At 47.0% G+C, this 144179-nt stretch overlaps 1 protein-coding gene across 2 annotated transcripts; it reads right to left on the minus strand.

The window, feature by feature from the left end:
* Positions 1 to 12509: 12509 nt before the first annotated feature.
* On the minus strand, positions 12510 to 110576 carry UVRAG (UV radiation resistance associated). 2 transcript variants are annotated; one of them, XM_069759391.1, is made up of 15 exons: positions 110402 to 110576; positions 82171 to 82288; positions 80249 to 80283; positions 77292 to 77453; positions 67400 to 67474; positions 66998 to 67083; positions 64904 to 65009; positions 64106 to 64232; positions 57355 to 57439; positions 56311 to 56398; positions 45494 to 45554; positions 43159 to 43324; positions 35768 to 35846; positions 20636 to 20727; positions 12510 to 14502 (listed from the first exon to the last, which is right to left on the minus strand). In XM_069759391.1, the coding sequence occupies exons 1-15, from the start codon at positions 110510 to 110512 to the stop codon at positions 13803 to 13805; spliced, it is 2091 nt and encodes a 696-aa protein (XP_069615492.1). In that variant the 5' UTR covers positions 110513 to 110576; the 3' UTR covers positions 12510 to 13802. The 2 variants fall into 2 exon arrangements, with proteins under 2 accessions (XP_069615492.1, XP_069615490.1); XM_069759389.1 differs by having other exon boundaries at positions 13672 to 14502; positions 45494 to 45557; positions 110402 to 110558.
* Between the last annotated feature and the right edge of the window lie 33603 nt (positions 110577 to 144179).

A 144179-nucleotide genomic window follows, 5' to 3' on the forward strand; every position in this document is an offset into this window, starting at 1 on the left:
CTATGTACAAGAATATAACTACTATAATACTGCCTCTATGTGCAAGAATATAACTACTATAATACTGCCCTATGTACAAGAATATAACTACTATAATACTGCCCCTATGTACAAGAATATAACTACTATAATACTGCCCCTATGTACAAGAATATAACTACTATAATACTGCCATATGTACAAGAATATAACCACTATAATACTGCTCCTATGTACAAGAATATATCTACTATAGTACTGTCATATGTACAAGAATATAACTACTATAATACTGCTCCTCTGTACAAGAATATAACTACTATAATACTGCTCCTATGTACAAGAATATAACTACTATAATACTGCTCCTATGTACAAGAATATATCTACTATAATACTGCCGCTATGTACAAGAATATAACTACTATAATACTGCCGCTATGTACAAGAATATAACTACTATAATACTGCAAAGAAAGAAAAAATCCAGCTACACGAAAATCCAAAAACCCTTCTTTGTTGGTGTGAATAGAAAACACTCCAGTCAGGGAACTAAAATGCCATTGTATTAGGTAACAACTAGTTTCATGTAGTAAATGCCTTAGTCAATCACTACCTGAAACTGAACATACATTGTATATAATGAATAATACCCCGTGCATAGTACAAAAAAAAATCTCTGCACCTCTCACTGCAGTTACTGTTCCAGTCTTTTGGGGTCTTTCTCTCCAGCATTGCACATCTAGGAGATTACCTATTCTTTGCACACTTGCTCTTTTTCAGTGATCTTGAATGGAGACATCTATGAACCGCAAATTTAAAGGGGTTGTCCGGTACTAGGACAACCCCTTCTAATACCCCATGCTTGGCCCCAATAAAATAGAATGTCCATACTCTCCTTCTGTGCCGGCGCCGCTCCTGTGGTTTCGGCACTCGCTCTCCCCGGGGCTCTCGTGCGGTTGTAGGACACAAGGTGCCAGACGCCCTATCAGCGCTGGCGTCACTATCTCCTCCTTCGGACAAATTGAACATGAAGAGGAAGTCCGGGCTGCAATGGATCTCTGGATTCCTCTTCATGTTCAATTCGACACAAGGCGAGGGTGGTGACACCAGGGCTGATCGGGCGCTGGGCACCATGTGTCTTACAGCCGAACAAGAGCCCCGGGAACGCGAGTGCCGACACCACAGGAACGGCGCTGGCATGGGAGGTGTATAGGCTTTTATTTTATTGGGCCAAGCGTGGGGAATGAGAATGGGTTGTCCTTTTGTGGACAACCCCTTTAAATCTTGTCACAGATTCTCAATGGGATTTGGGTCTGGACTGAGTGGGCTGTTCACACATATACTTTGATCTAGACCATCCAGTGTAGTTTTGGCAGGATGTTTAGGATCATTGTCCTACTGGAAGGTAGACCTACGCTCCAGTCTCAAATTTTTTTGCAGACTTCAACAGGTTTTCCTGTTGCTCCGTTTAGCTCCATTCATCTTCCCATCAGCTCTGACCAGTTTCCCTGCCCCTGCTGAAGAAAAGCATCCCCACAGCATGATGCTGCCACCACGTTTTACGGTGGGGTGGTGTTTTTAGGGGGATGTAGTGTTCGTTTTCAATCACACAGAGCGTTTTGCATTTTACCACAAAAAGTTCTCTTGCTTCCTCTGACCAGAGACTTTTCTTCCCTTTACCCACTGGGTCCCCCTACATGACTTTTTCCAAACTGCCAACAGGACTTCTTATGGCTTTCAAAACTGTCTTTCTTTTTGCCACTCTTCCATAAAGGCTAGATTTGGGGAGTATACGACTAATAGTTGTCCTGTGGACAAATTCTCCCCCCTGAGCTGTGGATCTCTGCAGCTCCTCCACAGTGACCATGTGCCTGTTGCCTGCTTCTCTAATTAGTGCTCTCCTTGCTTGAGATGTTTAGGTGGATGGCCATGTCTTGGTAGGTTTGTAGTTGTGCTATACTCCTGACTTCCATTTTTGGATGACTTATTGTACACTTCTCTGTGAGATGTTCAGAGCTTGGACATTTTTTTTCTTTTTAGAACCTAACCCTGCTTTACTCTTCTCCACTTTATCCCTGACCTGTCTGGTGGGCTCCTTGGTTTTCATGATGCTGTTTGACACCTAATGTTCTCACACAAACCTCCAAGGCCTTCACAGAACAGCTGTAGCTATACTGAAATCACCCCCCAGGAGGACGCAATGTACAAATGTGACTTCAGGAGGCATTTGGTCATTCAGGATTTTATTTAGGGGTGTTAGGCGTTCGACTATGGGGGCTTGAATAGAAATGGATGTTATAATTTTTAGACTTATATTTTTAAAATAATTACAGAACCTTGTATCATTTTGTTTACACGTCACTAACACTTGCTACTTTGTGTTGATATCACAGAAAATCTCAATATAATACATTGTGGGTATAACGTGAAAAAAACGTGGAAAAGTTGGATAATGTCTGGTTTTCTTAAACATGTTCTTGGCCGACCCACAGCACATCAGGATCCGTGGTAAGACTCTGAACCTTCTCATGTCTGGCAACCAACCCAAATACAACGAGGTCTATGTTCATCACCCTGAAACACCAAAAGTGAGAATTTGCTGAAGGAGGCGCCTTTCATCCAAGGAGTCTCGTGTCTCCATCGGTTCTGGACTTCATTCTCTGGTTTTCTAAGAAGGTTCTGACACCCGGGGTAACCAGCCTCATCCTGTGATTCCCGCTATCGGCCTCTCGGATGTCGCTAAGAAATCTTTATTGTGGCTCGCGCTGCATTCATCCGACCATTGGACATTCTCAAAAAAATGACAGCAATGAAAATGTCAGCACCGATGAAACGTTACAGGAGACGCCTGAAGACCCCGGACGACCTTGTGCTGCTCATGTGGAAAGGAGCTTTACAGTTTTCCAGACTTAAAAATAAATCCTCCGAGGTGCCTGCGAAAAATTTACGGTGCGTTTTTGCTGAGGTCGTAAAGCATGGGCAATGGGAAAAAATGCTTTGCGAAATCACATGTGATCTTGTATAAAGACAGACACTTTTTTTTTGGAAAAATCTCAAAATATTTTTTTCTCTACTAAGGGTCTTCTATAGGTGACATACGAATGCTGCATTTATCTTTACTTCTTTAGGATTACACCAGCCTCCGCCATGGTCCTACTAAACCTCACACAGCTCATAGCACATGGTGTACAATATAGGTTGTGCTCCAACCACATCCAAAATCACTGCTAGATTCCGCCTGTATGAATAGAGTTGTACATAATATAAGAATGGTCACATCATTTGTTCTTTCCATCCTACACTTTCACCAGTTTTCTCCTCTGTCGATTCCAGCTCTAATTTTCAGTCGTCTCTGAACTAGTGGGTGTAGACTGGCTGCTATGATGTCTCCTATACTGTGCACAGATGAGAAATTCCTGCTCCTCTATGAATAGCGCACATTAAGAAGCTGCTGCATGGGAGATATTTTACAGCAGTACTGAGCAGTGTTGGTGGGAATCCAGCACTGAAGTCAGCTAAATGATTAAAGGCAGCATGGTGGGCATCGTACAGCAGTACTATGTTGTGTTGATGTGCATCCAGCTCTGAGGTCAGATGGTTACTAGAAGGCAGCATAGTGGACATTATACAGCAGTATTAAGCAGGGTTGATGTGAATCCAATTTTGAGGTGAGCTAAACATTTACAACACAGTGGACATTGTACAGATGACCTGAGCTGTTCAACTTGAACCAGCTCTGAGGTCAACTAAATGTTTACTGGAAGGCAGCACAGTGGACATTGGACAGCAGTACTAAGCAGTGTTGATGTAAATCCAGCTCTGAGGACAGCTAAATGTTTACTGGAAGGCAGCACAGTGGACATTGGACAGCAGTACTAAGCAGTGTTGATGTGAATCCAGCTCTGAGGCAAGTGGTTTATTAGAAGAATGCGGTAGAGAGCAATGTAGCTGTGAATGCCACACTGTAGTGAGATAAACACTTACTAGACACAGCAGATTTCATTTTGCTCCTTGCCTCTCTATAGGCTTTAAGTAGCTGTAATCTTAGTGAGCTGGCAGACTATTTTGACCAAGGCTGACCTGAATTCTTAAGGCAAGGGGGAAAAAAAGGTGGCTTGTAAGTGTAAAAATGGGTATTAGACCTACCGGTAATTCGGTTTCCAGGAGTCCATCCTGACAGCACCTGGGAGGACATCATCCTCCTCCTTGCAGGGACAGGAAACAACATACGAGAGATTAAAAGGTCCCACTCCTCCCCCTTTCCTTTAGTGTTTTGACAAGTACCACACCATGGATAGATGCAATTTGAATTCTTTTAATTAACCAAATCATATTACAGCACATGAAATAGTATACACAGGGGGGGAATTAACGGTGCTGTCAGGATGGACTCCTGGAAACCGAATTACTGGTAGGTCTAATACCCATTTTCCAGGATGTCCCCCTGACAGCACCCTGGTGAATGCCAAAGAAAACTCCCTTAGGGAGGGATTACTGCTTGGAGAACCTTTCTCCCAAATGACATTTGCTGACCTGCTACCACATCAAGTTTATAATGTTTACAGAATGTATTCACCCTGGCCCAGGCCACGGTTTTCGCAAAAGGAGGGTAAAATTATTTCTTGGTTCCGATTTTGCACGGATGCTATCTTGGGGATAAAAGATGGGTCTAGTCTTCAAATTATGTGGTCATCGCGGATCTGTAGATACGGGTCTCTAATAGATAGAGCCTGAATCTCCCCCACTCTTTTAGCTGTTGTAATGGCCACTAGGAAGGCTGTCTTCCAGGTGCGAACAGAGATGGGCATATTTTCATCAAGGGTAAAAGGCTCTTTACAAAGAGCCCTAAGGACTAGGTTTAAGTCCCAGAGGGGAGACAACTGCCTAATAGTGGGGCGCAATCTCTGGATGGCTTTAACAAACCTAATTACCCAAGTGTGAGAGGCCAAAGGGTAGTCCAAGTAAGTGCTGAGGGTCGAAATCTGTACCTTAAGGATACTAGGCCTAAGACCCATGTTGAACTCTGCCTGAAGAAAATCCAGGACTCTAGGGACATCAGGGATCTCTGCTACAATGGCGGACCTGCCACCCTCCATGCAGTACTTTTTCCAGATCTTGTAGTAGATCGCTGAAGTTACTGGTTTCCTACTAGCTTGTATAGTGGAAATGACTTGATCCGATAAACCTCGGGCTTTCAAGATGTCCCTTTCAGGATCCATGCTGAGAGGTGTAATCTTCCCGGGTTCTGATGTAAGACCGGACCCTGATGGATGATGTCCTTCCACAGAGGAAGCTTGATTGGGTTCTCTAAAGCCATGGATCCCAGCACCGGGAACCAGCTTCTTTTTGGCCAGAATGGAACAATTAACAGGACTCTTGCTTTGTCTTCCTGGATTTTCCTGAGTACCACCGGAATAAGAGCTATTGGGGGAAAGGCGTAGGAGAGAGGTTCGTCCCATGTCTGGCTTAGGGCGTTGACTGCTTCTGGCATGTCTGAAGGATTCAGAGAATAAAATCTGGGCACCTTTGAATTTTTCCTTGTGGCAAACAAATCTATTCTGGGAGTTCCCCAATGGTGGCACAATAGTTGGAAAACTTCCTGATTTAGTTCCCACTCTGTCGAACAGATTTCTCTTCTGCTCAGATAGTCGGCCAAGACATTTTGTGATCCTTCCAGGTGCACCACTGTTATGGAAAGAACCGTATTCTCTGCCCATATAAATATTTTGTGTGCTAGATCTTGTAGCTCTGTGTCTGGGACCTCCCTGGTGTCTCAGAAATGATACTTCCGTCATGTTGTCAGTCAGAACTTTCACATGCTTGTTTTTTTAATAGGGAATGATTTCTTAAGGTTTCCCAGACTGCATAAAGTTCCCTGAAGTTTGATGACTTGTAGCTGATGTCTTCGGGCCACCTGCCCTGAAAGAATTTTTCTCTCTAGATGCGCTCCCCATCCCCACTGACTGGCGTCTGTGGTGATTACCACACAAGGGGACAGAATCCACAAGACACCTGTTCTTAGGTTGCTGAATTGGGTCCACCATAGTAATTATCTTCTCACTCCTGTTGAAAGTCGCATTGATCTGTCTAAAGACATCCGCTGACTATCCCATTCTGAAAGTACTTGACTCTGTAATGGTCTTGAGTGGGCTTGGGCCCACCTGACACATACTGTCATTCCTAGGATTTGCATGGCTGATCTTATGGTAACCCGATGCTTCGGAAACTCTGTAACCATCTTCCTTACCGATTCCTGTTTTTCTCTTGGTAGAAAAGGTCTGCAAGTTGAGTCCAGAAGTACTCCCAGGAATACTTTTCGAAACTCAGGCTTCAGCTGTGACTTCTTCCGGTTGACCACCCAGCCAAGGTGTTCCATCACCGAAATGGTTCGATCTCTGTGTAGGATTAAAGTGTCTGCGGATCGGGCCACCAGGAGAAAATCGTCCAAATAAGGAATTATTGTAATTCCCTGGTTAGGTAGGCAACTACTTCTGCGACCAATTTTGTAAATATTCTTGGAGCCGAGGCCAAGCCGAATGGGAGGCATTGAAATTGGAGGTGGCAGGTGTGGTCTGGTAGGCTTACAGGGAATCTCAGAAGTTCCTGAGAAGTTGGGTGGATCGGAACCTGATAGTAAGCACTCTTCAGGTCGAGAGTGCACATTACTGAGTTTTTGTCTATGAGGTGGATGGTTGATCTTATGGATTCCATCCTGAACCTCTTGTATTTGACCCAAAAATTTAATGGTTTTAGATTTGATTGTGCACGATTCCCCTGACTGTTTTGGGATTGAAAATAGGGATGAGTAGTGACCTCTGCCTCTTTCTGATGAGGGAACCCGTACTATAACTTTGGAGCTGACTAGCTCCTGAAGGTCCGCCAACATCGAGTCGGCCATAACGATGATAGGTGAGATATATCTTTGAGGCGGGGGAGAGAAGTTCTATTTTGTAGCCTTCTGATATTATATTTAAGACATTTGTTTTCGGTGATATGTCTCCAGTTGTTCACGAAACAACTGAGTCTGCCCCCTATACCTATGGGGTCATTGCCTTCTAGATCTTGAGCTAGATCCAAAAAGGGAGTTTTTTCCCCTTCTGCTCTGAGTGTAGGAACTCCTATAGGTATCTCTATTGGATTTCCATTATTCTCTATAAGCCAGTTGTTTGCGAGGCGGCGGCCTCCTCCAAAAAGGCAGAAATTTTCTAGGCTTCTCCTCAGGAAACCCTTTCTTACTATCAGATGCAAACTCTAGGATGTCGTCTAAAGCCTGTCCAGATACCCTGGACCCTGAGAAGGGTATGGCGCACAATTTATTTTTGGAGGCATTATTGCCCAACCAGGATTTAAGCCAAATAGCTCTACGAGTTGCATTGGACAAAGCTGTTCCTGGCAGCAAATCGCACAGATTCAGCCGAAGTATCAGCCAGGAAGGTGGTGGCAGATTTTATAATGGGAAGAGAAGAAATTATTTCAGCCCGCAGGGTCTTATTAACTAAATGTTCTTCTAACTGCCCCATCCACAGGAACATGGATCTGGCCACTGAAGTGGCCACTATATTAGTCCGTATCAGGGCTGCTGATGCTTGCCAAGCACGGCGCAGGAGAATATCCACATTCCGGTCCATAGCATCTCTTAGACTTGAGTCCTCGAAAGGAATGGATGTCTTTTTTGTAACCTTAGCTACGGGCACATCAACCTTAGGGATTTCTTCCCACGTCTTGATATCGTCTGGGTCGAATGGTAGACGGCCTTTAAATTCCCGGGACATCACTAATCTCCGCTCTGCTTCCTTCCATTCTTGTAATTTCATGAGACGGATATGTTCGCTTACAGGGATCACTGTCTGCTTCTGAGATGTAAGACCTCCGAACATTAGATCCTGCCTGGACTGTGGACGCGGGACCTCCTTCATCTGCATAGTATTTCTCACTGCCTGCACCAGGTCTTCCGTATCTTCCAGCGGAAAAAGATACTTTCTGCTCTGATCCTGATCCTCTAATGGAAGTTCACCTTCTTCTTGGTCAGAGTCCTTAAAATCTGACGCGTCCTCTGAAGATAGATTCAGATCTCTGCTCCGGGTCCCATCTAGGTCTTTTACGTCTTGGGCCTAGACTGGAAGGGCGATGCTGTGATAGAGTAGCTAAGGAAGCTTGCACTTCCTCGTGGATTAGGCTCCTCATTTCAGACAGGAGGGATGGTTGTTCCTCTTGTACGACCTTGGAAATGCAGGAGCTGCAGAGGGCTTTTTTGTAGGCATCTTGCAGTTTTACATGGCATATGGAGCAACGGTTAGACTTTGCTGAGGCCTTGCCTGGCTTTTTTGCCATTGGAGGGGGTGCCTGCGAGATATCCTTATCCTAGATGACACAAGAATAGGGATAGTCAGGACTATGCTGAGTGTCTAAGTGCGTGTCCCGATGCATCTGCGCTATGCACACTTACCCCCATGTCCTCACTCCTGTTCTCCATATCTTCTGTTTCAGGCATCCGTACCCTGCAGGGAAAACTATGCTGCGATGTCTGCAAATCTGATGTCAGCGACGCTCACCCCCAGAGTGCTCTCTACCATGGGGAATCTGCGCCGGATCGATCGCTCACGATACCGGCAGTAGCGCTGCAGATACTTCCGCGTTAACATGTGAAGACGGTGGCCATATGTCGGTGCTGACGTCACCAGAAGCGACGCTTTACTGCTTCCGCCGGCCCCTCTGCGTCTCTGCAGGGAACGCATGGTTCCGGGCGCCTCTTCTCTCCGGACATGGCGCCTGAGCAGAGAGCCTCCCAACGGGAGGAGCGGCTGTTACCCAGGAGCCCGTCCGCTCACTGGTCTCTGGGGTAGAGGGACTCCCCACTGGGAAGTTCCGGCCCTGGGCCACTTGAAAGGGGGAAGGGTATTGGACCAGCCACACGATCTCCGAGCCCTCCGGTAAGCTGCTCGCTGTGCTCTCGTGTGTCCCTCCATGCAGGGACAGGAAAAACACTAAAGGAAAGGGGGAGGAGTCGGACCTTTTAATCTCTCCTGTGTTGTTTCCTGTCCCTGCAAGGAGGAGGAGGATGTCCTCCAGGGTGCTGTCACGGGGACATCCTAGAAAAGAAGATTTTGCTGATAAGATCTACTGACGTTTTTTATACTCACTTCTATAATGACAGCGACCATTTAAAGCTGAATTAGTCCAGCTACAACCGCTAAAGCCATCCCACGAAGCAGTGACATCTTCTCAGTGACGTCCATGACAGCCTCCAGGTACAAATACAGGAGGCAGTAATGGATGTTACTGGGGTCTCTAGCTCGTTACAACCTCGTTATAGGCACCTTAAAATTACCTCGTTATAGGCACTTTTAGCTCTTAATATTATCAGTTTTACTTTTCATAAATGACTATTCTCAGATTGTTTGTACTTCCAAGAACTATTTTGCAACATGCCAATTATTAAAAATTTTCATCCGTTTTTCAGACCCCACTTTTGTTTACAGGTCATAACCTTGGAAACCGACCACCGCTGCTAGACAGCCAAACATGCTCAGTGCTGACAAGCTCGTTCCAAACAATTTTGTTTTGGAGAAACCAGGCCAGCATCGCTGGAGCGCACCATTACCGCCTAATCCTGGGCAGCTGCACTGCAGAAGGCAGAAGTGGTCGGTCTCCGAGGCAATAAGCTGGAAACAAGTGTCAATATTTCAAGAACTGATACTTTTCAAATTCACTGAGAATTTAGAATTTGTATCAATCTGTGAAGATGGGAATAACCCTTTAAACTAACCCTTAATTATACTCCTATAGAAGTGAATGGGAGTCAAAGTTTTCTGAAAGAAACCAGAACGACCTATAAAGTAAAATTCTAAGAAGTGTTTTTTTTTTTTTTTTTTTTTTTTTTTTAGAATTTTCAAAATTTTGATTTTAGAGATGAAATGATGGACCGGAGTCATAAATTATCCTCAGCCACTGAGACATCCACCGTCATACATAGCACTTGGGAGGCCGCAGGTGACCTAGACAACCTCCTTTATGAAAGCCGCACTATAGGGCATTGTGTAGATGACAAGGGTCCGCCAGCATCGGTGGCAGTGACTGATGAGAGGTGTCTTACGTCCGACATCGCTGCTGTGAATGAAGAGTCAGGGAAGGAGAGAAAGATTAATGACGGGACACTTTGTTAAATCAAATGGGAGATTTATTGGACAATTCGCAGTTGTATTTATGACGACAGCCGCACAAAAGACGATGCGACCTGGAGATGAGTTGGGGGCGCTATTTATCTTGTGTCTTGTGCTGAGAGTTAGTAGAACAAAAAACTTCATTTCTAAAACCCCAATGATTAATGAAGTTTTAAAAAAAAAAAAATGAAATTTTTAGCATTTTTGACAATATCTTATCTGAGTTTTTCATTCACTGTAAGGTCGCACTCACACGTTTTTTGTTTTTTTTTTACGAGAAAACGGACCACAGTCATGAGTTTGGTCCGAGTATCAATTTTTCCATAATGTGGATCCCACCTTTTCTCAATCATGGTGGGCCGCAGCCGAAGAATGGGAGGTGAAGGGTAGACGAGAAGGACAGGCATGTGAAAATATGATCTGCTCGTATGTCATAGATACAATGCGTTATATAGTATCAAAGGGTGTTAACTGTTCCGCAGGCTTCAGAGCTGAAATCTCCCATCATCCCCTGCTTGTTTATTGCCCGTGCATACTATTTTACTATTTTCAGTAGCAGAATTGTGATTGCAGATCCGGAAAAAAAAAAAAGTTCTGCCATTTGCTTATTCATCACATTCTCAATGCAGAAGACCCCAAATTCCAGAAATGTAAAGAGGAAATCACCCATTAGATTTTCTTGGCATGTTTTGCAAAATAATGACCAAATGACCATGTTTTGGAAAGTGCCTTCTCAAAAAAAAAAAAATTTCAAACTAAACAGCTGCAACATTTCCTGCCTGCACGGGGGTATGAATACTTTTGCAACCTTTTTAATAGCTCTGACTCATCGGAAAAAATAAATATGTAGCGATTTTACAAAAAACTAATTTTTACATAGACCTGTGAATGAACGTCGGCAAAAGAAAGACGGCAGCCTGGAGGCAGAATGATGTATGCTTTACTGTATATTCATAGGAAAATAAACCCCCCACGTAGAAACAGAATTTTTTCCATTAACATAAATAATTTTTTTCCATTTACATATTTAATACTGTGCATCAAAGTTGAGGGGAAGAGAAGGGGAAAAAAAAACAAAAAACAAAAAAAAAAAACAGCATTACGTGCCAAAGCAAGTAAAAAAAAAAAAAAAAAAATTATTATAAGAAGAGACACCCGGCACTTCCTTGAAATAATGGAGGCTTTTCCGCCAAAACCGACATTTTGTACTGATCCAGTGCATCTAAAAATGAAGCAACTTTTCAAATTTATTTTGTACATGGCACCTGTGCAGACAAATGTATCTCCATGGTAACAGACTACAACGTTGGTTTGTAGTCTGTTTCCAGAGCGACACTTTTTTTTTTTCTTAAACTGTCACCGGCATACATATAGATAAATTTGCCAAAAGTGAAGGACAGATGTAAGGGAGTATGCCTGCAGGAACTGACTATGCACAGAGTCTGTAACCACAGGAAAACATGGGTATGCATAGGGGCTGCATACACACAATTCTATAGATTTTTATTCAAGGTTGTTAGTAATGGAAGTTGCTTAATTTTTTATGCTTTGTGATATTATGAAAAAAAAAAAAGAAGAAATGGCTGGAAATTGCAGCTTACATTTTTTTAAGAACACTTCTCCCCGAGGCTTCATCCTGTTGGCATTTTAGGGCGGACAGCACTTTCCTGATCACTCGAGGACCTCCCGAGCCTCATACGTGTCTCTAAAACACTTATTTCGGCTCAGGAGACCAGCCCAGAAATCATGGTCACTACACGCATCAGGAAATGCAGACATGTGAAACCGGACTTTAAGTCCGGTTTCATATGTCTGCATTTCCTGATGCGTGTAGTGACCATGATTTCTGGGCTGGTCTCCTGAGCCGAAATAAGTATTTACATAGCTTAGAAATAGGACTATGGTGGCGCTTTAAAAAAAGAAAAAACCCTGACATTTACTACTGGTTCCCACCACTGCACCTGCTTATGCCTTCCTCTTCCAGTGTGAGTGTGTTGCGAGGTCACCACTGCAGCGCATATTATATATATATATATATATATATATATATATATATATATATATATATATATATATATATATATATATATATATATTTATTTATTTTTTTTCTGGGAAAGCTGGGTTACAATCATTATAGATGGCAATTTCAGCTTCCACACAGCTTGTCACCACGCTGCTGACAGAATGGCAATATTACGCAGCCCTACAGTTTAGGAGTCTGGAAAAAACAAAACACCATGTTGCCAGTGATCCAACTTTGCCTGAAAAATGACTAGTTGTAACTTGGTATTTACTTATATATTTTTTTTTGGGGGGAAAGGGGAGAGATATGGTATAAAGCAAAAAAGTGACATCTTTATTGTAAAAAAAAAAAAAGCCACTATAATAATTCCTGGCTTATGAATTTCTAGCTACATGCTAAATAGGATAGAAAAAAATACCTCTGCATGAACATGCAGGCAGAAGTGACAAGTCCTTGGGCTTGTGTGCACATGTCGGGGGTGAAATCAATTTAGATTTTTCTATAAAAAAAAAAAAAAAAAAAAAAGAAGTATATACCTATATATCTATAGAGAACTTTCTTCCTATGAGCTTACAGGCCAGAATAGGTGCAGCTGCCTACATAGCCGTGCACGGACATTACTAATGAAATCCCTGTATGTCAGATTAGCAGGCTGTGCAGATGTAAAAAAAACAACAAAAAACTGAATTTAAAAGGAAATATCCACGCTGAATATCTGTTTGTGAAAACGTATCTAAAATGAAGCAACTTTTGCAAACATTCTGAGTTCTAAACATTCCAATGGCGTCTCCATGGTGACAGACTACAAACAATCCCTGTGTAGTCTGATCCTGTAGTCATGTGATACTCCTCTCTGCTATCCCAAAGGAATCAGGGAAATGAATGAAAGAAAGTGACAGCAGAGTCAGACTACACAGGGATCCGTTTGTGTCTGTTACCGTAGAAACACACAAGTCTGCATAGGAGCTGTGTAAACAAAACAAAACAGAGCTATTTTACAGTTGAAAGTTGCTCCATTTTTCATTCTAGATACAGTTAAATATAAAAAATAAAATGTAATCTTAAATTTGAAGGATGGAGGATAACTACCCGACCACTGGAACCTCCACTGATCCTAACAACGGGGGCTCTCAGTGGTGGTCAACCATGTGCACTGCAGCTCCATTCACGCTTATGGGAGCGATGAAGACCAGCAGAGAGCAACCCTCCGCTATCTTTGGCAGTCCCATTAAGAATGGAGTGGCTCTTCAAAGCCCCAGTTCTCGGAGTCGGTGAAACCCAGCGATCAGGAAGTTTTGCCCCTATCCTATGTTTAGGGGGTAAAGAAGCATTCTCAAGATTGGAAATTAAGTGGCCGGATTGAAAATGGCGCCACTCTGGTCCATAGGCCGCAGCTGGTATTACTACTCTGCGCCAGTAAAGTGAATACCAGACCATAGTAAAGAATGTCGCTGCTTCAAAAAATACATTTCGTACAGCCCCTTTAAAAAAAAATTAAAAAAAAAAAATTTAATTTTTATTTTTCCAATACACGTAGGCAGTGGAATGACGACTTCAGGGGGCGTCTTTAAAACAATTCAGTGGCTTTTTTTTGCCAGAAATGATAATGATGTGCAAAGAGGGATCTTCTCCGGTTACTTATCGGAACTCTTCCGCGGTCTACGGAAACTGCCCAGGTTCTCGTTCAGTGCGTAAATTCTACGGGAAAATTCCTCAAACTCTCCCAGGACTTGATCGTCGCACTCCACGGCCACGGCGCGGTCCACGGGAATACTGTTAAACGCTCCTAATTGATCCCCAGAGGAGAAGTCCGAGGCTTCGGTGCCCAGAATCTCCTCGGCTTGTTCCACGGCGCAGTGCAAGTCGCCGCCGAGGGAGGGGAGCGCGGCGCAGGAAACGGCGTCACTGCCAAATTCCATGCTTTCGTTCTGCGAAAAAGTTCCGTTAAGGGCGCAGGAGGAGTCTGAGAAATGCGCGGCCTGGCTGTGCTCCTGGCTATCTGTGGTTGCTACACTGTCGCCGTTAAGGCTCTCGCAAAAATCCTTGCGAGTGTTTCCCGAGGACGTGCCGGTGCTGGCGTCCAGCGAGTAGGCGAGGTGCCCCTGGTCTGCCGGCGTGGCTGGGACCAGTATTGCGATGGGCTCCGCCACTGCCGCCTTGTAGCTTGGTGGAGGGGTTCTGTATTGCGTTTTTTCATTCTCTGAACTGGCGCGCTTTCGAGGTCCCTTTTCCGGTGTTGGAGTCCGACTAGAGAACCCGAAGTCGTGGCTTCCAAATGTGGAGCTGGCCGGCCTCTTTGGAACTGGGATTGCACTGGAAGTCTGATGTCGGTCACTGGTGGAGACACAAAAGAAAGATTAATGACTGAGCGAGGGAGAAAGGCGAAGACCTTCATCAGACTCCATAACCTGCAAGATCTCATCAAACGCTTGTTATACAACTGTATCTAGGCCAGAAAGCAAATGTCTTATCTCACAGAGGATTTACAGGACGTTCTACCGAAAACATTACATCCAAGCAGAATAGTGAGTGCAGCTCTGGGGTATAATACAGGATGTAACTCAGGATCAGTAATGTAATGTATGTACACAGTGATTGCACCAGCAGAATAGTGAGTGCAGCTCTGGGGTATAATACAGGATGTAACTCAGGATCAGTAATGTAATGTATGTACACAGTGACTGCACCAGCAAAATAGTGAGTGCAGCTCTGGAGTATAATACAGGATGTAACTCAGGATCAGTAATGTAATGTATGTACACAGTGACTGCACCAGCAGAATAGTGAGTGCAGCTCTGGGGTATAATACAGAATGTAACTCAGGATCAGTAATGTAATGTATGTACACAGTGACTGCACCAGCAGAATAGTGAGTGCAGCTCTGGGGTATAATACAGGATGTAACTCAGGATCAGTAATGTAATGTATGTACACAGTGACTGCACCAGCAGAATAGTGAGTGCAGCTCTGGGGTATAATACAGGATGTAACTCAGGATCAGTAATGTAATGTATGTACACAGTGACTGCACCAGCAGAATAGTGAGTGCAGCTCTGGGGTATAATACAGGATGTAACTCAGGAGCAGTAATGTAATGTATGTACACAGTGACGGCACCAGCAGAATAGTGAGTGCAGCTCTGGGGTATAATACAGGATGTAACTCAGGATCAGTAATGTATGTACACAGTGACTGCACCAGCAGAATAGTGAGTGCAGCTCTGGGGTATAATACAGGATGTAACTCAGGATCAGTAATGTAATGTATGTACACAGTGACTGCACAAGCAGAATAGTGAGTGCAGCTCTGGGGTATAATACAGGATGTAACTCAGGATCAGTAATGTAATGTATGTACACAGTGACTGCACCAGCAGAATAGTGAGTGCAGCTCTGGGGTATAATACAGGATGTAACTCAGGATCAGTAATGTAATGTATGTACACAGTAACTGCACCAGCAGAATAGTGAGTGCAGCTCTGGAGTATAATACAGGATGTAACTCAGGATCAGTAATGTATGTACACAGTAACTGCACCAGCAGAATAGTGAGTGCAGCTCTGGGGTATAATACAGGATGTAACTCAGGAGCAGTAATGTAATGTATGTACACAGTAACTGCACCAGCAGAATAGTGAGTGCAGCTCTGGAGTATAATACAGGATGTAACTCAGGATCAGTACTGTAATGTATGTACACAGTAACTGCACCAGCAGAATAGTGAGTGCAGCTCTGGGGTATAATACAGGATGTAACTCAGGATCAGTAATGTAATGTATGTACACAGTAACTGCACCAGCAGAATAGTGAGTGCAGCTCTGGAGTATAATACAGGATGTAACTCAGGATCAGTAATGTATGTACACAGTAACTGCACCAGCAGAATAGTGAGTGCAGCTCTGGGGTATAATACAGGATGTAACTCAGGAGCAGTAATGTAATGTATGTACACAGTAACTGCACCAGCAGAATAGTGAGTGCAGCTCTGGAGTATAATACAGGATGTAACTCAGGATCAGTACTGTAATGTATGTACACAGTAACTGCACCAGCAGAATAGTGAGTGCAGCTCTGGGGTATAATACAGGATGTAACTCAGGAGCAGTAATGTAATGTATGTACACAGTAACTGCACCAGCAGAATAGTGAGTGCAGCTCTGGAGTATAATACAGGAGGTAACTCAGGATCAGTAATGTAATGTATGTACACAGTAACTGCACCAGCAGAATAGTGAGTGCAGCTCTGGAGTATAATACAGGATGTAACTCAGGATCAGTAATGTATGTACACAGTGACTGCACCAGCAAAATAGTGAGTGCAGCTCTGGAGTATAATACAGGATGTAACTCAGGATCAGTAATGTAATGTATGTACACAGTGACTGCACCAGCTGAATAGTGAGCGCAGCTCTGGAGTATAATACAGGAAGTAACTCAGGATCAGTAATGTAATGTATGTACACAGTGACTGCACCAGCAGAATAGTGAGTGCAGCTCTGGAGTATAATACAGGATGTAACTCAGGATCAGTAATGTAATGTATGTACACAGTGACTGCACCAGCAGAATAGTGAGTGCAGCTCTGGAGTATAATACAGGATGTAACTCAGGATCAGTAATGTAATGTATGTACACAGTGACTGCACCAGCAGAATAGTGAGTGCAGCTCTGGAGTATAATACAGGATGTAACTCAGGATCAGTAATGTAATGTATGTACACAGTGATTGCACCAGCAGAATAGTGAGTGCAGCTCTGGGGTATAATACAGGATGTAACTCAGGATCAGTAATGTAATGTATGTACACAGTAACTGCACCAGCAGAATAGTGAGTGCAGCTCTGGAGTATAATACAGGATGTAACTCAGGATCAGTAATGTATGTACACAGTGACTGCACCAGCAAAATAGTGAGTGCAGCTCTGGAGTATAATACAGGATGTAACTCAGGATCAGTAATGTAATGTATGTACACAGTGACTGCACCAGCAGAATAGTGAGTGCAGCTCTAGAGTATAATACAGGATGTAACTCAGGATCAGTAATGTAATGTATGTACACAGTGACTGCACCAGTAGAATAGTGAGTGCAGCTCTGGGGTATAATACAGGATGTAACTCAGGATCAGTAATGTAATGTATGTACACAGTGACTGCACCAGCAGAATAGTGAGTGCAGCTCTGGGGTATAATACAGAATGTAACTCAGGATCAGTAATGTAATGTATGTACACAGTGACTGCACCAGCAGAATAGTGAGTGCAGCTCTGGGGTATAATACAGGATGTAACTCAGGATCAGTAATGTAATGTATGTACACAGTGACTGCACCAGCAGAATAGTGAGTGCAGCTCTGGGTATAATACAGGATGTAACTCAGGATCAGTAATGTAATGTATGTACACAGTGACTGCACCAGCAGAATAGTGAGTGCAGCTCTGGGGTATAATACAGGATGTAACTCAGGAGCAGTAATGTAATGTATGTACACAGTGACGGCACCAGCAGAATAGTGAGTGCAGCTCTGGGGTATAATACAGGATGTAACTCAGGATCAGTAATGTAATGTATGTACACAGTGACTGCACCAGCAGAATAGTGAGTGCAGCTCTGGGGTATAATACAGGATGTAACTCAGGATCAGTAATGTAATGTATGTACACAGTGACTGCACAAGCAGAATAGTGAGTGCAGCTCTGGGGTATAATACAGGATGTAACTCAGGATCAGTAATGTAATGTATGTACACAGTGACTGCACCAGCAGAATAGTGAGTGCAGCTCTGGGGTATAATACAGGATGTAACTCAGGATCAGTAATGTAATGTATGTACACAGTAACTGCACCAGCAGAATAGTGAGTGCAGCTCTGGAGTATAATACAGGATGTAACTCAGGATCAGTAATGTATGTACACAGTAACTGCACCAGCAGAATAGTGAGTGCAGCTCTGGGGTATAATACAGGATGTAACTCAGGAGCAGTAATGTAATGTATGTACACAGTAACTGCACCAGCAGAATAGTGAGTGCAGCTCTGGAGTATAATACAGGATGTAACTCAGGATCAGTACTGTAATGTATGTACACAGTAACTGCACCAGCAGAATAGTGAGTGCAGCTCTGGGGTATAATACAGGATGTAACTCAGGAGCAGTAATGTAATGTATGTACACAGTAACTGCACCAGCAGAATAGTGAGTGCAGCTCTGGAGTATAATACAGGAGGTAACTCAGGATCAGTAATGTAATGTATGTACACAGTAACTGCACCAGCAGAATAGTGAGTGCAGCTCTGGAGTATAATACAGGATGTAACTCAGGATCAGTAATGTATGTACACAGTGACTGCACCAGCAAAATAGTGAGTGCAGCTCTGGAGTATAATACAGGATGTAACTCAAGATCAGTAATGTAATGTATGTACACAGTAACTGCACCAGCTGAATAGTGAGCGCAGCTCTGGAGTATAATACAGGAAGTAACTCAGGATCAGTAATGTAATGTATGTACACAGTGACTGCACCAGCAGAATAGTGAGTGCAGCTCTGGAGTATAATACAGAATATTCCTCAGTATAAAGGAAAAAAACTAAGATCCCAACCTGTGGCCCTCCAGCAGCTGTTGAAAAACAAAAACCCAGAGAATTGGGAACACGTTATAGCGCACCCGTGTCTAAGCATAGGTTTATAAGCCCCTGCTCTCTGTGATGAAGCCCCACATCTGTAATAATACAGAATATTCCCACCATTATCCTCTGTGTTAATCGCATTAATATCTTCTCACAGTGTCAATACGACTTTCTTGGTGTCGCCGGCCTCCAGATACAGAGGAGCTGCCTCATCGCCCTATCAGGCTTTGGACAAATGCTCCTTGCAGCGGATTACTCTACATCTGCCCGGGAGCAGTAAATCTCCATGGTCTGGACATGGTCCAAACACGGCAGTGTCGGGGCACGCCATGAGAAATCTTCTCTGCCAGGAGCAGCTTTCATCCTTTATTGTTTCAGTCGGCCCCTGACATCAGAGGTGAGAGCTAGAAACGGCCCATGTTGAACTTGGGCTTCGGCCACATGAAATGTCTACAGTCTAACGAGTTAATAGGATAAGACTGCAATCCGTCCATGCCTTCGTGGCGACGGCGGAAAACGAAATCCTGAGCAGGCGGCTAGTAAACTCGTGGTATCCCGGAGTCACCGTTATCAAGGCTTTCCAGCTGTTTGACCACTTTGATGCCGAGAAGAATGTCGACCGTGGCATCTACAGGGTTTATGCAGCCGAGATCAGAGTTATCTCCACTCTTGGTTGTCGCGCTCATCATCAAAATTTCACAATTACTCCCGTTATCATAAATACTAAAGCCCTTTTAAATCATCAAACCATCATATCATCGCCCGCTGTAAGAGCCTTCATTGAGCGCCGATTGGCAAGAGTACAAGTTGGTCGGCGCTCGTCATGGACCGCTTGCACAAAGGTCAATGCAAGGTTTTGTTTAGAGGCAGAAAACGGAGGAGTTTTTAAATTAGCATTGACCTCAGGAAATTATTTTTTTTTATTATTTAATAGTTTTTCTCCTGAAGTGTTTTGTGTTTTGGAAGCATTTCTCCCCACCAGTGTTTGCACAAGGAATCTGCCTCAAAGAAGTGATTTTATTTTTCTTCAAGGTTTTCCAAACTCATCCCATAATCAACAAAGTGGATTTTCCATTAAACTGAAAAGGAAAATTATTCAAAGTGGGTTGTTGTTTTTTTATTTTTTTTGAGGATATTGGATCCACTTTAAAATCAATTTAAAAAAGAATAAAAAAATGACCGTGGGAACATTGCTTTGAGGTCAGACTCAAATTCATGTGTCACGGCTGGTGCATGCGCGGACCAAAAAACACGAATGTGAGAGTCTGGCCATAGAAACAGTGTGGCTGGAGAGAGCGCGGGGCGGACGGCTGGAGAGAGCGCGGGGCGGACGGCTGGAGAGAGCGCGGGGCGGACGGCTGGAGAGAGCGCGGGGCGGACGGCTGGAGAGAGCGCGGGGCGGACGGCTGGAGAGAGCGCGGGGCGGACGGCTGGAGAGAGCGCGGGGCGGACGGCTGGAGAGAGCGCGGGGCGGACGGCTGGAGAGAGCGCGGGGCGGACGGCTGGAGAGAGCGCGGGGCGGACGGCTGGAGAGAGCGCGGGGCGGACGGCTGGAGAGAGCGCGGGGCGGACGGCTGGAGAGAGCGCGGGGCGGACGGCTGGAGAGAGCGCGGGGCGGACGGCTGGAGAGAGCGCGGGGCGGACGGCTGGAGAGAGCGCGGGGCGGGATCATTGAAAGGGCTACAATACTGGAAATGAAAGTCGCTGGGTGATCGTCACTAGATTTTAATTGACGCACCATCACCAAGGGGTTAAGGGGGTACATGCAGCAGACCTGTCCACCCGAACACTGTACTGACCTATAGTCCCTCTGGTTATTGCCCCCTGACCATACAACTTACCATCTGACCATGAGGCCATGCTCCAGAAAAGTCTTCAGGTTTGGGAGAGTCTGCCGTAAATCGGGGGTCCCCAGGGAATGTTGATATCGTAACTGGAAAAGATGGAGACCACGTTATGTCACAGCTAAATTATAAGAAAAGATACAATTATATTCTACCCGAGATTACAGACGTACATACCATAGGGACGGCCCCTGCTCTAGTGTCCCGGGAGGACCAACCAATGTTGGCAACTAGTGATGGAGCATGGGTGGGATATCCTATCACCTTAGGATCAGCCCTTGAGATTGAAGAGGGGCTCAGTGCTGATTTAGCATCAACTGTCCCCTTCACTGCGACCGACCCCATACAATCGGAGCTGCCGGTCTCTGAATAGCGGGTGGTTAGCACCAATTTTAGAATCGTCAAGGTCCAAGACGTCAGAACTCCGGCAATCAAACTGATCCAAGCGATATTTCCGACCTTAGAGATCCCTGCTACCTAGTTGCCTCCCATTACACTCGCTGTACCATCATAAATTGTCCATTTTGGGTTACTGTCCCTTTAAATAGTTTAATAACGTCTTTTGTTGCTGTTGGGGGCAGTCATCTCATACCATCGTTATACGTTTCCCAAGGTGCTGGCAACGGTTGATGGCATTCATATGGAACTGATAAAATGTTCCGAGCGATGAAACATTTATAGCCGGCGCTAAAAGGCAGATTAAGAAATTATATGCGGGATATTTATAATGTACAGCGTGTAAGGGTGGAACGTCTCTGACCATAAATCATCACATGGTCCGACCATCGCTACTGCCACGAATGCTAGTGAGCCGAATGGTGTGAATGAGGACGATAAAAGATACATATAATATTCTGCAGACCCGTAATCTGATCTTTCCCCCCAGGAGCTCACAATCTAATCTCAGTATCAGGACCAAACTATGCAGATAGTGACTCTGGTGGGAGTAGAACCCAGGACCTGGTGCTGCAAGGCAACCAATGAGCAACCACTTCTCTTACAGGCGGCCTCTGCAGGAGATATGTGGTATTACATGGCATGTAATATAAAAGATGCCCTATTACTCACATGGACAGGGGTCCTCCTTGTGTGACCTGTATCCAAAAAGAGCCAGTAGTTTCCCAGTTTCAATTAAAACTGGTCATGTACGTCCACAATGACACTGCAGGGGCAGGACACACTGTTGGAATGCTACTTGAGTTCCGATCAATGTAAAAGCCGCCATGTAGATGTGAAATGTTTGACAGGTTACAATCGTCAAGGATAACAGCCGGGTGGGGTGGGGGTAGGGGGTCACGCACATCCCACTGTTGCCACCAGTTTGTCAGGAGACGCGACTCCTGTGCCTCCAATCGTCAGGATAATTAGGCAATTGACTGACGAGTGATGGACGAGTTATTGGGGAACTCAGTGAGAATATGGTATATGGACCTCCGATTCCAACGCATATAATTATATTAAAAAGAGCTTATTTTATCAGCCCAGAAAGTGACGTTTCGGTCCCAACAGGAACCTTTCTTAAATAAGCTCTTTTCCACTACAAACGGTGTGCTGCCTCCATCTTTTCTTTTTTATAATTGAGGTTTGGTATTTGCCTGGGGGGCTCTGCACCCGGACTTTTTCTTTGTGCTGCTCTAATTCGATTGGACACCCGGTTGCGGTTTACAGAACAAGAGGATCGGAGCGATTACATTTTATATATTTAATCCAGAAAGGTAGGCAGTGTTTATGATAAATATACAAAGATGATACAAAATGGGAACAAAACAATACAGTCTATACAAAATAAAAGGGATAACAAAAGAAAATGACTAAACCTGATGTCACGGAAATAGCTCCGAAGCTACTCAGATTGGGAAAATGGAACACACTCACAGAGAACTTATGTCTTCCAGAATGAACAGAGACTCAAACTTTCATTTTTATTAGCTCAATGGTACGCCAACATACCCCACCATGATGAGCTCACATGGAAGTGTGGGATGTGCTAGGTTGTTCAGAATTCCATTTGATCCCCAACTTACAGGATATCTCCGCCCATGGAGGTCCCACGCAATAGTCATGATTCTTATCGCGATTTTATCTGTCTATAGGGATGAAACATGGCATGGATAAGACCATCCATTGTAACATTATTAAGTTGGAGGGGCTCAGCTGGCCGTGACGCGAATCAATGAGTCAGGTTTATCCCTTCACTACGACGCCAAAAATATATCTCCCATAAATATCAGATCGATGCAAAACCCCAATATTCATCACTGTCCAATGGCTCCAAAAGGTCAAAAAAGGTTCTAGGATCTTTGGAGATGGAAGAGTTCGCCCTCTTACTCTTCCCCATTTATAATTAGTTTTTTCTTCCCAGCTATAACTCATCCCATATATCATACTTTAATGGAGGTTGAAGTGTTCATTCCTTCTCTTTCCATATGTTCAATGTGAAGGGGACTTGTCCTCTCTCTGGAGAGGTCTGTATGGATTTTCTATATGACAGCGATCTAGAACTTTTCAGCATAACTTGTCTCCACCTGATCAGGGGGATAGGGAACGCGTTTTTAGGAATCGTCATTGGCAGTGTTCGCAGATGTTGGGCAGATTTTTGCAGGATATTCGTTCGCTCTCTACTGCCCCCCTGACTACCTCCTCACAGGGCCTGTTTTCGGCAAGTCCCTCCTTCACCTGTACCTGGTTATGCCATACTCCCCACTTTGCCATTATCTTAATTTTATCACATCTCTCCCCCCCCATGGTGAGATGTTACAAACAGTGAGCAATACGTTGTCAGCACCCGTCGCAGCCTTTGCCGCGCATCCTCCTCTCAGCAGGAGGCCAGAAAGCAGAATTACTGCAAAGTGCTGCAAAGCAGGTTCTCTCACTGGCCTGAAAAGCGTTTTTCCTTTATCGCATTCTCGCCCTCCATTTGTATATAAATAGAAGATATTGCAAATTGTAAAATAACGTAAAAATTTCGGCGCAAGATAAATATTTCCAGGTGATAATGTAAACTGCATAAATCACCCCAATTATAGGCCGCATCCGCACAATAAGGTTACCGAGAGTAGATGTAACACAATCCTCAGTGGATTTTATATGGTGCATTAGGGCGGGGGGGTTTCGGCCCAAGGTTCCTTGTTTATTAGACATATTGAGGCCGACAAGTAAAGTTCTGCCAGGGCTTATGCGGAAAGCTCTCTCTTTATTACCGTCGTCTACAAATCGTCTCTTCTTAGTGCTAATAAAATATCAAAATGAGCGTTAAGCTGTCGCTGGTAATATGGCGCTGTCAGATACCATCAAGGCCATGTTTGATCAAAACCACCAGAACGAGACATCTCCTGTCCACAGCCAGACGAGCGCGTTGCACCGGGGTGACCCACTGTAACAGACATGCAACTTCAGCTCCGCTCATGCACTACACAGACGAAGAAGATGGGTGACTACTTAAAGGGGAAAGCATCACTTAGAGCACATTAGGAAGATCTGTGGAGATCCAACCAAAGGAGACCGATCCGACATTGCCGAGCCACTCGAACGTTTGCCACCACAGGAGAAACGTTGTAATACAAAGTGGGCGTTCAGATGATATATGTGACCATTCGAGCTGCCAACCCCCCGTCCGAGCAGCCAACCCAACGTCCGAGCAGCCAACCCCCCGTCCGAGCAGCCAACCCCCCGTCCGAGCAGCTAACCCCCCGTCCGAGCAGCCAATCCCCCCCGTCCGAGCAGCCAACCCCCCCGTCCGAGCAGCCAACCCCCAACCCCCCCCCCTCTTCCGAGCAGCCAACCCCCCCCCCCCTCTTCCGAGCAGCCAACCCCCCCCCCCCCCCCCCGGCCGAGCAGCCAACCCCCCCCCCCCCCGTCCGAGCAGCCAATCCCCCCCCCCCGTCCGAGCAGCCAACCCCCCCCCCCGTCCGAGCAGCCAACTCCACCCCCCGTCCGAGCAGCCAACACCCCCCCCCCCCCGTCAGAGCAGCCAACCCCCCCGTCCGAGCAGCCAACCCCCAAAACCAACCCCCCCCGCTCGTCCGAGCAGCCAACCCCCTCCACTCATTACAGGGATTCTGAACACACCAGTGACTGAAGTGCCCCAGTGCAGGGAAAAACTAAACAGGACTTTGAAATGGAGACCACTTTATACTCAGAATCGGTGGGACCCCCAAGTGACTACAGCAATATGCAATCACTTACCAAAATAGGAATACCCCTTTAAGCACTTAAAGAGATGAATATGCATATTAATAGGGCTCTTAGAAGCGGCTGCTCCGCCTCCAGGACTACCATCTATCGGAACAGGAGTCCGGTGAGCAGAAGTATCTGGCCCATGGTGGACACAAATGTGTACGGCCATTTTTGTACATGTGAAATATATTCCGGCCTTAGCCAAACTTGAGTTATGATTTTTTTTTTTTCATTTTATTTTGCTGTAATACTTTGCGCACCAGACTTTATTATTTTCATCTGTGAGAAGCAGACGATGGACTTTACAGCTCACTGACTCTCCCAAGGATGGCTCGGCTGTAGTCTATATTCTATGCTTCATTTTTCTTTGGGGAAAGATAGAAAAAAGTAAAAATGTTCGTCGGCTCCGGCCAAGATATCCTGATCTTTACTACATCAGCCCCGGCCCATAAAATCCAGACGCCCAAAACTGGAATTTGTGTTCCTGAAAACGATCCGCCCAACGAGCTTTATAAAGTGGAGCACAGACCGGGGGATACAGGGACAACTGCAGACAACTGTAACCTCATAGTATAAGGTGCACCTATAGAGCACAGATCTCTTACAATCTATGGCTATGAAGGAGTTAATTTAATGTGAACCCCCAGCCAAAAACAAACTTTCCTGAGCAAACCATCGCTGTCGGCCATGTTAATTCTTACACTACTAGTTTCTCGGTCACCTGGCCACTAAGATTTCCTCCCCTTTTTGATTCTGTTCTCCCTGGCAGCCAATCATACCCGCCCATCCCAAACTATCTTGTTCCTTGCTTTTTTACGCTTTTGTAGACCAACCGGTGTCTTTACAAGCATTTATAAACTAGAAAGTTTCAGAGTTGATATCAAATATAGGAGGAAGTAGCCAACTTAATTTAAGGTCATCAGTGTTTACGCCTCCATCCATTCTTTATACATAGGAACTAGGCAAGTTCTCCTTCAGTTCTTACTCCCTAGGTTTGCATTTTTCCCCCCATTTATTCCCTATAGGAAAGAAGTAGCTAACTTCTCTGCATACTCGAGTTTTAATCATCCCTGTATTCCTTATATTGAGGAAGTACTTGACTTATAGCACAGTTTCACATTACTTTGCTCCTCTATGTATTCCTTCTATGATTAAGGTAGCTAACTTCTTAAGTTTTTCGCTTGCTCTTATTTTGAGGAAGAGTTTCTGCTCTTCTCTATTCATTGCATGGAGGAAGTAGCCAACTCTTCCAAAAAGAAGATTTTTGTGTACTCACCATAAAATCTTTCTCCGAGCCAATCATTGGGGGACACAGGACCAGGGGTGTTATGTTGCTTGCCACTAGGAGGACACTAAGTAAACACAAAGAATTAACTCCTCCTCTGCAGTATACACCCCCTGTCTGGCCAGTAATGACTCAGTTCAGTAGTAAAGCAGTAGGAGTATGAAAAAAAAAAAAAAAAAACAAGACAAGTAAACTGTCAAAACCGAGGAAAAAACAACAACAAGCCAATAGGCTAACAGGGTGGGTGCTGTGTCCCCCAATGATTGGCTCGGAGAAAAAGATTTTACGGTGAGTACACAAAAATCTCCTTTTCTCCTACGCCTCATTGGGGGGCACAAGACCATGGGATGTCCTAAAGCAGTCCCTGGGTGGGGAGCAATTGCACTGCTAAAACCCAATGTACCACTGGCTTACTGAGGTACTGCTGTCTGCAGAATGCGCCTGCCAAGAGCAGCGTCTGCCGAATCCTGAGTATGGATGTGATAGTGCTTTGTGAAGGTATGCAGACTAGACCAAGCCGCACCTTTGCAAAGCTGTTGTGCTGATGCCTGGTGCCGAATGGCTCAAGAGGCACCGACCGAGTCGAATGCGCCTTAATCCCTGCTGGGACAGGAGTGTTCCTGATGTGGTAGGATTCCTGGATAGATGAGCGAATCCACTTGGCTAGAGTGGCCTTTGAGGCGACTCGACCTTTCCTACTGTATGTCCCTCCGGAAGCACGACGAGGACGTCTGACTTACGGAAGGGAGCCGTCCGAGATGTGTACAGCCGAAGAGCCCTAACTACATCAAGAGTATGGAGAGCTTTCTCGATACGATTGGTTGGTGCCGGAGAGAATGACGGCAAGACAATGTCTTCATTTAGGTGAAAAGAGGAGACGACTTTAGGCAGGAAAGAGGGAGACGTCCTCAAAACTGCCTTGTCTGGGTGAAAAATCAGAAAAGGGGGTCGGCAGGAGAGAGCCGCCAACTCAGAGACTCGTCTGATTGACGTAATCGCCACTAGAAAGACCACCTTCCATGAAAGGAAGGTCAGAGAGATGTCCTGCAATGGTTCGAAAGGGGCCTCCTGAAGAACTCCGAGAACCAAGTTCAGATCCCATGAAGCCAATGGCATTCTATAGGGAGGGGCCACCCGGGAGACTCCTTGGATGAACGTCTTAACCTGCAGTCTGGAAGAGATCTTTCGTTGAAATAGAACTGACAATGCGGACACTTGTCCCTTGAGCGAGCCTAGGGCAAGGCCTGACTCTAGACCTGATTGGAGGAACTCCAGAATGGACGGAATGGAAACCACCAGAGGGTAACGTCCATGCGCATTGCACCAGGAGAAGTAAGTGCGCCAGGTACGATGATAAATGCACATGGATGCGGGTTTCCTAACACTAATCATGGTAGAAGACACCCCTGGAGAGAATCCGGCTTGGGCTAAAATCCAGGATTCAACGGCCATGCCGTCAGACAGGGCCCCGAAGTTCTGGTGGCAAATCGGGCCCTGTGAGAGAAGATCTGGTGGCAAATCCGGCCCTGCGCGACAAGGATCACCGGTCTCCCCTCAACCGTGATCTACTTGATGACCCTCGGGAGCAGGGGAAGAGGAGGAAAGATGTACGGCAGCTGGAACCAATGCCACGACAGAACCAGAGCATCTGCTCCGAAGGCGCAAGGATCACGGGATCAAGCAATGAACTGGGGAACCTGGTTGTTTAGCCTTGAGGCCATGAGATCCACATCCGGTGTCCCCCAGCGAAGACAAATCTGCTGGAAGACTTCCGGATGGAGGGACCACTCGCCCGAGGCAAGACCTTTGGGACTGAAGGAAGTCCGTCGCCCAATTCTCCACACCCAGTATGTGGATCGCCGAGATGAGCGAATGATTGGTTTCGGCCCAGCGTAGAATGTGAGTGACTTCGCGGATGGCCGTCCTGCTGTGGGTTCCCTCTTGCCGGTTGATATACGCCACCGATGTGGCATTGTCGGATTGGATTCTGATGGGATGGCCTGCGAGAAGGTGGTGAAAATTGCGTAAGGCAAGTGTGATCGCTCGAATTTCCAAAACATTGATTGGGAGATGCGACTCGCGAGGACCAACGACCCTGTGCTGTGTCGTGATTGAAAACTGCGCCCCAGCCCAAAAGGATGGCATCGGTGGTCACCACTAACCAGCGCACCAGGAGGAAGGATTTCCCATAGTTCAGAGAAGCTTTCATCATCCACCACCTGAGGGTCTGCCTGACCTGTGGGGACAGGCGAAAACGACGGTCGAGGGAGAACGGACTCCTGTCTTAGGCTAACAGCAGCGCCTGTTGCAGGGGACGGAGATGGAACTGCGCAAACGGAACGGCTTCCATCGCCGCAGCCATTTTCCCCGAGGATGCGCATAGTGAAGCGAATGGAGTGAGGGACTCGGTGTGAGAGCTTGCGCGCTCCCTGTTGTAAGGACAAGACCTTCTCTGGAGGGAGAATGACTAACCCGTGGGAAGAGTCCAGGATCATGCCCAGGAAGAAGATTTGCTGAGTCGGCACTGGAGATGATTTCTCGAAGTTGATTTTCCAGCCCAGGCGAGAAAGAATCCATGGTGATACTTACAGACTCCTCGCAGGCAGAATGGGACGGACCCTTGATTAACAGGTCATCCAGATATGGAAGAACTACTACTCCTCGAGCGTGAAGAATGGCCATAACAGCTGCCATGACCTTCGTGAAAACTCTGGGGGCAGTGGCGAGGCCAAAGGGCAAGGCCACAAACTGGAAGTGTTCGTCCTGGACTGCAAAGCGCAGGAACTGCTGATGAGAGGGAAAGATCGGGATGTGGATATAAGCATTCTTGATGTCTATGGATGCTAGGAACTCTCCTTTTTCCAGGGACGCGACAACAGAACGGAGCGAGTCCATCCTGAAGTGTCGAACAGTACGAACTTGTTTAACAGCTTGAGGTCCAGTATGGGCCGTAGAGTCCCGACCTTCTTTGGGACCACGAATAGGTTTGAGTAAAACCCCCTGAACCAGAATGACGACACCGATCCTTCGAAGCGCCTGTCTGGCCTGAAGATCTGATGCCCTTGATTTGGGGGGAGAGGACTGGAAGACGCGTGAGGGGGAATGGATGAAAACTCGATCTTGTATCGGAGGACACGAGCTCTCTGACTCACTCGTCGTGAACGACCGAGAGCCAAGCTTGACGGAACGAAAAAAAAAGACGTCCGCCTACTTTGTTGGTGTCCGCCGGACATGTCGACGAGTCATTGTGTAGAAGGTGTAAGGGATGCGGATGCCTTAGGGCCAGAAGGTCTCGGTCTGGGTTTCAAGGAAGTTAGGTCTGTATGAGACCTGGGAATTTCTGTCTCCCCGCCATCCCAAACTGGGAGCAAAGGAAGTGGATGACCAACTGGAATTGTTACAAAAGAACCGGGACCGAAACTGTTGTTGATTCTGAAAGGGCCGGGTAGGTTTTTGCTGAGGAAGAAATTTACTCTTCCCTCCGGTAGCGTCAGAAATTATTTGATCTAGTTTCTCTCCAAATAAACGACCAGCTTGGTAACGTAAAGAAGTCAGCAACTTTTTAGAAGCAGAATCTGCTCGCCAATCGCCGAGCCATAAGGCTCTCCTGCGTTTGCAGCCGCTTGCGCTGCTCAATTAGCCGCATCTATGGAAACGTTAACTACGAAGTCTCCGGCCTGATCTATCTGGTTAGTGAGTCTGGACGCTTCTGGGGGAAGATTACTGTCATGGACGGTAGAGGTTAACACCTCTGCCCAGGCCACCATTGCCTTAGCCACCCAGGTAGCAGCGAAAGATGGAAGGAGAGCTGCTCCTGAGGCCTCAAAGACTGAGCGAGCCAGGTAGTCAATTTGACGGTCAGTAGGGTTTTTGACTGATGAACCGTCGGATAGAGATAGGATTGTTCTGGATGCGAGTCGGGGGGGGGGGGGGGGTGGTTTCTGGCTTAGGGAGGATCCTGGAAAGAGTCCAATGCCTTGGCCAAAGAATCCATAGATCCATAGATCACGACAAGGAGCGGCCCACTCAGGAGGGTTAGGCTCGGCAGAGACATTGGAGGTGGAGGGAGAAGGCGGCTGCGCACAGGCCGGGTCACAGTTTGGGCACAAAGGAGTATTGTGGGCACGTGGCAAAGCAGAATTGCAAGTGGCACATGAAGTAAAAAACAGCGTGCTTTTTATTGCTCCTTTTTGCCTCCTTAGATTGAGACATAGTGTATATCTATTCTATCCAATAAACTGCGATAGCAGGGCTATGGGTGCAGAGAAGGGGATAAGCTTTTTCCTATAGTGTGAAGCAGCTTAACCACAGTCCAGTGCTTGTGTCCCCAGGGAGGAAGAGAGAAGATTGCGCCTTTCCGAGTTAGGCTAGTGTTTTCGGTCGATTTCCCAACAGAAGTGGAGTCCCAAGATGGCGCCCGAGACTTGCAGGGCGCTTCTCGTTCAGAGCGAGAAGCGCCTGAGTAGTGGGCGGGGCTTCGGCGGCGGACGGGGATTTAAACTGTGGCCTAGTCCGGCTGAAAAAGCCGGAGACTAAATTTATGGAGCCTGCCGGCGGAGTACGCCGGCGGAGCGCGACGTAGCGCCGAATGATCGCTGCTGGCACCCAGCCAGCGGCACCTCTTCCTGGGGACCAGGACCGCACCTTCCCATGCAGGCAGCGAGAGGAAGGAAACTACTCACCGCCACCGACCAGAGATGCAGCCTCCATTGCGAAGGAATAAGCTCAATCAATCCTCCCTTTGCCGGGGGATGGAAAGCCTCCATCCATCTTCATATGTGCCTGCCACAGGGTACTTACGGCTACTGTGGGGACTACATGACGGAGTCAGGTGAGGGCTTGATTGCGGTGGAGCCCGGGTGATGCACATAAGAGAGGGGGGGGAGAGAGATCGGGACCGTATAGGAACCGTCGCCCTAGCGTAGATTAGACGTGCCCCAGTCGTCGCAGGAGAGGGTACGGGGAGGTACTGTACACTCCGCGTGCTCGCCTGTTGATGGTTCGGGGGAGAGCGGACCCTAGAAAGGAATCCGTCGCCCCCTTCACTCCATTAATTAAAAAATAAAAATAAAAAACGTTGGGGTCTGAAAACAGACCCAAGTGCCTCCTACAGACACTAAGCAAAAACTGGGTCGTTACTGGCCAGACAGGGGGTGTATACTGCAGAGGAGGAGTTAATTCTTTATGTGTTTACTTAGTGTCCTCCTAGTAGCAAGCAGCATAACACCCATGGTCCTGTGTCCCCCAATGAGGCGTAGGAGAAACAAGTTTTAAGGTTTTGTTGCTTGCTCGAGTATATGAAACCGGTAGGAAACTTCCTTTACTACTAAAGTAGCTGACTTTTACTAGAGGTTTGGGTCTTTTCTCCACCCTCTACTCCTCACATGGAGCAAGTAGGGATACTCACTTTTTACTTGAGTTTCGCACCTTCCTTTTTAGAGGGGAAAAAAAAAGGCTAAATTCTAATAGGGTTTCAAGTTTTTACTCCTTCCTGAGTATCTAGCGGGAAGTAGCCAACTTCTCCTACTTGAGAATTTACTGCTAGTTCTACTGACTTCTATAGAGCAGCTAACATTTTTTTTGGCTACTCAAGCTTGATGCTCTTGCGCCTCGCGCTTTTCTTTTTACATGTAGCTAACTTCACTTCTTCCCTGAATAAGTAGACAAGTTCCACAAGTTTTCAATCTTCCTTTTCCATATATTAAAAGGACTTCTTTTAAGTGAGAATTTACTTCCTTTATTTGGAGAAATGAGTCGACTTTGTTTGCCATGTAAATTTCAAGAATACGCTCCTTGCTCTACTCATTATAGGAAGGAAGTAGCTAACTTCCCCTCCTAATCAGATTTGGAACAATTGCTCCTCTATCTATTGCTTATCCAATTCTTCCTACTACTAAAGTTAACAGTTACCGTATTAATCCTCCCTTTAATCTCTATATGCAGGTGGTAGCCAAACTCTGCTACTATTCCAGTGTCATGTTTTTGCTGCCTTATTTATATGCAGGAAGTAGCTAACTTCTCCGACAATTTTTGCTGCTTCTCTGTATTTTAGTAAAGAAAAGACAAAATCTTTGACGTTATAACGAGACTGACAGCTGGCCACCAAATATCTCTGCTCGATCACGCACGTACAAATATGCAGATATGGTCCATAAAGCTATAACCGTGCACTTGCCCTAATTTAAAAGCGCATAAGGAGCTAAAATTAGTTGTACGGCTCCGGTAAACTGAGATCAGGAAACAATTAGGTCCTTGGATCCTCCATCTCCAGATTCCACCTTCACGGGTTCATGGAAAGGCGCCTCCTGGACGTCTGCGGCATCCGCTTTACAGGTGCGGAGATCCCATTACCACTTCAATGAACGCTGACTGTCGGGGAGAAATGTCTGAAACCAAACATTTTTCCTTCCATTTTCCACCTCTAATTGTAAAGTATTGGATCACGTCAAGACAGAAACTGTCCAAGGCAAATACACGGGGCCGTGAACGCTGCTCAGAAAAATCTCTCACAGGAGGTTTATTAAAAAGAAAGTTGTCATTACAGATGTCGATACATTCTGGATGAAGAGAAGTGAAAATAGTTTATATGCTACAGTTACATTTGACTCTGGCCTTAAAAGTTGGCCTAAATCCTACTTCCTCGAGCCCGGCCGTCGTACCAAAGGATGTCATCTGGAAAGATGAATTGTATCTCCTAATGCTTTGCAGAAAATACTTGGTCTCAGAAGTTGTTCGCGACATGTATGAAAGAAGTGGATCAGGAGGTAGACTTAAAAGGTGGCAAACTAACTTTGCCATTAGATCAGCACATACCAGGCGATTGCAAGTTAAACCTTTTTGCTTGACAATTTTTGCATATTACGTCCATTTTGCCCTTCAGATGTGACCTATAGACCTGAATTGGGTTTTAGTGAAACGCTTTCAAACTCAAGTCAGCCTACCTACCTAGGTCTCTGCATAAGTTGCATATGTTCTATGCGGTCATTTTTTACAATGTTCATCCTTTAGTTCAGATGTTTCTGCATTCCTTGATTCAGCCTGTCTCATCCGTTTCTCCTAAAGACGACGTTCCCGTTGTTCAGATGTTTCAGCCTGTCATCAGATTCTCCTGAAGACGACGTTCCTCGTGTTCAGATGATTCCGCATCCCTTGATTTTGCCTGTGTCATCCGATTCTCCTGAAGACTACGTTCCTGGTGTTCAGATGGTTCCGCATCTCTTGATTCAGCCTGTCTCATCCGTTTCTCCTGAAGACGACGTTCCCGTTGTTCAGATGTTTCAGCCTGTCATCAGATTCTCCTGAAGACGACGTTCCTCGTGTTCAGATGATTCCGCATCCCTTGATTTTGCCTGTGTCATCCGATTCTCCTGAAGACTACGTTCCTGGTGTTCAGATGGTTCCGCATCTCTTGATTCAGCCTGTCTCATCCGTTTCTCCTGAAGACGACGTTCCCGTTCAGATGTTTCAGCCTGTCATCAGATTCTCCTGAAGACGACGTTCCTCGTGTTCAGATGATTCCACATCTCTTGATTCAGCCTGTCTCATCCGATTCTCCTGAAGACGATGATCCCGTTGTTCAGATGTTTCAGCTTCCCTTGATTCAGCCGGTCTCATCCGATTCTCCTGAAGACGACCTTCCTGGTGTTCAGATGGTTCCGCATCCCTTGATTCAGCCTGCCATCAGATTCTCCTGAAGATGACGTTCCAGTTGTTCAGATGTTTCAGCTTCCCTTGATTCAGCCGGTCTCATCCAATTCTCCTGAAGACTACCTTCCTGGTGTTCAGATGATTCTGCATTTCTTGATTCAGCCCGTCTCATCCGATTCTGCTGAAGATGATGTTCCCAGCATTCACATGGTTCTGCATCTCTTGATTCAGCCAGTCTCATCCAATTCTCCTGAAGACGACCTTCCTGGTGTTCAGATGATTCCGCATCCCTTGATTCAGCCAGTCTCATCCAATTCTCCTGAAGACGACCTTCCTGGTGTTCAGATGATTCCGCATCCCTTGATTCAGCCAGTCTCATCCAATTCTCCTGAAGACGACCTTCCTGGTGTTCAGATGATTCCGCATCCCTTGATTCAGCCTGTCTCATCCGATTCTCCTGAAGACGACCTTCCTGGTGTACAGATGATTCCACTTCTCTTGATTCAGCCCATCTCATCCGATTCTGCTGAAGACTATGTTCCCAGCATTCACATGGTTCTGCATCTCTTGATTCAGCCAGTCTCGTCCGATTCTCCTGAAGATGACCTTCCTGGTGATCAGATGATTCCGCATCCCTTGATTCAGCCCATCTCATCCAATTCTCCTGAAGACGACCTTCCTGGTGATCAGATGATTCCACATTTCTTGATTCAGCCCATCTCATCCGATTCTCTTGAAGATGACGTTTCTGGTGTTCAGATGTTTCCGTATCTCTTGAGTCAGCCTGCCTCATGAGATTCTGCCGGAGACAACATTCCCGATGTTCAGATGTGTCCGCTTCCTATGATTCAGCCTGTCTCATCCATATCCTTACAAGCCGGGACTCGCTTCGTTCACTTGTCTCAGCTGTCTGAGACAGTTTTGCTTTCTTAACTTGTGGCTTTACTTGCCCAATAGATGGTCGCTTTTTGGGTGCATTTTAAAAATAATTCCTTAGTATTATGACCCTTAGTAATAAGCTCACAATGTTCAGAGATCTAATAGGTGAATATATGTATAAATATAGATATAGCAAAATGTGTGACTGCCTCACATTCACACTGTTCTACATGTCCATAGCAAACAGAGCTCAGCTTTAACTTTACCTCCGCAGCTTCAATGCTGAAAGCTGCACTTTGGTTGCTAAAGGCAACTAGAACTATCTTATTGAGAAGAAATTGTCATAAATTAACCTGCAGTTACTTCTGCAATAGCCGTTGCCATTATTACAGACTTTAGAGCAACTAACTAGGCTGCCCCACCATAGCGACTATATGGTTGATGCCGCCTCAAGAGTGACTATTTGGGCTCTGTCACTTTAATTCTTTGACCCCCAATGGGGGGGGGGGGTATGGTTTCGCAATCAACATACAATTTTTTTTTTTTTTTTTAAGAGATCCAAATCTGATAGTTATATCAGCAGCCACCAATAGGGGGAGATCAAGAGCTCTTAGCGTGCTCATTCCACAATGAATAACTCCATGCGGCTAGCGCCCTCTAGTGGTGGCTGAATGTGCTCAATCTTTATTTACTATTTTTATGCGGCAGATTTGGGGCTTTATCAGAAAAATGGAACCTTAACTACTAAAAAATGTAATAAAACAAAACAAAATATTGTGGGTCATTTTAACGTGTCTTTATGTGATTAACGGGTAAAGCATAGTGATGAGCGAATATACTCGTTACTCGAGATTTCTCGAGCATGCTCGGGGGTCCTCAGAGTATCGTTTAGTGCTCAGAAATTTTGTTTTTATTGCTGCAGCTGAATGATTTACATCTGTTAGCCAGCATAAGTACATGTGGGGGTTGCCTGGTTGCTAGGGAATCCCCACATGTATTCAAGCTGGCTAAGAGATGTAAATCATTCAGCTGCGGCAAGAAAAACTAAATCTCCGAGCACAAAAGATACTGGGAGGACCCCCGAGCGTGCTCGAGAAATCTCACCACTAGTAAAGCACTAAATTGTAGGCACAGAGACAAACCTGAGCAATGTTCTTGTTGAGAAGGTAGACGCCATAGTCAAACTGAAGCTTTTCGCCTCCTTTTGGATACAAAGGAAATCTGCAAGAAAAATTGTTAAAAAGCAGTTATATTCTTGTACATAGGGGCAGTATTATAGTAGTTATATTCTTGTACATAGGGGCAGTATTATAGTAGTTATATTCTTGTACATAGGGGCAGTATTATAGTAGTTATATTCTTGTACATAGGAGCAGTATTATAGTAGTTATATTCTTGTACATAGGGGCAGTATTATAGTAGTTATATTCTTGTACATAGGGGCAGTATTATAGTAGTTATATTCTTGTACATAGGGGCAGTATTATAGTAGTTATATTCTTGTACATAGGAGCAGTATTATAGTAGTTATATTCTTGTACATAGGGGCAGTATTATAGTAGTTATATTCTTGTACATAGGGGCAGTATTATAGTAGTTATATTCTTGTACATAGGGGCAGTATTATAGTAGTTATATTCTTGTAAATAGGGGCAGTATTATAGTAGTTATATTCTTGTACATAGGAGCAGTATTATAGTTGTTATATTCTTGTACATAGGGGCAGTATTATAGTAGTTATATTCTTGTACATAGGGGCAGTATTATAGTAGTTATATTCTTGTACATAGGGGCAGTATTATAGTAGTTATATTCTTGTACATAGGGGCAGTATTATAGTAGTTATATTCTTGTACATAGGGGCAGTATTATAGTTGTTATATTCTTGTACATAGGAGCAGTATTATAGTTGTTATATTCTTGTACATAGGGGCAGTATTATAGTAGTTATATTCTTGTACATAGGAGCAGTATTATAGTAGTTATATTCTTGTACATAGGAGCAGTATTATAGTAGTTATATTCTTGTACATAGGAGCAGTATTATAGTAGTTATATTCTTGTACATAGGAGCAGTATTATAGTAGTTATATTCTTGTACATAGGAGCAGTATTATAGTAGTTATATTCTTGTACATAGGGGCAGTATTATAGTAGTTATATTCTTGTACATAGGAGCAGTATTATAGTAGTTATATTCTTGTACATAGGGGCAGTATTATAGTAGTTATATTCTTGTACATAGGAGCAGTATTATAGTAGTTATATTCTTGTACATAGGGGCAGTATTATAGTAGTTATATTCTTGTACATAGGGGCAGTATTATAGTAGTTATATTCTTGTACATAGGGGCAGTATTATAGTAGTTATATTCTTGTACATAGGGGCAGTATTATAGTAGTTATATTCTTGTACATAGGGGCAGTATTATAGTTGTTATATTCTTGTACATAGGGGCAGTATTATAGTAGTTATATTCTTGTACATAGGAGCAGTATTATAGTAGTTATATTCTTGTACATAGGAGCAGTATTATAGTAGTTATATTCTTGTACATAGGAGCAGTATTATAGTAGTTATATTCTTGTACATAGGGGCAGTATTATAGTAGTTATATTCTTGTACATAGGGGCAGTATTATAGTAGTTATATTCTTGTACATAGGGGCAGTATTATAGTAGTTATATTCTTGTACATAGGGGCAGTATTATAGTAGTTATATTCTTGTACATAGGAGCAGTATTATAGTTGTTATATTCTTGTACATAGGGGCAGTATTATAGTAGTTATATTCTTGTACATAGGAGCAGTATTATAGTAGTTATATTCTTGTACATAGGAGCAGTATTATAGTAGTTATATTCTTGTACATAGGAGCAGTATTATAGTAGTTATATTCTTGTACATAGGAGCAGTATTATAGTAGTTATATTCTTGTACATAGGAGCAGTATTATAGTAGTTATATTCTTGTACATAGGAGCAGTATTATAGTAGTTATATTCTTGTACATAGGAGCAGTATTATAGTAGTTATATTCTTGTACATAGGAGCAGTATTATAGTAGTTATATTCTTGTACATAGGAGCAGTATTATAGTAGTTATATTCTTGTACATAGGGGCAGTATTATAGTAGTTATATTCTTGTACATAGGGGCAGTATTATAGTAGTTATATTCTTGTACATAGGAGCAGTATTATAGTAGTTATATTCTTGTACATAGGAGCAGTATTATAGTAGTTATATTCTTGTACATAGGAGGCAGTATTATAGTAGTTATATTCCTGTACATAGGGGCAGTATTATAGTAGTTATATTCTTGTATATAGGGAGCAGTATTATAGTAGTTATATTCGTGTACATAGGAGCAGTATTATAGTAGTTATATTCTTGTACATAGGAGGCAGTATTATAGTAGTTATATTCTTGTACATAGGGGCAGTATTATAGTAGTTATATTCTTGTATATAGGGGCAGTATTATAGTAGTTATATTCCTGTACATAGGGGCAGTATTATAGTAGTTATATTCTTGTATATAGGGGCAGTATTATAGTAGTTATATTCTTGTACATAGGGGGCAGTATTATAGTAATTATATTCTTGTACATAGGAGGCAGTATTATAGTAGTTATATTCTTGTACATAGGGGCAGTATTATAGTAGTTATATTCCTGTACATAGGGGCAGTATTATAGTAGCTATATTCTTGTATATAGGGGCAGTATTATAGTAGTTATATTCTTGTACATAGGGGGCAGTATTATAGTAATTATATTCTTGTACATAGGAGGCAGTATTATAGTAGTTATATTCTTGTACATAGGAGCAGTATTATAGTAGTTATATTCTTGTACATAGGAGCAGTATTATAGTAGTTATATTCTTGTACATAGGAGGCAGTATTATAGTAGTTATATTATTGTACATAGGAGCAGTATTATAGTAGTTATATTCTTGTACATAGGAGCAGTATTATAGTAGTTATATTCTTGTACATAGGAGCAGTATTATAGTAGTTATATTCGTGTACATAGGAGCAGTATTATAGTCGTTATATTCTTGTACATAGGAGCAGTATTATAGTAGTTATATTCTTCTACGTGGAGCAGTATTATAGTAGTTATATTATTGTACATAGGAGCAGTATTATAGTAGTTATATTCTTGTACATAGGAGCAGTATTATAGTAGTTATATTCTTGTACATAGGAGCAGTATTATAGTAGTTATATTCTTGTACATAGGAGCAGTATTATAGTAGTTATATTCCTGTACATAGGGGCAGTGTGATAGTAGTTATATTCGTGTATATAGGGATCAGTATTATAGTAGTTATATTCTTGTACATAGGAGCAGTATTATAGTAGTTATATTCCTGTACATAGGGGCAGTATTATAGTAGTTACATTCTTGTACATAGGAGCAGTATTATAGTAGTTATATTCTTGTATATAGGGAGCAGTATTATAGTAGTTACATTCGTGTACATAGGAGCAGTATTATAGTAGATATATTCTTGTACATAGGGGCAGTATTATAGTAGTTATATTCTTGTACATAGGGGCAGTATTATAGTAGTTATATTCTTGTACATAGGGGCAGTATTATAGTAGTTATATTCTTGTACATAGGGGCAGTATTATAGTAGTTATATTCTTGTACATAGGGGCAGTATTATAGTAGTTATATTCTTGTACATAGGGGCAGTATTATAGTAGTTATATTCTTGTATATACGGAGCAGTATTATAGTAGTTATATTCCTGTACATAGGGGCAGTATTATAGTAGTTATATTCTTGTATATAGGAGCAGTATTATAGTAGTTATATTCTTGTACATAAGAGCAGTATTATAGTAGTTATATTCCTGTACATAGGGGCAGTATTATAGTAGTTATATTCTTGTACATAGGAGCAGTATTATAGTAGTTATATTCCTGTACATAGGGGCAGTATTATAGTAGTTATATTCTTGTATATAGGGATCAGTATTATAGTAGTTATATTCTTGTATATAGGGATCAGTATTATAGTAGTTATATTCTTGTACATAGGAGCAGTATTATAGTAGTTATATTCTTGTACATAGGAGCAGTATTATAGTAGTTATATTCTTGTATATAGGGAGCAATATTATAGTAGTTATATTCCTGTACATATGAGCAGTATTATAGTAGTTATATTCCTGTACATATGAGCAGTATTATAGTAGTTATATTCCTGTACATAGGGGCAGTATTATAGTAGTTATATTCTTGTACATAGGGGCAGTATTATAGTAGTTATATTCTTGTACATAGGAGGCAGTATTACAGTAGTTATATTCTTGTATATAGGGAGCAGTATTATAGTAGTTATATTCGTGTACATAGGAGCAGTATTATAGTAGTTATATTCTTGTATATAGGAGCAGTATTATAGTAGTTATATTCTTGTACATAAGAGCAGTATTATAGTAGTTATATTCCTGTACATAGGGGCAGTATTATAGTAGTTATATTCTTGTACATAGGGGCAGTATTATAGTAGTTATATTCTTGTACATAGGAGGCAGTATTATAGTAGTTATATTCTTGTATATAGGCGCAGTATTATAGTAGTTATATTCTTGTACATAGGAGCAGTATTATAGTAGTTATATTCTTGTACATAGGAGCAGTATTATAGTAGTTATATTCTTGCACATAGGGGCAGTATTATAGTAGTTATATTCTTGTACATAGGAGCAGTATTATAGTAGTTATATTCTTGCACATAGGGGCAGTATTATAGTAGTTATATTCTTGTACATAGGAGGCAGTATTATAGTAGTTATATTCCTGTACATAGGGGCAGTATTATAGTAGTTATATTCTTGTACATAGGGGCAGTATTATAGTAGTTATATTCTTGTACATAGGAGGCAGTATTATAGTAGTTATATTCTTGTACATAGGAGCAGTATTATAGTAGTTATATTCTTGCACATAGGGGCAGTATTATAGTAGTTATATTCTTGTACATAGGAGCAGTATTATAGTAGTTATATTCTTGTACATAGGGGCAGTATTATAGTAGTTATATTCTTGTACATAGGAGCAGTATTATAGTAGTTATATTCTTGTACATAGGGGCAGTATTATAGTAGTTATATTCTTGTACATAGGAGCAGTATTATAGTAGTTATATTCCTGTACATAGGGGCAGTATTATAGTAGTTATATTCTTGTACATAGGAGCAGTATTATAGTAGTTATATTCTTGTACATAGGAGCAGTATTATAGTAGTTATATTCTTGTACATAGGAGCAGTATTATAGTAGTTATATTCCTGTACATAGGGGCAGTATTATAGTAGTTCTATTCTTGTACATAGGAGCAGTATTATAGTAGTTATATTCTTGTACATAGGAGCAGTATTATAGTAGTTATATTCTTGTACATAGGAGCAGTATTATAGTAGTTATATTCTAGTACATAGGGGCAGTATTATAGTAGTTATATTCTTGTATATAGGAGCAGTATTATAGTAGTTATATTCTTGTATATAGGGGCAGTATTATAGTAGTTATATTCTTGTATACAGGGCAGATCTACACTTGATCTCCTGTTCACTGTCGGTGCAGAGATTTCCGTGTTGTTCGCTTGCCTCTGGGCAGTGGGGCCGGATGATGATTTTTGATGGAGTCTATATAAAGGCCGTTATGAGGTAGAGACTAGTCATATGATGAAGATCTCCATGTTTTCCGCCTCCACTGGACCTTCCAATCCACTTGGCTGGAAACCAAACAATTGCTTTCTGTTTTTCAGAAACTGCTGGAGTAAAATTTTTTGGAGGGTGGAACTTGTGGCCTAAATCCCCGAATTTTGCACTAATCAGTAAAAATATCAATTTTCTTTTTTTTCTTTTTATAAAGAAAAACAAATTCCAGATAAAACCCACAGTAAATACATATAAATGTTACCAGCCGCCAAACGATTGGAAATCATTTAGATGATAGATGCTTTATGTCGGGACTTCAGCCAGGAGAGGAGCTGTAGCCAGGTCACGAGGTATTAAGTGGATAAGGGATATTTTTTCAATTTACCGTATTTCTTGGACTATAGAAGTGCGACAGCTTGTATGTCAATACTCATTGGTCAAGAGAGCCTTGTGGGTGGTAATGTGGCCGGCATGGTGGAAAACGACACATACGGCAGCCGGCATGGTGGGGGAGGAGGAGGACGCAAACGGCAGCCGGCATGGTGGGGGCGGAGGACCACGCACACGGCAACCGGCATGGTGGGGGCGGAGGACCATGCACACGGCATGTTGGGGGGGGGCGGAGAAACCATGCATACGGCAGATGGCATTGGTGGGGGCGGAGGACCACTCACACGGCAGATGGCATGGTGGGGGCGGAGGACCTTGCACACGGCATGGTGGGGGTGGGGAACCATGCACACGGCATGGTGGGGGTGGAGGACAATGCACACGGCATGGTGGGGGTGGAGGACCTTGCACACGGCATGGTGGGGGTGGGGAACCATGCACACGGCATGGTGGGGGTGGAGGACAATGCACACGGCATGGTGGGGGTGGGGAACCATGCACACGGCATGGTGGGGGTGGAGGACAATGCACACGGCATGGTGGGGGTGGAGGACCACGCACACGGCAACCGGCATGGTGGGGGGCGGAGGACCATGCACACGGCATGTTGGGGGGGGCGGAGAAACCATGCATACGGCAGATGGCATTGGTGGGGGCGGAGGACCACTCACACGGCAGATGGCATGGTGGGGGCGGAGGACCTTGCACACGGCATGGTGGGGGTGGAGGACAATGCACACGGCATGGTGGGGGTGGAGGACCTTGCACACGGCATGGTGGGGGTGGGGAACCATGCACACGGCATGGTGGGGGTGGAGGACAATGCACACGGCATGGTGGGGGCGGAGGACCACGCACACGGCAGAGTATTTTTCATTTTATAATTTCGGCAATGTTCATTTTTCTCACGCTCGCCGACATCTGGGGTGCACATTACTGAATATAAATTACTTTTTTCTCTGAGCTTGCACATAGCAATAATTGACACACGAGTAAACAAATTTATTTTTTTGTGTGAAACCCCCATAACTAGAGATTTATAAGGTTCCAGCCTATTTGCCCTCAGATGGAGACTTTCCTCCGCTGTTTCACACCTGCAGCTGCTTGTTTCATAGCCGACATCACTCAGCCCCGACATATTAAAGCCAATATCCAATCACTGAGGCGAAGGCAATTTTCATACTTTGGCAAAAACACTTCAACTTTCACAAAAAAAAAAAAGTTTTAAACATTTTTTTGGGGTGGGTGAGCGGGGAGATATCCAGCTCTTTAGTTCCAAAGTACAAAAGTGACGGATTAAATGGTCAAAAAAATGCCAACAAAATTATAATAACTGTAAATCCTGAGTGGATTTCCACATTACACAAGAAAGGCCCCGACCGCCCCCAACACCTGCAGCATCAATAACCGCATGATGTGACCTTATAGGCCAAATCTGACATTACACGTCTCACTCACTCTCTCTCCTTCTCTGTAAGTTTGTCATTGATGTTGTCTTTGATGGCAGATCGGGAGCCCTTGTGGAGGATAGGATACCGCAGCGGGACTTGGAGGAAGAAGGAAATCATAGACACCAGATGAGCCGTGTAGCCCAACGCCACCGCCACACTGCCGTCATCCTTAGCTGTAAAACAAATCATGTATAGCTTGTACTTATCCTGAATTATACCCCAGAGCTGCACTCACTATTCTGCTGGTGCAGTCACTGAGTACATACATTACATTACTGATCCTGAGTTACATCCTGTATTATACCCCAGAGCTGCACTCACTATTCTGCTGGTGCAGTCACTGTGTACATACATTACATTACTGATCCTGAGTTACATCCTGTATTATACCCCAGAGCTGCACTCACTATTCTGCTGGTGCAGTCACTGTGTACATACATTACATTACTGATCCTGAGTTACATCCTGTATTATACCCCAGAGCTGCACTCACTATTCTGCTGGTGCAGTCACTGTGTACATACATTACTGATCCTGAGTTACATCCTGTATTATACCCCAGAGCTGCACTCACTATTCTGCTGGTGCAGTCACTGTGTACATACATTACATTACTGATCCTGAGTTACATACTGTATTATACCCCAGAGCTGCACTCACTATTCTGCTGGTGCAGTCACTGTGTACATACATTACTGATCCTGAGTTACATCCTGTATTATACCCCAGAGCTGCACTCACTATTCTGCTGGTGCAGTCACTGTGTACATACATTACATTACTGATCCTGAGTTACATCCTGTATTATACCCCAGAGCTGCACTCACTATTCTGCTGGTGCAGTCACTGTGTACATACATTACATTACTGATACTGAGTTACATCCTGTATTATACCCCAGAGCTGCACTCACTATTCTGCTGGTGCAGTCACTGTGTACATACATTACATTACTGATCCTGAGTTACTTCCTGTATTATACCCCAGAGCTGCACTCACTATTCTGCTGGTGCAGTCACTGTGTACATACATTACATTACTGATCCTGAGTTACCTCCTGTATTATACCCCAGAGCTGCACTCACTATTCTGCTGGTGCAGTCACTGTGTACATACATTACATTACTGATCCTGAGGTACATCCAGTATTATATTCCAGAGCTGCACTCACTATTCTGCTGGTGCAGTCACTGTGTACATACATTACATTACTGATCCTGAGTTACATCCTGTAATATACTCCAGAGCTGCGCTCACTATTCTGCTGATGCAGTCACTGTGTACATACATTACATTACTGATCCGGAGTTACATCCTGTATTATCCTCCAGAGCTGCACTCACTATTCTGCTGGTGCAGTCACTGTGTACATACATTACATTACTGATCCTGAGTTACATCCTGTATTATACTCCAGAGCTGCACTCACTATTCTGCTGGTGCAGTCACTGTGCACATACATTACATTACTGATCCTGAGTTACATCCTGTATTATACTCCAGAGCTGCACTCACTATTCTGCTGGTGCAGTCACTGTGCACATACATTACTGATCCTGAGTTACATCCTGTATTATACCCCAGAGCTGCACTCACTATTCTGCTGGTGCAGTCACTGTGTACATACATTACATTACTGATCCTGAGTTACATCCTGTATTATCCCCAGAGCTGCACTCACTATTCTGCTGGTGCAGTCACTGTGTACATACATTACTGATCCTGAGTTACATCCTGTATTATCCCCAGAGCTGCACTCACTATTTTGCTGGTGCAGTCACTGTGTACATACATTACTGATCCTGAGTTACATCCTGTATTATCCCCAGAGCTGCACTCACTATTCTGCTGGTGCAGTCACTGTGTACATACATTACTGATCCTGAGTCACATCCTGTATTATACCCCAGAGCTGCACTCACTATTCTGCTGGTGCAGTCACTGTGTACATACATTACATTACTGATCCTGAGTTACATCCTGTATTATACCCCAGAGCTGCACTCACTATTCTGCTGGTGCAGTCACTGTGTACATACATTACTGATCCTGAGTTACATCCTGTATTATACTCTAGAGCTGCACTCACTATTCTGTTGGTGCAGTCACTGTGTACATACATTACATTACTGATCCTGAGTTACATCCTGTATTATACCCCAGAGCTGCACTCACTATTCTGCTGGTGCAGTCACTGTGTACATACATTACTGATCCTGAGTTACATCCTGTATTATACTCCAGAGCTGCACTCACTATTCTGCTGGTGCAGTCACTGTGTACATTACTGATGCCAAGTTACATCCGGTATAACACTCCAAAAAAGATGTAATTGTAATCACCTTGAAAATCCTCAGAATTTGGTAATTTGACACCACATATGAAGTAATCCTTTTGGTCAAGCTGCTGAGAGAAGAAAGTGAGAGGAGTCAATTGTGTTGAATGTAAACAAAATCCTCATTTATGGGCCAGAGGAGAAAAGCGGAAAACATCTTTCTGGGGCAGAGGCATCATTAAATTCAATTTAAACTGTAATACTCCATTTTTCCTGTGGGGGAGCTGTGGGGAAAATAGAATAATTCCTGTTGACTGGAGAGGACAGCGGACACTGGGGTCTGAGCAGCAGGAAACATTTTGATTAAAGCTTATTTTCAGTCAACCCCAACAAAAAAAAGTGTTGAAAGTCTACACCCCAAATTAAGTGGATTTCACGAGAAGCGGCCTCAACTTGGGCCAAAGAGTAGAAACAAAACATTGGGGATATTTTTTTTGACACTGGGCACTACACTGCGACCACAAATCTTTTGTTAATCTTCAGATATCATGATGCCTTGCACAGTGCCAAGGTCCCCAGCGCCAGAGGCAGCAAAACAACTCCAAAACATCTGTGAACCTCCACCATATTTGACTGTAGGTACTGTGTTCTTTTCTTTGTAGGCCTAATTCCATTTTTGGTAAACCGTAGAATGATGCACGTTACCAAAAAAGCTCTTTCTTAGTCTCATCTGTCCACAACACGCTTTCCCAGTAGGATTTTGGTTTACTCACGTACAATTTGGCAAACTGCAGTCTAGCTTTTTTTTGTCTGTCAGCAGTGGGGTCCTCCAGGGTCTCCTGCTATAGCATTTCATTCACATGTGGACAGATAGCTGGCACTGACACTGATGCGCCCCGAGTCTGCAGGACAGCTTGAATTTCCCTGGACCTTGTTTGGGGCTGCTTATCCGCCATCCGGACTATCCTGCATTGCGACCCTTTATCAATGTTTCTCTACCGTCCACGTCCATGGAGATTAGTTAGTGCCATGGGTTGTTAACTCTGATTATGTTGTGCACCGTGGACAAAAAAAAAAAAAAACAAACATCCAGATCTCTGGTGATGGACTTGTAACCCTGAGATAGTTGATATTGTTCAACAATTTTGGTTCTCAAGTCCTCAGACCGTTCTCTTCCTGTTCTCCATGCTTAGTGCGGCACACACAGACACACAATGCAAAGATTGAGTTACCTTCTCCCCTTTTTATCTTGTTTCAGGTGCGATTTGCATATTGCCCACACCTGTTACTTGCCACAGGTGAGTGTGAATGAGCATCACATGCTTGAAAAAGTTGTTCACCCACAGTTTTGGATAGGTGACAACAATTTTTGTCCTGCCCATTTTGAACCCCTTTACCCCCACCAAGGGTGATTTGCACGTTAATGACCAGGCCAATTTTTACAATTCTGACCACTGTCACTTTATGAGGTCATAACTCTGGAACGCTTCAACGGATCCTGACATTGTTTTCTCGAGACATATTGTACTTCTTGACAGTGGTAAAATTTGATATTACCTGCGTTTATTTGTGGAAAAAAAAGATAATTTGGCAAAAATTTGGAAAATTTTGCAATTTTCCAACTTTGAATTTTTATGCCCTTAAATCACAGAGATATGTCACACAAAATACTTAATAAGTAACATTTCCCGCATGTCTACTTTACATCAGCACAATTTTGTAACCAAAATTTTGAGGGGTCTATATGATAGAAAATACCCAAGTGTGACACCATTCTAAAAACTGCACCCCTCAAGGTGCTCAAAACCACATTCAAGAAGTTTATTAACGCTTCAGGTGTTTCACAGGAATATTTGGAATGTTTGAAAAAAAAAAAAATGAACATTTAATTTTTTTCCACAAAAAATTTACGGTACTTCAGCTCCAATTTGTTTTATTTTACCAAGGGTAACAGAATAAATTAGACCCCCAAAAGCAGTTGTGCAATTTGCCCTGAGTACGCTGATTCCCCATATGTGGGGGTAAACCACTGTTTGGGTGCATGGGAGAGCTCAGAAGGGAAGGAGGGCAATTTGACTTTTCAATGCAAAATTGACTGGAATTGACTGTCGCGTTTGGAGAGCCCCTGATGTGCCTAAACATTGAAATCCCCCCCTCCCCCCCCCCCCCCAAGTGACAACATTTTGGAAAGTAGACCCCCTAAGGAACTTATCTAGATGTGTGGTGAGCACTTTGACCCACCAAGGGCTTCACAGAAGTTTATAACGCAGAGCCGTGAAAATAAAAATTCTTTTTTCCACAAAAATTATTTTTTAGCCCCCAGTTTTGTATTTTCCCAAGGGTAACAGGAGAAATTTGACCCCAAAACTTGTTGTCCAATTTGTCCTGAGTGCGATGATACACCATATGTGGGGGGAACCACTGTTTGGGCACACGGGAGAGCTCGGAAGGGAAGGAGCGCCGTTTGGAATGCAGACTTAGATGGATTGACCTGCAGGCGTCACGTTGCGTTTGCAGAGCCCCTAATGTACCTAAAAAGTAGAAACCCCCCACAAGTGACCCCATATTGGAAACTAGACCCCCCAAGGAACTTATCTAGATGTGTTGTGAGAACTTTGAACCCCCAAGTGTTTCACTACAGTTTATAACGCAGAGCCGTGAAAATAAAACAGGATTTTTGGTTGCTTACCGTAAAATCTGTTTCTTGGAGCCTCCATTGGGGGACACAGGAACCATGGGTGTATGCTGCTGCCACTAGGAGGCTGACACTATGCAAATAAAAAAAGTTAGCTCCTCCTCTGCAGTATACACCCCACCGACTGGCATCATGCTCTTCAGTTAGTGAGAAAGCAGTAGGAGATAAGTAGCAAGGTTGAAAAACCATAACCACAAACTTGAGAACTGTAAACGTGAGAACAGTCATAGAACAGATAACAAACATTGGGAGGGAGCTGTGTCCCCCAATGGAGGCTTCAAGAAACAGATTTTACGGTAAGCAACCAAAAATCCTGTTTTCTTTATCGCCTCTCATTGGGGGACACAGGAACCATGGGACGTCCCAAAGCAGTCCCTAGGGCGGGAAAAACAGACTTCCATCAGGTCAGAGGACTCACCACTGCCACCTGCAAGATCCTTCTGCCTAGGCTGGCGTCCGTCGAAGCGTAGTAATGGATCTTGTAAAATTTGGCGAACGTGTGGATGGAAGACCAAGTTGCCGCTTTGCAAAGCTGTAGGGCGGAAGCCCTGTGGTGCACCGCCCAGGAGGCGCCGACTTCCCGGGTAGAGTGAACCTTAATCCCAGGAGGGGGCACTCTGTTCTTGACCCGGTAAGCCTCCAAAATTGCCATTCTGATCCAGCGAGCAATAGTCGCTTTAGAAGTCGGCTGGCCTCTGCGCGTGCCATCAGGAATGACGAAAAAGGAATCCGTCTTCCGGAAAGTGGACGTTCTATCCCGGTAGATCCTCACTGCCCTGACGAGGTCCAGCCTGTTCAACGATCATTCCAGGGGGATGAGCCGGAGCTGGACAAAAGGAAGGTAGAACGATGTCCTCGTTGAGGTGGAAAACCACCTTAGGAAGGCAGGAAGGCAGAGGCCTGAGGACCGCCTTGTCCTGGTGAATGTTTAAGTACGGAGGTCGGCAGGACAGGGCCGCCAACTCGGAAAAACGGCAGATAAAGGTGATGGCCACAAGAAAGGCCACCCTCAAAGATAGAACTGACAGGGGAATCTCCTTGAGAGGCTCAAAGGGGGAAACCCTCAGAACGTCCAGAACCAGGTTTAAATCCCATGAATCCACGGGGGCCCTGTACGGAGGGACAGCGTGGGCTACTCCTTGAAGGAAGGTCTTAATCTGTGGCCGAGAAGCTAAAGTCTTCTGAAAGAGGATGGAAAGCGCAGAGACCTGGCCCTTCAGGGAACTAAGAGCCAGGCCCGAATCCAGTCCTGCCTGAAGGAAGGCCAAAATGGAAGGCAGGGAAAAGGACATAGGTGAAACGCAGTTGGACTAGCACCAACGAAAGTAAGCCTTCCAGGTACGATAGTAGATCCTGGAAGATGAAGGCTTCCGAGCCTGAATCACGGTGTGAATCACCCGATCCGAAAGGCCGGACGCTCTGAGAACTGCGGTCTCAACAGCCACGCCGTTAAACTGAGCGACCGAGAATTCGGGTGGCAGATCGGACCCTGAGACAGCAGATTGGGTCTGTCTGGAAGGCGCCAGGGAGCGTCCGCAAGAAGATTGACGAGCTCCGCAAACAAAGCTCTCCTGGGCCAATCCGGGGCGATCAGAATGACCGGCACCTTTTCCGCTTTGCTCTTTTTCAACAGTTTGGGAAGTAATGGAAGGGGTGGGAACAGGTAGGGCAGCACGAACTGTGACCAAGGAATGGCCAGAGCATTGACGCCCACTGCAAGAGGATCGCAAGACGACCTGAAGATGAACTGCAGAATCTTCCTGTTCATTCAAGACGCCGAGAGATCCACGTCCGGAGTCCCCCATCGAAGAAAAATCTTGATGGAAGACCTCCGGATGCAAGGACCATTCCCCTGCCGCGAGGCCCTCGCGGCTGAGGAAGTCGGCGGCCCAATTGTCCACGCCGGGGATATACCCCGTGGATATCACCGGGGCCGTTGTCTCCGCCCAAAGTAGGATCTTGGATACCTCAGCAAGGGCCAAGTAGCTCAGAGTCCCCCACTTGAAGATTGACATATGCCACAGCCGTGGCGTTGTCAGTCTGGATCCGGATTGGCAGACCCCTGAGAATCCTTTCCCAGTGGCGGAGGGACAGTAAAGGTGGCCCGAATCTCGAGGACATTGATCGACGGAGCCGACTCCTGCGCCGACCAACGGCCCTGAACCGTGATGTGGCGAAAAACCGCACCCCAGCCGAGGAGGCTGGCGTCCGTCGTCACCACTTACCAGAGAACTGGAAAGAAGGACCTGCCCTGGGAGATGAGAGGTGACATCAGCCACCAGTTGAGAGACCGTTTGACCCGAGAAAAGAATCGGATCGGACGAACCAGGGAGAAGACAGACCTGTCACACTGAGACAGAATGGCTTGCTGAAGGGGTCGCAAATGAAATTGGGCAAAGGGAATCGCTTCCAATGTTGATACCATCCTCCCCAGAACGTTCATGGCCGGTCGGAGGGAGGGAAGCCGAGGACCCTGGAGCAAGCGTATGTCCCGACAAAGAGAGGATCTCTTGTCTTTGGGAAGGAAGACTTTGGTCTGACAAGTGTCGAAGAGCATGCCCAGAAAGATGATGCGCTGAGAAGGAATAAGGCAGGACTTCTTCCGGTTGACCAGCCACCCGAAACGGCTAGGGTGTCGAGAACGACGGACAGACTTTCGTGAGCCTGAGAAAAGGACGGAGCCTTAATGAGGATGTCGTCGAGGTATGTAAATAGGACCAGGCCTCTGACTCTCAAGATGGCCAACAGCGCCGCCATGATCTTCGTGAATACCCTTGGAGCGGTAGTGAGACCGAACGGCAGGGCGACGGATTGAAAATGCACCGCAAAGCGCAGGAATCGGTGACGTCCGGGAAATATCGGGACATGGAGGTAGGCGTCCTGAATATCTATGGAACACAGAAATTCTTGAGCCTCCATGGGAGCAATTACTGAACGAAGGGATCCCATCCCGAAGTGCCTCAGACGAACTCTCCTGTTCAGTAATCTGAGGTCCAGAATGGGGCGAACCTTGCCGTCTTTTTTCGGTACCCCAAAAAGGTTCGAGTAGAAACCTGTGAACCGTTCTTTTTCTGGGACGGGAACGATTTCCCCGGCTTTGAGAAGAGAAGCGATGGCTGCGAAGAAACCCGGAACTAGAGCGGGATCTCTGGGAGGTCGGGATTCGAAGAAACGATCCCGGGGTCGTGAAAACGAACTCTATCTTGTATCCCGAGGATACAACTTCCCTGACCCATGCATCCTCTACTGCGGAGGTGCAGACGTCCCTGGAAAAGAGAAGACGGACACCCAACCTGGGAGGTGGGTTGGGGTCTTGTCAGAGTCATGCTGAGGTGGATCTTCCAGTCCTGGCCTGGAGGATCTACCCGGAGAGTAGCGAGGACGCCAGGACAGAGTGGGCCAAAAGGGCACCGCTTTCTTCTCTTGACGTGCCTGAGGACTCTGGTGCTGCTGAGAAGGGAGGTTGGTGCCGTGAGGTGATGAAAAAAAGGCCGAAAGGACCGAAACTGCCATCTTGCAGCGAGGCCCTAGGAGGAGGGCGACGAGGATTAGCCTGGGGGAGAGGAGACTTGTACCCCCGGTGGCGTCCTTAATGATTTGGTCCAGCATGGAACCAAAGAGACGTGAGCCCTGAAAGGGGAGACAGGTGCGGGACTTTTTGGAACATAAGTCTGCCTGCCGGGCCTTGAGCCAAACGGTCCGGCGGATGGTAACGGCATTGCTGGATGCCTGAGCCGCACAAGATGCGACATCCAGAGAGACGGAGACCAGGTATTCACCCGCGTGGGAAATCTGGATGGCAAGCTCCGCCAGTTGCACAGGAGGCGCTCTGTCCAGGATATCTCGACGGAGTTCTTTTGCCCATTTGGAAGGGATTTCGAAACCCAGGTGGAAGCGAAAACTGGGCATTTGAAGCGGCTGCAGCTGCCTCAAAGGCTGACTTCGCAAAGGATTCTATAACTATCGTTAGAGTCCTTCAGAGATGCTCCGCCGGACAGTGGAAGCACCGTGTTCGTGGAGAGCCTGGAAACGGGGATCCGAGGGAGAGACCGTCCAATTGGCAGTAAGTTCTGGAGAACAACTTAGAAGGTGGTTTAGCCCATCTAAACGAAACCGCCTGATCTGCGGGTTCCGTAGAGGGATCCATAATGCCACAGGTTTGGTTTATAGCTCCAATGAGATTCTGGACCATATCCCTTCATGGTGGCGATTTGGTTAGAATCCAGCTCCGAGATGTCCTCCGAGGGCGCATCAGATAACGCCTCGCCTGATTCAGGGGAGAAGGATCGGGAGGACGCCGACCGCAGAGGGGGACCGTGTGGCGAGATGGAGCGAGAAGAGGACTCAGACCGACGTTCCTGTCTGGACCTTTTGCGGCTTATCAAGGAGGGCTCGGGCGGAGGCTCCTGCGACCCGCTGGCCACTGTGGGGGGCTGCGGAGGTAATCGGTCCAGCACGGATACCAGAAATTTTGAGACACCCGCGTTAGACCGGCCACCGAATGAGACAGAGAGAAAACCCAGCCTGGGATGGGCGTATCACACTCGGGCGGACCGGCCGGAGGATCCTGGGCGGTAGGAACAATCGGGTCAGAAGAGGATGAAGTAGGAGGACGAGAGCGGCCCCCTTTAGAGTTAGACATTTTAGAGAGGTCCGTGAAGAAAAAGAGGGTTAGGGGACAGAGGGCAGAGGGGAGTGTCAGTCTGCAATTGCAGAGCTACTCACGGCAGACGGATTGCGGAGTGAAGCTGTCCAGCTTGATGCATGGACCTCAGGCGAGGAGTGGTCCCTTAGGAAGGAGGGTGGAATGGCCTCCTGGCGCAATTTGGATCTGCGGCTGTCATGTATCCTGTGTGGAGGAGAGGGCTCATGGCTCGGGAGTCCCAAGATGGCGCCGGTGCGCAGGGAAAAGAGGCGGTGCCTCAGTGCAATTGTCGGGCGGGAGAAAAGCCCGCCCGATGAAAGCGGGAAGGGGGCGGAGTCTGCCACCGGAAGTAGGCCCGGGCAGAAGCCGGGGCCTAAATTAGGAATAGGAGACCGGCGGAGAAGGGCCGCGGCGTAGGCACAGGGCGCCGCATGAAGGAAGCGACGCGGTAGGTAAGCGACCGCAAACAGCGGCTGCATGCCCAAGCGGTGTGGCGACCTGGCAGGCCGCCACGCTGAGGGAGAAGGAATGGCCGCTACAGTGGACGGAGCTGCAGGGTGGAAAGATGCGGCGGCGGCGCTGAGAAAAGGACCGGCCGCTTACAGCGGCCGGAGTAGGGAAAACGCAGGGGGCCGAAGTGATGCGACAGCTGGCAAAGCCGCCGCGCTGAGAGGAAAGAGACGGGCGCTTACAGCGCCGGAGCAGGGAAGTCGCAGGGGCCCGAAGCGTGTGGCAAGGCCGCGCTTACTGGGAGCATAGCGCGGTGGTAGAAAAGAAGCGGCGCGGTAGTCCGAAAAGGCGGCCGCGCCGGACAAGAGAGGGCAGCCGCAGCCGGAATAGGTGCGGCGGCTGGGAAGAAACGCGACCCGCATAATGAACCCATTAAACAGGCACCCCCTTTTTTGAGGATCCAGGGAAGCCGCAGAAAAAAAATAAATAAAATAAATACTCACCTTAGACATCCCACGCCGGTACTAACCTGGAAAAAAGTGAGACGTCCAGGGAGCTGATGGACGTCCTCGTCTCCGCAACCGACAGGCTCTGGTGGGCGAGTGGGTGGGGGACGGAGCCAGGACCGGACTTCTAAGCACGCTTGTGTGCTAGGCTCTTGGTCCTGGAGAGGGATCTATGAGGATACGGGGTGGCAGTACACGCCGTACTCATAGTCCGTTTTGTGGGACTACAGGTGTGACTGCTCACCCTGTATCCCTCCGGAAACCTGAAAAGGAACGACGCACATCGAGGTAGATAAGGGTCTAATGAAAGACCCGTGTCCACCTCCTACTGACACTAAGCTAAACTGAAGAGCATGATGCCAGTCGGTGGGGTGTACACTGCAGAAGAGGAGCTAACTTTTTTTATTTGCATAGTGTCAGCCTCCTAGTGGCAGCAGCATACACCCATGGTTCCTGTGTCCCCCAATGAGAGGCGATAAAGAAAAAAATCTTTTTCTTTTTTCCACAAAAATTATATTTTAGCCCCCAGTTTTGTATTTTACCAAGGGTAACAGGAGAAATTGGACCCCAAAAGTTGTTGTCCAATGTGTCCTGAGTACGCTGATACCCCATATGTTGGGGTAAACTCCTGTTTGGGCACACGGAAGAGCTCGGAAGGGAAGGAGCACCGTTTTACTTTTTAAAGCAGAATTGGCTGGAATTGAGATCGGACGCCATGTCACATTTGGAGAGCCCCTGATGTGCCTAAACAGTGGAAACCCCCCAATTATAACCCTAATCCCAACAGTAACCCCAGACACACCTTTAACCCTAATCCCAACCCTATTCCCAACCGTAAGGCCATGTTCACACGATCCTTTTTTTCATGCGGAATTGCCGCGATTTTCCCGCTGCGGGTCCGCAGCTGTTTTCCATGCAGGGTACATTACATTGTACCCTATGGAAAACAGGAACTGCTGTGCCCACAATGCGGAAAATAAAAAAAAAAAGCCGCGCTGAATAGCTGCGGGAAAAAAGTAGTACCATGTCACTTCTTTTTTCGGAGCCACAGCGGTTCTGCACCCATTGACCTCCATTGTGAGGTCAAACCCGCAGTAAAACCCGCAGATGAAAAAAATATCTGCGGGTTTTACTGCGGTTTGTGGTGCAGAACCGCTGCAGCAGGAAGTGCGGGGAAGCGGGCGGAAGTGCGTGGGCGGAGTGTGGCTGCCCCCCCGTGCTCCGATCCCGCCCCCCCCCCCCGTGCTCCAATCCCACCGCCCCGTGCTCCGATGCCCCCCCTCCCCCAGTGCTCCGATGCCCCCCCCCGTGCCCTAATCTCCCCCCCTTATACTTACCCGGCGTCCTGGTGTCCGTCCGGCCGTCTTCTCCCTGGGCACCGTCATCTTGCAAAATGGCGGGCGCATCCGCAGTGCGCCCGCCGAATCTGCCGGCCGGCAGATTCGTTCCAAAGTGCATTTTGATCACTGAGATATAACCTCTCAGTGATCAAAATAAAAAAAAATAGTAGGGTTAGGGGTAGGGTTAGGGTTAGGGTTAGGGGTAGGGTTAGGGGTAGGGTTAGGGGTAGGGTATTTTCAGCCATTTTAACCCTAAAAAACTTCCTAGAAAACACACAGACTCTGCATAGAAAACTGCATTAAAAAAAAGGATCAAAAAAAGGATCAAAAAACGCATCAAAAAACGCATCAAAAAAGGACAAAAAAAGGACCAAAAAAAGGACCTGCGTTTTCTGCCAAGAGCTGCAGTTTTTTAAAAAAAACAGTCCTGAAAAAAAAAGGATGGAAATCAGGAACGTGTGAACATACCCTAAATGTAATCCAAACCCTAACCTGAACTTTAGCCCCAACCCTAACTGTAGCCCCAACCCTAACTGTGGCCCTAGCCCTAACGGGAAAATGGAAATAAATGCATTTTTTAAATTTTTCCCTAATATTTTTCCCTAACTAAGGGGGTGATGAAGGGGGGGTTTGATTTACTTTTATAGCGGGTTTTTTAGCGGATTTTTATGATTGGCAGCCGTCACACACTGAAAGACGCTTTTTATTGCAAAAAATTGTTTTTGCGTCTCCACATTTTGAGAGCTATAATTTTTCCATATTTTGGTCCACAGAGTCAAGTGAGGTCTTGTTTTTTGTGGGACGAGTTGACGTTTTTATTGGAACCATTCGGGCACGTGACATTTTTTGATCGCTTTTTATTCCGATTTTTGTGAGGCATTTTCGTGACCGCTCCTGGCCTGTGATAGTCAGCTGACACCCGGCCGCGATCCCTCCGTGAGCGCGGCCGATCACATATGACGTACTATCCCGTTGGTGGTCATACGGGCCCACCCCACCTCGACGGGATAATAAGTCTCATGTCAGAAAGCGGTTAAAGGTTTTGTTTGAAATTATTTCCAGTTTGCCTTTTTCACTTTTTTGTGTTGTTCCAATACACACAAAAGAAATAAACATGTAATTGCAATAATTTTCTGGGAAAAGTACTTTCTTTTCTGGAGCAATTTCCAGGGTGTCAAGACTTTCAGCCTTGACTGTATGTAGTCGCTGAATACGAGGTGTAGACAGCGTCCTGCTCTGGTTACTCACCGCGTCTATTGGGTAAATGTAGGAAAGCTCGGAGATGAGCTGTCGGCAGCGGATGGTCAGCTGGGCGTTTGTCTTAAGAAAGGACTCCCTAAAAGAAAGGGAAAACAGAAAAAAACAAAAAAAAAACAAAGAGAAAACTAGGGTTAGTGCCGGGATTTGCACTTCCGGTAGCCGAGTTTTAAGGGGCCAATGATTGGGTTTACTTGAGTTAAGATTTTAGGGCCTTGGAAGGACCCTGGCACCAATCACTTGCCTGGAGGGGGATATTTGGACCCCTCTCGCTATTTTTGACAAGTGCTCTTTCCAAATTTTTTTTTTTTTTAAAGCTGCAAAAATGACATTTTCTCCATTGAATAACCAAATAAATAATGCTGCCCAACTGTGCCCCTAAAATAGCACTGCTATATATTACCCACAGCCATGCAAGAATACTCAAAGCCTTAACATAATCCGATATACAGTACGCGATGGCCGCAAACCCCGCCGGGCGCAAGAGAGACGGCCGCCGGGCGCAAGAGAGACGGCCGCCGGGCGCAAGAGAGACGGCCGCCGGGCGCAAGAGAGACGGCCGCCGGGCGCAAGAGAGACGGCCGCCGGGCGCAAGAGAGACGGCCGCCGGGCGCAAGAGAGACGGCCGCCGGGCGCAAGAGAGACGGCCGCCGGGCGCAAGAGAGACGGCCGCCGGGCGCAAGAGAGACGGCCGCCGGGCGCAAGAGAGACGGCCGCCGGGCGCAAGAGAGACGGCCGCCGGGCGCAAGAGAGACGGCCGCCGGGCGCAAGAGAGACGGCCGCCGGGCGCAAGAGAGACGGCCGCCGGGCGCAAGAGAGACGGCCGCCGGGCGCAAGAGAGACGGCCGCCGGGCGCAAGAGAGACGGCCGCCGGGCGCAAGAGAGACGGCCGCCGGGCGCAAGAGAGACGGCCGCCGGGCGCAAGAGAGACGGCCGCCGGGCGCAAGAGAGACAACTGCACAGCCCCCTCTTCCGGTCGCTCACAGACCCATAAATGTGGCCATCCTCCACCCATGCTGGCTTCCCTGCAGTCACCTTTTCGCCGTGCACTCTTTCCTCAGCTCGTTCAGGGACTCGCTTTTCTTCTGCAGCTTCTCACGTTGAGAGGTGAATTTATTACCTGCGAGACAAACACAGAGACTCGGTTACACGGTGCCGGAGTCCTGGCCCCGGGCCGTCTGCAGAGACGAAGTTTATGGTTTACAAGATTTTTATTTTTTTTTTTCCCCTTCGTGAAACTTCTTGAGCCGCCCTGCAGAAAGTGTCAGATGTCTGTTCTCTCCACAAACCCGTGGAAAAAATGCGCTGAACTATCACGTTATGGGAACAGTTACAAGCCGCGGGAAAATGAAAGCAACGAAAACACAAGAGCAGCGCTCAGATATATGTACTGGGGTCCAGCACCGCTGGACAGGGGAAAACAGGGGAGGCAGAGGGGTTAATATTAACCACACAAAAAAAACATGTACTTCACAGGATTCCTGGGGTTAATGTAACAACAATGAAAACTTCGGTTACTTTTAAAAAAAAACTTTGTATTTTAATTTTTCGCGATTTGCAAGAACACAGTTTGCTTCCAATTAATGAAAAAAAGGGTGTAATTTGCATCCATAGATAAGTCAGGCTTACAAGAAAAAAATCTGATAGACGCAGTCTGAATAGGTCTACGGTCGGGCGCATGCAAAACCTTCCCTTCACTGACAAGAAGCAGAGATCTTGTAAACAATATGGAATTGAACTCGGAGTCTCCATCTTTGAACCTGGCATTAACAGCATTAAAGCACGGAGATAAAATGTGGCCTTATTTTTTTACGGCTCCTATAATAAGCCCCCCGGATAAGAGAAATCTCCGATTGTTGTAACATTAATGATTGCGGCACAATTCTTTTTCCGAGCCCCAAATAGTGCGGTATTATGGGGTTAAACAATTGTGGAATTATGTGATTACAGTATTATAAGAGGGAGCAGAAGAGACCGGGCGTAACTGTATAAACAGTCGGAGTGTTTATGTAATCCGATCACTTGGCGCCGTCATTTATATGGAAAGTGGCTGATGAAATGCGAAAAAAAAAATCCCCCCAAAAAAAATGCTTAACGGATAATTGTAAGCGATGGTCCGAGAGAAGCAAATAAATATACGCAGGGCTCAGGGAAATACCGCACAAGTAGCGTCACACACCGCCACAGCGTGCGAGTGTGCTATATATGACCCGGGTCTGTGCATACACACAGCATTGGACTGGTTCCCCTTTCCATGGCTCCGGGTACACCTGTGAAGACCACCCAATCGCTCTGCTAGCCCCCTGCTCAGTGCACTCACAGCCTCGGTGTTTTTAGAAAGTTATGGTTAAAGCCCATTATGCAGCCAAACTGGTAACCAATGACGGCCATATTGGCACTTATGGGTCTAAAGCCTTTGTCACCCGGGCACACAGCAGCTTTCTTGTACAGCTCAGATCTAAGGGCTGCAGAAGATTGGGTTCAGGGCTGCCAGAGAATACGGAGACCCCCGTGGAGAAGACGGACGCGGGCTATACCAGTTTCTGGCTTTTTACCTTCCTACGTAGCAATAAGAGGACACTATTAGACCCAGCAAAGAAGAGTGGGGTCCCACACACTGTTATGGTCTTATAGAGGTGTCTTATGCATTAAAAAGAACTAAAAAAAAAATAATTAATATAAATACATAAACTCAAAAACAAGTAAAAAATATAATATAAATAGTAAAAAAAATTAAAGAAAAATAAATCAACCCTATAAACCTAAAAAATAAAAATAAACAAAAGCACAGAGAAATAAGAAAAAATATATACTAAACTAAGGAAAACAACTCTTAACAATACAAATAAGGTAAAGCTTACAAAATAATTTTAAAAATATATTCTTAAAATGAAGGATAAAAAAAAGATATACAAAACAAAAACAAGAAAAAAAATGTTAAAGAAAAAAAAAAAAAAAGTGTGACATTGTCCACGCCAACAAGTAATCGGAGATGATATCTTATTGATTAATGAGGAGGGCAGCTCCCAGCTTTAGGGGCACAGAACAGACCCAGATTCTGCATATTAGTGGTGATCTGTACGCCGCCGATCTAATCAGAAGAAGTGTGTGAAGATGAAGAGGTAATTGCCCGATCCGAAAAAAAGTACCAACAATGTTATCCATTAGAGGACTGAGGTGCAGCAAGAGACAGAGTAAATGGATCAGGGACAGTACAGAAAAATTAGACCCAAGGTAACAGAAATACGCCGGACACTTATTAAGCATGATAAAAAGTGTCTGGAGGGCAGATCGAATTCAGACAATGGCCAACGCAGTCAGCCCTCTCCTCCTCCCCTTTTTTAAGGTCTACGTGGAAGTCTACCTTGGTAGACAACAATTCGGAGATGGACAATACTTCAGGAACCGATTGTTATGATCCCAGGTAGGTCCACATCACCGATTGTGAACATTTCATCACCAATCCAGGATAATCGATATTCTACTAGGACAACAGATTTGGGCTTGAGGGTTAAATCAGTGTTCCCCAACTCTGGTCCTCAAGAGCCACCAACAGGTCATGGTTTCAGGACTTCCTTAGTATTGCACAGGTGATTGAATGCTTGCCTGTCCAAGTGACGCAATTATCACCTGTGCAATACTAAGGAAATCCTGAAAACAAGACCTGTTGGTGGCTCTTGAGGATCGGAGTTGGGGAGCACTGGCCTAAGGGGTCGAGACATTGATAGATCTTATGCAATGCGATTTTCATAGATCAGGGTCAGTTCTATAGATATTCCAAACTTTCACCTCTTTCTTAATAAATTAGTGTCCGATGAATCCAGTATTTTACGTTCTACCTAAGATTCATAAAAACCTTATTAAACCCCTGGTAGACCCATAGCTCCTACATGCTCTTTACTTTCCCCATTAATCAAGAAAATGCTAAGTTCCCTTATTAAGACCACTAATTCATTCCTACTGGACACCAAACGTTTTCTGAGAACCATCTCTAAACTTGGTGACATTAAGGCCGGTAGCGAGTTTTACGGACATATGAGAGGTGCAGAAAATACGGATTGCATACGGTACAATGATTCTCTAAGGCCCAGCTCCTATCAGCCGTATTTTACGGTCTTCTAAGGCATGCTGCGTTTGTCAGCGTATTGTGCAAAAAAAATAAATAAATAAAAATCGCCAATGAAAGTCTATGGGGGCCAGAAAAATACGGATTACACACGGACCAACAGTGTGACTTGTGAGAAATACGCAGCGGTGTTCTCTAGAAAAGCCGATAATTCAGTGCGGTGTACAGTAACATCACACTGACAGGTTAGAATAGAATAGCTAAGATAAATGTCTACACAGTGTAAATGTTCGAGTTCATATGAGGACATCCAGCAGAGGGCGCATCACCGCGACTCGAGGTAACTACAGGTCATTCCCCTGCATTCCATTAATTGCCCGGGTTTTACAGGCAGGGGCGGCTGCATTAGCAGAGCTTCTGCTTGTAAAATTAGTTAACCGTTTCAGATGGATTTACAGCGTGGGACGAGACTGATCATCGGAAGATATGGAATATTGTTGTTTGTTTTGTTTACATTTGTTTCAGGTGACAAGGGTCTTCAGGTGGATTAAGAGTATAATAAAATATTACAACAACCTGTGCATTTATTTCATCAAAATACTTTGTAATGTGTGTGTGTGTGTGTGTGTGTGTGTGTGTGTGTGCGTGCGTGCGTGCGTTTTAACCATTTCGTACTATTGGATTAATAATGCATAGGTGTCATAATTGACGCCTCTCCATTATTAATCTGGCTTAATGTCACTTTACAATAGCAAGGTGACATTAACCCCTTATTACCCCATATCCCACCACTACACGGGAATGGGAAGAGAGTGGCCAAGTGCCAGAATAGGCGCATCTTCCAGACCCTCTCCAGGCTATTAATATCTGCCCTCAGTCACTGGCTTTACCACTCTGGCGGAGAAAATTGCGCGGGAGCCCACGCCAATTTTTTCCGCGATTTAACCCTTTAATTTAATAGCTAGAGCCCCCAAATTTTGCACCTACACACTACTAACATTAGTACTGTGGAATATGCAAAAAAAAAAAAGGGATATGAGATGGTTTACTGTATTTACTGTATGTAACCAAACTTCAAACAAGAGCAGGATTTATTAACAGATGCATAAATCTTACAAACCAAAAAGTTTTGTTGCTGAGTTAAATTTTTATAAATTTTAAACATAAAAGTGTGGGTCAATTATTATTCAACCCCTAGGTTTAATATTTTGTGGAATAACCTTTGTTTGCAATTACAGCTAATAATCGTCTTTTATAAGACCTGATCAGGCCGGCACAGGTCTCTGAAGTTATCTTGGCCCACTCCTCCATGCAGATCTTCTCCAAGTTATCTAGGTTCTTTGGGTGTCTCATGTAGACTTTAATCTTGAGCTCCTTCCACAAGTTTTCAATTGGGTTAAGGTCAGGAGACTGACTAGGCCACTGCAACACCTTGATTTTTTGCCTCTTGAACCAGGCCTTGGTTTTCTTGGCTGTGTGCTTTGGGTCGTTGTCTTGTTGGAAGATGAAATGACAACCCATCTTAAGATCCTTGATGGAGGAGCGGAGGTTCTTGGCCAAAATCTCCAGGTAGGCCGTGCTATCCATCTTCCCATGGATGCGGACCAGATGGCCAGGCCCCTTGGCTGAGAAACAGCCCCACAGCATGATGCTGCCACCACCATGCTTGACTGTAGGGATGGTATTCTTGGGGTCGTATGCAGTGCCATCCAGTCTCCAAACGTCACGTGTGTGGTTGGCACCAAAGATCTCAGCCTTGGTCTGATCAGACCAGAGAACCTTGAACCAGTCAGTCTCAGAGTCCCCCAAGTGATCATGAGCAAACTGTAGACGAGCCTTGACATGACGCTTTGAAAGTAAAGGTACCTTACGGGCTCGTCTGGAACGGAGACCATTGCGGTGGAGTACGTTACTTATGGTATTGACTGAAACCAATGTCCCCACTGCCATGAGATCTTCCCGGAGCTCCTTCCTTGTTGTCCTTGGGTTAGCCTTGACTCTTCGGACAAGCCTGGCCTCGGCACGGGAAGAAACTTTCAAAGGCTGTCCAGGCCGTGGAAGGCTAAGGGTATGTGCACACGTCAGGATTGCATCAGGATTTTGTCAGGATTTTTCATCAGTATTTGTAGCCAAAACCAGGAGTGGAACAATTAGAGGAAAAGTATAATAGAAACATATGCACCACTTCTGCATTTATCACCCACTCCTGGTTTTGGCTACAAATACAGATGAAAAATCCTGACAAAATCCTGATGCAATCCTGACGTGTGCACATACCCTAACAGTAGTTCCATAAGCCTTCCACTTCCGGATGATGCTCCCAACAGTGGAGACAGGTAGGCCCAACTCCTTGGAAAGGGTTTTGTACCCCTTGCCAGCCTTGTGACCCTCCACGATCTTGTCTCTGATGGCCTTGGAATGCTCCTTTGTCTTTCCCATGTTGACCATGTATGAGTGCTGTTCACAAGTTTGGGGAGAATCTTAAATAGTCAGAAAAGGCTGGAAAAAGAGATAATTAATCCAAACATGTGAAGCTCATTGTTCTTTGTGCCTGAACTACTTCTTAATACTTTAGGGGAACCAAACAGAATTCTGGTGGTTTGAGGGGTTGAATAATTAATGACCCTCTGAAAAGACTTTTCACAATTAAAAAAAAAAAATAAAGAAATAACATTCTTTTTTGCTGCAGTGCATTTCACACTTCCAGGCTGATCTACAGTCCAAATGTCACAATGCCAAGTTAATTCCAAATGTGTAAACCTGCTAAATCTGCAGGGGGTTGAATACTACTTGTAGGCACTGTATAAATATTTATAGATCCATTGTATGTCCGTATTGCAAGCCTACGCATGCCATACGGATTACATTCGGAGGATGACATGCGCAAAATACGCTGACACACCCTGCCTATGGATGACATACAGATCACTATTTTGGGGACTTTTCTGCATATTACGGCCGTAAATAACAGACCGTATTTTCATACGCTGAGTGTGACGCCGGCCTAACAGAGAGGCCATACTGGTCACCTGTGAAGTCAATAGTCTTCATAGACCACCATAAAGGCATGCAGGCTTTAGAAAATATATTTCATACATCTACCCATGACGTCCCAGCACAACAATTTTGTTTAGAACTACTAGAGATAATTCTCACAAAGAACTTCTTCCTGGACTCATTTTCTCTACAAACTCATGGGACCGCGATGGGGGTCGAATATAGCCCCGTTGTGGAGAAGATATATAGATGATGTGTTTTGTATTTGGTCTGGTCCACCTAGTTCCTTACATGATTTTCATTCCTATCTGAACTCAATCCTCCTTGAACTACAATTCACCATTCATTCTGACATGACAAAAATTAATTTTGGGGTCAGGAAAGGGGATTTAGGTTATCTTGTTACTGACCTATTTGTTAACACAGATTGTAAGAACCTACTGTATTTTACTAGCCGTCACCCCGCCTCCTTACCCATTGCTTAATATCAACGCGTTAAACGCATAGTCTCGAATGAGACGTTAGGCACGTTTAGACACTTTTCCCCGTGGAAAGTTAACCAAGAAGAGATGGAAAGACAACAGTGTAACATGATGTGCAGGACCGGACGCACCATTCTGTCACATGGAAGGAGGCGCCGGCTCATATTCTTCCTGCCCGATCTGCGTTAACGCCATCTACATTCAGGACAGACATTTTAGTGGCGGTTTCTCCTTTACTCACGTTTCGCGGTCATGGCGCTGCGTTCCTTATGGAGCAGCTCCACCTCCCGGCCCAGCGCCCTCTTCTGCCTCTTCAGTTCGTCCTGCAGCACCAGGATCTTCAGCCGCAGACACTCGCTCTCCTTCTTCTACAAAATAGTGTCCACATTAGGAAATTTATTTTTATATGTACCCATTGGGGGGGGAAAAAAAAAAAAAAAAATCAGACGACGTGCTGCTCCAAGTCATCTAACCGCTGCAGCCAATCACAGGTTTGATTAAGCTGCGATGTAGCAAGATGTGGAAGAGTACTCAAAAACCATTTAGATTCCACTCTGTGAGCGACAGTGGCATCTTACTAGTTATACAGCAGTGATCGGAGCAAGTTCTGGTCGCTGCTGCAATAGTGGGGGCACGGGTGGTATAACACAACTGGCACCCGACATGCACCCGACACGTACAGAGCAGGCTCAGCTCCTGCATCCTACACCTAACAAAGAAAGGTGAGTAAAGCTGAAGTTAAACACGGACCTCGATTTTTCAGCAACTTTCTAATGCGGCACAAAAAAGATGAAAATCTACTGCGCAAATGTGGCATGTACCACGACTTGTGACCTTAAGCTGAAATCCATGCGAAATTATAAAGTCACCTCCCTGCAGCCTCCACCAGAGGGAGCTATTCCTCATAACAGTATGCAGTGAGCTCCCCCTTGTGGTGGCTTCAGGCGGACAGAACTTTACTAACTATCTCTGTGTGTGTGATGGGGATGGGGGGGGGGGATAAAAGCTCTGGCCCGATAGTGAGGAAATGAGAAATTACCAGATTATTATTCGATGACGAGATCCGTAGCTTCTCCTCAATCTCCTTTCCGATTTTCTGAACGGTCACCTGGGTTTGCTTGATGGCGCACTGGGCCCGGTGAAGCCTGCAAAGCAGAAGGGGGCAACATTTATACGTGCGTGTAGCCAGGCATCATCTAATGGGACTACTGCTCCCATCCGGTTATGTCTGCTGTCACATATAACAGTGACAGCATGAACCGATGTTATATGTGACAGCAGACATAGCCGGATGGGAGCAGTAGTCCCATTAGATGATGCCTGGCTACACAGAAAGATACACAGACCCACGCACGCACACACACACCTGCAGACATACAGAGACACATTCTCCGCTCACAAACTCTTCCTCCTTCCTTTCTGCAGCGTTTTTGGCACGCAGATTCGCAGACCTTTTTACACCTGCGGTTTTGCTGTGGATTTGACTGACTCAATGTAAGTCAAACGCTGCAGCTCCGCAAAAAGAATTGACATGCTGCGGAAAATAAAACGCTAAGAATAAGTGCGGAATTTTCCGCAGCATGTCCACAGCAATTCTGGATTCCCATTGATTAACTGGATTCCCTCTTCATTACTAACCCCTGGGCTTGATGTCAGCTGACATTATACAGCCGACATCAACCCCAAAACCATTACCCCGCTTGCCAATGCATCAGGGCAAGCGGGAAGAACAGAGGCCAAGCGCCAAAACTGGTGCATCTAATGGATGTGCCATTCCTGGGGTAGCCGAGAGCTGGTGTTATAGTCTGGGAGGGGGCCAATGTCCATGGTCACCTTTCCAGCCTAGTAATATTAGCCCACAGCTGTCAACAAAGCCTTTGCTGGTTATTAAAAATAGCGGAAACTTCACATTTTTTGGGGGGGGTCCTCCCTTTTTAATAACCAGTAAAGGCTATGCAGACAGCTGAGAACTGATATTATAGGCTGGGAACCTTCACAGACACTTCCCCCTCCCAGAATAATAACACCAGCCCCCAGCTGTCAGCTTATCCTGAGCAGGTTAATAACAAATAAGGGGGACCCCAAGCCATTTTCTTCATTTAATTCTATATTTGTTAGCTAAATACATGTACAGTAAACTGCACTTGAGCTGCACTCAATGCCAACTTTTTATCTATATATTTATTCTGATTGTTCACGCTGTGAATTTACAGTATGCAGCTGATGAAATTTCGGATTTCCTATGAGATGGGTGTGTACAAATCAGATAGCACACGTATAGTATATGTGCCGTGCGATTTTTTTATTTATTTTTTTACCTTGCACCCATGCGATTTTTTTCTAACGTCGCACACACTGATTTTATACAACGATGTGAGTGAAGCCTCAGGCTGTGGCTTTTTCACACTCCCATGCTTTATAATGTAGCTTATAATTGTTTTGTAATTTTTCAGGGATGCAATGAGACCTTTAGAAATACATAGGAGGGGGGGGGGGGGGAGGAGATGGACGAGTGCTCTGGAGGCTGCGGTACAAGAGATGCTGAGTGGTTGCTTTCAGTGCGACAGCGCCATCTGGTGGTAACACAGAAGCCCACCCGACAGGGCCACAGCGCCATCTGGTGGTGACATAGAAAACCACCCGACAGGGCCACAGCACCATCTAATGTCAGTGCGACAGACTGAAGAGTTAAAAAATGTTTAAGAATATAAGTTAGATTGGGATCATTCACAACTCTTCCCGCACAAAAACAAGCCCTCCTATGGCAATGTCCATGGAAAAATAAAGTTATGGATCATGGGAGCACCGGCAGATCGGCCCCATAAAAAGATATGGCCAAAAACTAGTTATTTTTCCTGGCAATGTCCCATCACTAGAGGACACGGAACTGCAGGACGAGGCGGCGCTCTACTGATCGTCCGGATGTTTATCTTCAGGCCGATGTGAGAAGTTCAGCTCTGGAGGTTTTACAACGGGGCAGGAGGGACATCGATATCCCTGAGCGCCGATCCCGGGATCCTCCAGCGCTCACTTTGAAGTCGGCGGGGGTCCTAGTGATCACAACACCCGCAATCATTCATTTATGAGCAGCCTCCATGTGTACAGCAAATACCGGAAAAGTAAGTGCACCTACCGCAGCAGAGAGAAGACTCCATAAGAGTTCCGCACCGCATTCTGCTCCACCTGCAGGTGGCTGTTCCTGCGTGACTCTGTGCTGTCCTGCAGAGAGCACATACATTCAGGTTCATAGGGTTAAGTGCGGATTTGTTGTTCTTGCCTCGATCCCACACACGGCGCTCGCTAAGGCTATGTGCACACGCTGCAAATTTTGCTGCGGATTATCCAAAATCAGTCCGGAAAAATCTGCAGAGTAATCCGCAGCGTGTGCACATAGCCTAAAAAAGACGAAGAGGAGAAAACCCGGGGTCCCGATACTCGGCAGCCCGAATGTCTGCGTACTTCACGCCATATACAGAACAGCTGTCATAATATGGTCGCTGCATGGATCAGCCCACAAAATGATGGGTGCACTTACCTTACTCTCAAAAGAGGCGCCGTAATATCCATCATTGAGCCCAAAAATGATCTCATTTGGGTTACGGGCGTGGATCTGCAGAGAAACAGAAGCGATTGTGTTATTAAAGGGCAGGCGAGCTGCCAATCACAACACAGCAATCAGGCGTCTAATCCAGGTGGGGAAATTATAGGCTGCGCCCTCCCTCCTGGACGCGGCAGCCACCCCGACACCTGTCCTTCCTCCTGGACGCGGCAGCCATCCCATTGCCCGCTCACCCTCCTGGACGCGGCAGCCACCCTGACACCTGTCCTTCCTCCTTGCTGCAGCATCCACCTCGCACCTGTCCTTCCTCCTTGCTGCAGCATCCACCCTGCACCTGTCCTTCCTCCTTGCTGCAACATCCACCCTGCACCTGGCCTTCCTCCTTGATGCAGCATCCACCTCGCTCGCACCTGTCCTTACTCCTTGCTGCAGTATCCACCATGTGTCTGTCCTTCCTCCTTGCTGCAGCATCCACTCTGCTCCAGGCCCAACGTTGCAATTCAACATCCATTCTTTCTCCAACATCACTTGTGGGGGATCCACATGCAAACACTTCACAAAAATACAGCGCAGGAGCCCTGACCCACTAACACTGCAGCTCGCATGCTCTGACAGCGAATCCTTTCTACATTATTTACAGACTTTCCACCACTCCACAGTCTCTGCACTGTTTATAGTTACTGGGGAAGACACAAATAGCCGCCAGCGGACAATACTAATGCTGTGCAGTCACCAGAGGATGATAGTCATATATACATTGTCCCCCTGCATCTATACAGCATCTCCTACCCCAGAGCAGCGCTCCCAAAGATTACAGCTCAGGGAAGAAAATATCACTAACTGTAGAGAGCCGGTGTGTCACCACCTGACATGTGTACAGAGACAGCAGAATACTGAGTGCAGCTCTGGAGTATAATACAGGATGTAACTCAGGATCAGTAATGTAATGTATGTACACAGTGACTGCACCAGCAGAATAGTGAGTGCAGCTCTGGAGTATAATACAGGATGTAACTCAGGATCAGTAATGTAATGTATGTACACAGTGACTGCACCAGCAGAATAGTGAGTGCAGCTCTGGGGTATAATACAGGATGTAACTCAGGATTGTGAAGGAACAAATTATGAAAGATTCTCCATTTTGTGCTTTGACTCCATTTTGTTTTTGGTTAAAGATAAATTCTGTTATTTACTTAGGTAGAAGATTACAGCTGCTATGAAATAACTGTCCTGTTTCTCACGAAGATAACATTTTGTTATTCAGCTAGTCTATGGTTCATAATTGGTATAAAGACCTTGAGTGTTCTAATTGGAGCCGAGCCAGATAAGAGACTCGTGGGGGTATCGCTATACAAGACTGAGGCATCTGTTAATATGTTTTTCTATGCCAAAAATACATGACCATATCTGTAGTTCCCATTTTTCCTGTATCCTCATGGGTTAAGTTTTTCCTGTATTCTTATAGGTTAAGACCTGTGAACGTGTTCTTATGCTGATTGGTTGAAGTATAATTTCTATGACTATGAAAAGTCAGACAATAAAACGGGGGCCCAGAGATCTGCTCGATCCCCCACACAGAGGCACGAGTCTCCGTCTGGTCATTTTCAGTTGCCGGCAACGCCCTGTAGATTAATCTGGAAATCACTGAGTCAACCGTGAAGGATCACTTTAGATCCTCCCTCAACAGCTTGGCGCCCGAAAACGTGGGGCCCCAACCAGGAACGCCTCTGCCCCCCGGAGGACAACCAGACAAAGGACCCTCGGAGCGGACACGGGCACTGGAAAATTGGGACTTGGGACTGATCATCCCCCACAACAACCACGGTAAGTTGGCAGTTATACTGTCCAGACTGACCGTTTGGTGTGGTTTTCCTGTGTTTGTTGCTGCAAAGAGGATCTGAGGTTTGTCCCCGATGGTGGGGTGATTTTTGGGTGGAATCATATAGAGGTGTAGTTCCGTTGGGAGACCAGTGCTCGAACCGTACCTCATAAGGGACGGACACCCCGGATTGACCAGTGATGTAATTCTCTTTATAGTCAAAATATCCTGAATTCCTGATCATTGTTAGAATCAGGCGCGGTGAGGTGATCGAAGATTGGGTAGGATACGTAACTCAGGAATATATAGAAGTATACAGTATATATATATCCAGAGGTATTCGGAGGGAAGTTTAAGACTCCCTCCTCCTTTCACTGAGTACCGCGTTTTTGGGTTGTCCCAGTGGGGGACAGGTAAACCTAGTGGAATAGACTATATACGGCCGCTCTGGTACTATGCACGACAAAGTAAGGATATTTAGCTCTAAAGGAGAATCATGTTTCCATGGAAGTAAGAGAAGACTTTGAATTTGTGTGTTGAATCTGATATTGTTAGCCCAAAGATGGGGAAAATATTCTCAATGATTGGTTTTTGTAAGGTGTTCTGGCATATGAATTGTGCGATGAAGGTTTTGTAGAAATTAATTAAGTCTGAGAACTGCTGAATTCCGTCTTTGTGTGAAATTTGGGATGGGAGGGGTCAAACATCTGCGCTATTGCTTTCTTTTGTGTTGAGGAATGCTGTGATGTTCTTATCAGTTCTGAGTTTCTGGTATGGAGGGGGCGAGTCGCTGCGTCCTCTCGGAATTTTCTATCCTTGTGTTGTGTAGTATGTGCAATAGTACAATGTTGTATTGAATTAGAAAGAAATATCGTAAGTTCAAGTTGGAATTTGAAAGTGAAAGAATTGTGCCTATTTTAGAAGAAAACATGTAAGAGATTGTTTGGTTATCAGTGTAAGTAATTAAAAGATTGGTAAAAGATTTATCTGCTTCAAGTTGAGTGGTTGATATATAGTAAATTAAGGATTAACAGAGAAAGTGAATTCGGATTTGTTTTTGTTACGTTGAAAAAGGGAAGCCGTCTACTACTATGACAAAGACTGAGAAAGTGGCTGAATGTTTTGTGGTGCAGGAAGAAATTGAGAAAGTGATTGAGGGTGGCATGATGTATAACCTGGACGGGGGAACCTATGAGAGTGGTGTTGATTTCTGTAATGCTTTAAAGGTTTGGGCACAAGATAGATTAGCGGACCAAGCTACCTCCCTCATAGATGTCACACAGGACAAGGGGGAGACTGCCGAGAAGTTCTATGGGCGTCTTATGGTAGTATTTGAAGATCTGGGGTTTTCACTGTATAATAAAGCCCATACACACCTTTTTTGTAGTAGCTTTGATGTCCAGCCTTAAATCTGAATTGAAAGAGGCAATAATGTCAGTTAGACCTGACATCGAGAATTCCACTCCGGACGATGCATTAAAAGTAGTACAAGGTTTCCAGAAGAACTTAACCCATTCTGTATCAGCAGCTGCAGCGATCTTTACTCGCTCTCTAGTCCCCCCCCCCCCCGCCCCAGCTGCAAGGACAGCTCCCAGCTCGGTTCCTTATCAGTGGCCCAAGCAGAAGATTTCAGCTCCAGCCCCCCCTCCCTTACACAAATCCAGTCTTACGCTCCAATATCTATTTTAACCCTGTGTCTGGAAATCTCCCTCGCTATGTTAATTCTCAGATCAAGAGCTTGTTTTAATTAGAGTAGATGGCAGACCCAATAAATATACTCTTACAAAACCCATCCCTGTGGGACCTTTCCCTGAAGTCACTGCTCAGTTCGTAATCTCTCCCTCATGTCCGGTAAATTTACTGGGGACAGATTTTATTATCACAGTTCCGCTCCAGAATATAATTCCAAGATGATGGTCAAATGGTATTTACGTTATATAATCCCTATGCAGATGAGTATAATGAGATGTGTATCTTACATGCCCTTCCCACGGTTATGATGGCCCTGATAGGCCCAGATTCACCCCCAATAATGCCTGTAAAACCAGTAAAAGTGTTTCTCAAACCTGGTGCCCCTTTTCCCAAAGTCCATCAGTACCCTTTGAAACATGATCAGGAGCGGGGCCTCAAGGGGCAAATACAAACGTTACTCGATAATGGTGCCCTGGTACCCTGTGTTTCCCCATGTAACACGCCCTTGTTTCCCGTTAAGAAAAAGACCCCACCCGGCCAACCCCCTGTGTACCGGCTCGTACAAGACCTATGGGCAGTTAATGCAGCTACTGTTCTAGAAACTCCAGTGGTGCCTAATCCATATACTCTTGTCCCAGATATCTCAGGATGCTGCTTGGTTCACAGTTATCGACCTCGCCAATGTCTTCTTCAGCATTACATTACACCCAGATTGCCAGTTTGTTTGCATTCACTTATCAGGGACAACAATTGATGTGGACAGTTATGTCACAAGGGGCCCAAAACAGTCCCAATCAGTTTGCAAAAAATATATGGGTGAGTGTCTTTTACCCTGGCAGTTAGAATATCCTTATGTCACGCTGCTTCAGTATGTGGATAATCTTTTGTTGTGTGCACAGACAGAGCAGGAAGCCATTGTTGCCACTGTTAGTTTTCACAAGTATCTGGCAGATCTGAACTGTCGGGTTTCGGCCTAGAAACTTCGGCTCTGCCTTGGTCAAGTGATATTTTTGGGTCACTGTCTCCTTCAGGGTGCCAGACACCTCACAGAAGAAAGGAAAATAGCCGTCAGCTACAAAGGATGAGACTGAGCTCCAGCGTTTCCTTGGACTATGTATTTATTGTTGTCAGTGGATACCGGACACATCCTGCATAATGCTACCTCTCTACAAGGCCCTGAAAGACTGTTCAAGATATGCTGATGATTTTGGCAGATTCCACACCGGATAAGCTTTTACCACGGAAGATACTGTATTGCTCGGAGCTGCACTCCCTCCCTCCCTGTCAGGACAAGAAGCAGAACTTCAGGATCTGTCTACTGCATGTACTTTGGCCAAAGACAGGCGGGCTAATATACACGGACTCACAGTATGCATTTGGTATTGCTCATGATTTCGGAGCCTTATGGGCCAATCAAGGGTTTGTTACTACCGCCGGGACTCAGTGAAGAATGTTGAAGCTGTTAAAGCCCTCATGGACTCAATCAAATTACCTACTCAGGTGGCCATTATCAAAGTTAAGGAGCACGGTACTATGGAACAGACCACAGACTGTTGGTAACGCCTTTGCGGATATGCAAGCAAAAGCCGCTGCTCTCCTACCCGTTGAACTGACCATACCAACTATGGTGACCACACGCTCTCAGCGTAAACAGTTACAAGAAACACTGACTCTACAGGAACCTGATGATGTATGCCAGACTGAGGTTTTCTGCCGGAACCCGCAAGACCGCTTAATGACGATGCAGAGAATGTCTCCAAAGGAAGAAGTGAAGCACTGGAATGCTGATGGAGCACGTATGGACAATGGTCGCTGGAAAAAGGACCAACTTGTGTGTCTCCCTAAGCAGATGTACCCTGCTATTGTCACGTGGGCGCATGGGCCCACACATCGAGGTATCTGTCAGACCTGCAAACCCGGTCAACTTCAACGTGTACCCCCGAAGCACCTTGCTAAGCCCGACTATCCTTTCCAAAGGCTCCAGGTGGACCACATCACGTTGCCTAAGTCTGGAAGGTATGAATATTGTCTGGTGGTTGTCGACATGTTCTCCAGTTGGCCAGAAGCATTCCCCGTTACCAACATGACTGCAAAGACCACAGCAAAGAAACTGGTGATGGAAGTTATATGCAGATATGGTGTTCCAGAAGTTGTTGAAAGTGACCAAGGCCCGGACTTTTCTTTTTCATGTGTATCAGGAGGTTCTGACAATGCTTGGATCCACTGTAGCACTCCGTACCATCCACAATCTAGTGGGAAAGTTAAGAGGCTGAATGGCACACTGAAGGGACAATTGACCAAAATGATGCAGGAGACTACGGCTCCATGGCCAGGGCTCTTATATATTCGTACTACCCCTATTGCAAAACATGGCCTGTCCCCATATGAGATATTGTTTGGTGCTAGGTTCTCAGTTGTAAATTTTCAGTCTCAGTAGTTGTCAGAAGAAACTGACCGTGCTGTTCAATATGTTATTCATCTTCGTAAAAATGTTGCTAACACCCATGTTTTAGTTTCTTCTTCCCTTCCAGATTCAGCAGAAACCGACACTTGTCACAATTTGAAGCCTGGTGGTTTTATGGTCGTGAAAAGCTATGTCAGAAAACACGGACTAGAACCCTTGTATGATGGTCCCTACCAAGTCCTCCTCATTATTCCTATGTCAGTAAAGCTGGAAGGAAGGCCGACATGGATCCACGTATCGCACTGCAAGCTGGTCAAACAGACTAGTAGCAAATAAGGGGACATAATGTTTTGGTTTTTCGTATTTCCATATAATAATATTGGTAACCGCATGGGACAGCCTAAATTCCACAACATCCTTGAATAATAAGTTTGTACAATATCATGAAAATTTAGTAGTACAGATGGGTATAGCCAATAAAATTGTCAGTTATACAAATGTGGGATAAATTGGTTAGGGCCACAGATTATCCAGATGATCAAATTTGGGATATATTGGATATACTTAATACTACTGCCTGTGTTATGAATCTGTTGAAGGGTTTAAAGCCCACTGATTGCTCAGATTATGTCCCACTAATTCATGAAGCACCTAAACTAAAGGTCCCAGGAGGGATAACCGTATTAGCTGATAATTATACCTGCTATAATTCCCAAGACACTACAGGTACACCAGTAGGGGTCTTCGAGACAGGTTTCTGTAAAGAGAACAATTCCCTGGATACTGACTTGCTAGCTAATCATACACAGTATATGTACGACATTTATTGGTTATGTGGAGATGGTAAGCTCCGTCCTAGGTTGCCTAATACCTGGACAGGTCAATGCACCCTTGTTAAACTAGCTGTGCAGTTCAAGATTTTACCTTGGGATCCAGAGACACCTGATGAATATACCAGAAAGAGGAGAAGTCTTGATCAGCTCCACATGAGTTATGAAGAAAATCCATTGATATATGTCGATGGCATTGGAGTGCCAAGGGGGGTGCCTGACCAATTTAAAGCCCAGAACCAGATCTATGCTGGCTTTGCTTCTATAATCCCACAGGTGCAGATTAATAAAAATGTTGATTGGATCAATTACATATATTACAGTGAACAAAGGTTTGTCAATTTTACCTGTGATGCTTTCCAAGGTATAGTTGAAGAGTTGAGCCCTAACACTAGAATGACCCTCCAAAACCGACTAGCCCTTGATATGATCTTAGCTGAGAAAGGAGGAGTCTGTGGGATGGTGGGAGAGGAGTGTTGTACCTATATCCCTCAGAACTCTGGGGTAAAAGGAAAGACCATGATAGCCCTTAAAAAGATAAATGGGTTAGCAGCAGAATTAAAATCTAATGTTGGAGTAGACACATCTTTCTTTTCCGGTTGGTTGGGTGGGCTTAAAGGACTCCTTCAACAAGCTTGTCTGGTACTGATTGCTCTCCTTGTAGTTGGATCGATAATCCTCTGTTGTGTTATTCCCCTGTATAAAAAGGTTATTACTGAGGCAACTCCGACTGGCACCTTCCTCAACCAAGAAGTAGACCCACTAGAGTACAATGGCACTGATCCAGGGGAGATCCCTAAGTACGTCCCCCTCAAGAAGATAGACAATACCCTTTACTCTCAGATGTTGCTAAGAGATTTAGTTTAGGGACAGCGGGAGAACTCCATGTGAAGCTAGTGAAGGGTTCAGCTGCCTGGAGGCCTCTCACAAGGGGAGAGCTTCTGAGGTGTCTGGATGAAGAAATCCACCTCCCCTTTCCCCATCACATGGACAGTCTCGAAGGATCTTTCTTTTTAGGGAAAAACTTAGTGTTTAGGGGGGATTGTCAAGTTGAAAATATATATCTTTATACACTTTTGTACTTTTATATATTCTTATGCTGTGAAACAATAAGTTTTTCCCCTTATGTTTGCTAATGCAAATTTAACTGTATTTAAGATGGCTGCCAGTATTCACATAAGTTAGAAGATATTCAAAGACTCAGAGATTAATATGATAAAGACAATGACCGTAATAAGGACAGTTGGTGGGCAGACACCTTCTCCTTTCTTAATCCAGCCAATTGGTTTGAGGGACTTGCGGCTGGATAGCTGGAATCTTACAAAGTTTGTTATATATCGCTGCCTTTATCCTTGTCATGTATGTAATACTAAAACTTGTTCTTTGGTGTATTTCTGTATGTATTAGGAAATTCTGCACTAAGACAACTAATGATGAAACCAAAAGCGTTGCCACCCCTGTTCTTCTCTACACCGATTTTACAAAGTTACCTGATGAAGATGTTGAAGCCAAGCGCATGGCTATCTTCAAAAGATCCCAACTACTGTTATCAATAATTGTTATTCGTAAATTCTAGTATACAGGGGGGACGGGTACGCCGCAACAGCCATGGCTGGTAACATGGCACCAGTCATGTGAAGACCAGTACCCCTCGAGCTTATAGCTTGGGATAGTACCTCTGATGCTGGACATTAACAAAATTTATCTAGGGGGGAATGTGAAGGAACAAATTATGAAAGATTCTCCATTTTGTGCTTTGACTCCATTTTGTTTTTGGTTAAAGATAAATTCTGTTATTTACTTAGGTAGAAGATTACAGCTGCTATGAAATAACTGTCCTGTTTCTCACGAAGATAACATTTTGTTATTCAGCTAGTCTATGGTTCATAATTGGTATAAAGACCTTGAGTATTCTAACTCGAGTGAGCCAGATAAGAGACTCGTGGGGGTATCGCTATACAAGACTGAGGCATCTGTTAATATGTTTTTCTATGCCAAAAAGACATGACCATATCTGTAGTTCCCATTTTTCCTGTATCCTCATGGGTTAAGTTTTTCCTGTATTCTTATAGGTTAAGAACTGTGAACGTGTTCTTATGCTGATTGGTTGAAGTATAATTTCTATGACTATGAAAAGTCAGACAATAAAACGGGGGCCCAGAGATCTGCTCGATCCCCCACACAGAGGCACGAGTCTCCGTCTGGTCATTTTCAGTTGCCGGCAACGCCCTGTAGATTAATCTGGAAATCACTGAGTCAACCGTGAAGGATCACTTTAGATCCTCCCTCAACAGGATCAGTAATGTAATGTATGTACACAGTGACTGCACCAGCAGAATAGTGAGTGCAGCTCTGGGGTATAATACAGGAGGTAACTCAGGATCAGTAATGGAATGTATGTACACAGTGACTGCACCAGCAGAATAGTGAGTGCAGCTCTGGAGTATAATACAGGATGTAACTCTGGATCAGTAATGTAATGTATGTACACAGTGACTGCACCAGCAGAATAGTGAGCACAGCTCTGGGGTATAATACAGGATGTAACTCAGGATCAGTAATGTAATGTATGTACACAGTGACTGCACCAGCAGAATAGTGAGTGCAGCTCTGGGGTATAATACAGGATGTAACTCAGGATCAGTAATGGAATGTATGTACACAGTGACTGCACCAGCAGAATAGTGAGTGCAGCTCTGGGGTATAATACAGGATGTAACTCTGGATCAGTAATGTAATGTATGTACACAGTGACTGCACCAGCAGAATAGTGAGCACAGCTCTGGGGTATAATACAGGATGTAACTCAGGATCAGTAATGTATGTACACAGTGACTGCACTAGCAGAATAGTGAGTGCAGCTCTGGGGTATAATACAGGATGTAACTAAGGATCAGTTATGTAATGTATGTACACAGTGACTGCACCAGCAGAATAGTGAGTGCAGCTCTGGGGTATAATACAGGATGTAACTAAGGATCAGTAATGTAATGTATGTACACAGTGACTGCACCAGCAGAATAGTGGGTTATCTGTTAGTGTCCAGTGTAAGTAGTAACACTCAGGATTATATGATAAAGTGCATGGTGACAACACGAACCAGAGATTCTCATGATTTCTTACCTGAGGACCGAGGTACTTCAGTCCATCAAGATTGACTTTCCACTCAATTAAGAGCCGATAATTATCATTTTTGCCCCCCCATATCCTGACGATGAAGCACGACACAGATGTATCCAGCCGGTCCGGCATCAGCCCGAAGTCCAGGCTTCTCCATGTTGGATTCTAAAGAGAAATAAAGTTGATTGTGAGAATGAATTCCTGGTGGCTGGGTTCACATTGTGTTAATGGCGATGCGCTGACAGGATCCGTTACACAGCGGCACTAACGCTATGTAACGGATGCGTTAGCGTACCCATTAACTGCCATTATGTAGCGCATCGCTAAAGCATGTCTTAATCGGCATGCGTTAGCGATGTTCCGTCATTCTGTGACGGACCCTTGGACGCAGTCTGCAGCGTTTACCGGTCCGTCACCGCTAGCACATATAGAGCATCTGCGCTAGCGCGATCGCATAAACGCGATCTTTTTCGGCACTTGCGTTAACGCAGTCGTATGCAACGTATGCGTTGAACGGACTGCACTAACGCAATGTGAACCTAGCCTAAAGTAGAAACTTTACATCTGAAGCTGGCACCAGAAACCAGAGGTCAGCAGCACAACACGGGGATGTGGCGCCTGGACGTCCGCAGGATCTGAAGTTTTGCCCGTGTGAACAGTCTCCTCGTATAAAGTGGTGATAATTGGTTCCTGCACTTACACTTCCATGTTATCTAGTCACTGACATCTCCACACACCTATTCCTAGTAGTCACATATTCTCCCCCCAACAAATATTAAGGGCCAGAACATGTGCATCAATGTCTCCCCAATGGTCAACGCAGCCACACAGAAACCTTCTCCTACATAGTCAAATGAGTTGAGAACAATAAAACATAAAAATGATCAATGTAAATCACAACTAATATCCCACGGAGGTCTGGAGTTGGACTGATGCTCAAAATCAAAGTGGAAAATGAAGTTACAGGCTGATCCAACTTCAGTGGAAATGCCTCAAGACAAGGAAATGATGCTCAGTAGTGTGTGTGGCCTCCACGTGCCTGTATGACCTCCCTACAACGCCTGGGCATGCTCCTGATGAGGCGGCAGATGGTCTCCTGAGGGATCTCCTCTCAGATTTGGACTAAAGCATCCGCCAACTCCTGGACAGTCTGTGGTGCAACGTGACGTTGGTGGATGGTGCGAGACATGATGTCCCAGATGTGTTCAATCGGATTCAGGTCTGGGGAACGGGCGGGCCAGTCCATAGCTTCAATGCCTTCATCCTGCAGGACGTGCTGCCTCACTCCAGCCACATGAGGTCTGGCATTGTCCTGCATTAAGAGGAACCCAGGGCCAACCACACCAGCATATGGTCTCACAGGGGGTCTGAGGATCTCATCTCGGCACCTAAAGGCAGTCAGGCTACCTCTGGCGAGCACATGGAGGGCTGTGCGGCCCTCCAAAGAAATGCCACCCCACACCGTTACTGACCCACTGCCAAACCGGTCATGCTGAAGGATGTTGCAGGCAGCAGATCGCTCTCCACGGCGTTTCCAGACTCTGTCACGTCTGTCACATGTGCTCAGTGTGAACCTGCTTTCATCTGTGAAGAGCACAGGGTGCCAGTGGCGAATTTGCCAATACTGGTGTTCTGTGGCAAATGCCAAGCGTCCTGCATGGTGTTGGGCTGTAAGCACAATACCAATTTGTGGGCATTGGGCCCTCATAGCACCCTTGCCATAGCTTGCATTGATGTGCCATCCTGGATGAGCTGCACTACCTGAGCAACTTCTGTAGGTTGTAGACATTGCCTCATGAAACTGTACAGTACCTTTAGGGTTGAGAGCAATGACCAAATGCAAAAGTGACTAACACAACAGCCAAAAAGGATGAAAACAGAGAAATTGTCTGTGGTCACCCCCTGCAGAACCACTCCTTTATGGGGGTTGTCTTGCTAATTGCAGAGATCATTTCTACCTGTTTGTTCCATTTGTACAACAGCGAGAGGAATTGATTCACAATCAGTGATACACACACATACATGCACACATCCCCAAAATCACAGCAGCCACACACTCCCCCCAGAAGTGAAACTTCTTTTTAATGGTCCCAGCTGACAAGGATACAACAGACTTTCCCCAAATAGTCTCACACACCACTCCTCAATGGTCTCCCACAACACACAAACCAGACCCCCAGCAGTCACACTACCACGTACACACCATACCTCCGGCCGTCACATACACATGTATATTCCAGATGCTCGGCAGTCACACCCCTGCGTATACGCCGCACCCCTGACTTCACCCCCCCATTCAAATATACACCAGACCCCCAGCCATTGCATACATGTTTACAGCAGACCCCCATGCACACATTATACAGCAATAAAGACGTGGCTTTCATTAACATTCCTGTATTCCTCAAGAACGGAGAAATCAGAACCATTCACTGAGCTAAATGCAAAAAGTGTTCAACCCGGCAGGGTCAGTTCACAAGAGCTGACGGTCTCTGGGGTCTATGTACCAGGCTTAAGTATGTAATAGAGGGGGGGATTCATTGTGCACCACCATCAGCCACAGCAGAAACGCTGCAGAAAATGCCAAGTAACAAACACCGCTCAAGGGTCTCCACAACCCTCAGAAATACATTAGGGGTGGCCGCAGACCCCATCATTGCACCTGCCAAACACACAACTGCGATCATCCTAAAGGTGGCCGCACTGAGCAATCCTTCCAAGTTTTGTACTTGCGCTTTTCATTCTCTTCTTTATCCATGATCCATTACTTAATTTTTCAGACCACATTGGCCGTATCAGGGTTTGTTATTTTTTATAGGACAAGTTGCAGTTTTGAATGACACCACAAAAGGAGGGAAAAAAAAAATCTATGTGAAATCATGAAGCAACAACAAAAAAAATATTGATAAAAGACAACAGACCAGAAAAATACGAGATGCAAATAATAAGGAACATCTTACCAGAGAGTCCTTCACCACCTCACTCTTGTAAAATTCTGGAACGAAAAAACAAACAAAAATAAATTATAATGATAGAGAATTATACCCGGATAATAAATATATACAGCACAAAGCAGAAAACAAAAACAATTAGGCTATGTGCACACGTTCAGGATTCTCCGTGGGAAAACCGCTTACTAAACGCATACATAAGCATCCCATCATTTTTAAAGCATTCGGTAATCTTTGTGCACATGATGCGTTTTTTCTACGAAAAAACGCATCGCGGTAAAAAACGCAGCATGGTCATTAATTTAGCTGATTTTTTGCGTTTTTCCTGCTATTTAATGCATTGGGAAGGTCTGGAAAAAAACGCGCAAAAAAAACGCACAAAAAATACGCATAAACGCGTCAAAAACGCATGCGGATTTCCTGCAGAAAAAGTCCAGTTTTGTTAAGGAAAATCCTGACGTGTGCAACTAGCCTTAGTAGTTATATTCTTGTACATAGGGGCAGTATTATAGTAGTTATATTCTTGTACATAGGAGCAGTATTATAGTAGTTATATTCTTGTACATAGGGGCAGTATTATAGAAGTTATATTCTTGTACATAGGAGCAGTATTATAGTAGTTATATTCTTGTACATAGGAGCAGTATTATAGTAGTTATATTCTTGTACATAGGGGCAGTATTATAGAAGTTATATTCTTGTACATAGGAGCAGTATTATAGTAGTTATATTCTTGTACATAGGGGCAGTATTATAGAAGTTATATTCTTGTACATAGGAGCAGTATTATAGTAGTTATATTCTTGTACATAGTGACAGTGTTATAGTAGTTATATTCTTGTACATAGGGGCAGTATTATAGTAGTTACATTCTTGCACATAGAGGCAGTATTATAGTAGTTATATTCTTGTGCATAGGAGCAGTATTATAGTAGTTATATTCTTGTACATAGGAGGCAGTATTATAGTAGTTATAGTCTTGTGCATAGGAGCAGTATTATAGTAGTTATATTCTTGTACATAGGAGGCAGTATTATAGTAGTTATAGTCTTGTGCATAGGAGCAGTATTATAGTAGTTATATTCTTGTACATAGGGGGCAGTATTATAGTAGTTATATTCTTGTGCATAGGAGCAGTATTATAGTAGTTATATTCTTGTACATAGGGGCAGTATTATAGTAGTTATATTCTTGTACATAGGGGCAGTATTATAGTGGTTATATTCTTGTACATAGGGGCAGTATTATAGTAGTTATATTCTTGTACATAGGGGCAATATTATAGTAGTTATATTCTTGTACATAGGGAGCAGTATTATAGTAGTTATATTCTTGCACATAGGGGCAGTATTATAGTAGTTATATTCTTGTACATAGGGGCAGTATTATAGTAGTTATATTCTAGTACATAGGGGCAGTATTATAGTAGTTATATTCTTGCACATAGGGGCAGTATTATAGTAGTTATATTCTTGTACATAGGGGCAGTATTATAGTAGTTATATTCTTGTACATAGGGAGCAGTATTATAGTAGTTATATTCTTGCACATAGGGGCAGTATTATAGTAGTTATATTCTTGTACATAGGGGCAGTATTATAGTAGTTATATTCTAGTACATAGGGGCAGTATTATAGTAGTTATATTCTTGTACATAGGGGCAGTATTATAGTAGTTATATTCTTGTACATAGGGGCAGTATTATAGTACTTATATTCTTGTACAAAGGAGCAGGCCATCAAACCAATCCCCCCACAAACGCTTTATTTTTACCAATTTTGTCAGGGTTGGTGGATCCAATGTGTACTTCAGTCTACCGATCAGGCAGCTGGATTTCGACATGCCCTATCATTTTGTTCTGTAGGAGATAAGGCCACCTCTCCTCTCGCCATACAGGACTCATGCAATGCGACTTATAATAGTATACACACCTTTGTAAATTTTCTCCCCATCTAGTAAGTACAGCGTGAAGTAGGTGTCCAGCAGGCGGTGGCCGATCTTGTTTATTATGTTCCTCGCTGCGATGCTGCGCAGGTGACGAAGCCGCCGCTAGAAAATAAATTACAGATAGTTATTACCGTGATGGGATAATTAGCAAAAGTCGCGCACGAAAGGACATTTGTTAAGAATCTCCCTCAAATATCTTATGTGCAACTTACTGCTCCTCCAATTATCTTGTCAGTGCCCAAACCTTACAGTGTGAAGCACCTGGCAGCCATCAGAGGTCGATTGTGTCCACCCAACTCTGCACCATCCACATAACTGACCACATACACTCAGGACAGCAGGTCGGTCACTGAAGTGGATGTGGTATGGACCCATAAAATGTGCCTATGACAAGGGAGGACTAAGTGTTAACGAATCCAAATATGTGCTGGAGCCCGACAATGACCCCCAACATCCAACCAATGTCACCAAGAACGAGGAGACCTGGGGGCGATGATCCGGCCCCACAGAGCTGTGATCTCACATCATCCAGTCTGTCTGGGATCACAAGGAGACAGAAGGATCCACACAAGCCTCATATACAGAAGATCTGGGGTCAGTCCTCCCAGATGTTTGGAACAATCTCCTGCTGAGATCCTCCGTAAACTGAGAGCAAGTGACAAGAAATGATGGAGGCGGCGGTCAGTCACCAGATACTGATGCTGGAGGAGGCGGGCGGTCACCAGATACTGATGATGGAGGAGACGGTCCGTCACCAGATACTGATGATGGAGGAGGCGGGCGGTCACCAGATACTGATGATGGAGGAGACGGTCCGTCACCAGATACTGATGATGGAGGAGGCGGGCGGTCACCAGATACTGATGATGGAGGAGGCGGGAGGTCACCAGATACTGATGATGGAGGAGGCGGGCGGTCACCAGATACTGATGATGGAGGCGGCGGGAGGTCACCAGATACTGATGATGGAGGAGGCGGGCGGTCACCAGATACTGATGATGGAGGCGGCGGGAGGTCACCAGATACTGATGATGGAGGAGACGGGCGGTCACCAGATACTGATGATGGAGGAGACGGGAGGTCACCAGATACTGATGATGGAGGAGGCGGGCGGTCACCAGATACTGATGATGGAGGAGGCGGGAGGTCACCAGATACTGATGATGGAGGTGATGGGAGGTCACCAGATACTGATGATGGAGGAGGCGGGCGGTCACCAGATACTGATGATGGAGGCGGCGGGAGGTCACCAGATACTGATGATGGAGGTGATGGGAGGTCACCAGATACTGATGATGGAGGAGGCGGGCGGTCACCAGATACTGATGATGGAGGCGGCGGGAGGTCACCAGATACTGATGATGGAGGAGGCGGGCGGTCACCAGATACTGATGATGGAGGCGGCGGGAGGTCACCAGATACTGATGATGGAGGTGATGGGAGGTCACCAGATACTGATGATGGAGGAGGCGGGAGGTCACCAGATACTGATGATGGAGGAGGCGGGCGGTCACCAGATACTGATGATGGAGGCGGCGGGAGGTCACCAGATACTGATGATGGAGGAGGCGGGCGGTCACCAGATACTGATGATGGAGGAGGCGGGAGGTCACCAGATACTGATGATGGAGGAGGCGGGAGGTCACCAGATACTGATGATGGAGGAGGCGGGAGGTCACCAGATACTGATGATGGAGGAGACGGGCGGTCACCAGATACTGATGATGGAGGAGGCGGGAGGTCACCGGATACTGATGATGGAGGATACGGGTGGTCACTAGATACGGATGATGGAGGTGACAGGTGGTCACCAGATACTGATGATGGAGGAGGCGGGAGGTCACCGGATACGGATGATGGAGGATACGGGTGGTCACTAGATACGGATGATGGAGGTGACAGGTGGTCACCAGATACTGATGATGGAGGAGGCGGGAGGTCACCAGATACTGATGATGGAGGAGGCGGGAGGTCACCAGAAACTGATGATGGAGGAGGCGGGCCATCACCAGGTACTGATGACGGCGAGAGGTCACCAGATACTGATGATGGAGGCGGCGAGAGGTCACTAGATACTGATGACGGAGGCGACGGTCCGTTACCAGAAACTGATGATGGAGGCGGCGGGAGGTCACCAGATACTGATGCCGGAGGCAGCGGGACGTCACCAGATACTAATGGGATTAAATTTCTCTTTTGTTCATTCTATTTGCATTTTGTTAATTAATAAAAAATAAACTATTCTCACTTCTATTTTTGAAAGCTTCTAACTTTTCAGTATTTTTTTCCCACCTGCCTAAAACTTTTGCACATTTCTGTACTTTTGCAGTCACTAATTGTGTCTCCCTACTTTATTATGGACCCCATAAAAGTGAACATTGCATGGACCCACTCCCGACCTCATCTATATAGAGGTCACCTAACACTTTAGCATCAGGTGATTTGGGGAACATAAGATAACACAATTCTTGGATCTGTCGAGGAGAATATATACCGTATTTATCGCAGTAGATCGTCTTTTTAGACTGGGTTGATGTCTGCCATATTTACTTGATGTAGCTCAATAGATCTTGCTTACTATAATGGGGTCAGATGCCTCAGACGCCTCAGAGAGAACTCCCCAACTCCTCCTGTGACGGGCAGGGCTGGAGTTTTGGGATAAATCGGGAGGTATCTGCGCAGCTCAATCCCATACTACGGCCAATAATAAACCGATCTGTGTCGGCGATCCCATAAATCAGACTGTAAAGCTTATGGTCACCGGCCACGTAGAGGATGTCAGTCCTCATGCCCCATCACACGGAGGAATCTCGTGGCACCAATATCAGACGCGGTCTCCACATAACCAGCGGAAACAGGTGACCTCTGCTGGGTTTCATCATGTGATATCACACAAAGTAGAGATTTGTTAAGACCATTAAATTACGATGAAAAAACAAAGAGAACAGAACAAATCGCCATTCATCCCTCAGTCCTCACTAATAAAGGGAAACGCAGACCAAAACTGAGAAACCAACTACAGAGTCGGTAGGTGTTCTATACAAGGTTATTTACGGCACCTCTGAAATTACCGCTACACTATAGAGACCGGCCTGTAATACTACAGGAGAGAAGAGCCGCTACACTGTAGAGACCGGCCTGTAATACTACAGGAGAGAAGAGCCGCTACACTGTAGAGACCGGCCTGTAACACCGACTACAGGAGAGAAGAGCCGCTACACTGTAGAGACCGGCCTGTAATACTACAGGAGAGAAGAGCCGCTACACTGTAGAGACCGGCCTGTAACACCGACTACAGGAGAGAAGAGCCGCTACACTGTAGAGACCGGCCTGTAATACTACAGGAGAGAAGAGCCACTACACTGTAGAGACCGGCCTGTAATACTACAGGAGAGAAGAGCCGCTACACTGTAGAGACCGGCCTGTAATACTACAGGAGAGAAGAGCCGCTACACTGTAGAGACCGGCCTGTAATACTACAGGAGAGAAGAGCCGCTACACTGTAGAGACCGGCCTGTAATACTACAGGAGAGAAGAGCCGCTACACTGTAGAGACCGGCCTGTAACACCGACTACAGGAGAGAAGAGCCGCTACACTGTAGAGACCGGCCTGTAATACTACAGGAGAGAAGAGCCGCTACACTGTAGAGACCGGCCTGTAATACTACAGGAGAGAAGAGCCGCTACACTGTAGAGACCGGCCTGTAACACCGACTACAGGAGAGAAGAGCCGCTACACTGTAGACACCGGCCTGTAACACCGACTACAGGAGAGAAGAGCCGCTACATTGTAGAGACCGGCCTGTAATACTACAGGAGAGAAGAGCCGCTACACTGTAGAGACCGGCCTGTAATACTACAGGAGAGAAGAGCCGCTACACTGTAGAGACCGGCCTATAATACTACAGGAGAGAAGAGCCGCTACACTGTAGAGACCGGCCTGTAATACCGACTACAGGAGAGAAGAGCCGCTACACTGTAGAGACCGGCCTGTAATACTACAGGAGAGAAGAGCCGCTACACTGTAGAGACCGGCCTGTAATACTACAGGAGAGAAGAGCCGCTACACTGTAGAGACCGGCCTGTAACACCAACTACATGAGAGAAGAGCAGCTACACTGTAGAGACCGGCCTATCATACTACAGGAGAGAAGAGCCGCTACACTGTAGAGACCGGCCTGTAATACTACAGGAGAGAAGAGCCGCTACACTGTAGAGACCGGCCTGTAATACTAGAGGAGAGAAGAGCCACAACACTGTAGAGACCGGCCTATAATACTACAGGAGAGAAGAGCTGCTACACTGTAGAGACCAGCCTGTAACACCGACTACAGGAGAGAAGAGCTGCTACACTGTAGAGACCGGCCTGTAACACCAACTACAGGAGAGAAGAGCAGCTACACTGTAGAGACCGGCCTGTAACACCGACTACAGGAGAGAAGAGCCGCTACACTGTAGAGACCGACCTGTAACACCAACTACAGGAGAGAAGAGCAGCTACACTGTAGAGACCGGCCTGTAACACCAACTACAGGAGAGAAGAGCTGCTACACTGTAGAGACCAGCCTGTAACACCGACTACAGGAGAGAAGAGCAGCTACACTGTAGAGACCGGCCTGTAACACCAACTACAGGAGAGAAGAGCTGCTACACTGTAGAGACCGGCCTGTAACACCGACTACAGGAGAGAAGAGCTGCTACACTGTAGAGACCGGCCTGTAATACTACAGGAGAGAAGAGCCGCTACACTGTAGAGACCGGCCTGTAATACTAGAGGAGAGAAGAGCCACAACACTGTAGAGACCGGCCTATAATACTACAGGAGAGAAGAGCCACAACACTGTAGAGACCGGCCTATAATACTACAGGAGAGAAGAGCCACAACACTGTAGAGACCGGCCTATAATACTACAGGAGAGAAGAGCCGCTACACTGTAGAGACCGGCCTGTAATACTACAGGAGAGAAGAGCTGCTACACTGTAGAGACCGGCCTGTAACACCAACTACAGGAGAGAAGAGCAGCTACACTGTAGAGACCGGCCTGTAATACTACAGGAGAGAAGAGCCACAACACTGTAGAGACCGACCTATAATACTACAGGAGAGAAGAGCCGCTACACTGTAGAGACCGGCCTGTAATACTACAGGAGAGAAGAGCCGCTACACTGTAGAGACCGGCCTGTAATACTAGAGGAGAGAAGAGCCACAACACTAGAGACCGGCCTATAATACTACAGGAGAGAAGAGCTGCTACACTGTAGAGACCAGCCTGTAACACTAATTATAGGAGAGAAGAGCTGCTACACTGTAGAGACCGGCCTGTAACACCGACTACAGGAGAGAAGAGCTGCTACACTGTAGAGACCGGCCTGTAACACCAACTACAGGAGAGAAGAGCCACAACACTGTAGAGACCGGCCTGTAATACTACAGGAGAGAAGAGCTGCTACACTGTAGAGACCGGCCAGTAACACCAACTACAGGAGAGAAGAGCAGCTACACTGTAGAGACCGGCCTGTAACACCAACTACAGGAGAGAAGAGCCGCTACACTGTAGAGACCGGCCTGTAATACTAGAGGAGAGAAGAGCCACAACACTGTAGAGACCGGCCTATCATACTACAGGAGAGAAGAGCCGCTACACTGTAGAGACCGGCCTGTAATACTACAGGAGAGAAGAGCCGCTACACTGTAGAGACAGGCCTGTAATACTAGAGGAGAGAAGAGCCACAACACTGTAGAGACCGGCCTATAATACTACAGGAGAGAAGAGCCGCTACACTGTAGAGACCGGCCTGTAATACTACAGGAGAGAAGAGCTGCTACACTGTAGAGAACGGCCTGTAACACCAACTACAGGAGAGAAGAGCCGCTACACTGTAGAGACCGGCCTGTAATACTAGAGGAGAGAAGAGCAGCTACACTGTAGAGACCGGCCTATAATACTACAGGAGAGAAGAGCCGCTACACTGTAGAGACCGGCCTGTAATACTACAGGAGAGAAGAGCTGCTACACTGTAGAGACCGGCCTGTAACACCAACTACATGAGAGAAGAGCAGCTACACCGTAGAGACCGGCCTGTAATACTACAGGAGAGCAGAGCCGCTACACTGTAGAGACCGGCCTGTAATACTAGAGGAGAGAAGAGCCACAACACTGTAGAGACCGGCCTATAATACTACAGGAGAGAAGAGCCGCTACACTGTAGAGACCAGCCTGTAACACTAATTATAGGAGAGAAGAGCTGCTACACTGTAGAGACCGGCCTGTAACACCGACTACAGGAGAGAAGAGCCGCTACACTGTAGAGACCGGCCTGTAACACCAACTACAGGAGAGAAAAGCCGCTACACTGTAGAGACCGACCTGTAACACCGACTACAGGAGAGAAGAGCCGCTACACTGTAGAGACCGGCCTGTAATACTACAGGAGAGAAGAGCCACTACACTGTAGAGACCGGCCTGTAACACCGACTACAGGGGAGAAGAGCCGCTGCACTGTAGAGACCGGCCTGTAACACCGACTACAGGAGAGAAGAGCCGCTACACTGTAGAGACCGGCCTGTAACACCGACTACCGGAGAGAAGAGCCGCTACACTGTAGAGACCGGCCTGTAATACTACAGGAGAGAAGAGCCGCTACACTGTAGAGACCGGCCTGTAACAACGACTACAGGGGAGAAGAGCCGCTGCACTGTAGAGACCGGCCTGTAACACCGACTATAGGAGAGAAGAGCCGCTACACTGTAGAGACCGGCCTGTAACACCGACTACAGGAGAGAAGAGCCGCTACACTGTAGAGACCGGCCTGTAATACTACAGGAGAGAAGAGCCGCTACACTGTAGAGACCGGCCTGTAACAACGACTACAGGAGAGAAGAGCCGCTACACTGTAGAGACCGGCCTGTAACACCGACTACAGGAGAGAAGAGCCGCTACACTGTAGAGACCGGCCTGTAACACCGACTACAGGAGAGAAGAGCCGCTACACTGTAGAGACCGGCCTGTAACACCGACTACAGGAGAGAAGAGCCGCTACACTGTAGAGACCGGCCTGTAACACCGACTACAGGAGAGAAGAGCCGCTACACTGTAGAGACCGGCCTGTAACACCGACTACAGGAGAGAAGAGCCGCTACACTGTAGAGACCGGCCTGTAACACCGACTACAGGAGGGAAGAGCCGCTACACTGTAGAGACCGGCCTGTAATACTACAGGAGAGAAGAGCCGCTACACTGTAGAGACCGGCCTGTAACACCGACTACAGGAGAGAAGAGCCGCTACACTGTAGAGACCGGCCTGTAACACTAATTATAGGAGAGAAGAGACGCTACACTGTAGAGACAGGCCTGTAACACCGACTACCGGAGAGAAGAGCCGCTACACTGTAGAGACCGGCCTGTAATACTACAGGAGAGAAGAGCCTCTACATTGTAGAGACCGGCCTGTAACACCGACTACAGGAGAGAAGAGCCGCTACACTGTAGAGACCGGCCTGTAATACTACAGGAGAGAAGAGCCTCTACATTGTAGAGACCGGCCTGTAACACCGACTACAGGAGAGAAGAGCCGCTACACTGTAGAGACCGGCCTGTAATACTACAGGAGAGAAGAGCCGCTACATTGTAGAGACCGGCCTGTAACACCGACTACAGGAGAGAAGAGCCGCTACATTGTAGAGACCGGCCTGTAACACCGACTACAGGAGAGAAGAGCCGCTACACTGTAGAGACCGGCCTGTAATACTACAGGAGAGAAGAGCCTCTACATTGTAGAGACCGGCCTGTAACACCGACTACAGGAGAGAAGAGCCGCTACACTGTAGAGACCGGCCTGTAATACTACAGGAGAGAAGAGCCGCTACATTGTAGAGACCGGCCTGTAACACTGACTACAGGAGAGAAGAGCCGCTACACTGCAGAGTCCGGCCTGTAACACCGACTACAGGAGAGAAGAGCCGCTACACTGTAGAGACCGGCCTGTAACACCGACTACAGGAGAGAAGAGCCGCTACACTGTAGAGACCGGCCTGTAATACTAGAGGAGAGAAGAGCCACAACAATGTAGAGACCGGCCTGTAACACCGACTACAGGAGAGAAGAGCCGCAACACTGTAGAGACCGGCCTGTAATACTACAGGAGAGAAGAGCCGCTACATTGTAGAGACCGGCCTGTAACACCGACTACAGGAGAGAAGAGCCGCTACACTGTAGAGACCGGCCTGTAATACCGACTACAGGAGAGAAGAGCAGCTACACTGTAGAGACCGGCCTGTAACACTGACTACAGGAGAGAAGAGCCGCTACACTGCAGAGACCGGCCTGTAACACCGACTACAGGAGAGAAGAGCCGCTACACTGTAGAGACCGGCCTGTAATACTAGAGGAGAGAAGAGCCACAACAATGTAGAGACCGGCCTGTAACACTGACTACAGGAGAGAAGAGCCGCTACACTGTAGAGACCGGCCTGTAATACTACAGGAGAGAAGAGCCGCTACACTGCAGAGACCGGCCTGCACTTCTGATCTCCTTAGCACCTGTATACAACACAATGTGCTGCCGAGAACAACAATAATCTTTTGTACAGATTTTTGCTCTTTGGTCCTCTGGGAACCTGTTCACACTAAAACATTCTAGTGAATCTGCAATCCCTCAGGCTGCACATTAACGATATTGTTGCAGTGTATGGAGCCAATGGTGCTCTTAAAATAATAAACAGCCTTAGGCTATGTGCACACGTCAGGATTTCTGGCAGAAATTTTCCTGACGAAAACCTGACATTTCTGCCAGAAATCCGCATGTGTTTTGTTGAGCGTTTTTTTCTTGCGTTTTTTCCAAATGCATAGAATAGTGGGAAAAACGCAAAAAAAACCCGCAAAATTAATGAACATGCTGCTTTTTTTTACCGGGATGCGTTTTTTTCACTGAAAAAAAGGCATCATGTGCACAAAAATTGCAGAATGCATTCTAAATGATAGGATGCATATGTCTGCAGCTTCTAATGCGGTTTTATCGCATTTGTATCGCGAAAAAAACCTTGAAAAAACTGAACGTGTGCACATAGCCTTACACTAGCCAGTTAGAAATTGCTAATACCAGAGGAATCAATGGGTTGTGATCTATCATACAGGACTGGAGATCTAGTGACCTTTCTGTCCAGCTTTTTCACAGGACGTCATAGCACAGGGAATGTGCACACTCAGCACAGGGACGGGGGAAGAGAACATTATAGGGCAGATTTCCTGTGCACTTCCTCATAGCAATAACTTCCTGCGCCAGGGTCATCGCGGGGGGGGGTTGGGGATTTTGGGGCTATTCTAAACTTCTGAGATCTAGGCAAGTTTCAGTAAAACATATCTTGTGCTTCAAATCACTGTGTACATACATTACATTACTGATCATGAGTTACCTCCTGTATTATACTCCAGAGCTGCACTCACTATTCTGCTGGTGCAGTCACTGTGTACATACATTACATTACTGATCCTGAGTTACCTCCTGTATTATACTCCAGAGCTGCACTCACTATTCTGCTGGTGCAGTCACTGTGTACATACATTACTGATCCTGAGTTACATCCTGTATTATACCCCAGAGCTGCACTCACTATTCTGCTGGTGCAGTCACTGTGTACATACATTACATTACTGATCCTGAGTTACATCCAGTATTATACCCCAGAGCTGCACTCACTATTCTGCTGGTGCAGTCTCTGTGTACATACATTACATTACTGATCCTGAGTTTCATCATGTATTATACCCCAGAGCTGCACTCACTATTCTGCTGGTGCAGTCACTGTGTACATACATTACATTACTGATCCTGAGTTACCTCCTGTATTATACCCCAGAGCTGCACTCACTATTCTGCTGGTGCAGTCACTGTGTACATACATTACTGATCCTGAGTTACATCCTGTATTATACCCCAGAGCTGCACTCACTATTCTGCTGGGGCAGTCACTGTGTACATACATTACTGATCCAGAGTTATAGCCTCTTTATACCCCAGAGCTGCACTCACTATTCTGCTGGTGCAGTCACTGTGTACATACATTACTGATCCTGAGTTACCTCCTGTATTATACCCCAGAGCTGCACTCACTATTCTGCTGGTGCAGTCACAGTGTACATACATTATATTACTGATCCTGAGTTACATCCTGTATTATACTCCAGAGCTGCACTCACTATTATGCTGGTGCAGTCACAGTGTACATACATTACATTACTGATCCTGAGTTACATCCTGTATTATACTCCAGAGCTGCACTCACTATTCTGCTGGTGCAGTCACTGTGTACATACATTACATTACTGATTCTGAGTTACATCCTGTATTATACTCCAGAGCTGCACTTACTATTCTGCTGGTGCAGTCACTGTGTACATACATTACATTACTGATCCTGAGTTACATCCTGTATTATACCCCAGAGCTGCACTCACTACTCTGCTGGTGCAGTCACTGTGTACATACATTACATTACTGATCCTGAGTTACATCCTGTATTATACTCCAGAGCTGCACTCACTATTCTGCTGGTGCAGTCACTGTGTACATACATTACATTACTGATCCTGAGTTACATCCTGTATTATACTCCACAGCTGCACTCACTATTCTGCTGGTGCAGTCACTGTGTACATACATTACTGATCCTGAGTTACATCCTGCATTATACCCCAGAGCTGCACTCACTATTCTGCTGGTGCAGTCACTGTGTACATACATTACATTACTGATCCTGAGTTACATCCTGTATTATACCCCAGAGCTGCACTCACTATTCTGCTGGTGCAGTCACTGTGTACATACATTACATTACTGATCCTGAGTTACATCCTGTATTATACTCCAGAGCTGCACTCACTATTCTGCTGGTGCAGTCACTGTGTACATACATTACATTACATTACTGATCCTGAGTTACATCCTGTATTATACCCTAGAGCTGCACTCACTATTCTGCTGGTGCAGTCACTGTGTACATACATTACATTACTGATCCTGAGTTACATCCTGTATTATACCCCAGAGCTGCACTCACTATTATGCTGGTGCAGTCACAGTGTACATACATTACATTACTGATCCTGAGTTACATCCTGTATTATACTCCAGAGCTGCACTCACTATTCTGCTGGTGCAGTCACTGTGTACATACATTACATTACTGATTCTGAGTTACATCCTGTATTATACTCCAGAGCTGCACTTACTATTCTGCTGGTGCAGTCACTGTGTACATACATTACATTACTGATCCTGAGTTACATCCTGTATTATACTCCAGAGCTGCACTCACTATTCTGCTGGTGCAGTCACTGTGCACATACATTACATTAGTGATCCTGAGTTACATCCTGTATTATACCCCAGAGCTGCACTCACTATTCTGCTGGTGCAGTCACTGTGTACATACATTACATTACTGATCCTGAGTTACATCCTGTATTATACTCCAGAGCTGCACTCACTATTCTGCTGGTGCAGTCACTGTGTACATACATTACTGATCCTGAGTTACATCCTGTATTATACCCCAGAGCTGCACTCACTATTCTGCTGGTGCAGTCACTGTGTACATACATTACATTACTGATCCTGAGTTACATCCTGTATTATACCCCAGAGCTGCACTCACTATTCTGCTGGTGCAGTCACTGTGTACATACATTACATTACTGATCCTGAGTTACATCCTGTATTATACCCCAGAGCTGCACTCACTATTCTGCTGGTGCAGTCACTGTGTACATACATTACTGATCCTGAGTTACATCCTGTATTATACCCCAGAGCTGCACTCACTATTCTGCTGGTGCAGTCACTGTGTACATACATTACTGATCCTGAGTTACATCCTGTATTATACCCCAGAGCTGCACTCACTATTCTGCTGGTGCAGTCACTGTGTACATACATTACATTACTGATCCTGAGTTACATCCTGTATTATACTCCAGAGCTGCACTCACTATTCTGCTGGTGCAGTCACTGTGTACATACATTACATTACTGATCCTGAGTTACATCCTGTATTATACTCCACAGCTGCACTCACTATTCTGCTGGTGCAGTCACTGTGTACATACATTACTGATCCTGAGTTACATCCTGCATTATACCCCAGAGCTGCACTCACTATTCTGCTGGTGCAGTCACTGTGTACATACATTACATTACTGATCCTGAGTTACATCCTGTATTATACCCCAGAGCTGCACTCACTATTCTGCTGGTGCAGTCACTGTGTACATACATTACATTACTGATCCTGAGTTACATCCTGTATTATACTCCAGAGCTGCACTCACTATTCTGCTGGTGCAGTCACTGTGTACATACATTACATTACTGATCCTGAGTTACATCCTGTATTATACCCTAGAGCTGCACTCACTATTCTGCTGGTGCAGTCACTGTGTACATACATTACATTACTGATCCTGAGTTACATCCTGTATTATACCCCAGAGCTGCACTCACTATTATGCTGGTGCAGTCACAGTGTACATACATTACATTACTGATCCTGAGTTACATCCTGTATTATACTCCAGAGCTGCACTCACTATTCTGCTGGTGCAGTCACTGTGTACATACATTACATTACTGATTCTGAGTTACATCCTGTATTATACTCCAGAGCTGCACTTACTATTCTGCTGGTGCAGTCACTGTGTACATACATTACATTAGTGATCCTGAGTTACATCCTGTATTATACCCCAGAGCTGCACTCACTATTCTGCTGGTGCAGTCACTGTGTACATACATTACATTACTGATCCTGAGTTACATCCTGTATTATACTCCAGAGCTGCACTCACTATTCTGCTGGTGCAGTCACTGTGTACATACATTACTGATCCTGAGTTACATCCTGTATTATACCCCAGAGCTGCACTCACTATTCTGCTGGTGCAGTCACTGTGTACATACATTACATTACTGATCCTGAGTTACATCCTGTATTATACCCCAGAGCTGCACTCACTATTCTGCTGGTGCAGTCACTGTGTACATACATTACTGATCCTGAGTTACATCCTGTATTATACCCCAGAGCTGCACTCACTATTCTGCTGGTGCAGTCACTGTGTACATACATTACATTACTGATCCTGAGTTACATCCTGTATTATACTCCAGAGCTGCACTCACTATTCTGCTGGTGCAGTCACTGTGTACATACATTACATTACTGATCCTGAGTTACATCCTGTATTATACTCCAGAGCTGCACTCACTATTCTGCTGGTGCAGTCACTGTGTACATACATTACTGATCCTGAGTTACATCCTGTATTATACCCCAGAGCTGCACTCACTATTCTGCTGGTGCAGTCACTGTGTACATACATTACATTACTGATCCTGAGTTACATCCTGTATTATACCCCAGAGCTGCACTCACTATTCTGCTGGTGCAGTCACTGTGTACATACATTACATTACTGATCCTGAGTTACATCCTGTATTATACTCCAGAGCTGCACTCACTATTCTGCTGGTGCAGTCACTGTGTACATACATTACATTACTGATCCTGAGTTACATCCTGTATTATACCCTAGAGCTGCACTCACTATTCTGCTGGTGCAGTCACTGTGTACATACATTACTGATCCTGAGTTACATCCTGTATTATACCCCAGAGCTGCACTCACTATTCTGCTGGTGCAGTCACTGTGTACATACATTATATTACTGATCCTGAGTTACATCCTGTATTATACTCCAGAGCTGCACTCACTATTATGCTGGTGCAGTCACAGTGTACATACATTACATTACTGATCCTGAGTTACATCCTGTATTATACCCCAGAGCTGCACTCACTATTCTGCTGGTGCAGTCACTGTGTACATACATTACATTACTGATCCTGAGTTACATCCTGTATTATACTCCAGAGCTGCACTCACTATTCTGCTGGTGCAGTCACTGTGTACATACATTACTGATCCTGAGTTACATCCTGTAGTATACCCCAGAGCTGCACTCACTATTCTGCTGGTGCAGTCACTGTGTACATACATTACATTACTGATCCTGAGTTACATCCTGTATTATACCCCAGAGCTGCACTCACTATTCTGCTGGTGCAGTCACTGTGTACATACATTACATTACTGATCCTGAGTTACATCCTGTATTATACTCCAGAGCTGCACTCACTATTCTGCTGGTGCAGTCACTGTGTACATACATTACATTACTGATCCTGAGTTACATCCTGTATTATACTCCAGAGCTGCACTCACTATTCTGCTGGTGCAGTCACAGTGTACATACATTACATTACTGATCCTGAGTTACATCCTGTATTATACTCCAGAGCTGCACTCACTATTCTGCTGGTGCAGTCACTGTGTACATACATTACTGATCCTGAGTTACATCCTGTATTATACTCCAGAGCTGCACTCACTATTCTGCTGGTGCAGTCACTGTGTACATACATTACATTACTGATCCTGAGTTACATCCTGTATTATACCCCAGAGCTGCACTCACTATTCTGCTGGTGCAGTCACTGTGTACATACATTACATTACTGATCCTGAGTTACATCCTGTATTATACTCCAGAGCTGCACTCACTATTCTGCTGGTGCAGTCACTGTGTACATACATTACATTACTGATCCTGAGTTACATCCTGTATTATACCCCAGAGCTGCACTCACTATTCTGCTGGTGCAGTCACTGTGTACATACATTACATTACTGATCCTGAGTTACATCCTGTATTATACCTCAGAGCTGCACTCACTATTCTGCTGGTGCAGTCACTGTGTACATACATTACATTACTGATCCTGAGTTACATCCTGTATTATACTCCAGAGCTGCACTCACTATTCTGCTGGTGCAGTCACAGTGTACATACATTACATTACTGATCCTGAGTTACATCCTGTATTATACTCCAGAGCTGCACTCACTATTCTGCTGGTGCAGTCACTGTGTACATACATTACTGATCCTGAGTTACATCCTGTATTATACTCCAGAGCTGCACTCACTATTCTGCTGGTGCAGTCACTGTGTACATACATTACATTACTGATCCTGAGTTACATCCTGTATTATACCCCAGAGCTGCACTCACTATTCTGCTGGTGCAGTCACTGTGTACATACATTACATTACTGATCCTGAGTTACATCCTGTATTATACTCCAGAGCTGCACTCACTATTCTGCTGGTGCAGTCACTGTGTACATACATTACATTACTGATCCTGAGTTACATCCTGTATTATACCCCAGAGCTGCACTCACTATTCTGCTGGTGCAGTCACTGTGTACATACATTACATTACTGATCCTGAGTTACATCCTGTATTATACCTCAGAGCTGCACTCACTATTCTGCTGGTGCAGTCACTGTGTACATACATTACATTACTGATCCTGAGTTACATCCTGTATTATACCTCAGAGCTGCACTCACTATTCTGCTGGTGCAGTCACTGTGTACATACATTACTGATCCTGAGTTACATCCTGTATTATACTCCAGAGCTGCACTCACTATTCTGCTGGTGCAGTCACTGTGTACATACATTACATTACTGATTCTGAGTTACATCCTGTATTATACCTCAGAGCTGCACTCACTATTCTGCTGGTGCAGTCACTGTGTACATACATTACATTACTGATCCTGAGTTACATCCTGTATTATACCCCAGAGCTGCACTCACTATTCTGCTGGTGGGACTTCTCCCAGGATCCACATACTGTAACTCCTGATAATGCTGCCTACACTTTCTCTTAGATCTGCGAGGTCCCTGGTGCAGCAGTTCTATTAATGGAAACAAGACATAACCGGGTGAAGCCGTTCCAGAGTCGTCCTGAATTCCGGCACATGCTATCGGTCAAGCTTAATTTTTCCAGGCACAATGTCCCAATGACGCAGAACCTAAAAACTTTCAGAGAAAGGAAACGCCAGGAACAATATGAAAGCTAGCTCATTCTGTTAGGAGCTGTGGGTCACTTATGTTTTATATGCAAGTGCAATTAGAGGCAGGACTCCCATCTGGTGCAGTCCAGGAGGCGGAGACTCAAAGGCCACACCTCTGCTCCGCCTACTTACTTGTACGTATCGGAGGAGTCTTTACTTCTGTACGTATCTAAAAAAGCCGAGGCTCCTTGTAAACATCTGAATGGGTCCCTGCTCGCATCATGTCCCATCCCAACGCCGACTGGTGCGCAACAAACTTAGATACAAAAATAAATAAAATAAATAAATATTGGGGGGGGGAAAAAAAATAACACATTAGACAGCTCCCTGCAAAGCGATATCTCCCGACTCCTCCATACACAGGAAAACTATTATTATTTATTAAAACTCAGCCGAACTGTTTGGGAAAAGCAGAGAATGACGGGACCAAAAGCCAGCTGCTTATGTCATGAAACGTCCGGACCATCGTGTGTCTGGGGAGACGCTGTAAACATTGGGCTGTTGGTGGACTTTAGTCTAATCAAGGCGTTAATAGTTACAGATCAGATGCTACACGGATTATCTGTATTTGGGGGTAGTAACAAATAGAGCAGGCGGTGCAGCCATATTGAATGACTCAGATGGCACAAGTCCGTATGGTACGCCCGTCTGAACGAGCTCTTACACAGGTACATAGCGCTGCTGCACGCACGGCTCTGCCACATACGCACACGGCTCTACGGTCATTCATGAGCAGTTCAGTACCAGGGGTCTAGTTGTCTTATCACATGCCCCATACTTACAAAATGTCTCGCCGGCATGTGACGGAGCGCACGCTACCACTTCTTACTGCTAATTAAGGACCTTTGTTCTTCCAGAACCTGCAGCACATGGAGATCTGTGCAGGTCCTGTGCCACACGTCCCGGCATGGGTCTGTAGTTACTATTTTCATTAATACTTCTCAGTTACGAACTTACATTCGTAAGTTCTTTACTGTTAGGGCAGTGAGAATCTGGAATTGCTTGCCTGAGGAGGTGGTGATGGCGAACTCAGTCGAGGGGTTCAAGAGAGGCCTGGATGTCTTCCTGGAGCAGAACAATATTGTATCATACAATTATTAGGTTCTGTAGAAGGACGTAGATCTGGGGATTTATTATGATGGAATATAGGCTGAACTGGATGGACAAATGTCTTTTTTCGGCCTTACTAACTATGTTACTATGTTACTATGTTACTATTAATACTCTCAGAAGAAAAAAAAAAAAAAAAACAACTTTACAGACATTATGTACAGGAGAATCTCACAAAATTAGAATATCATCAAAAAGTTAATTTACTTCCGTTCTTAAATAGAAAAAATGAAGCTCATATTATAGAGTGATTACACACAGAGTGATCAATTTCACGTGTTTATTTCTGTTAATGTATATATAATATAGGAGATTCACTTTTTGTATTGAAGAACTGAAATAAAATCGCTTTTTGATGCTATTCTAATTTTGTGAGGAGCTCCTGCAAAGACACAATGTGACAACATCAACGGCTGCATCGTTCCATCATGTCGTATTGCTGCACTCCTAATTCCGATGCCAGGTATCAGCATACAGGACACAGATCTCTCCCCTCCTAGAACCCAGCACCGATACATTGTAACAAGCCAGGTATCAGCATACAGGACACAGATCTCTCCCCTCCTAGAACTCGATACATTGTAACAAGCCAGGTATCAGCATACAGGACACAGACCTCTCCCCTCCTAGAACCCAGCACTGATACATTGCAACAAGCCAGGTATCAGCATACAGGACACAGATCTCTCCCCTCCTAGAACTCGATACATTGTAACAAGCCAGGTATCAGCATACAGGACACAGACCTCTCCCCTCCTAGAACCCAGCACTGATACATTGTAACAAGCCAGGTATCAGCATACAGGACACAGATCTCTCCCCTCCTAGAACCCAGCACTGATACATTGCAACAAGCCAGGTATCAGCATACAGGACACAGATCTCTCCCCTCCTAGAACTCGATACATTGTAACAAGCCAGGTATCAGCATACAGGACACAGACCTCTCCCCTCCTAGAACCCAGCACCGATACATTGTAACAAGCCAGGTATCAGCATACAGGACACAGATCTCTCCCCTCCTAGAACTCGATACATTGTAACAAGCCAGGTATCAGCATACAGGACACAGACCTCTCCCCTCCTAGAACCCAGCACCGATACATTGTAAAAAGCCAGGTATCAGCATACAGGACACAGATCTCTCCCCTCCTAGAACCCAGCACTGATACATTGCAACAAGCCAGGTATCAGCATACAGGACACAGATCTCTCCCCTCCTAGAACCCAGCACTGATACATTGCAACAAGCCAGGTATCAGCATACAGGACACAGACCTCTCCCCTCCTAGAACCCAGCACTGATACATTGCAACAAGCCAGGTATCAGCATACAGGACACAGATCTCTCCCCTCCTAGAACTCGATACATTGTAACAAGCCAGGTATCAGCATACAGGACACAGACCTCTCCCCTCCTAGAACCCAGCACCGATACATTGTAAAAAGCCAGGTATCAGCATACAGGACACAGATCTCTCCCCTCCTAGAACTCGATACATTGTAACAAGCCAGGTATCAGCATACAGGACACAGACCTCTCCCCTCCTAGAACCCAGCACTGATACATTGTAACAAGCCAGGTATCAGCATACAGGACACAGATCTCTCCCCTCCTAGAACCCAGCACTGATACATTGCAACAAGCCAGGTATCAGCATACAGGACACAGATCTCTCCCCTCCTAGAACTCGATACATTGTAACAAGCCAGGTATCAGCATACAGGACACAGACCTCTCCCCTCCTAGAACCCAGCACTGATACATTGCAACAAGCCAGGTATCAGCATACAGGACACAGATCTCTCCCCTCCTAGAACCCAGCACTGATACATTGCAACAAGCCAGGTATCAGCATACAGGACACAGATCTCTCCCCTCCTAGAACCCAGCACTGATACATTGCAACAAGCCAGGTATCAGCATACAGGACACAGATCTCTCCCCTCCTAGAACCCAGCACCGATACATTGTAACAAGCCAGGTATCAGCATACAGGACACAGATCTCTCCCCTCCTAGAACTCGATACATTGTAACAAGCCAGGTATCAGCATACAGGACACAGACCTCTCCCCTCCTAGAACCCAGCACTGATACATTGTAACAAGCCAGGTATCAGCATACAGGACACAGACCTCTCCCCTCCTAGAACCCAGCACTGATACATTGTAACAAGCCAGGTATCAGCATACAGGACACAGATCTCTCCCCTCCTAGAACCCAGCACTGATACATTGTAACAAGCCAGGTATCAGCATACAGGACACAGATCTCTCCCCTCCTAGAACCCAGCACTGATACATTGCAACAAGCCAGGTATCAGCATACAGGACACAGACCTCTCCCCTCCTAGAACCCAGCACCAATACATTGTAACAAGCCAGGTATCAGCATACAGGACACAGACCTCTCCCCTCCTAGAACCCAGCACCAATACATTGTAACAAGCCAGGTATCAGCATACAGGACACAGATCTCTCCCCTCCTAGAACCCAGCACCAATACATTGTAACAAGCCAGGTATCAGCATACAGGACACAGATCTCTCCCCTCCTAGAACCCAGCACTGATAACATTGCAACAAGCCAGGTATCAGCATACAGGACACAGATCTCTCCCCTCCTAGAAGCCAGCACCGATACATTGTAACAAGCCAGGTATCAGCATACAGGACACAGATCTCTCCCCTCCTAGAACCCAGCACCGATACATTGTAACAAGCCAGGTATCAGCATACAGGACACAGACCTCTCCCCTCCTAGAACTCGATACATTGTAACAAGCCAGGTATCAGCATACAGGACACAGATCTCTCCCCTCCTAGAACCCAGCACCGATACATTGTAACAAGCCAGGTATCAGCATACAGGACACAGATCTCTCCCCTCCTAGAACCCAGCACCGATACATTGTAACAAGCCAGGTATCAGCATACAGGACACAGACCTCTCCCCTCCTAGAACTCGATACATTGTAACAAGCCAGGTATCAGCATACAGGACACAGATCTCTCCCCTCCTAGAACTCAGCACTGATACATTGTAACAAGCTGAACATTAGGCCAGGGCAGGTTTATTATCCCATAGACATTAAAGGGAACCTGTCACCCCGTTTTTTGAGATTGAGCTATAAATACTGTTAAATAGGGCCTGCGCTGTGTGTTCCTATAGTGTATGTAGTGTACCCCGATTCCCCATGTATGCTGAGAAATAACTTACCAAAGTCGCCGTTTTCGCCTGTCAATCAGGCTGGTCAGGTCGGGAGGGCGTGGTGACATCGGTGGTTCTTCCTCAGCTTTACGTTGGTGGCGTAGTGGTGAACAAGCAGCGCGCGATCTGCGCTGTAATCCCTTGCATCGGTGGGGGCGGCCATCTTCCTGGGGCCGCGCGTGCGCAGATCGAGTGCTCTGCTGCACGGGGCTTCAGGAAAATGGCCGCGGGATGCCGCGCGTGCGCATTAGAGATCGCGGCGGCCATTTTCCCAAAGCCGAGATGCAAACTCGGCTTTGGGAAAATGGCCGCCGCGATCTCTAATGCGCACGCGCGGCATCCCGCAGCCATTTTCCTGAAGCCCCGTGCAGCAGAGCACTCGATCTGCGCACGCGCGGCCCCAGGAAGATGGCCGCCCCCACCGACGAAAGGGATAACAGCGCAGATCGCGCGCTGCTTGTTCACCACTACGCCACCAACGTAAAGCTGAGGAAGAACCAGCGATGTCACCACGCCCTCCCGACCTGACCAGCCTGATTGACAGGCGAAAACGGCGACTTTGGTAAGTTATTTCTCAGCATACATAGGGAATCGGGGTACACTACATACACTATAGGAACACACAGCGCAGGCCCTATTTAACAGTATTTATAGCTCAATCTCAAAAAACGGGGTGACAGGTTCCCTTTAACAAGGTTTATTTCTATTTACTAATAGCAAACAGAGATCTTTGAATCTCAACTTCTCACTGTTCAGAGCAGAAGTTTCTGGCTTTATCAATATTATATATATATATATATATATATATATATATATATATATATATATATATATATATATATATATATATATAATGTTCAGTGACCCCCTCCGAGGTGTCGGCAGCGCAGCACAGAGCTCATCCATTATTAATCCGATGCCTTGTAATGTTAGTATCTCTCCTAATAGGTACAAGGAGGAGCGGTGCGGTCAGCAGCATGGTGCCCGCACCGCAACAACACAACAAGGCAATGCCAGCAGCTGCTCCATGATGTCACCCCCTGTGGTACAAACCGTACCAGGCAAACGGCATCTCCGGCCGCTCACTGCAGCTGACCGGGGCACCGGCTCACCACTGGCGTCAGTCACAGGATGGCACGACCCCGGGCAGCCGCAGAGGGGCGATGAAAGGGGGCGATGAAAGGTAATGATGCCCCGTCTGAGGGGAATTCTTGGAAATTACTTTTCCATCCACTTACAGCAAACAGAGATACAGAAAGAAATGTGGGGAGCAAATGCCACAGAGTGAAAGAACAGTGAGGAGCTTATCTCTTACAAATCTCCTTCCTTACATCCCCCCATCTACACATGGGGGGATCCTGACTGAGATAGGACCCTGCATCTGTTTGGAGCCGGAGGAGGGTGCGGGGCGGGACGCAGGGGTCAAAGACCATCAGAGAGGATTATTGCCCCCTTCACCACCGCTGCCACCCTGCATCAGGAGTAACACTCAAGGAGCAAGGAATGGATCATCTAAATGGCCCTCACCTACAGAGTATACAGCCCCTGTGCAGACCCATGTGTTTCCATGGTTACACGTTTGGTCATCTCTAGTCACAACCAGAGCTGCCATCAAAATTCTACTGGATGCCCAAAGAAGAGTGGTATTACCCACAATGCCCAGTGCCAGGAGAAGGGGGGGTGTCATTACTCACAATGCCCAGTGCCAGAGGAGGGGGTTCATTACCCACAATGCCCAGTGTAGGGGGGGTTCATTACCCACAATGTCACAATGCCCGGGGTGGGGGGGTCATTACTCACAATGCCCAGTGCCAGGAGGGGTCAATACCCGCAATGTCACAATGCCCAGTGTAGGGGGGGGGGGGAAAGGTTCATTCCCCCCACAATGCCCAGTGTAAGGGGGTCATCCCCCACAATGCCCAGTGTAAGGGGGTCATCCCCCACAATGCCCAGTGTAAGGGGGTCATTCCCCCCACGCCCAGTGTAAGGGGGTCATTCCCCCCACAATGCCCAGTGTAAGGGGGTCATTCCCCCCACAATGCCCAGTGTAAGGGGGTCATTCCCCCCACGCCCAGTGTAAGGGGGTCATTCCCCCCACGCCCAGTGTAAGGGGGTCATTCCCCCCACGCCCAGTGTAAGGGGGTCATTCCCCCCACGCCCAGTGTAAGGGGGTCATTCCCCCCACGCCCAGTGTAAGGGGGTCATTCCCCCCACGCCCAGTGTAAGGGGGTCATTCCCCCCACGCCCAGTGTAAGGGGGTCATTCCCCCCACGCCCAGTGTAAGGGGGTCATTCCCCCCACGCCCAGTGTAAGGGGGTCATTCCCCCCACGCCCAGTGTAAGGGGGTCATTCCCCCCACGCCCAGTGTAAGGGGGTCATTCCCCCCACGCCCAGTGTAAGGGGGTCATTCCCCCCACGCCCAGTGTAAGGGGGTCATTCCCCCCACGCCCAGTGTAAGGGGGTCATTCCCCCCACGCCCAGTGTAAGGGGGTCATTCCCCCCACGCCCAGTGTAAGGGGGTCATTCCCCCCACGCCCAGTGTAAGGGGGTCATTCCCCCCACGCCCAGTGTAAGGGGGTCATTCCCCCCACGCCCAGTGTAAGGGGGTCATTCCCCCCACGCCCAGTGTAAGGGGGTCATTCCCCCCACGCCCAGTGTAAGGGGGTCATTCCCCCCACGCCCAGTGTAAGGGGGTCATTCCCCCCACGCCCAGTGTAAGGGGGTCATTCCCCCCACGCCCAGTGTAAGGGGGTCATTCCCCCCACGCCCAGTGTAAGGGGGTCATTCCCCCCACGCCCAGTGTAAGGGGGTCATTCCCCCCACGCCCAGTGTAAGGGGGTCATTCCCCCCACGCCCAGTGTAAGGGGGTCATTCCCCCCACGCCCAGTGTAAGGGGGTCATTCCCCCCACGCCCAGTGTAAGGGGGTCATTCCCCCCACGCCCAGTGTAAGGGGGTCATTCCCCCCACGCCCAGTGTAAGGGGGTCATTCCCCCCACGCCCAGTGTAAGGGGGTCATTCCCCCCACGCCCAGTGTAAGGGGGTCATTCCCCCCACGCCCAGTGTAAGGGGGTCATTCCCCCCACGCCCAGTGTAAGGGGGTCATTCCCCCCACGCCCAGTGTAAGGGGGTCATTCCCCCCACGCCCAGTGTAAGGGGGTCATTCCCCCCACGCCCAGTGTAAGGGGGTCATTCCCCCCACGCCCAGTGTAAGGGGGTCATTCCCCCCACGCCCAGTGTAAGGGGGTCATTCCCCCCACGCCCAGTGTAAGGGGGTCATTCCCCCCACGCCCAGTGTAAGGGGGTCATTCCCCCCACGCCCAGTGTAAGGGGGTCATTCCCCCCACGCCCAGTGTAAGGGGGTCATTCCCCCCACGCCCAGTGTAAGGGGGTCATTCCCCCCACGCCCAGTGTAAGGGGGTCATTCCCCCCACGCCCAGTGTAAGGGGGTCATTCCCCCCACGCCCAGTGTAAGGGGGTCATTCCCCCCACGCCCAGTGTAAGGGGGTCATTCCCCCCACGCCCAGTGTAAGGGGGTCATTCCCCCCACGCCCAGTGTAAGGGGGTCATTCCCCCCACGCCCAGTGTAAGGGGGTCATTCCCCCCACGCCCAGTGTAAGGGGGTCATTCCCCCCACGCCCAGTGTAAGGGGGTCATTCCCCCCACGCCCAGTGTAAGGGGGTCATTCCCCCCACGCCCAGTGTAAGGGGGTCATTCCCCCCACGCCCAGTGTAAGGGGGTCATTCCCCCCACGCCCAGTGTAAGGGGGTCATTCCCCCCACGCCCAGTGTAAGGGGGTCATTCCCCCCACGCCCAGTGTAAGGGGGTCATTCCCCCCACGCCCAGTGTAAGGGGGTCATTCCCCCCACGCCCAGTGTAAGGGGGTCATTCCCCCCACGCCCAGTGTAAGGGGGTCATTCCCCCCACGCCCAGTGTAAGGGGGTCATTCCCCCCACGCCCAGTGTAAGGGGGTCATTCCCCCCACGCCCAGTGTAAGGGGGTCATTCCCCCCACGCCCAGTGTAAGGGGGTCATTCCCCCCACGCCCAGTGTAAGGGGGTCATTCCCCCCACGCCCAGTGTAAGGGGGTCATTCCCCCCACGCCCAGTGTAAGGGGGTCATTCCCCCCACGCCCAGTGTAAGGGGGTCATTCCCCCCACGCCCAGTGTAAGGGGGTCATTCCCCCCACGCCCAGTGTAAGGGGGTCATTCCCCCCACGCCCAGTGTAAGGGGGTCATTCCCCCCACGCCCAGTGTAAGGGGGTCATTCCCCCCACGCCCAGTGTAAGGGGGTCATTCCCCCCACGCCCAGTGTAAGGGGGTCATTCCCCCCACGCCCAGTGTAAGGGGGTCATTCCCCCCACGCCCAGTGTAAGGGGGTCATTCCCCCCACGCCCAGTGTAAGGGGGTCATTCCCCCCACGCCCAGTGTAAGGGGGTCATTCCCCCCACGCCCAGTGTAAGGGGGTCATTCCCCCCACGCCCAGTGTAAGGGGGTCATTCCCCCCACGCCCAGTGTAAGGGGGTCATTCCCCCCACGCCCAGTGTAAGGGGGTCATTCCCCCCACGCCCAGTGTAAGGGGGTCATTCCCCCCACGCCCAGTGTAAGGGGGTCATTCCCCCCACGCCCAGTGTAAGGGGGTCATTCCCCCCACGCCCAGTGTAAGGGGGTCATTCCCCCCACGCCCAGTGTAAGGGGGTCATTCCCCCCACGCCCAGTGTAAGGGGGTCATTCCCCCCACGCCCAGTGTAAGGGGGTCATTCCCCCCACGCCCAGTGTAAGGGGGTCATTCCCCCCACGCCCAGTGTAAGGGGGTCATTCCCCCCACGCCCAGTGTAACATAGTAACATAGTAACATAGTTAGTAAGGCCGAAAAAAGACATTTGTCCATCCAGTTCAGCCTATATTCCATCATAATAAATCCCCAGATCTACGTCCTTCTACAGAACCTAATAATTGTATGATACAATATTGTTCTGCTCCAGGAAGACATCCAGGCCTCTCTTGAACCCCTCGACTGAGTTCGCCATCACCACCTCCTCAGGCAAGCAATTCCAGATTCTCACTGCCCTAACAGTAAAGAATCCTCTTCTATGTTGGTGGAAAAACCTTTTCTCCTCCAGACGCAAAGAATGCCCCCTTGTGCCCGTCACCTTCCTTGGTATAAACAGATCCTCAGCGAGATATTTGTATTGTCCCCTTATATACTTATACATGGTTATTAGATCGCCCCTCAGTCGTCTTTTTTCTAGACTAAATAATCCTAATTTCGCTAATCTATCTGGGTATTGTAGTTCTCCCATCCCCTTTATTAATTTTGTTGCCCTCCTTTGTACTCTCTCTAGTTCCATTATATCCTTCCTGAGCACCGGTGCCCAAAACTGGACACAGTACTCCATGTGCGGTCTAACTAGGGATTTGTACAGAGGCAGTATAATGCTCTCATCATGTGTATCCAGACCTCTTTTAATGCACCCCATGATCCTGTTTGCCTTGTTTGCCTTGTGTAAGGGGGTGTAAGGGGGTCATTCCCCCCACGCCCAGTGTAAGGGGGTCATTCCCCCCACGCCCAGTGTAAGGGGGTCATTCCCCCCACGCCCAGTGTAAGGGGGTCATTCCCCCCACGCCCAGTGTAAGGGGGTCATTCCCCCCACGCCCAGTGTAAGGGGGTCATTCCCCCCACGCCCAGTGTAAGGGGGTCATTCCCCCCACGCCCAGTGTAAGGGGGTCATTCCCCCCACGCCCAGTGTAAGGGGGTCATTCCCCCCACGCCCAGTGTAAGGGGGTCATTCCCCCCACGCCCAGTGTAAGGGGGTCATTCCCCCCACGCCCAGTGTAAGGGGGTCATTCCCCCCACGCCCAGTGTAAGGGGGTCATTCCCCCCACGCCCAGTGTAAGGGGGTCATTCCCCCCACGCCCAGTGTAAGGGGGTCATTCCCCCCACGCCCAGTGTAAGGGGGTCATTCCCCCCACGCCCAGTGTAAGGGGGTCATTCCCCCCACGCCCAGTGTAAGGGGGTCATTCCCCCCACGCCCAGTGTAAGGGGGTCATTCCCCCCACGCCCAGTGTAAGGGGGTCATTCCCCCCACGCCCAGTGTAAGGGGGTCATTCCCCCCACGCCCAGTGTAAGGGGGTCATTCCCCCCACGCCCAGTGTAAGGGGGTCATTCCCCCCACGCCCAGTGTAAGGGGGTCATTCCCCCCACGCCCAGTGTAAGGGGGTCATTCCCCCCACGCCCAGTGTAAGGGGGTCATTCCCCCCACGCCCAGTGTAAGGGGGTCATTCCCCCCACGCCCAGTGTAAGGGGGTCATTCCCCCCACGCCCAGTGTAAGGGGGTCATTCCCCCCACGCCCAGTGTAAGGGGGTCATTCCCCCCACGCCCAGTGTAAGGGGGTCATTCCCCCCACGCCCAGTGTAAGGGGGTCATTCCCCCCACGCCCAGTGTAAGGGGGTCATTCCCCCCACGCCCAGTGTAAGGGGGTCATTCCCCCCACGCCCAGTGTAAGGGGGTCATTCCCCCCACGCCCAGTGTAAGGGGGTCATTCCCCCCACGCCCAGTGTAAGGGGGTCATTCCCCCCACGCCCAGTGTAAGGGGGTCATTCCCCCCACGCCCAGTGTAAGGGGGTCATTCCCCCCACGCCCAGTGTAAGGGGGTCATTCCCCCCACGCCCAGTGTAAGGGGGTCATTCCCCCCACGCCCAGTGTAAGGGGGTCATTCCCCCCACGCCCAGTGTAAGGGGGTCATTCCCCCCACGCCCAGTGTAAGGGGGTCATTCCCCCCACGCCCAGTGTAAGGGGGTCATTCCCCCCACGCCCAGTGTAAGGGGGTCATTCCCCCCACGCCCAGTGTAAGGGGGTCATTCCCCCCACGCCCAGTGTAAGGGGGTCATTCCCCCCACGCCCAGTGTAAGGGGGTCATTCCCCCCACGCCCAGTGTAAGGGGGTCATTCCCCCCACGCCCAGTGTAAGGGGGTCATTCCCCCCACGCCCAGTGTAAGGGGGTCATTCCCCCCACGCCCAGTGTAAGGGGGTCATTCCCCCCACGCCCAGTGTAAGGGGGTCATTCCCCCCACGCCCAGTGTAAGGGGGTCATTCCCCCCACGCCCAGTGTAAGGGGGTCATTCCCCCCACGCCCAGTGTAAGGGGGTCATTCCCCCCACGCCCAGTGTAAGGGGGTCATTCCCCCCACGCCCAGTGTAAGGGGGTCATTCCCCCCACGCCCAGTGTAAGGGGGTCATTCCCCCCACGCCCAGTGTAAGGGGGTCATTCCCCCCACGCCCAGTGTAAGGGGGTCATTCCCCCCACGCCCAGTGTAAGGGGGTCATTCCCCCCACGCCCAGTGTAAGGGGGTCATTCCCCCCCACGCCCAGTGTAAGGGGGTCATTCCCCCCCACGCCCAGTGTAAGGGGGTCATTCCCCCCCACGCCCAGTGTAAGGGGGTCATTCCCCACAATGCCCAGTGTAAGGGGGTCATTACCCACAATGCCCAGTGTATGGGGGTCATTACCCACAATGCCCAGTGTATGGGGGTCATTACCCACAATGCCCAGTGTAAGGGGGTCATTACCCACAATGCCCAGTGTATGGGGGTCATTACCCACAATGCCCAGTGTAAGGGGGTCATTACCCACAACGCCCAGTGTATGGGGGTCATTACCCACAATGCCCAGTGTAAGGGGCTCATTACCCACAATGCCCAGTGTAAGGGGGTCATTACCCACAATGCCCAGTGTAAGGGGGTCATTCCCCCCCACGCCCAGTGTAAGGGGGTCATTCCCCCCCACGCCCAGTGTAAGGGGGTCATTCCCCCCCACGCCCAGTGTAAGGGGGTCATTACCCACAATGCCCAGTGTAAGGGGGTCATTACCCACAATGCCCAGTGACACGGACAGCGCCGCTCTGCGCTCACCTGCTGGGTGTGCAGCTCCACATGCAGGGACCGAGGCGCCACCATCCCGACCCCAGAGGGGATAGACAGGCCCTCCCTGCCGCTGCCCCTCGCCGGCCCGGGGAGGCTCATGACGGCGGCGGTGCTCAGCTCTCCTCACTCACTGACTGGATGACGCCGCTTCCTTCCGGGTCTCAGGCGCGCCCCCATCTTGCGGTCACGAGGTGCGCGCTGAGCGCTCCCGCTCGCGGTGACGCGCACAAACACTGCGCTTTGCCCCGCCTCCAGGGACGGTTTCCCGCTCTCTCATTGGTTAAAGCCGATCGCATCGGACAAATGCCAGTGGTCTGTCTTCACGTCAATCAAGATTTCGTAACGCGCGCCTATTGGATGTCCCTGCCGGTAATCAGAAGAGGCGTGTTCCTCCTGTTACTGGTGGTCGTCACGTCACAGCTGCTGCAGCGCCTCTTCTTCTTCCAAGAAGGAAGAACTGCTTTATTTTTCCATCTACATGTCGGTATTTTTGTTGGATGAGGCCGTAATTCTAAATGTCACCATTCACTTTACCATAAAATGTAATAAAGTTGTATCCAGAGCACTGTCCCGTTTCCCTTACACCACTGGAGCGCTGCTTCAGCCTTATACTGTGTGTGGTTGTCTTGTTGGAAGGTCCCAACCTCCGTCCCCGTCTCATCACAGTTCAGAATATCTCCGTATTTCGCACCATCCATTTTCCCTGTCCCTGCTAGCGAAAAACATCCCCACAGCATGATGCTGCCACCACCATGTATCACTGTGGGCATGGTGTTTGTGGGGGTGATGAGCCGTGTTGGTTTGATGCCAGATCTCCCTGGCCTTCATGTTGTTGTTTGGAGATCTCCTTGATCTTCATGTTGTTGTTTGGAGATCTCCTTGGTCTTCATGGTGGTGTTTGGAGATCTCCTTGGTCTTCATGGTGGTGTTTGGAGATCTCCTTGGTTTTCATGGTGGTGTTTGGAGATCTCCTTGATCTTCATATTGTTGTTTGGAGATCTCCTTGGTTTTCATGGTGTTGTTTGGAGATCTCCTTGGTCTTCATAGTGGTGTTTGAAGATCTCTTTGGTCTTCATGGTGGTGTTTGGAGATCTCCTTGGTCTTCATGGTGGTGTTTGGAGATCTCCTTGGTCTTCATGGTGGTGTTTGGAGATCTCCTTGGTCTTCATGGTTGTCACGATTCCCCTGACCGCTGTCACCAATGGGTCAGGATTCACACCGTGACCGTCACCCCTACGTCACGGATTGAGGTGACTTTAGGCCAACAGACGGCTATCACATGTGCAGGGGGCTTATCTTAGTTATCCCTCCACTCCACGATGTGATGAAAAACCACACACAAGGCTATTGACCTCTTAGCTTACAGCAGGGGCTTATTCTAGGTATCCCACTGCTTTTCTATATACCACGAACTGCAGGGATTTATGTATATCCCGCTTACAGTTCCACTTAACACTTGCAGCTCTCTGGCGCCCCCCTTACTCTCAGGTCAGATTAGGTACTGCACCCTGGGTAATTAGTCGCCAGAAAGGCTGCCTGCTATGTACTGGCTATTGGGCACGCTGCAGCGACGCGATAATTACTCCCACTCAGGCAGGAACAATAATTATTAACGTCGCAGCCACTACAACATAACCCAAAAGTCTGCACACTTATCGCTGCCACCAGCTTCGATTAAACGGGTCCGAAGCTAACCCAACACAACAGTAACAGTAGCGTATTTCCCTTCAGAAGACTTAGGGTACGGTTTTTAGAGCATGGAGAAGAACTAACATATAATAGTATATCCCATTAAAAATAATTAGATAGTGCTTTATCAAAAATAGTTTATAAAGATGTTACAAATGAGACAATTGCAAATATGTACATGGGTAATTATAACATAAAGGGAATAAAAGAGAAAAGATAACACTCACATGTTAAAAACATGGCTGGCACCCCAGGCTAGTGCAGTTTCCATACATCCCAGTCCATGGGATGTACTCAGCTCTTCCAGAACAATAGGACAAGGAGTCCAGAAGAAGAAATCCAGCAGAAGGGTGCCTCCTCAGAGCCTGCCAGACACTTAAACCCTTAAGGCTGTGACATCACAGAAAGGCTGGCTTATCCAGACCCTCCTCTCTCTACATTCTGCCTAAACTTTAAACTATTCTCTCTAATTTCTATAACTTCACTACAAAACATGTCATAGTTCTAACAAACCCATCAATCATCTCGGGTTAACGTGAGCATTCTAATGAGATCAAATATGTCCTATCTGGGATACATATTTACAGAGAAAACCCTACTTCTTTACCAGACGGAGTTAGAAGTCCGAGTTTCAAGGGATGGGTACCTACACCGAGTGGGAATACGAATATATATTTTCGTGTTCTTACCGTAAACATGGTGCATAATATCGTACCAAAACCAAACAAAGGATCTTTCATGAATTTTGGAGCCACTTTACCAGTTCTGACTAGTGAAGGTGGGAGGGGTGAGGGACTTTCCTCTGAGCCTGGAATTTACGACCCCAGGGCAATAAAACCCCCTTCTAGCATACAGTCCGTAGCCCAGAGAGAAACAAGTAGAGTCAGCTAGTGAAGGGGGGGTTTAGCCCACCTCATGAGCTGACGAGCAACTAAACTTATATGATATTTCATACCATATCGTGACACCTCCCCCTTTTGGTGTGCGCTAGGGAGGCAGTACCCCACGGTATGCCTCCATGGGCACCTCAGTAGGTTCACCCTGGCGGGAGAGTCCATCTGCATTCCCATGCTCTTTGCCCGTTTTATGTTCAATGGTGAAGTCAAACTGCTGAAGGGCAAGGCTCCAGCGTAGCAACCTGCCGTTGGTTCCACACATGGCATTTAGCCAGCGCAGAGGGTTGTGGTCGGTCACCACAGTGAAAGTGTGACCATACAAGTAGGGCTGCAAGCGCTGCAGGGCCCAGACTATGGCCAGGCACTCCTTCTCGATTGTGGAGTAGGCCACTTCCCTCGGCAAAAGTTTCCGGCTCAGGTATAACACGGGGTGCTCTTGGTCCTCCGAGTCAACCTGGCTGAGCACAGCACCAAGGCCAAACTCGCTGGCGTCGGTCTGCACCAAGAACGGTCGACTGCTGTCGACTGCTTTCAACACAGGGGCGTTGCACAGTGCGGTTTTCAACGCCTGGAAGGCCCCCTCACAGCCATCTGTCCAGTTGACGATGTGGGGTAGCTTCTTCCTGGTGAGGTCCGTCAAAGGTTTTGCCAGGCTACTATAGTGCCGTACGAAGCGCCTATAGTACCCTGCAGTGCCCAAGAAGGACATCACCTGTTTCTTGGTCACGGGAGTGGGCCAGTTCACGATCACTCCCACTTTGTCAGGCTCTGGCTTCAGGGTGTTCCCGCCTACCCGGTGCCCCAGGTAGTGAACCTCCCTCATGCCCATCTGGCACTTTCCCGGCTTGATAGTCAGTCCTGCTTGGTGAATTCGCCTGAGCCCCTCCTCGAGATGCTGCAGGTGTTCCTTCCAGGAGGGACTGAAGATGGCAATGTCATCCAAGTACGCCACGGCGTACGTCTCCAGTCCCTGAAGCAGGAGGTTGACCATCCGCTGGAAAGTGGCAGGGGCATTCTTCATGCCGAAGGGCATGACCGTGGACTCGTACAGTCCGAAGGGCGTGATAAAGGCGGACTTCTCCTGCGCCTCGGGGCTCAGGGGAATCTGCCAGTATCCTCTACTCAAATCCATTATTGTCAGGTATTTTGCGCCAGCTAACTTCTCAAGCAGCTCCTCGATGCGCGGCATGGGGTGCGCGTCAGAGGCTGTGATGGCGTTGAGCCCCCTGTAGTCCACGCAGAACCGGGTGGTCCGGTCCTTCTTTGGCACGAGAACTACAGGTGAGGCCCACGCACTCTTTGACCGTCGAATCACCCCCAGCTGTAACATCTCATCAATCTCTTGGCGCATAATCTGCTGCACCTGGTCAGAGATTCGATAGGGTGTTCGCCGTAGTGGGGCGTGATTTCCGGTGTCCACCTCGTGGACTGCTAACTCAGTCCTCCCAGGTCGGTTGGAGAACACGACCCGGAAAGGTTCCAGTGTGGTTTGCAACTGCACCCGCTGGGGTTCAGTTAACGAGGCGCTTACCTCCACATCCTCGATGGACCCATTGGCCTTGGCTTGGGCCAGCAAGTCCAGGAGGGTGTCTTCCTCACCGTCTTCGGGCAAGCTGCAGACCGGTAGGACGAAAGGTTCACGTTCGTGATGAGCCTTCATCATGTTGACGTGAAAGGCCTTTCGCCTACCCCGAGCGTGGTCAAGCGTGACCACGTAAGTGACCGGGTTGAGCTGTTGGTGGACGACGTACGGGCCCTCCCAGGCGGCCTGAAGCTTATCCGTTGGTACGGGGACCAGCACCCACACCTTTTGACCCACGTGGTAGGTCCGCTCCCGGGCGTTCTGGTCGTACCAGTGCTTCTGATCAGCCTGAGCCTGCGTCATGTTGTCATGCACCAACTGCGTCAAGGTCTGCATCTTGTCACGGAAGCGCATGACATACTCCACTATGGACACTTCAGAAGGGTTCAGCTCCTCTTCCCAGGATTCTCTTACCAACCCAAGGGGTCCCCGGACTCGCCTGCCATACAGGAGCTCGAAGGGGGAGAACCCCGTCGAGGCCTGCGGAACCTCTCGGTAAGCGAACAGCAGGTGTGGGAGGTACCGCTCCCAGTCGCGCCCTTGGGTCTCAACCAGCATGCGTAGCATCTGTTTGAGGGTACCATTGAAGCGTTCACACAGGCCATGGGTCTGTGGGTGATACGCACTCGATACCAGGTGCTTCACCTGCATTCTCTTACAGAGAGCCTCCATTAGGCGAGACATAAATTGGGTCCCTTGATCAGTAAGCATTTCCCTGGGAAACCCTACACGTGAAAAGATGGCCAACAGGGCATCCGCCACCTTATCTGCCCTAGTTGACGACAGAGCTAATGCCTCTGGGTACCGGGTAGCATAGTCTACCACAGTAAGGATGTATTGCTTTCCAGAGCTGCTGGGGACGGCCAGCGGGCCCACAATGTCCACCGCGATCCTCTGGAAAGGCTCCTCTATCACTGGCAAAGGGATCAGGGGAGCCTTAATAGCAGGTCCCGCCTTCCCCACTCTTTGACAAGTGATACAGGAGCGGCAGTAGTTTGACACATCTGTCCCCATCTTAGGCCAATAGAAGTGTTGAGACAGCCGGGCCTTAGTTTTGCTGATCCCCAAGTGTCCAGCTAGCGGGATCTCATGGGCAATCCGCAACAACTCACCCCGGAATTGCTGTGGGACGACCAGCTGTCTTTCCCTCACCCACTCCTTTTGTGATTCTCCGGGTACTGTCTCCCAGTATAACTTTCCTCGTTCCCAGAACACCTTCTCCTTATCAGCCTCGGAGAAGTGCGTCCCGGCAAGTTGTCTCAAACTCTCTAGGCTCGCATCTGTGTGCAGAGCGGCCTGAAACTCCTGGCTAGGGGAAGCCAGAAGTGACGTCAGGGTCCCTTCCCCACGGGAACCCCCGTGGACCTGCTCTGGGTCCACCTCTGGTTCAGTCACAGTGATGACTGAGGAGGGTCCGGAAGGCTGACAGTTATCTGCGTTCCGGGCACTCTGACTGCGGGTGACAGCAGCTACGTAGGCTGTCTCCCCGGGGGTTTCTACAGTCCCATCAGCCGGCGCTGCTATGGGCTCTACCTCCCCATCCACCCCCAACACTCCAGGGGCAGTGCTACTTATGGGCCAGTTACCTTCCTCGGTGGCACTGGTCACTTTCATGGCATCACCTTCCTCACGGTTCCCATGCATCTCCCCATTTCCTGTAGCACCGACACTTGCCCCTGTTAGGGGTTCCTCAGCCGTCTCACTCCGCAGAGCGACGTGGCTGGGCACGCCTGTACCTATGGACACATTAACCTTCACAGAAAAATCATTATCAGGTTCAGCTGGCACAGGTACAACATTTTCACCATCAATCCTAGAGAAAAAATGGTTATTAGATGCATCATTACAAGATAAAGCATGGTCAGGTAACACATGCGATTTCCCATCATCATCATCATCATCAGGGTTAACTTTACCCGCATTAATAGATTGGGGAGGGGTGTCAGGAACGTAGTATGCAAACATCCTCCCCAAATCAGTCCCCAACAAAACATCAGTGGGCAAATTATCAGACAGCCCCACTTCCTTCACCCCGCTCCCAGCACCCCAATCAATAAAAACCCGGGCCATCGGTAAGGGACAGCTGATGCCCCCAATCCCAGTGACAGTTAGGGTTTTCCCCGGAATGATTTCTTCAGGGGCCGCCAGTTCGGGTCGGATGAGGGTTCGTTCAGCCCCGGTGTCCTTGAGGCCTGTAGCAACATGGCCTCCCACAGTGACGTGCTGTAAGTTGTCACACACCCTCCCAGCCACACCACCCACCAAAAGAACTGCTGCATTAGGCCCTGGGGCCTTGGCTTGGGTGTTCTTCTGCTTGGTTGGGCAGGAGAGACTGATATGACCAGTCTGATGGCAGGTGTAACACGTGCGAGGTTCGGTGGTCGGTCTGGTGCTGTTGGCCACGGGGCCAGGACCTCTGGTGTGTTGGCTGGCAGGGGTACTGGCGTTGGTTGCAGGCTTACCCCCTCTCCAGCTGGTGGTGACTGGCTTCCGCCCTTCCGATCTACGGTTGGCCTCATAGGCATCGGCAATCTGTGCTGCTTTCGTCACGTCTTTGGGTTCTCTGTCCATCACGAACTGTCGCACCTCAGCTGGGCAAAGATGAAAGAACTGGTCTTTGATCATCAGGTCTCGCAGCTGTGCAAAGGTGGTCACTGACAGTCCTTGGGTCCACTGGTCAAAGTGGGTCCCCAGTCCATGCACCACATCACTGTAGCTGTCGTGTGGGCCACGTTGGAGGGTCCGGAACTTTCTACGGTACACCTCGGGTGTAAGCTGGTACTTGGCTATCAGAGCCTGCTTGATGGCCTCATAGTCACCATCTTGTTCTTGAGAGGGCAGCAAACGCCTCCAGAGCTTTACCTCTCAGCCCTGGTGTCAGGTATCGGGCCCATTCATCTGTAGGCAGCTGGTACTGCCTGCAGGCTTTCTCAAAGGCCCGCAGAAAAGTGTCCAAGTCCCCGTCCTTCTCCATAACAGGAAAGTGATCGGGCCGGGGCTTAGGTATCTGAGCGCTGCTGGGCTCACGTCTCTGGGCGGTGGAGGGCATCCCCCCCTGCCGGAGCATCTCCAGTTCATGTTCTCGCTGGGCTTGGCGCTCGGCTCTCTCAGCCTCCCGCTCGGCTCTCTCAGCCTCCCGCTCGGCTCGGGCCTCTCTCTCGGCTCGCTGGGCCTGGGCCTCTCGCTCGGCTCGCTCCTGGTATTGCTGGATCAGCTGCAGACGTCTCTCTAGGTCATCTGCGGAGCATTGTTGCAGAGCCAGCTGCAGGAGGAGGTCTGCGCCCCCCTGGTTGCCAGTAGGGCCCGTATTCAGTGGTTGGACCTCTGCTGCAGCACCATGTTCGCTTGTGCTGGCCTCTGCGGCCTCTGGGCTCTGTGGCCTGGCTTGGTCGGCTTCCCATTGCACCAGGTCAGCGACCATTTGAGCCTTGGACTTGTCCTGGGGGTTCAGGCCATGGCACGTGCATATCCCAGCAAGAAAGTCCTTCTTCTGCTGGTTGTACCAGGCTTCCCCTTTCGCAGCCATGGTTGCCAAATAAAAGATAGGATAGAAAAACGAAGAGAGAGGGAGGGGATAATTACCAGTACGCAATTGTCTCACAACTAAAAAGCACTGAGTTCGTTCTCCAAACTTATTTGCGCAGAGTCCTCGCAAGAACTTTCTGCAAGTTTTTAGTGAGAGGACTGATTACTCAAACCAAATCACTAATGCTCTAAGATATCCCACCGCCTTGCCACCAATTGTCACGATTCCCCTGACCCCTGTCACCAATGGGTCAGGATTCACACCGTGACCGTCACCCCTACGTCACGGATTGAGGTGACTTTAGGCCAACAGACGGCTATCACATGTGCAGGGGGGCTTATCTTAGTTATCCCTCCACTCCACGATGTGATGAAAAACCACACACAAGGCTATTGACCTCTTAGTTTACAGCAGGGGCTTATTCTAGGTATCCCACTGCTTTTCTATATACCACGAACTGCAGGGATTTATGTATATCCCGCTTACAGTTCCACTTAACACTTGCAGCTCTCTGGCGCCCCCCTTACTCTCAGGTCAGATTAGGTACTGCACCCTGGGTAATTAGTCGCCAGAAAGGCTGCCTGCTATGTACTGGCTATTGGGCACGCTGCAGCGACGCGATAATTACTCCCACTCAGGCAGGAACAATAATTATTAACGCCGCAGCCACTACAACATAACCCAAAAGTCTGCACACTTCTCGCTGCCACCAGCTTCGATTAAACGGGTCCGAAGCTAACCCAACACAACAGTAACAGTAGCGTATTTCCCTTCAGAAGACTTAGGGTACGGTTTTTAGAGCATGGAGAAGAACTAACATATAATAGTATATCCCATTAAAAATAATTAGGCAGTGCTTTATCAAAAATAGTTTATAAAGATGTTACAAATGAGACAATTGCAAATATGTACATGGGTAATTATAACATAAAGGGAATAAAAGAGAAAAGATAACACTCACATGTTAAAAACATGGCTGGCACCCCAGGCTAGTGCAGTTTCCATACATCCCAGTCCATGGGATGTACTCAGCTCTTCCAGAACAATAGGACAAGGAGTCCAGAAGAAGAAATCCAGCAGAAGGGTGCCTCCTCAGAGCCTGCCAGACACTTAAACCCTTAAGGCTGTGACATCACAGAAAGGCTGGCTTATCCAGACCCTCCTCTCTCTACATTCTGCCTAAACTTTAAACTATTCTCTCTAATTTCTATAACTTCACTACAAAACATGTCATAGTTCTAACAAACCCATCAATCATCTCGGGTTAACGTGAGCATTCTAATGAGATCAAATATGTCCTATCTGGGATACATATTTACAGAGAAAACCCTACTTCTTTACCAGACGGAGTTAGAAGTCCGAGTTTCAAGGGATGGGTACCTACACCGAGTGGGAATACGAATATATATTTTCGTGTTCTTACCGTAAACATGGTGCATAATATCGTACCAAAACCAAACAAAGGATCTTTCATGAATTTTGGAGCCACTTTACCAGTTCTGACTAGTGAAGGTGGGAGGGGTGAGGGACTTTCCTCTGAGCCTGGAATTTACGACCCCAGGGCAATAAAACCCCCTTCTAGCATACAGTCCGTAGCCCAGAGAGAAACAAGTAGAGTCAGCTAGTGAAGGGGGGGTTTAGCCCACCTCATGAGCTGACGAGCAACTAAACTTATATGATATTTCATACCATATCGTGACAATGGTGGTGTTTGGAGATCTCCTTGATCTTCATGTTTTTGTTTGGAGATCTCCTTGGTTTTCATGGTGGTGTTTGGAGATCTCCTTGGTCTTCATGGTGGTGTTTGGAGATCTCCTTGGTCTTCATGATGGTGTTTGGAGATCTCCTTGATCTACATGTTGTTGTTTGGAGATCTCCTTGGTTTTCATGGTGTTGTTTGGAGATCTCCTTGGTCTTCATGGTGGTGTTTGGAGATCTCCTTGATCTTAATGGTGTTTGGAGATCTCCTTGGTCTTCATGGTGGTGTTTGGAGATCTCTTTGGTCTTCATGGTGGTGTTTGAAGATCTCCTTGGTCTTCATGGTGGTGTTTGGAGATCTCCTTAGTCTTCATGATGGTGTTTGGAGATCTCCTTGATCTTCATGGTGTTTGGAGATCTCCTTGGTCTTCATGGTGGTGTTTGGAGATCTCTTTGGTCTTCATGGTGGTGTTTGGAGATCTCCTTGGTCTTCATGGTGGTGTTTGGAGATCTCCGCCTTGGCAGCACCATTCAGTCTTCCACACAGGCCTAAAGCCTGGATCACTTAAGGTACCGTCACACATAGCGACGCTGCAGCGATACCGACAACGATCCGGATCGCTGCAGCGTCGCTGTTTGGTCGCTGGAGAGCTGTCACACAGACCGCTCTCCAGCGACCAACGATGCCGGTAACCAGGGTAAACATCGGGTAACTAAGCGCAGGGCCGCACTTAGTAACCCGATGTTTACCCTGGTTACCATCCTAAAAGTAAAAAAAAAAAAACAGTACATACTTACCTACAGCCGTCTGTCCTCCAGCGCTGTGCTCTGCTCTCCTCCTGTACTGTCTGTGTGAGCACAGCGGCCGGAAAGCAGAGCGGTGACGTCACCGCTCTGCTTTCCGGCTGACCGACGCTCACAGCCAGTACAGGAGGAGTGCAGAGAACAGCGCTGGAGGACAGACGGCTGTAGGTAAGTATGTAGTGTTTGTTTTTTTTACTTTTAGGATGGTAACCAGGGTAAATATCGGGTTACTAAGCGCGGCCCTGCGCTTAGTTACCCGATGTTTACCCTGGTTACCAGTGAAGACATCGCTGGATCGGTGTCACACACGCTGATCCAGCGATGTCTGCAGGGAGTCCAGCGACGAAATAAAGTTCTGGACTTTCTTCAGCGACCAACGATCTCCCAGCAGGGGCCTGATCGTTGGTCGCTGTCACACAGAACGATTTTATTAACGATATCGTTGCTACGTCACAAAAAGCAACGATATCGTTAACAATATCGTTATGTGTGAAGGTACCTTAAATCCTCTCCCTTATCCTCCTGCCTCCCTCTGTGTTGAGGCCAAGGAGATTAGTGATCCCACACTAGGACGCTTCGGGGAGCTTTTTACAACATCATATCTTGATTGTGGCCTCTCAACCTTCATGCTCCAAAAGGGACAGGAGGAGATGCCGATTAGTGATGCACAAACCTTAAAGCAGCCACTGCCACAAGAGCATGACGGTGGGGAATGGCAAATTTGGGTTTGAGGAGGAAGATGAGGATAAGACACAGTTGCCGCTAAGTCTTGTTCTTAAGTCACAAAGTCAGGAGGACCAGGGTGCGGTGATGGAGGACAAGGTAGTGGATGATGACGTCACAGACCCAACCTGGGAAGCTGGCATGCAGAGGGAGGCCAGCAGCGTTGAGGGTGAGGGATCGGCAGCACCGAAACAGGAAGAGGTAGTAGGGTGACCAGAGAAGCTGAGGCCTGATCACTTTAACATTTGCAATCTGTACCATGCCAAGATCAGCAGGGGTCTGACCACTAAAAACCTCACCACCAGCAGCATGATCAGGCACATGTCGTCTAAGCACCTGATTCGGTGGGCTGAACGCCTGGGTCCATGAGTGGTGCCATCGGATGACACCACTGCCTCTTCCCCTGCGCTAGGTGCTTCCCAATCCCTTGTACATGACACTAGCGCAGATGCCTCCTGCCCTGCACCTGTGCTTGCACATTCTGACTTACCATCATCAGGTACTTCCAAATCCTTGTAAAAGCCCAACATTCGGATGTCCATACCCCAGGGCTTGGAACGAAAAAGAAAGTTCCCTTCCAACTACAGGCCCAAATGCTAAACAGACACTTGTAGTGCACTTTCAGGCTGTTTGCAGTGGAAATGTTGCCATTTAAACTGGTAGACACGGAGGATTTCCAGCAACTCTTGGAAGCAGCTGTACTCGGTCCCCAGCGGCCACATTTTCTCTCAGTGTGTCGTCCCCGCCTTGTACCATCAGTGTCCAGGAACATCACCCGTGCCCTTACTGGCATTGTCCACTTAACGACCAACATGTGTTCGAGGGTTTGTGACCAGGGATGCTAAATTTCCGTGACAGCACACTGGGTGAACATTGTGGAAGCTGGGCCAAGTCACACCCTGGCACGGCGCATGTGCTCCCGATGCCAAGGATTGCTGGCCCTACTTCTATCAGGGTTTCCTCCACCTCCTACAGCAGTTCCTGAACCTCCTCCTCATCTTCCATCTCCAGCGTTCAATCTCAGAGCACATCGTCCACATCAGCCGGAAGCTCTGCAGCACTGAGTCAGCGAAGAGGCAACAGGCTCTGCTGAAGCTAATTTGTTTGTCTAGGAGACACCACAGCAGAGTTACTTAAAGGAATAACAGACCAGACAGCTGTGGTTTTTGCCGCTGAACATCCAACCAGGCACAGTTGTGTGTGATAAAGGGCGTAACCTGCTGGCGGCTGTGAAGCTTGGAAAGCTCACACATATACCATGCTTGGCACAAGTGCGCAACCTGGTAGTTGAGCGGTTTGTGAAAACATACCCAGATTTGCCAGAGCTTCTGTTCAAGGTACGCTGCATCAGCACCCATTTCTTCAAGTCGGCTAAATAAATAGTACTGCTTCTGCCGCTCTGGCAGTGCTGCAGCACCACATGCAAGTGCCAGCTCACCGATTTGTGTGCGACGTCACCACGTTGGAGCTCCACACTGCACATGCTGGCAATGCTTTGTGAGCAGAAGAGGCCAGTGGTTGAGTTCCAGCTCCAACACGCCCATCAGTATTCTGGTCATCCTCCGCCACATAACAACTGAAGAATAGGCATGGATGTGCAGCGCCCCATGGTCCTGGTCATTGCAGTAATATCATTCTCCTCTAGGGGGGAGTGATGTTACGTCTGAAGGCAATAAAGGAGATCACTTTACCTGGTATCACAAACCACGCAACACACTTCACACTCCAGTCCACCAGGGGGAGCTATGCTCGTATTTATTAGGGCACTCTTCACAATTAGGTAAAACTGGTGGGCTGGATAGGAAGTTAGTCAGAAGCTGGCTGGGCTTCACTCAGTCAAGTCCCTGTCAGGCAGACAGAGGGAAAGGACGAAAATCTATCAGTTGCCGACAGGGTGGTCCCTGACAGGGGTGGGTGTTATGAACAGGTAATTCAGAACCACAATGGACCTTGAAGTTCAGAGCACACAAAGTGACCTGACAATTACCAAAAACATAGGACGAGCTCTGAGACGTGGGAACTCTGCTGACCGCAATCCCTAATCCTATCCAACCACACTAGAGGTAGCCGTGGAGCGCTCCTGACCAGTCCAATGCGCCTCGAGCACAGCCTGAGAAACTAGCTAGCCCTAAGAAAGAAAAATAAGCCTAGCTTGCCTCAGAGAAATACCCCAAAGGAAAAGGCAGCCCCCCACATATAATGACTGTGAGTTGAGATGAAAATACAAACGCAGAGATGAAATAGATTTAGCAAAGTGAGGCCCAACTTACTGAACAGACCGAAGATAGGAAAGATTGCTTTGCGGTCAACACAAAACCCTACAAACAACCACGCAGAGGGGGCAAAAAGACCCTCCGCACCGACTAACGGTACGGAGGTGCTCCCTCTGCGTCCCAGAGCTTCCCGCAAGCAAGAAAAACCAATATAGCAAGCTGGACAGAAAAAATAGCAAACAAAAATAACACAAGCAAAACTTAGCTTATGCAGGAAGACAGGCCACAGGAACGATCCAGGAGAAAGCAAGACCAATACTAGAACATTGTCTGGAGGCCAGAATCAAAGCACTAGGTGGAGTTAAATAGAGCAGCACCTAACGACTTAACCTCATTACCTGAGGAAGGAAACTCAGAAGCCGCAGTACCACTCTCATCCACCAAAGGAAGCTCATAGACAGAACCAGCCGAAGTACCACTCACGACCACAGGAGGGAGCTTGGCCACAGAATTCACAACAGTACCCCCCCCTTGAGGAGGGGTCACCGAACCCTCACCAGAGCCCCCAGGCCGACCAGGATGAGCCACATGAAAGGCACGAACCAGATCGGCAGCATGGACATCAGAGGCAAAGACCCAGGAATTATCTTCCTGACCATAACCTTTCCACTTAACCAGATACTGGAGTTTCCGTCTCGAAAAACGAGAATCCAAAATCTTCTCCACTATATACTCCAACTCCCCTTCAACCAAAACCGGAGCAGGAGGATCAATAGATGCAACCACAGGTGCCACGTATCTCCGCAACAATGACCTATGGAACACGTTATGGATGGAAAAAGAAGCTGGAAGAGTCAAACGAAAAGACACAGGATTAAGAACCTCAGAAATCCTGTATGGACCAATGAAATGAGGCTTAAACTTAGGAGAGGAAACCTTCATAGGAATATAACGAGATGACAACCAAACCAAATCCCCAACACGAAGTCGGGGACCCACACAGCGCCTGCGGTTAGCGAAACGTTGAGCCTTCTCCTGGGACAAAGTCAAATTGTCCACTACATGAGTCCAAATCTGCTGCAACCTATCCACCACAGTATCCACACCAGGACAGTCCAAAGACTCAACCTGCCCTGAAGAGAAATGAGGGTGGAACCCAGAATTGCAGAAAAACGGCGAAACCAAAGTAGCCGAGCTGGCCCGATTATTAAGGGCGAACTCAGCCAAAGGCAAAAAGGACACCCAATCATCCTGATCAGCAGAAACAAAGCATCTCAGATATGTTTCCAAGGTCTGATTGGTTCGTTCAGTCTGGCCATTTGTCTGAGGATGGAAAGCCGAGGAAAAAGACAAATCAATGCCCATCCTAGCACAAAAGGCTCGCCAAAACCTCGAAACAAACTGGGAACCTCTGTCAGAAACGATGTTCTCTGGAATGCCATGTAAACGAACCACATGCTGGAAAAACAATGGCACCAAATCAGAGGAGGAAGGCAATTTAGACAAGGGCACCAAATGGACCATCTTAGAGAAGCGATCACACACCACCCAAATGACCGACATTCTTTGAGAGACGGGGAGATCCGAAATAAAATCCATAGAGATATGTGTCCAAGGCCTCTTCGGGACCCGCAAGGGCAAAAGCAACCCACTGGTACGAGAACAGCAGGGCTTAGCCCGAGCACAAATCCCACAGGACTGCACAAAAGAACGCACATCCCGCGACAGAGACGGCCACCAAAAGGATCTAGCCACCAAATCTCTGGTACCAAAGATTCCAGGATGACCAGCCAACACCGAACAATGAACCTCAGAGATAACTTTATTCGTCCACCTATCAGGGACAAACAGTTTCTCCGCTGGGCAACGATCAGGTCTATTAGCCTGAAATTTTTGCAGCACCCGCCGCAAATCAGGGGAGAAGGCAGACAAAATTACCCCCTCTTTGAGAACACCCGCCGACTCAGGCAAACCCGGAGAATTGGGCACAAAACTCCTAGACAGGGCATCCGCCTTCACATTTTTAGAGCCCGGAAGGTACGAAACCACAAAGTCAAAACGGGAGAAAAACAGCGACCAACGAGCCTGTCTAGGATTCAACCGTTTGGCAGACTCGAGATAAGTCAAGTTCTTGTGATCAGTCAAGACCACCACGCGATGCTTAGCTCCTTCAAGCCAATGACGCCACTCCTCGAATGCCCACTTCATGGCTAGCAACTCTCAATTGCCAACATCATAATTTCGCTCAGAAGGCGAAAATTTCCTGGAAAAGAAGGCGCATGGTTTCATCACCGAGCAATCAGAACTTCTCTGCGACAAAACAGCCCCTGCTCCAATTTCAGAAGCATCAACCTCGACCTGGAACGGAAGCGAAACATCTGGTTGGCACAACACAGGGGCAGAAGAAAAACGACGCTTCAACTCTTGAAAAGCTTCCACAGCAGCAGAAGACCAAATGACCACATCAGCACCCTTCTTGGTTAAATCAGTCAACGGTTTAGCAATACTAGAAAAATTATTGATGAAGCGACGATAAAAATTAGCAAAGCCCAGGAACTTCTGCAGACTCTTCAGAGATGTTGGCTGAGTCCAATCATAAATGGCCTGAACTTTAACAGGGTCCATCTCGATAGTAGAAGGAGAAAAAATGAACCCCAAAAATGAAACCTTCTGAACACCAAAGAGACACTTTGACCCCTTCACAAACAAAGAATTAGCACGCAGGACCTGGAACACCATTCTGACCTGCTTCACATGAGACTCCCAATCATCCGAGAAGACCAAAATATCATCCAAGTATACAATCAGGAATTTATCCAGGTACTCTCGGAAGATGTCATGCATAAAGGACTGAAACACTGATGGAGCATTATAAAGCCCGAATGGCATAACCAGGTACTCAAAATGGCCTTCGGGCGTATTAAATGCTGTTTTCCATTCATCGCCCCGTTTAATACGCACAAGATTCTATGCACCACGAAGATCTATCTTGGTGAACCAACTAGCCCCCTTAATCCGAGCAAACAAATCAGACAGCAGCGGCAAGGGGTACTGAAATTTGACCGTAATTTTATTTAGAAGACGGTAATCTATACAAGGTCTCAGTGAACCATCCTTCTTGGCCACAAAAAAGAACCCCGCTCCCAATGGCGACGATGACGGGCGAATATGACCCTTCTCCAAAGACTCCTTCACGTAACTCCGCATAGCGGCGTGCTCAGGTACAGATAAATTAAACAGTCGACCCTTAGGAAACTTACTACCAGGAATCAAATCGATAGCACAATCACAATCCCTATGCGGAGGTAGGGCATTGGACTTGGGCTCATCGAATACATCCCGGTAATCAGACAAGAACTCTGGGACCTCAGAAGGGGTGGATGATGAGATAGACAGAAATGGAACATCACCATGTACCCCCTGACAACCCCAGCTGGACACAGACATTGATTTCCAATCTAATACTGGGTTATGGACTTGTAGCCATGGCAACCCCAACACGACCACATCATGCAGATTATGCAACACCAGAAAGCGAATATCCTCCTGGTGCGCAGGAGCCATGCACATGGTCAGCTGGGTCCAATACTGAGGCTTATTCTTGGCCAAAGGCGTAGCATCAATTCCTCTCAATGGAATAGGACACTGCAAGGGCTCCAAGACAAACCCACAGCGCCTAGCAAACTCCAAGTCCATCAAATTCAGGGCAGCGCCTGAATCTACAAATGCCATGACAGAATAGGAAGACAAAGAGCAGATCAAAGTAACGGACAAAATAAATTTCGACTGTACCGTACCAATGGTGGCAGACCTAGCGAACCGCTTAGTGGGCTTAGGACAATCGGAGATAGCATGAGTGGAATCACCACAGTAGAAACACAGCCCATTCTGACGTCTGTGTTCTTGCCTTTCAGCTCTGGTCAAAGTCCTATCGCACTGCATAGGCTCAGGTTTATGCTCAGATAATACCGCCAAATGGTGCACAGATTTACGCTCACGCAAGCGTCGACCGATCTGAATGGCCAAAGACATAGACTCATTCAGACCAGCAGGCATAGGAAATCCCACCATGACATCCTTAAGGGCTTCAGAGAGACCCTTTCTGAAAATAGCTGCCAGCGCACATTCATTCCATTGAGTGAGCACGGACCACTTTTTAAACTTCTGACAATAAATCTCTATCTCATCCTGACCCTGACACAGAGCCAGCAAATTTTTCTCTGCCTGATCCACTGAATTAGGTTCATCGTACAGCAATCGCCAGAAAAAACGCATCAATATTACATAATGCAGGATCTCCTGGCGCAAGGGAAAATGCCCAGTCTTGAGGGTCGCCACGTAATAAAGAAATAATGATCTTAACTTGATGAACTGGGTCACCAGAGGAGCGGGGGTTCAAAGCCAGAAATAGTTTACAATTATTTTTAAAATTCAAAAACTTAGCTCTATCTCCAGAAAATAACTCAGGAATAGGAATTTTAGGTTCTAACATAGGATTCTGAACCACTAAATCTTGAATATTCTGTACATTTATAGCGAGATTATCCATCAAAGAGAACAGACCCTGAATGTCCATGTCCACACCTGTGTTCTGAACCACCCTGATGTAAAGGGGAAAAGAAAGACAGAACAAAGTGCAAAGAAAAAAAAATGGTCTCAGAACTTCTCTTTTCCCTCTATTGAGAAGCATTAGTACTTTGGGCCTCCAGTACTGTTATGAACAGGTAATTCAGAACCACAATGGACCTTGAAGTTCAGAGCACACAAAGTGACCTGACAATTACCAAAAACATAGGACGAGCTCTGAGACGTGGGAACTCTGCTGACCGCAATCCCTAATCCTATCCAACCACACTAGAGGTAGCCGTGGAGCGCTCCTGACCAGTCCTATGCGCCTCGAGCACAGCCTGAGAAACTAGCTAGCCCTAAGAAAGAAAAATAAGCCTAGCTTGCCTCAGAGAAATACCCCAAAGGAAAAGGCAGCCCCCCACATATAATGACTGTGAGTTGAGATGAAAATACAAACGCAGAGATGAAATAGATTTAGCAAAGTGAGGCCCAACTTACTGAACAGACCGAAGATAGGAAAGATTGCTTTGCGGTCAACACAAAACCCTACAAACAACCACGCAGAGGGGGCAAAAAGACCCTCCGCACCGACTAACGGTACGGAGGTGCTCCCTCTGCGTCCCAGAGCTTCCCGCAAGCAAGAAAAACCAATATAGCAAGCTGGACAGAAAAAATAGCAAACAAAAATAACACAAGCAAAACTTAGCTTATGCAGGAAGACAGGCCACAGGAACGATCCAGGAGAAAGCAAGACCAATACTAGAACATTGTCTGGAGGCCAGAATCAAAGCACTAGGTGGAGTTAAATAGAGCAGCACCTAACGACTTAACCTCATTACCTGAGGAAGGAAACTCAGAAGCCGCAGTACCACTCTCATCCACCACAGGAAGCTCATAGACAGAACCAGCCGAAGTACCACTCACGACCACAGGAGGGAGCTTGGCCACAGAATTCACAACAGGTGGGTTCCTGTCAGGCCTAGAGAGAAGGACACGGAGCTGCGCCTGCCCCACGTGAAACCAGAAGGAGTCCTGCCCTACAGAGGCTGCCTCCTTCTGAGGCACCAGGATCCGGTAGCCGGAACACCGAGGGAGCAACTGTCTCCATGCCTTGCTCCAGAGACCGGCAGGACAGCTAATTCCAAGTTACTGATCCGCCCTATACCCAGGAGGCACGGTGGCAACTTGTGGGGGCCGGGGCATGCTAGAGTCCCTGTAAAAAGCCCCAGGCCTCCAGTCACATGGGTTTGTTCCTATCCATCTGGGGGACAGAGAGAGGCATAACATCTACATCAGTTGTGAGGACCTTATGAGAGGCTCAGCAGTAAGGTACTACAACACCCAGGCGCTAGAGGAAGGCTATTGATTTCCACCAGGATAAGGGGACTCTGGATTTGCCTCCAAATCGGCTGGACTCTGCCTGCCCTGTGAACTGGTGCTCTGGACTGTGGATGCTGAAGTCTTCAGTAAAAGGTAAAGAGACTGCAACCTTGTGTCCTCGTTCTTCACTTCACCTTACACCATCCACCATCTACACTCTGGGAAGCCCTGGGGACATACTTCACCTGTGGGAAGGTATACCATCTAGCTGCCATAACATCACCCCAGCGGACCCCTAAGCAGCGTCGGTCACCCTGACCGAATACCACAGACGGCGTCACGAACATTTCCCCTTTAAAGACCTTTCCCTTTTATCAACGGACCTCCTGAGGGCCACGGACCGGGTCAGCCACTGTGACATCCCCCTGATAACCAAAGGACCAGGTACCGAATACCCCACTGCCCACGGGGGAGCTCCAATCTTTTGGCGTCACGAACAGGATCTACTTAAGCCTGAAAATCAGGTCATGTGCGCCTAAGAACTGTGCCAGAATTGTTCTTGAACTGTGATTTACTAAAGGACTGTGTATTGTAAAAGGCCGCCAAAATTCCCGCCAAAACCGCCGCAATTACAGCGCCACGAGGAGCGCAGGAGAAGAAGGGCATGCCGTCGTGGGTGTGAACGAGCTGAGAAGCGCGAAAACTAATGGCCGCCCAGTCTAAATATCTCTGTACCTTGAGGACGTGTCCTTCAGCAGCCGAGATCCGACTCATGATCCTCAATGGCAGGAGGAGACAAAGAAAAATAAACCGCCCCTGGAGAAGAGAGCGGGAAAAGGACGAGGAAGGAGCCAGCCACATGGAGGACGCCATGGCCAGCCGCCCTGAACCAGAGCGTGGGTTGGAAGCAGAGGACTCCCCCAGCCACCTGGAGAAGCACCGCAACCAGGCATCCATCGTTGGCGCTGACTTCCTGCGGGCCGGAATGGAAGAGCTAATCGACCAGCTCCTGCAGCTGCGGGTGAACACCAAGGCCACATGCTGGATGACACCTGCGAAGGACCCACCGGCACCGCGACCAACACCGCTCCTTACACTGCTCCAGGAGCCGTTGCCAGCACCGCTGCAGATTCCACCGCCAGCAGAACCGACCAACACCGACACCGATGCGGCAGGTAAGGACGCCGACCCTTCCCCGGTGACAGAGGAACTGCTGATAGGCCCTGTAGCAGCGCCTCCTCGCGGTACCCACTGGCTCCAGCGTCTCGAGCCTTGGGACCAGGCCACGGGAATGGAGCAATTCATGCGGGCCCCAATTGCGCCCACCACCCTGCCGGGTGAGTTATACACAGAGCGGACAGTGTACCGCTGGGTGAATCCCGGATCAGACTTTATGGGGTTCCCCGGGGCAGAAAAGCAGAAGGGAGAAACTGTGGAAGTCTTAAGTTGGGAGTCCTACCAGGCCCAGTTTGCCCGTAAGTGGGAGGAAACAGAAGAAAGACAGCAGGCCCAATGCAGAGCCTTTGACAGACGTGACTTGCAAGTTAAAGCCCAGGCCTGCAAGGACCGAACCACTAACCAGGCCCGACGTAAGCAGGGCACAGTTGTAGCCTTTGCACTACAGGGAGGATGGGGCTTTATCAAAGAACAAGGACTACAGTGGGGCAAAAAAGTATTTAGTCAGTCAGCAATAGTGCAAGTTCCACCACTTAAAAAGATGAGAGGCGTCTGTAATTTACCATATATACTCGAGTATAAGCCGAGATTTTCAGCCCAAAATTTTGGGCTGAAAGTGCCCCTCTCGGCTTATACTCGAGTCACGGTAGGGGTCGGCGGGTGAGGGGGAGAGAGCGCTGAGGCATACTTACCTAGTCCCAGCGATCCTGACACTCCCCCTGCCGTCCCACGGTCTTCTGTGCTGCAGCTTCTTCCCTCTTCAGCGGTCACGTGGGACCGCTCATTAGAAAAATGAATAGGCGGCTCCACCTCCCATAGGGGTGGAGCTGCATATTCATTTCTCTAATCAGTGGTGCCGGTGACCGCTGATAGAGGAAGAGGCTGCGGCACCGAAGACCAGCTGTGACAGGCAGAGGGAGCGTCAGGATCGCTGGGACTAGGTAAGTATGTAATATTCACCTGTCCACGTTCCAGCCGCCGGGCGTCGCTCCATCTTCCCAGCGTCGACTGTTCAGGTCAGAGGGCGCGATGACGCATATAGTGTGCGCGCCGCCCTCTGCCTGAACAGTCAGTGCAGAGAGACGCCGGGACCGTACGCTGAGAGCTGCAAGCAAGAGAGGTGAGTATGGCTTTTTTTTTTTTATTGCAGCAGCAGCAATGGCACAGCTTTCTATGGCACAGCTATGGGGCAGTACTAAACGGCGCACAGCAGTATATGGCAGCTATGGGGCAGTACTGAACGGCACACAGCAGTATATGGCAGCTATGGGGCAGTACTGAACGGCACACAGCACTATATGGCAGCTATGGGGCAGTACTGAACGGCACACAGCACTATATGGCAGCTATGGGGCAGTACTGAACGGCACACAGCACTATATGACAGCTATGGGGCAGTACTGAACGGCTCACAGCACTATATGGCAGCTATGGGGCAGTACTGAACGGCACACAGCACTATATGGCAGCTATGGGGCAGTACTGAACGGCACACAGCACTATATGGCAGCTATGGGGCAGTACTGAAAGGCACACAGCACTATATGACAGCTATGGGGCAGTACTGAACGGCACACAGCACTATATGGCAGCTATAGGGCAGTACTGAACGGCACACAGCACTATATGACAGCTATGGGGCAGTACTGAACGGCACACAGCACTATATGGCAGCTATGGGGCAGTACTGAACGGCACACAGCACTATATGACAGCTATGGGGCAGTACTGAACGGCACACAGCACTATATGGCAGCTATGGGGCAGTACTGAACGGCACACAGCACTATATAACAGCTATGGGGCAGTACTGAACGGCACACAGCACTATATGGCAGCTATAGGGCAGTACTGAACGGCACACAGCACTATATGGCAGCTATGGGGCAGTACTGAACGGCACACAGCACTATATGGCAGCTATGGGGCAGTACTGAACGGCACACAGCACTATATGGCAGCTATGGGGCAGTACTGAACAGCACACAGCACTATATGGCAGCTATGGGGCAGTACTGAACGGCACACAGCACTATATGGCAGCTATAGGGCAGTACTGAACGGCACACAGCACTATATGGCAGCTATAGGGCAGTACTGAACGGCACACAGCACTATATGGCAGCTATGGGGCAGTACTGAACGGCACACAGCACTATATAACAGCTATGGGGCAGTACTGAACGGCACACAGCACTATATGGCAGCTATAGGGCAGTACTGAACGGCACACAGCACTATATGGCAGCTATAGGGCAGTACTGAACGGCACACAGCACTATATGGCAGCTATGGGGCAGTACTGAACGGCACACAGCACTATATGGCAGCTATGGGGCAGTACTGAACGGCACACAGAGCACTATATGGCAGCTATGGGGCAGTACTGAACGGCACACAGCACTATATGGCAGCTATAGGGCAGTACTGAACGGCACACAGCACTATATGGCAGCTATGGGGCAGTACTGAACGGCACACAGCACTATATGACAGCTATGGGGCAGTACTGAACGGCACACAGCACTATATGGCAGCTATAGGGCAGTACTGAACGGCACACAGCACTATATGGCAGCTATGGGGCAGTACTGAACGGCACACAGCACTATATTGCAGCTATGGGGCAATAATGAACGGTGCAGAGCACTATATGGCAGAGTTTTCTATGGCACATCTATGGGGCAATAATGAACAGTATGGAGCATTATATATGGCACAGCTTTATATGGAGCATATTATGGGGCAATAATGAACGGTATGGATCATCTATTTTTATTTTTGAAATTTACCAGTAGCTGCTGCATTTCCTACCCTAGGCTTATACTCGAGTCAATAAGTTTTCCCAGTTTTTTGTGGCAAAATTAGGGGGGTCGGCTTATACTCGGGTCGGCTTATACTCGAGTATATACGGGGTACATCATAGGTAGACCTCAACTATGGGAGACAAACTGAGAAAAAAAAATCCAGAAAATCACATTGTCTGTTTTTTTATCATTTTTTTTGCATATTATGGTGGAAAATAAGTATTTGGTCAGAAACAAACAATCAAGATTTCTGGCTCTCACAGACCTGTAACTTCTTCTTTAAGAGTCTCCTCTTTCCTCCACTCATTACCTGTAGTAATGGCACCTGTTTAAACTTGTTATCAGTATAAAAAGACACCTGTGCACACCCTCAAACAGTCTGACTCCAAACTCCACTATGGTGAAGACCAAAGAGCTGTCAAAGGACACCAGAAACAAAATTGTAGCCCTGCACCAGGCTGGGAAGACTGAATCTGCAATATCCAACCAGCTTGGAGTGAAGAAATCAACAGTGGGAGCAATAATTAGAAAATGGAAGACATACAAGACCACTGATAATCTCCCTCGATCTGGGGCTCCACGCAAAATCCCACCCCATGGGGTCAGAATGATCACAAGAACGGTGAGCAAAAATCCCAGAACCACGCGGGGGGACCTAGTGAATGAACTGCAGAGAGCTGGGACCAATGTAACAAGGCCTACCATAAGTAACACACTACGCCACCATGGACTCAGATCCTGCAGTGCCAGACGTGTCCCACTGCTTAAGCCAGTACATGTCCAGGCCCGTCGGAAGTTTGCTAGAGAGCATTTGGATGATCCAGAGGAGTTTTGGGAGAATGTCCCATGGTCTGATGAAACCAAACTGGAACTGTTTGGTAGAAACACAACTTGTCGTGTTTGGAGGAAAAAGAATACTGAGTTGCATCCATCAAACACCATACCTACTGTAAAGCATGGTGGTGGAAACATCATGCTTTGGGGCTGTTTCTCTGCAAAGGGACTGATCCGGGTACATGAAAGAATGAATGGGGCCATGTATCGTGAGATATTGAGTGCAAACCTCCTTCCATCAGCAAGGGCATTGAAGATGAAACGTGGCTGGGTCTTTCAACATGACAATGATCCAAAGCACACCGCCAGGGCAACGAAGGAGTGGCTTCGTAAGAAGCATTTCAAGGTCCTGGAGTGGCCTAGCCAGTCTCCAGATCTCAACCCTATAGAAAACCTTTGGAGGGAGTTGAAAGTCCGTGTTGCCAAGCGAAAAGCCAAAAACATCACTGCTCTAGAGGAGATCTGCATGGAGGAATGGGCCAACATGCCAACAACAGTGTGTGGCAACCTTGTGAAGACTTACAGAAAACGTTTGACCTCTGTCATTGCCAACAAAGGATATATTACAAAGTATTGAGATGAAATTTTGTTTCTGACCAAATACTTATTTTCCACCATAATATGCAAATAAAATGTTAAAAAAACAGACAATGTGATTTTCTGGATTTTTTCTTCTCAGTTTGTCTCCCATAGTTGAGGTCTACCTATGATGTAAATTACAGACGCCTCTCATCTTTTTAAGTGGTGGAACTTGCATTATTGCTGACTGACTAAATACTTTTTTGCCCCACTGTATATGCTTAATATGTAGGAGTCCTATATTTGGACTCAAGAGAGTGATTGTTTATAAGGTCTCTGAAATAGCAAAACTGTTATACGTTATATTTTTTATTACATCTACTAACGGTATATACGTTGATTGCATATGAGCCCTATATATACTTTTTGGCTCAAGGTACGAAACATTCGTTAACCAGTAAAACTAGCAATATACTTGCAGATACCATTATAGCCGGTTTTGTTTACAAAATCATGCACATTGGCACTTTAGAAGCTTACAACTATGGAGTAAATTTACCCTAAGAATCTTTTGATCCTGTGTTTTATGCTCCACAAAGAGATCTGACATTTGAAGAAATTATGTAATATTTATAATTGTCTGTCAATACGTCAGGATCATTTATCAGGTGTATAAGACCAGTTTGTTGGATTGGAGGTACTTGCACATGTATGTAAATTATGGATGTTAAAAGAAATGAAATAATTTTTATTCATGAATCATAAATAAACTTTATATGTTTTGAACTAAACATTCTGTGGCCTGTATAATATCTTGGGGGCCCCTTGTAATATGCTGAAATATTTGTCAACCGCCGAGACGTAGAATCTCATCTCTGGGAAGGACATCCAGACAGAGACCTGTATCCAGGGGATACAGTTACTTACACCAGGCACTTTGGTGAAAAGGGTTGGTTTGCCCTGAAAGTGCATAAGCAAAGAGGCCCCATGACACACCACGCTAAAACCCCTGCTATGCCGTCTCCTACAACAGTGCCGCCATGTGTCAAAACAACTGCCACCACCACCACCACTACTGTCACTCCTACCTGCACCTTCACAAGGACCACAGTGTGCACTGTTACTACCACAGAAACTGTTGTGGCTACGGAACCCACAGGAATTTGCACCAAAGCCGTTGTAGTGGAGCAGAACTCAGTGGGTACTCAGACCCCCATCTGGAGTGAGAGAGCCCCATATGTAGCACCTGGTAGCCGCCAGTACCCAAAAGGACTACCTCCACCAGTGCTACCTCCAGAATTGCAATAAAATAACACTGACAAGATTGTAAATAGTTACTCAACTTTCCTTTTGCTGCTTTAAACCCATCCAGGGTTATTCCTTAAAGGGGTCCCACTTTAAAGGGATCCTCAGTTTTGCACAAAGTTATTTCAACAGAACTGCAGAATCATGGACTGTGCATGATCACAAACTGTCCTTGTAAATAGTTTGCACCTTCTTAAGGGTGCTTCCTACTGGTTTTACAACGGAGGCTTTTACAGAGACTGCCTTTAACAGAAACTGCTACTAATCTTGTTGTAAGAATTTCTTTGCTTTTCAGACCTGAAGAAAGACCCGTTGGTGTGGCAGAATTCTGTGTCAGGATACACGTCTTGTAGCCCACCCAAGCCCAACGTTGGGGGTTCATCACGGGTCCCTCGCATCACATCCTTTATATTGCCAAACTGACTTGAATGATGTGATTAATACTTTGCACTACCTCAGAAAAGATTCGAGTTTGTCCTTAAATGGAATGCTGAACTGTTGCACTTTGCCAGAATAGAGTTAATGTAATAGATAGAATTAAGTTTACATAGTTGATAGTATGTAGCCAGAAATCTAGATAATAGGAAAATGTTTGATAATGCACTTTTGAATAAAAAGGAGCTTGTCGTGGAACATCAGCTAGGCGGAGTTGGTACGTTAGGAGAACAGCTGAGCAGACGTGAGAGTCTGTAGCTCCTGGTAGAAAGAAGGAACTGAGAATTAATTTGAAACTGACGTTTGATGTACTTGTGAATAAATTAAAGGAAAATGCAGTGAGCCTGTGGGGGGTTGATAGACTGTCCTGCATGTAGAAAAGAATAAAGAAAATGATAATTTTTGCACTTAGAAAGGAATAATTGTTTTGCACTTGAATAAAGATAAAATGTTTGCTTTTGCACTTAGTAGATAGTATACCTGTATGGGTAATAGTGTTTCATAGTCAGTAAGGAATACTGTTTTGCTAAATTGTTTCATTCTACAATGTAAATATGTTTTTGTTTGTAACGTTTAACCCCTTAATGACCGCCAATACGTCTTTTAACTGACCTGAGATATAAGAGAATAGCATCCCCGTACAGGTGACAATCCGGATGCTGTCGGCTGTACACTATAGCTGACAACTTGCTGCATTAGCCACGATCAGTGTTTGCACCGTCTATATCTGTTTAACCCCTTAGATGCTGCTGTCAATAGTGACTACATCATTATAAATGGTTAACAGAGTGCGGGGGCTTCCTCTTTATCCCAATTGGTGCTCTCAGGTCATGATTGTGTGGTCCGGATGTTTGCGATGGCAATTCACGACCAAATAGCGGCCTTAGAGTCTGCCGGCTGTTGTAATCTGTTCAGAAGTTTGCGGCATTTATGTGGTAAACATACACTTCTTCATTTCTGTCATGCCACTTTGCATTATTTCCTGAAAAGCACCTGAAGGGTTAATAAACTACCTGACAGCAGTTTTCAATATGTCAGGGGGTGCTGTTTTTAAAATGGTATCACATTTGGGGGTTTCCCAATATATGAGACCCCTAAAGGCACTTCAAACCTGGATAGTCCCCTAAAAAAATAAATGTTGTAAATTTCCTTGAAAAAAATGAAAAATTGCTGCTACATTTTTAAACCTCCTAAAATGCTAACAAAATACAATAATGTTTTACAAATGGTGTTGCTGTAAAGCCGACATGTGGGAAATGTTATTTATTAATGGTTTGCTATGGTATGACCATCTGGATTAAAGGGATAATCATTCAAATTTTGAAAATTGCTAATTTTTTAACATTTTTCTAAAATTTGTGATATTTTTATAAATATACACAAAACATAGTGAACTAAATTTAACATTATCATAAAGTATAAGGTGTCACGAAAAAACAGTCTCAAAATCACTGGGATTTTGTTGAAGTGTTGCAGAGTTATTACCACATAAAGTAACACTGGTCAGATTTCAATAATTTGGCTCCGTCACTAAGGGGTTAAGTGTCCTCACCTCCCATAAAGGGAAGCATCAGTTAAATTAACTTGTTTTATAGCATTTTAAAAATGTGTATGTCTTTTTGCTAATGTATTGTTGTTTTCTTTTCCCAGTCCTGGAGTACTGGATTTAACGGAAGGGGGGGGGAGGAGTGCAGCGCCCCAGGGTCCTGGTCGTTGCAGTAATGTCATTCTCCTCTAGGGGGGAGTGATGTTACTTCTGAAGGCAATAAGGGAGATCACTTTACCAGGTATCACAAACCATGCAACACACTTCACACTCCAGTCCACCAGGGGGAGCTATGCTCCTGTTTATTAGGGCACTCTTCACAGTTAGGCAAAACTTTTGGTATGGATAGGAAGTTAGTCAGAAGCTGGCTGACCTTCACTCAGTCAAGTCCCTGTCAGGCAGACAGAGGGAAAGGAGGAGCATCTAGCAGTTGCTGACAGGGTGGTCCTTGACAGGGGTGGGATCCTGTCAGAGGCCTAGACAGGAGGACACGGAGCTGCGCCTGGCCCACGTGCGGCAGCATCCTAAGAAAGAGACAATAACAGCGAATTGTATTGTAGAGGGTGAGAAACAAAGTCATAGCAAAAGGAGAGGAAACAGAAGGAGTTCTGCCCTACAAAGGCTGCCTCCTTCTGAGGCGCAGGATCCGGTAGCCAGAACACCGAGGGAGCAACCGTCTCCATGCCTTGCTCCAGAAAGCAACAGCAGGACAGCTAATTCCAAGCTACTGATCCGCCCTATACCCAGGAGGCACCGTGACAACTTGTGGGGGACGGGGATTGCTAGAGTCCCTGTAAAAAGCCCCAGGCCACCAGTCATACGGGTTTGTTCCTATCCATCTGGGGGACAGAGAGATGTTGTGAATTCTGTGGCTGAATTCACTCCTGTGGTCACAAGTGGTACTGCAGCTTCTGAGCTTCCTCCCTCAGGTGTTCTGGTGAGCTCGTTAACTGCTTCATTACTTAACTCCGCCTGATGCTGCTATCCTTGCTCCTTGTCAATGTTTCAGTGTTGGATCTGAGCTTCTCCTGATTGTTCCTGTGACCTGCTGCTCTGTATAGCTAAGTGCTTTTTGCTTTTTTGTTGCTTTTTTTCTGTCCAGCTTGTCTTTTGTTTTGCTGGAAGCTCTGAGACGCAAAGGGTGTACCGCCGTGCCGTTAGTTCGGCACGGTGGGTTTTTTTTGCCCCCTTTGCGTGGTTTTGCTTTAGGGTTTTTTGTAGACTGCAAAGTTCGCTTTACTGTCCTCGCTCTGTCCTAGAATATCGGGCCCCACTTTGCTGAATCTATTTCATCCCTACGTTTTGTCTTTTCATCTTACTCACAGTCATTATATGTGGGGGGCTGCCTTTTCCTTTGGGGAATTTCTCTGGGGCAAGTCAGGCCTATTTTTCTATCTTCAGGCTAGCTAGTTTCTTAGGCTGTGCCGAGTTGCCTAGGTAGTTGTTAGGCGCAATCCACAGCCGCTTTTAGTTGTGTTTAGGATAGGATCAGGTGTGCAGTCTACAGAGTTTCCACGTCTCAGAGCTCGTTCTTGTATTTTTGGGTATTTGTCAGATCACTGTGTGCGCTCTGATCGCTAAGCACACTGTGTTTCTGGATTGCCTTCATAACACCTGTCATTAGCAAACATAACAGTACAAGGAGCCTAACTAATGATTCTCAATAGAGGGAAAGAAAAAGTTCTGACATCATTTTTTTTTTTTTTTTCTGCTCTGTGTTCACTTTTTTTTTTCCCCTAGACATTTGGGTGATTCTGGACACAGGTGTGGACATGGATATTCAGGGTCTGTGCTCTTCAATGGATAATCTCATTATAAATGTACAAAAAATTCAAGATACTATTGATCAGAAATCTATGTTAGAACCAAGAATTCCTATTCCTGATTTGTTTTTTGGAGATAGAACTAAGTTTCTAAGTTTCAAAAATAATTGTAAGCTATTTCTGGCCTTGAAACCTCATTCTTCTGGTAATCCTATTCAACAGGTTTTGATTATTATTTCTTTTTTGCGCGGCGACCCTCAAGACTGGGCATTTTCTCTTGCGCCAGGAGACCCTGCATTGAGTAGTGTCGATGCGTTTTTCCTGGCGCTCGGATTGCTGTACGATGAGCCTAATTCAGTGGATCAGGCTGAGAAAAATTTGCTGGCTTTGTGCCAGGGTCAGGATGATATAGAAGTATATTGTCAGAAATTTAGGAAATGGTCAGTACTCACTCAGTGGAATGAATCTGCGCTGGCAGCTTTGTTCAGAAAGGGTCTCTCTGAGGCTCTTAAGGATGTCATGGTGGGATTTCCTATGCCTGCTGGTTTGAATGAGTCTTTGTCTTTGGCCATTCAGATCGGTCGACGCTTGCGCGAGCGTAAATCTGTGCACCATTTGGCGGTACTGCCTGAGGTTAAACCTGAGCCTATGCAGTGCGATAGGACTATGACTAGAGTTGAACGGCAGGAATACAGACGTCTGAATGGTCTGTGTTTCTACTGTGGTGATTCCACTCATGCTATTTCTGATTGTCCTAAGCGCACTAAGCGGTCCGCTAGGTCTGCCGTCATTGGTACTGTACAGTCCAAATTCCTTCTGTCCATTACCTTGATATGCTCTTTGTCGTCGTTTTCTGTCATGGCGTTTGTGGATTCGGGCGCTGCCCTGAATCTGATGGATTTGGATTATGCTAAACGTTGTGGGTTTTTCTTGGAGCCTTTGCGGTGTCCTATTCCATTGAGAGGAATTGATGCTACACCTTTGGCCAAGAATAAACCTCAATACTGGGCCCAGCTGACCATGTGCATGGCTCCTGCACATCAGGAAGTTATTCGCTTTCTGGTGTTGCATAATCTGCATGATGTGGTCGTGTTGGGGTTGCCATGGCTACAAACCCATAATCCAGTATTGGATTGGAATTCCATGTCGGTATCCAGCTGGGGTTGTCAGGGGGTACATGGTGATGTTCCATTTTTGTCTATTTCGTCATCCACCCCTTCTGAGGTCCCAGAGTTCTTGTCTGATTATCAGGATGTATTTGAAGAGCCCAAGTCCGATGCTCTACCTCCGCATAGGGATTGTGATTGTGCTATCAATTTGATTCCTGGTAGTAAATTCCCTAAAGGTCGATTATTTAATTTATCCGTGCCCGAACACGCCGCTATGCGCAGTTATGTGAAGGAATCCCTGGAGAAGGGACATATTCGCCCATCGTCATCACCATTAGGAGCAGGGTTCTTCTTTGTAGCCAAGAAGGATGGTTCGCTGAGACCGTGTATTGATTACCGCCTTCTTAATAAGATCACTGTTAAATTTCAGTATCCCTTGCCATTGTTATCTGACTTGTTTGCTCGGATTAAGGGGGCTAGTTGGTTCACTAAGATAGATCTTCGTGGTGCGTATAATCTGGTGAGAATCAGGCAAGGAGATGAATGGAAAACTGCATTCAATACGCCCGAGGGTCATTTTGAGTATCTAGTGATGCCGTTCGGACTTGCCAATGCTCCATCTGTGTTTCAGTCTTTTATGCATGACATCTTCCGTGAGTATCTGGATAAATTCCTGATTGTTTACTTGGATGACATTTTGATCTTCTCAGATGATTGGGAGTCTCATGTGAAGCAGGTCAGAATGGTTTTTCAGGTCCTGCGTGCTAACTCTTTGTTTGTGAAGGGATCAAAGTGTCTCTTCGGTGTGCAGAAAGTTTCATTTTTGGGGTTCATCTTTACCCCTTCTACTATCGAGATGGATCCAGTTAAGGTCCAAGCCATCCAGGATTGGATTCAGCCGACATCTCTGAAAAGTCTGCAAAAGTTCCTGGGCTTTGCTAATTTTTATCGTCGCTTCATCTGTAATTTTTCTAGCATTGCCAAACCATTGACCGATTTGACCAAGAAGGGTGCTGATTTGGTTAATTGGTCTTCTGCTGCTGTGGAAGCTTTTCAGGAGTTGAAGCGTCGTTTTTGTTCTGCCCCTGTGTTGTGTCAGCCAGATGTTTCTCTTCCGTTCCAGGTCGAGGTTGATGCTTCTGAGATTGGAGCAGGGGCGGTTTTGTCACAGAGAGGTTCTGATTGCTCAGTGATGAAACCATGTGCTTTCTTTTCCAGGAAGTTTTCGCCCGCTGAGCGTAATTATGATGTGGGCAATCGAGAGTTGCTGGCCATGAAGTGGGCATTCGAGGAGTGGCGTCATTGGCTTGAAGGAGCTAAGCATCGCGTGGTGGTATTGACTGATCATAAGAACTTGACTTATCTCGAGTCTGCCAAGCGCTTGAATCCTAGACAGGCCCGTTGGTCGTTATTTTTTGCCCGCTTCGACTTTGTGATTTCGTACCTTCCGGGCTCTAAAAATGTGAAGGCGGATGCTCTGTCTAGGAGTTTTGTGCCCGACTCTCCGGGTTTATCTGAGCCAGCGGGTATCCTCAAGGAAGGAGTCATTGTGTCTGCCATCTCCCCTGATTTGCGGCGGGTGCTGCAAAAATTTCAGGCGAATAAACCTGATCGTTGTCCAGCAGAGAAACTGTTCGTCCCTGATAGGTGGACTAATAAACTTATCTCTGAACTTCATTGTTCGGTGTTGGCTGGTCATCCTGGAATCTTTGGTACCAGAGAGTTAGTGGCTAGATCCTTCTGGTGGCCATCTCTGTCACGGGATGTACGTACTTTTGTGCAGTCCTGTGGGATTTGTGCTAGGGCTAAGCCCTGCTGTTCTCGTGCCAGTGGGTTGCTTTTGCCCTTGCCGGTCCCAAAGAGGCCTTGGACACATATTTCGATGGATTTCATTTCTGACCTTCCCGTTTCTCAAAAGATGTCAGTCATTTGGGTGGTCTGTGATCGCTTTTCTAAAATGGTCCATCTGGTGCCCTTGGCTAAATTGCCTTCCTCCTCTGATTTGGTACCTTTGTTCTTTCAGCATGTGGTTCGGTTGCATGGCATTCCTGAGAATATTGTTTCTGACAGAGGTTCCCAGTTTGTTTCAAGGTTTTGGCGAGCCTTTTGTGGTAGGATGGGCATTGACCTATCCTTTTCCTCGGCTTTCCATCCTCAGACTAATGGCCAGACCGAACGAACCAATCAGACCTTGGAAACATATCTGAGATGTTTTGTTTCTGCAGACCAGGATGATTGGGTGTCCTTTTTGCCGTTGGCTGAGTTCGCCCTTAATAATCGGGCCAGCTCGGCTACCTTGGTTTCTCCATTTTTTTGCAATTCTGGGTTCCATCCTCGTTTCTCTTCAGGACAGGTTGAGTCTTCGGACTGTCCTGGTGTGGATTCTGTGGTGGATAGGTTGCAGCAGATCTGGACTCAGGTAGTGGACAATTTGATCTTGTCCCAGGAGAAAGCTCAACTTTTCGCTAATCGCAGACGCCGTGTGGGTCCCCGACTTCGTGTTGGGGATCTGGTTTGGTTATCTTCTCGTCATATTCCTATGAAGGTTTCCTCTCCTAAATTTAAACCTCGTTTTATTGGTCCGTATAGGATTTCTGAGGTTCTCAATCCTGTGTCTTTTCGTTTGACCCTCCCAGACTCCTTTTCCATACATAATGTATTCCATAGGTCGTTGTTGCGGAGATACGTGGCACCTATGGTTCCATCTGTTGAGCCTCCTGCCCCGGTTTTGGTGGAGGGGGAATTGGAGTATATTGTGGAGAAGATTTTGGATTCTCGTGTTTCTAGACGGAAACTCCAGTACCTGGTTAAATGGAAGGGTTATGCTCAGGAAGATAATTCCTGGGTTTTTGCCTCTGATGTTCATGCTTCCGATCTTGTTCGTGCCTTTCATGCGGCTCATCCTGGTCAGCCTGGGGGCTCTGGTGAGGGTTCGGTGACCCCTCCTCAAGGGGGGGGGGGGGTACTGTTGTGAATTCTGTGGCTGAATTCACTCCTGTGGTCACAAGTGGTACTGCAGCTTCTGAGCTTCCTCCCTCAGGTGTTCTGGTGAGCTCGCTAACTGCTTCATTACTTAACTCCGCCTGATGCTGCTATCCTTGCTCCTTGTCAATGTTTCAGTGTTGGATCTGAGCTTCTCCTGATTGTTCCTGTGACCTGCTGCTCTGTATAGCTAAGTGCTTTTTGCTTTTTTGTTGCTTTTTTTCTTGTCTTTTGTTTTGCTGGAAGCTCTGAGACGCAAAGGGTGTACCG

Source organism: Ranitomeya imitator, chromosome 3, assembly GCF_032444005.1.
Source record: "Ranitomeya imitator isolate aRanImi1 chromosome 3, aRanImi1.pri, whole genome shotgun sequence".
NCBI lineage: Eukaryota > Metazoa > Chordata > Amphibia > Anura > Dendrobatidae > Ranitomeya > Ranitomeya imitator.

Excerpts from the sequence above, each read along its gene's own strand:
- UVRAG (XM_069759389.1), bottom strand. The coding sequence starts at position 110,512 with ATGAGCCTCCCCGGGCCGGCGAGGGGCAGCGGCAGGGAGGGCCTGTCT. Across the intron at positions 82,289-110,401 it reads TGGAGCTGCACACCCAGCAG|CGGCGGCTTCGTCACCTGCG; the intron begins GTGAGCGCAGAG and ends TTTATTTTCTAG. Across the intron at positions 64,233-64,903 it reads CGTCATCGAATAATAATCTG|AAGAAGGAGAGCGAGTGTCT; the intron begins GTAATTTCTCAT and ends ACTATTTTGTAG.